The sequence below is a fragment of the Pteronotus mesoamericanus genome, unplaced genomic scaffold (assembly GCF_021234165.1).
Source record: "Pteronotus mesoamericanus isolate MK-2021 breed Mesoamerican mustached bat unplaced genomic scaffold, CSHL_Meso_final contig_1189, whole genome shotgun sequence".
Taxonomy (NCBI): Eukaryota; Metazoa; Chordata; class Mammalia; order Chiroptera; family Mormoopidae; genus Pteronotus; species Pteronotus mesoamericanus.
The window spans coordinates 133068-249329 of record NW_026555038.1 but is presented as its reverse complement, the minus strand read 5'-3'; the positions used below and the strand labels follow the sequence as shown (position 1 = coordinate 249329).

At 44.0% G+C, this 116262-nt stretch overlaps 2 protein-coding genes across 2 annotated transcripts; both read right to left on the bottom strand.

Moving 5' to 3' along the window:
* Positions 1–3947: 3947 nt before the first annotated feature.
* Positions 3948–20442, bottom strand: LYVE1 (lymphatic vessel endothelial hyaluronan receptor 1). Its single transcript, XM_054582816.1, has 6 exons — positions 20073–20442; positions 16318–16489; positions 16070–16209; positions 6890–7186; positions 6167–6245; positions 3948–5609 (listed from the first exon to the last, which is right to left on the bottom strand). Exons 1-6 carry the CDS (start codon positions 20155–20157, stop codon positions 5423–5425), a joined length of 960 nt encoding a protein of 319 aa, XP_054438791.1. The 5' UTR covers positions 20158–20442; the 3' UTR covers positions 3948–5422.
* Positions 20443–27377: 6935 nt separating this feature from the next.
* Positions 27378–98016, bottom strand: IRAG1 (inositol 1,4,5-triphosphate receptor associated 1). Its single transcript, XM_054582804.1, is given in 21 exon segments — positions 27378–28653; positions 34044–34178; positions 35502–35621; positions 44129–44196; positions 46280–46387; positions 46923–46972; positions 50114–50255; positions 53429–53560; positions 54596–54736; positions 56091–56121; positions 64521–64644; positions 78676–78754; positions 80949–81566; positions 82681–82728; positions 82949–83001; positions 83758–83835; positions 84912–85085; positions 87082–87152; positions 88277–88377; positions 97800–97872; positions 97874–98016. Coding segments are annotated over 21 exon segments (2703 nt in total). The 5' UTR covers positions 97987–98016; the 3' UTR covers positions 27378–28409.
* Positions 98017–116262: the final 18246 nt, after the last annotated feature.

Below are 116262 nucleotides of genomic sequence, written 5' to 3'. Positions count from 1 at the left end.
GCAATAAATAAAAGTCTGGAAATATCTACAAAAGGGTTCTATTTTTTAGAAAGTCATAGTATTTGGTATGCAGAATTCCAAATAACTAAGACTGAAATAAAAATCTAGAGACCAGGGAACCAAAATTTTTGCCAATATTTATTGGCTTTGCCTTTGCTGAAGGAGCTCAGCTCCCTTTGACTTGACCACAATCCAAAACACACTGAAGTTTCCGTGTTAAAACAAATATTAATATGAGATTGCCCACAGAGGTGAGTCAATGGCCAATTCAGAGACTAAAGTTCAAGTATAATGGCCTTTGTGCATTCTTCTGGATTGTTCACAGCTGCATTCTATACCCAAAGAAAATCATCAAGAAAAACAATTTTTAGGTAGACAGGAACAGTTGGTCTTGTTTTGAATCATCTTAACACTCAGTACAAATCACTTGATAAAGATTTGGAGCCCATGAAATCCCCCAAAATGTAGGCATTGAATAATTCAACAGCATTTACTGAGAGCCAACTAATATGTGCTAGATTTGTATGTACTACCCAAGTGCTAAAGTTGAAAGGGAAAATAAAATATGTATACACCTAACAATAGTAAAGTGCAACACAATGCTAACATAGATGTATAAACAAAATGCAAAGAGAAGAAATGAGAAGGATTCATTAATGCGGTAGGAAGTGGCCTTCTAAAATGGATCCCATTGATCCCTACCTCCTGGTGTTCATGCTCTTGTATAATCTCCTCCTCCTAAGTGTGGGCTAGACACAGTGGTGTTTATAATGATAAGAGTATGACAGCAGTAATGGGGTATCATAGCCAAGATTAGGTCTAGAAGATGATGACTTTTATCTTGCTAGCAGCTCTTCTCTTTTGCTTGCTCTAAAGAGGCAAGTTAACATTTTCTGAGCTGCCCAAATAGAGAATTCCTCTTGAGAAAGTACTCAGAGCAACTGCTGGCCAACAGCAAACAAGGAACTAAATCTTGCCAACAACCATATGAGTGAATTTGGAATTGATTCCTCCCCAGTAGAGCCTTGAGATGAATACAGCCCTAGCTAGCACTTTGATTGCAACTCTCTGAGAGCCCTAAGCAGAGGACCCAGTTCCTGATCTACAACACAAGACAATAAATGTTGTTATAAGCCATTATGTTTTGGAGTAATTTGTTATGTAGCAATAGATAACTAGTATAATCAGGAAGAAAAACATGGTAAATGAAACAAAAGGAACAGTACTTGCAAAGATGAGAGGGTATAGATTAAATTCTAGAACAGCAACTCATCTTGTGTAGTTATAGCATGAAGTATTCTTGGAGGAATGATTGATGATAAGGTTTGAGGTGAGGATTTGAGGCCAAACTGTAAAATGTGTCCAGTGTCATTTGTATCAATCAAGCTTCCCTCAAAGGAAATAGAAACTTCTCCAACTATTTTAAACAGAAAAAGTTTAACATGGGGAATTAGATACAGTTACAAAATTGTTGGAAGGGCTAAGAAGTAAGTCTGATCACTGCTATGACTGTAATTGCCTCTCCTCATCCAGGAAGCTAGGCAAGATTCTGGAACTTTGATGAAGATAAGTCCAACATCTCCAAGATCGTGCTTGCTGCAGCAATAGCATAAAGTTTGTTTGTCCTTCCTCTGCCTTCTTAATTCATGTGGGCATGCATTAATTGGCAGAATCTAATTTGCATTACATAAATCCAGCTGTACAAAGTCTGGGAAAAGTGGTATTAGTTTTCCATCCTCTACAACTTAAGAAGGCATGCATGAAATGGTTGTTGAATGCCAACTTAGCATATCTACCCCATATAGTGCTGTGTTTGGACTTGTTTCTGGAAAAAATAGGGAGTCCTCAAAAGTTCTAAGGAGGACATAATAAGCTGTAAAGCAAAGAAAATTCACTTTGGTAAGATGAAAGTATGGACTGTAGGTGTGACAGAGAGGTTGCTGAGATTGGAAACAGGGAGAGCAATGCTTAGATGAAAAGTGATGAACTGAGGTCTGAGAAATAGCAAGGGAAGGTTAGAGAATGTATAAGATAAATTGAGTTCATTTCAATTCTGTCAATACCTAATGCCACCATTCAAGCTCTGTGTCTCTAATTCACGTTCTCTAAATGATACTAGCCTAGGGACTAAATTTTCTTACTATAATGATAGTACTGCAGGAATTGTATTTTCCTATTGTGTTATCAAGTCTGATAATTCTTTATTTGTTATTAAGCTTAGATCCCTGTGGTTCAGGCTCAGTGTGGTGCTGAAGTGAAAGAAACACAACAAAGCAACCATCTGAGGTTTGATTACCTCAAAATAATCTTTTTTTTTTTTTTTGCATTAGCATTACTCAAAAACCATGAAAGAGATTAAAATACATATGCCACAGCAAAATTTATAAAAACTTCCTTTTCAACCATATTTTCATCACAGCCTATAATCACTCTGGGGCATCTCCTTCTTCCACATATCGCCCAAATCCATCTCAACACATAGCCCCAAGGTGGGCCCTCCAGGTGCGCCCCACCCCCAGTGTGGGCTGTCTACACCTTGTTGTAGTTAAGCCTTGATTGCTGTTGGCAGGACAATGGGAGGGCTTAGCCCCAGGCTGATCAGCTGCAAAAACTGGCTGCAACGGCTGTGGAAGATCAGTGGTGCAGTGGCTGACCCCACAGAGCAGGACTAAACTTCAGCAGGTTCTGGTGCCAACTTAGCATATCCATCTCATATAGTGCTGTGTTTGGACTTGATTCTGGAAAAAATAGGGAGTCCTCAAAAATTCTAAGAAGGACATAATAAGCTCTATAGCAAAGAAAATTCACTTTGGTAGGATAAAAGTATGGACTGTGTTCACCCCTTGAGTATGTCATTTGTGGAGGTGGCTCTGGGGCCTCCAGGAAGTGCCGGCCAAAGTCAGAGGCCACCTGTGTCCTGCCCAGGGCCACCCAGAATGAACTACAAAGCAATATGCAGGTGGCTGCTACTTGTGCTGGACTTGAGGGTACCCAGGAGAGGTGAAGTTGAAAGCAAAGGCTAGCCACTGCTAGTGTCAGCCCTGAGTCCACTTAGCAAGAGGTACGGGGTATGCCAGATGCTACTTGTTCTAGAGATTTTAGAAAAGTCTGAGGCAGGAGCCAAGACAGGCCATTCGTTTGTGAAAGCCACTGGAAAAAACTTAGGTGGGCCTGCAAGTTGTGTAGAGTCGGGTCTCAGCAGTTGTTCTCCTTTCCCCTACCTCTTGGGAAGGGCATACACCTGTCTAAATTAACAGGAGATGATAGTATCCCATACATAGGAGTTGCCTGTAAGATGTCTCTAGAGTGGGAGATATGATTATTTTTCAGCACACACAAAAGGAAGACCACTAACTTAGATTTATTCCTCTTTTTCTTTGTTATTTCCTGAGAAATAGATGAGACAAACCAGAGTTTGCAAACTCATAGACTTCAGGGCCAGGCCGGTTATAAATGAATGAAAGGGGCTGGGTGTTGGGGTGGGAGGCAAAAGTGTTACCAGATCCATAGGAAATGGCGCCTTTATTTTGGCACGAGGGTGCCGTAGAGGACTGGTGGGGCGGAGAGCACACACAGCCTTTTAAAGCAGACAGCCACTACTCAGTGTCAGAGAATTACTGCCATAAGGGAATATGGGTTCTCTATCTCCAGATCTTCCCACTTTTCAAGGGTATCCCAAAATATACATATGTGAAATCTCTTCATTTTTAATTCTTGGCAATTAAACCAAAATATAAGATAATACTTTGTGGGCCAACTTCAAAAGAGACTATGCCAGCTAGTTATGGCCTCTGAGATAAAAGGACCATGGATCTGTGGGGGCACTTGTGAGGGGAAGGAATCATTAGCAGTCTAGAGAGAAAAGACTAAAGAGGAGAAGACAGAAAGCTAGAGAAACAGGGCAAATGAGCTGTCCTGAATCTCCCGCTTCCCGTGAACTCTGAAATGGATTGGAATGTAGGACTTGAATCCTAAGGCAAGGACTCTCGTGTGTGTGGGTACTTAACTTAAAATTAAGACCATAAAACAAGAACAGTCCCACATAGTGACGCATATACTACTGGGTTTACACCTATTTGTAGTCCGACGACCATAGTTGTCTCTTACTTTTGCAAACAGATTACTTTTATTTTGCTTGAAAAGCATAATACATCCATTTAAATAAGAGGGCAAAGGAGTTTTCTAAATCCTTTTATTTTTGGCACAAATATTTATAGATAATTCTGCACCTCTCAGGTTCTTCTTCCTGGAGAAAGGACAGCTAGTGATACATTTTTTAATGACATTAAAATGTGTATTGGCATATAAAGGTAATAAAGTACTTTTTAGCTATGTTAATAATAAATTAAGGTTATAATAGTTGCCATATTAGAGAAAATTAATTGATTAGTCTCAGGAAAAAATAGTTTTAGAAGTGGATAAGCTAGGGATATCAAAACAAAACAATTAGCTTCGACAATATTGTACTATATGCAACTTTTAGTGAATTCAATTACAGAATGTAATACCTTGTACAGCGCCTGATATATAGTAGGTATTCAGCAAATGTTTGTTAGATTTCATTGCTTTTTAACACAGTACTTTTCCTCAATAATAATTAACTCAGATAAAAATTGAAATTTGTAAGAAAATATTTCTGGTTTTTTGAAAATATAATCAGCAGACAGCAGAAGTTGTCTCTTCTGCTGCTCCTATTTAGAAAAATGGGAGCAGCAGAAGAGAGAGAAAATGTGTGTGTGTTCTAAAAAGTGACTCCAACTCCAGTTACTCAGAGATGAATATTTTGACCCTGTCTGTAGTCATGGTCCCCGCTGACAATGTGCTGTCAGTTTCCTCGACCTCATTCTCTTTCTTTATTTACTTTGGCTTTACAGAGATCAGGTCTCAAGTCATGGGAATTTCTATGGCCTTCAGTTGCTAAACTTTTCCTTCTTTCGCTCTTGCCTGACTCACAAGAACTTGCCAGGTGGTATAAATATTTCCTTTTCAGAGCTGAGGAAGGGATCTGGGCTCTGGATTCAATAGAGAAAGCCTTGGTTTCTGTGGCTTCTTGGCTCTCAATTCACCTATTCTCAGCCAGCCCAGAGGCCTCTTTTCAAATGTGCTCTGGTTAGCTGTTTTAGATCCTTGTGCTTTGAAAAGCTCCTTTCTCCCACTGGGATATAATTAGGACATAACGAGGCTAGAAAAGCTGTGGGAAGCTTTGGAGGCAGGAGGAGAGGACCCAGCAAGGTTTATAGTAAGAAGGGAATTCACTGTGGTTGCCTACATAGTCCAAAGGTACCCCTGAGGTGATTCCAGGTAGGAGGCAAGGCTGCACTTTCTTGTCTGGTTCTTTGGCTCTCTTAGTTTCCCCTCTGGGGTCAGGATATGTATCAGGAAAGAAATCAGCCTCAGGTGTGTTCTCTCATTTCTTTCTCATCTAAACTTCAGCTTCCAGGCATCGCACTGTAGATTTGGGAGGACTCTTGGGCTCTTCTGGCTTTTTGTCCATTTTATTTAATTCCTCATTGGGGTTGCTATCATCTACCTTCTCCTCCTTTACTACTTTGGTTTCAATCATTTCCTTCTGCTGATTCTTGTTGGTAAAAGGGAAGGCCTTTACATACCTGTAGGAATAAACATAAAGTCAAAGTGAGAGGCTCCTACGTAACACATATAACAATAGGCAATGCTTTGTCTGTGATAGCCACGTTGGCACAGCACACTGGGTACCTTTATTTCAGAGAGAGGCTCTGAACACATACATGCTCAAATACATTAACACATCCCCATTCTAATGGATTCATTTAGAGGGGATTGTAAGTTCATACCACACTTTAGGCTGACCTCACAACCCTCCCACCAAAAGCATAGAATTGAAAATCAAATAAAGCATATACATTTTCCTTTAGATGTCAATATTTTCTTCTTATTTCTTGATTCAAAGGGACAGCCATTAACCTATCATATATGGCTCGATGGTAATGCATGTGCTGCAATAGTAGGGAAGACTGGGCGGTAGGGAGAAGAGGTGCGATGAGGGAGAAAATTTACAATATAAGAGGACTGACATCTCTGTTTTGACCAGAAAAACGCTAATGACAACTTTGGAAAAACATAAGAAAGGGATTACAAGATTACAAAATTAAAGATTACAAGGCTAATGGTGTACCAGAAACCCTACCTTTTGACATAGCAAACAGCGAGACCAGCTGCAGCAGCAAAGAAGAGGAGCGCAAGCACTAGAAGAGCCGTGGGAACACCTGGAGGAAACAGATATGGCCTGTTGGTCCTTCACTTGTACAATGTTGTGCACAGCTCTTCTAACGATGGATCCTTACCCCTGATTGAGACACAGATAATGCAAGAGAAAAGCCTTCTCTGTGACCACACAGGGGCCACTTAGGATGTTGGGTACACATCTGCTTCTTTGCTTCTTGTCTGTAGAACCCTAGGCCTTGCCTCTCATACTCTTTCTATTCTGTAAGTTGCAATATGACAGAAAGAGTCCACTTTCTCTCTGTGGCCTTGTGAGGATAAGTTTGGAGCTAATTAAGTAAAAAAGTGTTTACTTTTAAGTAAGAAAACAAACTTATTAATCACATGCATTTAAGGTATATATTTTAAAAAGGACTTTTACACATTAATAGGTAGTAATTTATTTTAAAAGTCTTTGAGTTTGACAAGTGAAACTATTTCGTACTCATGATTTTTAGTTTAATCATTAAGGGTTTTTTTTTTTTTTAGAGCTCTCAAGTTCTATGACTATGAAAGTTGAGCTTGCATTAGCCTTTTATTTGTGTTTGGCAGGTCCTGAGTGCCCAATCTGGAGACAGCCTAATTTCTATGTATTGTCTGTTATGCACACACACACACACACACATAACGCAGACACAGGAAGCTTTACCTCCAAACCCAACACCTTCATTCTTGAATGCTGCTTTATATCCAACATGTGATTCAGTTTCTGTAGATGTAGTGGTAGTTTCCATGAAAACTTCTGTTATGCAAATTAATTTCTTTTTTCGTGGAGCAGTGGAAGCCAGAACAGGAGCAGGTTTAGTAGAATAAGTTACACCAGTAGATAATGCTGAGTGTATATTGTCACTGCCAATCATTTCTGTTGTGTATGTTGCATTTTGAGTGTCAAATATGGGATCTTTGGTGGTGGTAATTTCTGGAATGCATGAGTTAATCCAAGTATCTGTTGGGGAGGGAAAATAAAATGACAAGTAAGTTTTGCAATAGTCTCCTAACTGGTCTTACCACCTCTAGTCTTACGCCCCTTTAGTTCCCTTATACTGTAGCTGGAATGGTCTTACAAAAATGCAAATCTAATCATATCTCTTCCTTCCTTAGAATCTTTTGGCGACTCCCACTACTGCATGGCCTATAAGGCCCTCCATGATTTGGGCCAGCTGACATGACCAGCGTCATCTGATTAGTCTTTCTCTTATTCCTCCTACCATACTGAAATTCCTTCAGTTCTTTGATATGCCTTCTTTCACATCTCTCACAAGCCTTTGACCTTGATGCTTTCTTCACCTATAATGCTCTTTGTCCCCTCTTTATTTAGCTCTTACTTGTCCTTCAGTTCTCAGATTGAACATCTCTTAGGCAGGCTTGATGACTAGATTGGGTTCCTAGGCATATGTTCTTGTACCTCCTTGTATTTCCCTTGTCACAGTTCTCATTACACTCCTCCCCACTGGCCTGTCTTAGTCATCATTACGTGTGCACTGTACCTGGCGCATAGTACATGCTTAATATTTGATAAGTAAAGAAAGGAAGGAAAAGTGAAAGGAAGGGGAGGATAAGGAGACCAAATATACACACATGACACCACTTCAGGACAAAGGTCTACTGAAATCAGATTTCTCTGTGTTCATCAAAAAGGGTGGGAGAGGTAAGGGAGAGACGTAGGTTTGCTTTTCAATCTGTTGAATGTGGTAGAGAAGAAATTAACATTTGTTGAGCATCTGCTCTGAGTCACCATAACACTCATTTAACAATTTTATCAGATCTTCATTTATATAGGAGGAAACCAAAGTTCAGAGAAACTGAATGACTTGCCCAAAATCACAGAACTAGTAAATGGCAGAGCCATGAATATATTATAATATAATTTCATCTATTTAAAATCCTTCATTATTTGTGGCAGTGGGTAGTATCAGCTGGAATGTTAGCTATAAAGAAAAGTCCATTCATTTTTGAAAAGTAAATAAATTATAAATCAAGATCATGGATATTATTGTACCAGTAAAGCATTTGACTACATATGTATTCAGTCAGTATTTCATGCCATTCATTTTACTTTGAAAAGACCTCTATTCAAATAGACATCATCCTTGATTTTCTTTACCCTGAAATTTTAGCTGCATTTCCCATTTTTGAACAATGCTGAATTCTTCCCTCAGAAAATGAACATTTTTTAATATTACAGGAAAAAAAAACTGAGCACAATATACTATGCTGGGAACTGAAAATATAGGCATGGTTCCTGTTTCCAGGACAGAGTATTTGATAAGAAGAGGGAGAGATCACTGGGGGAGAGGATGGGGCTTTTGGGCAGGGTGTGGAAGATTAATGTGTTCATTCAACAAATATTTATTTAGCTCATCTTTGTGCAGGGACTGTCCTAGTTCCTAGGGACATGGTACAAAGTCCTGGCTTATAAGGGGCTTATATGCTATTGGAAATATAGATATAATAATTTTTTTTTATAAAGCCAGAAGTGTCCAAAGATGGTAAATATTGAGAAGAAAGTTGAACAGGATAAAATTTAGACTGGAAAGGGTAGGGAATGGGGGATAGATACTCTGGGTAGGGTGATAAGAGAAAAATCTCTTTGTGGAGGTGATACTTAAGATGAGACCTGAAGGATGAAAAGTAGCCGGTCATCGAAGATCTAGGACAAAAAAATCACAAGTAAAGAGAAGAGGACATTCAAGAGCCTGAAGTTGAATGAACTCAGCATATTTGATGAGGGGTAGTGGGGGGGGGGGTAATAGAATGGCTGGAACTGAGGTACAACTCACTTAGTATGGAAGGAGGATTAGAATGTCCCAGTCAATTGGAATAAGCATGATCCAAGAATCTAGGAGTTTGAAAGTATGGTCATGTTAGGAGAATGAGAAAGAGCACAGTGAGGCTGGAGAGGAGGGTGTGTGTATGATTGGCAGCATGAAAGATGGCAAGCAAGGGATGAGACTGGGAAGACAGTCTGGAGCCAGAGTATTGGGACTCATAATTGTCATGTTAAAGAATTCAGAATTTATTCTGTAGGAGCTGGAATTTTCACCTGGAGTCCACAAACTGATATACAAAAGTTCTCATTTGTGCCCACTTTTATGTGCAAAAGGCTTTATAGTTTACATCATATTCTTAAATGGCAGAGGGAAGTTATCTAAGGTTGTGGAGCAGAGTAACATAATTATTAGTGGAGGTGTGTGGAAGGCGAAATACAGAGGGAAGAGAGTACAATCCAGTGGTAGAGAAGATGATTGCAATGGCATGGCAACAGGAGAATCCAGAGTGACTGGAATCCTGGAATTTAGATCTTAAAGACCTTTGAGGGAAAAGTGACTCTCAACACTGGTTGTGGGTTTGACTCATCTGTGAAGCTTTAAAAAAATACTGATGCTCGGAACCCAGTCTGGGCCCATGTTATTGATGTGTAGTTATCACCATGGAAGGTGTTACAGGGAAGTAACATGATTTAAGATTTAAATCCTGGCTCTGTCCCTAATTGACTGTGACCACAGCATGATACACTCTAAAGTATCCATTACTTCTGATAAGTAAAAATGATACACTGTATCCTTTTACTGAGAATTCATAAGACAGTAAATATGTAGGGTCTGGCATAATGTGTGGGCAGAATAGATAAGGCGTATAAGAAATTTCCTTTGCCTCTCTTCATTAAGTGTTGGCAAGAAGGCCACAGTGTGAGGGAACAACAACTGTTTGTTCCTCTGATCCCTAACTGGTCAAGGACACAATGTATCTCACTTAGAAGTGTTAGGACCTGGTTCCCCTTCTCCTGCAATCTATAAATATAATTTCTCTAGGATTCTCTAGTGCTCTGGTAGGTATTAAACACAGACTGGGGTTGGAATCCAAGAGGAAAGGTCAGAGTGAAGGGTGTGGGAAGGATCCCTAGAGAAGGTGGTATTTGAGACTTGAATAAAGAGAAAGAGCCAGCCAGGTGGAAGAGGTGGGGCACCGTGGCAGAGGGAACAGTGTGAAACAGATGGCGCACAAGGGGCTTTAAAAGCACTTAGGTCTGATCCCCAAAGCTGACAAAAATAGCAATAAGAAAAAGACGGTCGAGAATCAGCATTAAAGTTATTCCGATCCACAGACTTCACAAGATAGTAATAAAAAAGAAGTTACAAAAACAAAGAAGTCTGGGGTATGTTTAGGATTAGCATTAGGGTGAGGGTTAGGGTGACTGATCTTCACAAAGATGTCAAACGGAAGCATGGAAACCTAATTTATTTCAGAGTGATAATATAACCACTCAGAGTAGTGAATTTTTTCAAGTCGTTTTTGTACACAATTCTTTGACAGTACATCTTTAGAGGGATATCTTCCAAGGACTGAAAGAAATACAAAGATATCTTATAGTCTTCTCAGTATATAAGATATTTTTTCCCCTAATAATGTTGATTTTGAAATTTCGAAAGCATTGCAGAACAAGAAAATATATTAAAATTATTTATTGGGAACTAAGATGTTTCATACAAGAAAAAAGAGATACACATAAAAATAAGCTAAGGAAAAGCTTGAATTATTAAATTTGGGTTATAAATATAAATAAAAATCCATAATTTTAAAACATATATATATGGATGCATATGTGTATGTACTTAGATCTGGGTAATTGGAGACTCCTCACCCCCTCATTGTCCTTGGAATGTGCATTCTGCTTTCCTTCCTGGTGTGAGAAGCTGCCCAAGGACACAGCCTTGAGACAGTAAGGTGCTGGCTGAGACCGTCTAGATGGTGTACATGACTGAGCCCAGTTAAGGTGTCCCATGTACATGACCTGACCCAGGTAAGGCCTTTACATAAACTTATAAAATTCTGGCAGGCAGAGTGGCAATCTACACTCTTGAGGCCACCCAAGACAAGCATCATAGATAAGTTCCTTTTTATATTTTATTTTTTAAACCTGCCACCTACAAATTGGGAGTGGCCTGCCTCTTACTTTAGTCTCTCCCTGCCCTCTGCATACAGGGGCCACTTTCAGATTATACTGGGAAGTTCCTAAGATTGTGAACCAGCAGTATGTATGCAGATATCCTTTTTAGTCGACAGCTAGAAAATATATACGTATGCATATTTTCTAGCTGTCCACTAAAAAGGACTGAGGAGCAATGAAAAATCCAGTAGCAGTGAGAACAACTTGCATCCAGATCTTGGTTTCTAATTAACAGTCTCCACTAAAAAGAATGAGGGCTCCTTAGAGAAGTAAATGGCTGATAACACGGCTGGAACTGAGAAAGTACAAAGTGAGCTGGGGACAAGTTTTTATGCCAGAAAGTAAGGATTTGATCAGATACTAATGGGAATAAGGACAAAAGTCAACTAAAAGGGGCTCCCACTTGCCAAATTTGGGACAGTTTGAGCATCAAAAAGCATAAAAATTGTGCTCTGGCTGGTGTGGCTCAGCTGTTTGGAATGTCATCCCATAAACCGAAAGTTCACAGGGTTTGATTTCCAGTCAGGGCACATGCCTAGGTTGCAGGTTCGGTCTGGTCAGGGTGTATAAGGGAGGCAACCAATCAATGTTTCTCTCTTGCTAAGTGGCCCCAAGGCATGGCACTAGCAGCAGCCAGCCTAGAGTCACAGCTTGGCTTTGCCTGGGAATCTCTAAGCCCAGACAATTAGCAGCCATCTCAGATTGTTCTATAGCTGAGGCAGGATGGCCCAGGGCAGAACACAGATGGGGGTTGACCTTGGCCTGCCCACCTGGGAAACCCCAGGACCTGTGTACCCAGTGGACAGCTACAGACCATGTTACAGCACCACCACCCTGTCCCTGCACAGCTGATCCTTCATGGAGGGTGGAGGTTGGTGGTCAGTGGTTACAACCAATCCTTGCAACTGTCTGGCCTGGGTAAATCCCTCCCATTGACCTGCCAACAGCAACCAAGTCCAAAGCACAAGAGGAAGGTATACTCAGCCCATGCGAAGGGCACACCCTGAAAACTCACCTTGGGTAATAGGGGTGGCTGTGCCTCTGGACCCTAAGGACACCTACTATATTAGGCCATGCTACCAATGTAGGGAGTCATAGCAGCTCTGCCTAATACAGAGAAACTAACACAGGGATGCTGCCAAAATGAAGAGACAAAGAAACATGGCCCAAATGAAAGAACAGATCAAAACTTCAGAAAAAGAACAAAACAAAATGGGGATAAGCAATCTATCAGAAGCAGAATTTAAAACACTGATTATAAGGATGCTTGAGGAACTTAGTAAGGACCTCAACAGCATAGAAAAGATTCAGTGAGAAACAAAGGATACACTAATTAAAATAAAGAACAATTTATAGGGAAACAACAGTAGAGCAGATGAAACCAAGGATCAAATCAATGATTTGGAACATAAGAAAGACAAAAACAACCAATCAGAACAACAAAAAGGAAAAGAATGGAAAAAAATGAAACAAACAAGACCGTATAAGCAGCTCTGGGACAACTTCAAGCATTCCAACATTTGCATGATTGGGGTGCCAAAAGGAGAAGAAAAAGAGCAAGAAATTGGAAGTCTGTTTGAATAAGTAATGAAAGATAACCCCAAATTTGGTGAAGAAAATAGACATGCAAGTCCAGGAAGCACAGGGAGTCCCAAACAAGATGGATGAAAAGAGGCTCATGCCAACACATCACAACTCAAATTCCAAAGGTGAAAGATAAGGAATCTTAAAAGCAGCAAGAGAAATCAGATTATTACCTACAAGGAGTTCTCATAAGACTGCCGGCTGAATTCTCAAAAGAAACTTTACAGATTGGAAGGGACTGGCAAGAAATATTCAAAGTCATGAAAAGCAGGGACCTACAGCCAAGATTGCTCTACCCAGCAAAGCTATCATTTAGAATTGAAGGGCAGATAAAGAGCTTCCCAGACAAGAAAAAACTAAAGGAGTTCATCATTACCAAACTACTAGTGTATGAAATGTTAAAGGGACTTATTTAAGGAAAGCAGATTGAAGCTATGATTAATAAAATGTCAGTAAATACATACTGGTCAACAACTGAATCTAAAAAACAAGTTATGTAAACAAGAAGAACAGAGGCAGAATCATGGATACAGAGAACACTTTGATGGTTGCCAGATGAGATGGGGGAGTGGGAGAATGGGTGAAGAGGTGAGGGGATTAAAAAATACAAATAGGTAGTTACAGAGTAACTATGGGGATGTAAAATATAGTATAGGAAATGGAGTAGCCAAAGAACTTACACGCATGACCCATGGACATGAACAATGGTGTGGGGACTGCCTGACGTAGTTGTGGGTACTGGTGGAGGGGAGCAAAGGGGGAAAAATTAGGACAACCGTAATGGCATAATCAATAAAGTATAATAAAAAACTACAATAAGATACCACCTCATACCTATTAGAATGGCTATTGTCAAAGAAGACTAGTAATAACGAGTTTGAGAGAGGTTGTGGAGAACAAGGAACCCTCATTCACTGCTGGTGGGAATGTAAACTGGTGTAGCCACTATGGAAAACAGTGCGGAGGTTCCTCAAAAAATTAAGACTATGATTACCATTTGACTGAGCAACCCCCCTTCTGGGTATCAGCCCCCAAATTTAAAAACAGTTATTTGTAAGGATATAGGCACCCCTATGTTCATTGCAGCATTATTCATGGTGGTCAAGACATGGACAAAACTGAGGTGTCCTTCAGTAGAGGACTGGATGAAGAAGGTATGGTACATATACACGGTGGAACACTACTCAGCTGTAAGAAAGGTGCAATACTGCCATTTGTGACAACATGGATAGATCTTGAGGATATCATGCTAAGTGAAATAAGTCAGAAAAAGTCAAGAACCATATGATTTCATTTGTATGTGGGATATAAAACTGAAAATGACAAATGAACAGGCAAGAAAAACACAAGCAACAACTCAAACACAGACAACAGTAGGGTGGGTGCCAGAGGGAAGGGAGCTGGAGGGGGCAGTAAAGGGAAAAGGGTCAAATGTAGGTGACAGAGAAGATTGACTTTGGGTGGTGAACACATGATGCAATATGCAGATGATGTATCATGGAACTCTACACTTGAAACATATATAATTTTGATAAGCAATATTTCCCCAATATGCTTAATTTTAAAAATGCAAACCAAAATAAAATACACACATAAAAAGGAAATAACCATTTTTACTGCCCCCCCATATAATAACTGATTCCAGCAAGGATCATCAATGTCTACTTAAACTATTAGGTAAAAGACAGTTGTGGGTCAGAATATTTGCATGACGCCAAAATATCACACCGCAGATTACCTACTCATTGCAAGGGGGAAAACATGCCTCTGAGTTCATCAGAGAAGTCTGGCAGTCACCATCTTAGTTAAAAGCTCAAAATTAGCATATTAATAGTGGGGCATGTTGACATTAAGTGCCTTTTGTTGGGATGTGATCCAAAGTACATGATATCAACCATGAAGTGTTTTTGCTAAAAATATCAAACATGCATCTAATTAAGCATCTAGACCTAACTTTAAGTATACAGGGAATATAAGGGATAGAAAGTACAGGTGAAATAAAATGGTGGGGAAACTCATGAATCCAGCTCTTCTTCCCCTGACTCTTTTCCGTTGAGCCTAGAGGGCTGATTGTCTTATCATCACACTGACAGCTGGCAGGGAGGCCAGGCAGTTAAAAGGCCAGGCATGGGCTGGCTATGAGATAAGCGGCCTGTCAATCACCAATTCTCCAGCCAAAGGTGATACAGGCTGAAGGGGCAAAGGGGAGAAGGGCAGTGAAAAAAATGTTGGAAGGAGCTTTATGTTCCAGGCTTGACTCTGCAACTGACTGTAGGACTTTGGACAAACCAAATCTCCATTCTGAGCTATAGTATTCATAGTTTCATAGTGAGGGAAGGAGACAAAGTGTTTTTCAGGGCGCCTTCTATGCCAAAGCCCCCGGGGTCAGAGGACTGCTTGGGCCTTATGTTGCCTTTGGGAAACATAATATTGTTGATGCCATTTATCTCTTGGATTTTAGAGAATGATTTTGGAATCTATCCTTGTGTATGGCCACTCAGCTGGATGACCTTTAGAAGGTTAGATATCTGAGTATGTATGAAGAGAAATAAATCAGGGAGAGGCTCTTTTGACAAATTGAGAACAAGTATTTAGCAAGTGAAAAAGCTTTCTGAGGAGGTACTTAAACCTTTCTAGGAAGGAAAAGCACTTGGGCTAAGGCAGCCAAGGTCTCCAAGCAAGGTTAAAGGATGACTGCATGACCGTGAGCAAATCGTTCCCACTCTCTAGCTTCGACTCCTTCCTCCACGAAATGGAGATGGGGCCGTGTTCTAAAAAATGCCATATGCAGCATCTGAATTTCCTCTCCTGTAAAGGAATGTAGGATAATGGAAAGAGCATGGTTTTAGAGTTAGATCTGTGTTTAAATCTTTGTATTAATGAGATCTTAGACAACTGTATTTATATTCTCTGAGCTGTTTTTTCTGCAAAATGAGGATGATTAAGCATATCTCAAAGGGAGATTGTCAAGTTTCAGTGAGATAACTTAGTAGTTACTTTGTCCATAACAGATCTTTCCTTCTCTTTTTCTTGTTTATTTTATAGGAGGGAGTGCGGGAGGTAATGGAGCCTTCTGGGATGCCCTTCCCCTGGTGGTGTGAGTCAGTCACATTGTCCCTTTTTCCTCTGAAGGGCACACTGCCACATCTAGCCGGGTGACAAAGCAAGTCTTGGGAGGGTTAAATAACTATTGCTATGATTGCAGCTGCTCAGGGTTGCCCTTCTCAGATATGTTTAGAGCTAGAGAAACCCAGAGAAAACATACCATCATATGGAGAGACCGCAGATCTGACTTACCAGAGGAGTTGTAACAAAAGGCCTTATAACCTTTACTGATAGAATTTCTCCAAACCAGGACGCCTACTCCGTTCCTTCCACACTTGGGGTTTGCAAAAATCCGAGGGATGACTAAGAACTGATCTGAGACCCATCCATAGCTGTAACAGAATACATATTTGTTGAGTGGTTACATTTATATCTATGGCTGAACAAGAACACAGAGCCCAAAGAGCTCTGCCCTGTCTGTGAATCCAGCTGTTTCTCACCTGCAAGTCTCAAAGCCAGACTTCCATGCTGCTTCAACCTGGTCTTTGCTGGCTAAAGTTAGTCCCAGAAGCCTACAGGCCTCCTGGGCTTCTGTGAAGTTCAGGTGGCTGGGTGCATTTTTGTCCACAAGGGTGACTCCCATGATTCTGCATACCACTGAGACGGAAAGCTCTGTGAAAGAACCACATAGATCCTCAGTTTGCTGCTGTTGTTTTCCAGAGCCTTTAGGCTCCTCTTCCTGGCACAGCATCATTATCTTGATGCAGCAATGAGGGCATTGTGGCTGGGATTGAAGTTTAGAAATAACAAGACACAGGCCAGACATTTCCCACAAGGACAAACTGCTGGGTTAGGTGGGTGCTTGGTCTGATCCAAGCAGTACCTCTCATCACATCCGAGTCCACTCTGTCATACTGCACTAAGGTGCCTTGTTCATTACCTGGAGGCTTCAGGTACCCGTTCCTGGGGTAGAGTCTAGGTGATTCTGCTGCTGCAAACCTTTTTGGAGTCTATACAGTGAATGGTCTGAGACCTTGGGAAATGCAGAATTCATATCTCTTGCTAATAAAATAACAATACTCCAAACTAATTTGGGTTGGAGATACCACTATTTCAGAGATGGGTTGAAAAATGTTGCACTTGGTATAATCTGAGTTTTTTCAGTCCCAGATGTTCTCTGACCATTGGGGGGCAGACTTACTCAGAAGTTCCTGGAGGAACTGGCCAGTAAACCTTGCATGGCAGAGAAAATAAATGAAGTGGAGTTTTAGAATCAGACTTGGATTTTAATCTAGCCTACGTCGCTTGCTAGCTCTGTGACCTCGGGCCTAGTTATTTTATGTCTTAGCCTCAGTTCCCTTATTTATAAAACTGAGAGAGTAACAATATATATTGTATCGGGTAGTGAGAGTTAAATGAGATAATTCAAGTGAAAATGCTTAGCATATTGCCTGCTATGCAGTAGGTGCTCAGTAAATCATAAAGAACATTATCATTACGTTATCTTTAAAGCATTTCGCTTTTAGTGTTCAAAAAAGTGTTTAGTGAGGAAGCTGAGGCAGTTGAACAGTTAAAGTATGAATAATATTTTACTCAAGATCTAATGAATCTGAGCATTCTTTTGATCCCTTCCTTCTGAGTTCTAAGATTTATAGCCTTGTATGAAATTGTGAGTTGCAATGCTTTCAGGTACATTCTCCCTATTGCATTTCATCCACAAAAGCCCATAAAAGGGCGTTTCATTCTCCTGAGTAATTTCTTGTATACAGATCTGTGCACTGGGTGCCTAGTCAAATGCTTTGACCACTTTCTAGGTTAGTATTTAAAGGCAGTTTCTTCTTGAAAACATGGAAGGAGCATTTCTAAGTCCTCCATGTGACCTTGCTGTGCTCTGGGTCAGGAGGCTGCAGGAAGAAATGTGTATATTATGAAGAGTATTTGTGGGTGGCCTTGTCTGCATCCCAACCCTGCTCTCACCAAAGGAGAGACCTGAGAGCCAGCGCTCCAATGTGAGTGTTTGTGACAAAACAGCCTCTGATATTAGAAGTATAGCAATATTAATTCCAGCTTCTATCCTCTGTTGATGCTACTCTGTGTGAAACTATGTCTCTTTTAACAGAAAATTGAGGCTCGAGGGGATGAGGTAACTTTCCCAAGCCCAAGGATCCAGAGCAACTTGTGGCAGATTGGGGGCACAAACCCAATTGCAACTGACTCTAAAAGCCCAGTTCCTAACAGGGACACTGTTCTGCTACCCACTGTGCTATGGGGAAAAGATGGACACACACCTACACACACTAAACTGGAGCTGAACTGTTGGAACACACCATTTGCCCTGGAATTTGGCTCATTTAGCCCATGAACTTGCTATTGCTCAAGCGTCTTAGGGCTACTTCTTTTTTTTGGGGGGGGGGGGTAGGAGGGGGTGGGGATACTTGCAGATTTGTTAATTATACTATAAAGTGGCCTTGATACTCTCTCATCAAATCTCATTTTTACTATAAATAATAGTAGTAGTAGTAATGACAGATCTATTCTGGGCGATAGACTGAGCTTTGAATATTTCTTGTAATATTAATTGGCTGTGGGACATTGGGCAAGTTAGTGTTCTCATCTGTAAAATTGGGGTGTCATATCTTCTTCACAGAATTTTTGTCAGAATTGAATTAGAGAACTAGTACTTAGCGGAGGCTGGGTCCATAGTAGACAGTTAACAAATATTGGTCAAGTTTAAGTTTTTTTTATTTTATTTAAGGATAGAAATAGGTGGCTGGTCTCCAAGAGGTACACCAGTGATAGCGTAAGCATTCTCAGGGAACAATAGGCATAGTAGAAAGTATATGCTTAGCCAGTAGACGGAGCTGAATTCAAACCCAGCTTTATTATTTGCTGCCTGTATAACATTAGGCAAGTCGCTTGGCCACACTGAACCTGTTTCTTCATCTATAAAATGTCTTCTTGAATAATTTATATTATTCTCAAGCATAGGAACACACTTTTCCTTTTAAAGTGCTCAGATTTTTATTTTCCCAGAGCTGAAATAAGTGATTTATAGTTAAAATTCATGGTTACAATTCCTTTTTAATATAATATATATTAAAATATATTTTAAATATATATACACACATACACATATACATGCACTTAACTCTCTATCTCTACATGCTAGGCCCTCAAGAGTACTAGCTCCCATTCTCATCCACTCATCTTCATCAGCCACTTTTCCCTCAATCATGCTTCTAAATAACTTTCATTTGTTTCCCAAAATTTAACTTCCTTGGGAACATTTTGCAATTATTGAGGATGGTCTGAAGAGTGTGATAGAGTCATTGTCAGAGACAACTGAGTAATGGCAGCATTTTTGAGAAAAGTGAAGAGTCTTCTCAGGGGGATTTCAAAGAGAACCACACTTATTTGACAGAAACAGTTTTAGTAATTGTATTTTTAAAAAAATCAATAATATAACTCTAGTCTTCCTTATAAAATTAAATACAATAATGTATGAATCAACTCTGGATGTCAGTTCCCAACATTTTATATCTCAGGACATCTTCCAGCATCAAAATACATAAGTTTCTTTTAATGTGCTCAAAGTTTCATTTGTCCCAAACTGAAGTGAGTGATTTGTGGTTACAATTTTTTGCCTACAATGCAGAATGAGGTTACCATTTAGGCATCTCAAAGCCCAGAAATTATTTCAAGTCATTCTTTTGGTAGAGAGCTGATGGCTAATTTTTAAACCTATATTTCACATTTTTTTCAGTTAATTTGCTACTTACTGCATATTAGAAACATATGCATCCCATGACAGTATAAAAAAATTGAAATAAAAATAATTATATTGACATGTCCAAAAATTTAAAACAGGCCAATATTCTGTGAAAGTTAGTCATCTTCCCCAGGCTTAGTGATTGTTTTAAAAGTTTTACAATCATACTTTGCTTCTTCAGTGAAACACTTTTAAAAACAAATGATCTCTCCTCAATGTTTTATTTCAAAATATTCTCATCAAAAATAGTCCATAACCCAAAATAAAAGCCAAAGGTAACATAAAGGTAAATGTGAATCATTTTGGCGAAGTTGACAATATGGGGAAAACTTTCTGGCAGACCAATCTGGCCAATTAGATCTTCCGTGGACATGGAAGGTTTCCCCCGCACCACTCCCAGCCGTCCACAGTCAAGAACTTAGTAGGCTTAGGACAGGTTGTAAGATCTTGCCTTGCCTCAGGTTGGCATTCTGCGAAGAAACCTACCTTGTACCTGGAGAGAGCCTTGGACCAAGAGCCTTGCGGTCCAGATGGAGGCAAGAAGCAACACCAGGCTGTAGCACTTGGTCATTGTGCCAACCCCTTCAGAGCCAGAGAAACGCCTCAGACAGCCACTGGCAGTCACACAAGCACACGATCACCAGTCTGGATGGAGACTTCTGGAAATATGTTGGGGCCCCCACTGCTCCACTTCATAACTGAGACATCCGGATTTCCCTGCTTTCAAGCCTCTGACTTGTCAAGGTCACTGGGGGAAATGAGTGACGTCCCTCGATGCTCAGGCTGCACTTTGTGGATAGCTTTCTGGAAAATTTAGCTAATGCTGACTCAGAAAACACAGAAATGAGGAAGGCAGATAGCACAATGTGAACTGCTGAAGGTTTTCCCTATTTCCATATTCCCTGCCACTGCCGCCCCCCAACCCCCGCCCCCACCCAGCAGCTCAGTTCTCACACATTCATTGTTATTGGCTGTGGAGCCCATTCATTTATACACTCCTAGGAATGTCTCTGTTTCCAAAGATTAAACATGGGTTGTGCTTTTCCTCTCACAATCAGTGGGTTGTTCCCCCCCGCCCCCCCGAACTGCTTACTCTTGCGATCTGTTGGGGAATGATGCTAAGGCTCATGAAAGCAAATGCCCATTTAAATACCAAGGACAGATTCTTCATGCCTCCCTTTGGGACTTCTTTTATACATTTAAAATTTCTACACCACTACAGGTGATCCCTTTTCCAAAGAAACCAGACAAACAAAAAAATTCATATTTAAACAATACAAGTATGTGTTGGGGGCGGGGGAGTGCAACTCACAAAATTAGTCATTTTTACACTTTACAAAAAAGGGTTTTAGACTCTACAATGGGAATTACTATGGGGGCCCTTTATAATAGCTCTTTCTTTAATAATTTGTCTTATAGACCAAACAGCTTCTCTGGTAGACCAAAACTCAGCTTAGACTTCCCCTTTCTCATTTGACCGATGTGAGGTTTATCTGCACTGTGTGTAAGCAGGCTGCACTCTCTGTTTTCCCAGCTGCATTTTCAGTGCGCGGTCCTCTGTAGTAATTATGGAATTCTGGCTTAAGAATGATGCCTTGAGCAAAGGTGTATGAGTTTCCTTCAAAGTGAATGTCATTTATAAGAAGTAGTCTATGGATAACTAGTTCTTTTCTATACAAATGGTACCCATAATTTAGATATCTATACAGAAAATACCGATAACAAAAGAAGAATCTGCTCTGCACAAACACAAGGAAACTTCTAAGAGACTAGGGGATAATCCTTAAATATTTCTAATTCTTAAATATTTTAATATCTTTAGGTCTTATTACTTAAGTAAGCATAAGCCTCAGGCTATGGGTATCTCAGAAACATGTGACTATCACCATAGAACCAGGAAGACAGGAAAGCAGGTATCACATCCTCTTCATCATTGTCCTGAAAGCCCTAGCTTCACACTTAAATAAGAGCTAGGCTTCTAGCATTTGCTCAGGTATTACAAAAAGAAAAAGGAAGCAAAATAAGAAGGGGGAAAATGAATCACAGAAAACAAAGCTTTGCGTGGGAGAAATAGTTTATGAGAAAAGGGGTCAACCTAAATTTTGGAAACATACCCCAAGGAGAGAAATTAGTAGGTAAAGGGAGTCTGTATGACTATACTGGTACTTAATAATGAGTTTCTAGAAGAGAAAACAATCTTATTTGGGAGATCTTTCCACTGAGAGAAGGTAAACTACCATTGGAATGTGATTGGAAATGCTTGATGGGAACTTGCTGCCTCTCTTGTTAAGTGTGAATATGCTCAGTCTTAGCTTCTAGGCCTTTCACCTAAGACAAGGGTCTGAAGAATTTGTTGCCAAGAGCTAAAAGCTAAGTGTAGAGCTATAAGGAAAATATTGCCAGATAGTCTCTCGTAACCATTTTGAGAAACAGTGTTCAGGATATCACTGCAGCATTGTCCACTTCTACAATGACAGCTCATCCTGTAGTCAGGGAGAACCAAGAATTTTTTTAAAAATGCTAGAATTAGAAGGGAAATTTGAAAAGTTAAATGAAAAATGGAGAAACAACAAATTTCAAAGAAGAACATAAAATATGGAATATCCAGACCAGTTTTCTTGTTCCCTGTATATGGAATATATGCATGAACGACATTTAATCTGATGTAGGCAAACAAAAATTTAAATGGAGTAGACATTTTGAAATGTGGCAAGAAAGACGGTAATATGGTACAATCCAAATCCCTGGACTGAGGGTGATACCCAAATTTTAGCTTAAGTCCTAACACTAATTGTCTGTGTGACCTTGAGCAAGTCATTTAACTTCTCTGGGCCTGTTTTTATCATCTGTCAAATAGGTGTGTTGAATTATATAAATTTAAAAGTAACATAGCAATGTAATTCTATGATACTTTTCCCTGATACTACAATAATCCTGATATTACAGGGATTAGTTGTTTTCTAACATATATAAATAGGCAAAGGTATCAGTTAGTGTAGCCTGTTATAACAAACAACCCCAAATCTCAATGCCTTAAATTTTAAAAAAGTTTATTACTCTCATGTTACAATCGAATGGCTGACAATAGTGGTGGTGGAGGTAACAGTTGTAGTGCTGATAGTGTTGGGGTGTGTGTGTGGGAGTGATTTTGTCACACATAGTTATTCAGTGACTGTATAGCTCTAACATCACTTAGTACGTCAGCTCTCTCCTCCTCAAGATCTTCTACATTGATCCAGAAACCAAGGGAAGGGAGTGTGGAGGACCGTGCTGCAGATTTCTACAGGGGCCAGGCCTGGGAAGTGTCTAGATCACTTCCAACCATATCCCATTAGACGGAATTTTGTCACATGTTTTCCCATCTAACTGTAAAGGAGTCTGAAATCTAGCTAGGTGCTCAGGAGCAAAAAGAAAAATTATTTGATGAACACATAGTAGTTTCTGACACAGTCTACCCTTCTGATCACCCGATACAGGGTTCATTATTTCTACCACACATAGAATGCAATCACTCTGTTCTTAAAGGTGACAGTTCAAGGCCCCGTCCAACTCAAAGTCCATGATCTCTGAATTATGTTCAGCCATCTCTCTCAGGTCCAGCTGTGGTACTTCGTGGTCTGGTAATGTAAGAACTAAAAAAGTTACATGCTGCCCCTCCAGTGTAATGGTGAAGCAGGGCCTTGATAACCTCAGTAAAAACTGCCATGTGTAAAGGAGATGAAGGGGAGACACAGCAGTCGCCTGGCTACAGGAGTTCTGGAACACCAATGAAGAGGCATTAGAACGGCCAATGGATCATCTTCCAATTGCCGTGTAACAAATTACCACAGACTTAATGACTTAAACCAGCACCCATTTATTCTCTCACCATTCTGTGTGTGGGTCAAGAGTCTGGTGGTCTCAGCTGGGTCCTTTGTTCTGGGCCTCATGAGACTGAAATCAAGGTGCCAACTGGGCTGGGCTCTCAGCTGGAGGCTTTGGGAAAGAATCCATTTCCATGCTTATTCAGACTAGCAGAAGAATTTTAAAAATTCTGCCTACCACAGTTACCTGACTTCGTTTAGATCCTGATTCTGCTTTCAGGGAGAAACTCCCACGCCCATGTCCACTGTCCTCTGTGACCCTTCATTTTATATAATCTTCCTTGGTCACACGAAGTGGGAATTAGAGATTATGTCTAGCTTTTACTATCTGTTTTCTGCTGGTATATGCTTAGGTTCCCCAAAGTTGTTTTTCCAGCTTGAACAATCAAAGGAGTTTTTAGTCTTGGCTTATGTTTCTCTGTAAATACAAATTTCCTCACAAGTTTAGATTTCTGATCTATTTGCTTCAGTTTGATTCCATGTGTCAATAGTTATACCCCAAATCCTTTCCCGGCTATAATTCTCAAGATGTATTTCTCTGTTTTCTCAGCGCCATGCCTTCTCTCTCTCTGTCTCTCCCCTCTCTCCCTCTCTCTCTCTCTCTCTCCTCTCTCTCTAATTTAATAGTGGCTAGTGCATTTGAAACCATGAATGAAACTGCCATATCCTTAGTCTGGTGTTTGCCACAGGACTGAGTTGATGTGGGTTCAAGTGAGAAATTATATTGGTTCTTTTTCACTTAAAGCTCTTTTATAGTCTTACTGTTTAGGGTTTAGAAGCAGTCAGATTTTCTAACTCTTCAGTCTGAACACTGTTTTTTTTCTTTTCTGCTTCCAAATTTCCAATTCTTTGCTGAGTGCTTTTTTCTTGTAACACCTTGCTAAAGGCAGCCAATGAAAGTTCACATACTCCACCACTCTGATTCTTTCCAACTACTTCTCCTAGATATATGTTGCCCATGGGCTTACCCTAAGTTAAGCATGGGTAAGACTTTACCAAATATTTTTGTTTTATTCAACATGGGTCACACTATTTCCAGCCCCTGCTACCAGTTTCTTATTTCCTACCATTTGACTAAGCTAGTGCTTCATATTTTGAAAATTTGTTACTGAAACACCCCATTTCTGGTTTAAATGTAGTCAAGGTAAGGTGGTTGCTATCACAGGTATTTCTAAATTTCTGTGGCTTAATACACTACAATTTTGGTTTTTGCTCACATCGCAGCTGAAGGCTGTGAGTGCCCACATCAGGGTTGAGTGCCCACATCAGAGTTGAGCACCATGGGTGCCTATGTCACAGGCGAGTGCTGTGAATGCCCTTTCAAAGATGTAGCTTCCACCTAGTGGTTCTGCTGTCTTCTCTGGCTTCGGCTCCTCAAAGGAATCCTCTGAATTTGATAGGAAAAGAGGGTATTCAAGAGGGGGTGTGAAGTATTGGGTAAGATAGTTTGTTTCTAGGAACCTAGACCTGGAGGATCGACATTCCCCTGTAGCTAGCTGCAAGAAAGACTGAAAAATGCCATCTGTCTATGGAAATTAAGTTGGTAATAACTCAGCAGTCTCAATCCCAGCAAAATGTATTAATTTAAAAAAACCCACACATACAACAAAAAAATCCCATAGGCCAAAAAGGTAGAGGAGACTGAAATCAGGAACGGGGAAGGGGAGAAGGAGGAGAGCTGATCCAGTCCCCGGGACTGGGGACTTCTGGCCTGCTTCTGGGGGACACTAATGCCAATAGGATCTATTTAATTCAGGCTCAGCTCCATCCACAAAATGAGGAGGCATTTAGCTGTTGCCAGAGGTTTGGAAATGTGCTTTTATTTTCAAACTCGGGCATGTGACATTCTATAGTTCAATGCTAGCACACCTGTGTGAGGCTTAACAACATTTGGAACTGACAGCCAGTGCTACACAAATCCAACGTCTCCCTCTCCATTTACTCTGCCAGGCCACACAGAAGGAACAATACATATTGGCTTTGTAGTAGCTGGAAAGTGAAGGTCCTTTTAGGAGATGACATCAACAATGGCAACTGAGAATAGGCACCCAGAGTCCTAGGGCTAAGCAGAAATGTCAGACTTCAGAGGCATTTTGAGGGGAATTTGTATTTCAGATCAGTATCACTGTTGGAAATACAGGGCCTGTTTCCATTTCACTGCTGCTTTGGCAACACTTCCACCCATTTCAGGTCAACCATTGCTTTTCCGAAAACCAATAGCAGTGGGTACTTTTTCGGGAATACCCTTGGGAATGTGGTTGCTCTTATGTCCTTCCTTTTCCTCACTGTCCCCTGCTCTCAGAGGAGTCTGGCTGAGGGTCTAGTCTGGGAGTACTCTTGCAAACCTTTCTGTGGAGAAACTGGAAGTTCAGGAACTCACTGTGTCTCCTCTCCTGGCCTTTGTCTCAATCAGAAACAAAGATGGGAACCCTGTGGCCAAGTGGACAAGGGACCAGCTCAGCCTGGTCCTTTTTTAGGAGAGGCTGAGACTGGACACTGCCAGCCTAGGGCCCCATCCCACAACCCCTCTCTCAAGAGCTCTATTTATATCCTGTCTTCGGCTCTGAGGGCCTAAACGCTCCTTCAGCGCATCCGGTCTCCCTGGAAGGGGCAGGATAAACCATCCATCCATGCCCCAAAAGTCTGTCTGCCTTGATCTGCACCTCTTTACCTTAATGGCACATCCTTGGTCACCCCTGACTTGGGCTTCTCTCACAGTGATTTTCTAGCCACTGTAAAGGATGCCCCCCACTTAAATCAACCTGCTGTTTTAAAGTGGGGCCTAATCTAGGTGGGTCTTCTGAAAGGAGTGGTGGCAACAAGCTACCTCCTCAAGCTTGGAAATGATGTTGCTAGTTAGGCCTCATTTCTGTTCTCAAGGTAAACTGAAAAATATTAAAATAAATTGAGGCTAAAAAAGGTGTTATTTTTTTCTTTTTGATGATGGTGCTGATATTGGAAAGCATGCAAAATGTCACCTGTCCCCAGGCTGTTCTCTGCCACCCTGAAGGCTCCAAAATGTTCTTTTGACAATCATTTAATGGCAACCTCCCAAGCATTAGCCACCATGCTAGGCCCTCCCCCTGAGAATGGGTAAGACATGGTTCTTGTCTTTGAGGAAAAAATGCTAGGGGAGAGGGACCTGTAAATAAGTTATTATTATAAACTGTTGTAATGGTCAACGGTGAAGATGTTTAAAAAGTACCAGAAAGCACAGAGGAAGGTGTGTCCTACTGCGTGGGGTGTAGCAGGGAGTTGGAGGGAGATCAGCAAAGCCTGAATAGAGGAGATGGTGTTTGCACTTGGTCCTGAAGAGTGACCAGAATACCAGAAAATGGCAGAAAGTGAAGGTCCTAGTGAGTAGAAAACTAGTGAGTAGAGGAACAGAGCTGTGAGAAAAAATAGGTTAGTCTGGGAACAAGAAATGGTTTGGAGGTGCTCACGGACCACTTGGGGTGTGGGACTAGAAGGCAAGGCGTCCAGCTAGGAGGCCACAGGAAGAAGTGATTCAGTGCAGTGGTTAAGAGCACAGCCCACGGGCCAGCCTGCTTGGGGTTGAGTTCCAGCCCCATGATCACTAATGTGATGTCCCCGGAGAGCTTCAGTTTCCTTAACTGAAAACGAGAAGAGAAGTACACACTTCATAGTTGGTTTTTTTGTTTGTTTGTTTGTTTGTTTTTCTTGAGGACTAAATGAATTAATAACCTATATCAATACCTAGAACAGTGTTTGTCTCAGAGTAAGTTTTATATTATGAGTATTAGGAACAAAAACAAACAACTTCAACAACAAAACAAAAACAAAAGCAAAACAATAACAATAAAACCAACACAGAAACCAAAACCCCCCAAAACTGGTGAGGGATGAATGGAGGCTATGAAGGTGGAGCGAGAAGTCAAATTGGAGGCGGAATGTGCTCTATCAGTGCTCTGCTAAATAGTTGGGGATGCTTTGAACCAGATGTTTGAGTTGGAAATTCCATTTGGACTGAAGTGCTAAGGTGCAACTGCACACTTGCGTGTGGGCACACGGAAGCTGAAAGCGCACCATGTCTCCCCGTTCACTCGAGAGGTGGGTTGACTGCTCTCAATGGGGAGAGAACAACCAGGGAATAGTCTGTGCTGTACAGCAGCTTAGAATTAGTACTTCAAATGGAGCCCATTGAAGCCATGAGTTTTCAGTGTTTTTAAATATCTTAAATCCATGTGTAGAGCTCATTAAGCAGGTGCCTGGCAACTGCCCCATACCTAGTGAAAATCTGTGGGTTGGCTTTATCCAGAGCACCCAAGAGCACATGTTTGGATGGTTGTTGGCTTCATGCACATGTGTGCTGTGTGTTTGGTGTGTGTGTACAGATGCATATGTAGTAATTCACATCTTCCTATCAAATTTCAAGCACTGAGCTAAGTTCACCCTAAATATTTTTTTTTCTGAGAAACCTTTCCTACTTCTGTAAAGAGAAACTCTGATTCCAAAGGGGCAGAAAGAGAGTCAGGGAGAATGAGATGGGAAATGGAAAGATATTCAGGTTGTGACTCCAAATTCTGGGCCTGACGCTTGGGGTTGGAGTTAGGCTTTAGGCAAAAGTCTTCCTGATTTCCTACTGCAAAGAGGAAGATGGGGAGAGTGAGCTTCTTACTGTCCCTTGCAGTGAAGGTGTTTTATTTCTTCTGACCAACTGAGCTAAGGGCAGGTGACCTTCCCTTCCATTAGAGTTCCTTGGTGAAGGTGACTTCTTTATCCACTGGCTGCTTTCCCAGGCAGTTTTGTTGATCCTCCAAGAACATCAGCTACTAGGTATGAAAAGCTCCCACAGAAGAGCTGATTGTGAAGGAACCCCTACTTATTCCCTGATGGGCTGGTGGCAGCATGCACACACCCGGGCCAACAGCGCTATCACCTGGGGAAAGGGTGATGGGCTTGCATGCTGGAGCAGGGCACTGGCTGGATGTCAGGTTTCCTACTGCTCTGTCGGCTGCTCGTGCTGGAGTCCTGAGTTCCACCAGGAGTCCCTCTGGGATGCTGAGCAGGTAGATCTTCCAAGGGGCCCATCGTCCTGCTCCGCACAAGAGTTATAGGAATTGTACAGCCCCAACACAACAGTCAAGACCAACATCGCTGCAGCCATCATCCAGATGACTTGCCAGTGCTGACACAGTTTGGGATACATAACTTGTAAGAAATGAACCAACTCTTCAAGTTTGCTGTCAAATGAAAAAAAAAGGGTGGCAGGTTTAGTATATTGAGCACATATATGATGCCCAGACCCATACCTCTCTATGTGGAATATATTCCATGCTATCTAGAGTAGTGGTTCTCAAACTCAGCGGTGTATAGAATCACTTGGCAGCACTTATTCAAAGTACCCAAGCCTACTGAATAAGAGTTGCCAAAGGTATGCTCTAGGAATCCACAGTTTAAAACTTTCCCCAGATGATTTTAATGCCACCAGTCCAGAGCCTTGATGTTGGGAGCTACTGAGATACAACACTCTATTTACTTGTTTGATCAGTCACCCATTCACACACTCTCTCACCTGTTCATGAGATGGTCATAGATATATGAATTCTCCCAAGCCCCCAGATTGGAAGTTGGCTGACCCACACTCCCATGCATCCAGACAGGACCAGCAGTCTCTTCTGCACTTAGCGGTATTAGTGATTATTCCAAGTTCTAATCTTTATCTGCCTTCATGTCTGGGTGTGTAGTTTGTAGTCCTCAGTTCCACATCTGACTAGATCCAGAGGGGAAGAATTATGCTAAACTCCTAGAAGACTTTTGATGTCAATGGTAAATGACAAGGAGCCTGATCAACCTTGAGTTCACTTGAAAGCATCCCAGGGACACCCAGAGGACTAGTAGCCTCCAGCAACCTTGGGGTGGCTTATTCAGGATGCTTTCTCAACCCCATTGAATTTCATTTCCTAATTTCCCCCTCCTTCTCTTTCTCTTCATACTCTTTTCTCTTCCCTTTGCACTCTCTCTTTTTTCTCTTCCCACCTTCCCTTTCCTTTCTGTGCTCCTCCACTTTTTGCCGGCTTCACTCCTCTCTTCCCAACCACCTTTCAACTTTTCCACTCTCTTTGTGGCCTAATGAGAAGAGTCCATTCTTAGAGCTCCCTGGAGAAGCCCTGGACACATTCATTAACCTAAAATCCCTTCCTGTTTCTACCTCCAGATACACACACACACACACACACACACACACAGATCTATATAGAGACAGATATATAGATAGATATTAAAAGTGAGAATATTGAGGGTCACCTAGTAGAGGAGATGAAAAAAGGGATGGGGCCCCCCTGGAAGATCTTGAGGTTCACATAGACACTGAAATGTGCTATTTGCTGAGAAGTAGAGAGCTCTTAGAGTTGGGAGAAAAAAAGATGCTGTAAAAATGGATAAAATGACTCAACAAATAACGTCTTTAGAATGGGACCAGACTCTCAGGAGTGCCTGCCTCAGATGCTAAGCTAAGGCACTGATAGGTTTCTTTTCCACGTGGGAACCTTCTGGTGATCAATTTCAGGAATGATTAATCAACGCAAAACAGTGAGCATATTAGCTGAGGTGAAAATCATCAGCTCTTTCACAACTGTTGGGAAGGGAGAGCTAGAAATAGAAGCTTACTTTCTTTTAGCTTTATTTAGATTCTTTACTTTCTATTTAGATATAATTGGATGCAAAAATGCAGTCTTTCTTTTGGGCTGCATTTTTGTGCTCAAAACAAATGGCTATTCCAGTGAGAATGCCACTCTAACCCCAACCTTATGTGGGACAGCAAGGGAGGAGGTCAAGGTCTGGCTTCCTGACCTTTAGCTGGTCACCCATTTTCAGTTGATAAAAGACGTTAGAAATAGGATTAGATTCGAAATAAAATTCCTTTGGAAATCAATTTTTGCTTCTTCTGTCTTCAACCCACTCCTCCACGGGGAGGGGTGAAGTTGCTTCCCCCTGACCTGAGCTGAGAGACAGGGGCTTCATGGCTGCTGCTTAGAGAGCTCAATATGTGGCAGTAAGGGGGAGGCAGTGGACTGTTGTGTGTGACTCACACCTGAGATATCAAAAGAGCAAGGATCTCTTTGTGGCATCGGAGTAGGGGGCCAAGATGGAGAAAACTGTCCTCCCACCAATTGTGGGCCAAAGGTACACGTTTCACCTCAACTGGATGAACTCAGATGAAGGAGAGCTGGTATGGGATGTCACGTGTCCTGTCTGAAAGCACTACTAGAGAAGCATTTTCTTTAGAACATATAGTAATGTTCTAGAGAAGCCCAACAATGAAGGTATACTTCTAGATGCCCAAGGTCCAAGAGAATGATTTTAAGTAGCCAGCTGGAAGAGATGTGTTTCACCTCATAAAGGGACCTGCACCCGAGAGAGCCTGCACAATGTTGTGAGCATATGTGATGCTGGCGGGGAGGAGGGAAAAGTCTCCTGGAGTGCCATTCTGAACAAAGCCAGGCAGGCAGCCTGGAGTCCAGTCACAATAATACCAGCAAGTAATGCCTTTTCTACTCCCAATCCTAAATCCTGTTCTCAGCGTTAATCCTGGACAGGTGCGCCACTGTGGTAGCAAAGCTGGGACAGAGGGCAGGAGACAGAGAGAAGCCATGCTCTCCGTCCCCGCGGCGCACTTCCTTCCTGAAGCAGCGACAGCCGCGGGAGGAAACTGGCCGATTTCATTACTGAAATGAGGTTATTCCGGAGACTTAAAATTGACCAGGGGACTTACGTTTTCTGAGAGTTATTGGAAAGTAAAGAAATATACCTCTTATAATCCTAACCCCACAAAACAAGTTGGAACAGGCAGTGGGCGAAAAGATAAAAGTTTTTGATATGAGACAGAAAGTTGCTGTGCGTGTCATCAAAGCAGTGGAAAAGAAGGCAGCTGGAGCTGGCAGAGTCACCAAGTCTGCCCGGAAACTCAGCAGGCTAAATGAATATTATCCCTAACACGTGCCGCCCCAGGCTTGATCAGTGGTGGAAGAATGATCTTGGTACTCTTTGTCTCAATTGGCCATTTAATAGCAAAAGACTGGTTAATGATTACAATGCATGGTAGAAACTTCAGAAAGAAAGGAGGATGTTTTGTGGATCGTTTGTGTGTGTGTGTGTGTGTGTGTGTGTGTGTGTGTGGTAGTGTTTAAGGTATTGGTTTTTAAAATCAGTAATTTTTAATGGAGACAACTTAACCAAACATCTGTCACAGAGTTTCATTAAAAGAAAATGAGAAAAAAAAAAAAGAGATAAAAGTTTTCCGTCGCCCCTTATGGGTCTTACTTGTTTAATGCATTTTTTAAATGTCAGAAGCCTGTGTTCTCTGTTTTAATATGGTTAAGATATTGGATTGATTCACCGAAGTTCATTTAAGATGATCCTCTGGTAAGTAATATTTATAACAGATCACATTATTATATATTATTTAACAGAGGAGATATTCAGACAAAAAGACTTCAGTGTTTTTTGTTTTATCTCTTAAATAAGGAGTCAGCTGCTGGGGTTACCTCAATGTTTTGTTTTGTTTTGAAATTCACTAAGTAGGACATGGAACTTTTAATGACTTCAGACCTTGCTGGTTGGTGAGATGGCAAAATTTCATGTGGGAATCATGACTGAATGCAGGTGCCTGCAGGCAACTGGGTGTGTAAAGGACTCTGGAATGAATGGGTCGCTTGGCACTGAAGACAACAGCTCTTGGGGCTAGTCTGGCCTGGGTCACAGTCGAGTTAGGGAGCCTTTAACTTTGAGCGGGCAGTTTATGTGATAGCAGTGCCAGTCGTCATGGAAAAGATGATGCCACTCTGCTGGGCCCAAAAATGGTGAAACTAAACCCCTGTGCTGAAGGACAAGGACACTCCTGAGGGCTGTGCTGGTGGCTGGTATCCATCACCTGTGGTATAGGCATGTAAATCTGAAAGAGAGCCAAGGGCGGAGAGAGAACGAGGCCTCTCTGGCTCAGTGGGGCAACAGGACACTCTCAGGCCTCGGATGCAAAGGGTGGCCATTTCCTTATGCTGCTGACCGGACTATGCTTTACGGAGAGGGGCACCCCCAACCTTAGCCTTCCTCTCCCTGGGGCTTCGTGTAATGGGAGGGAGCCGCTGATCGTCTGAGATCAAATTAGCCAGATAAGCACTCCAGCCCTGCGCTTTGTAAACCAGACTGTTTATATTCTATGTACTCTCTCTGTTTACTTCTCTTTTGTTCTTTCTCAGTGTTTGGAAATGTTAGAAGTTCCAGCCTGGGTTAGCTGTATTGAAGGGAGCCAAAGGAAGAGCTGTTGTCCTGGCTCAGGCCTGAGTGCATTGAAAGGGAGGAAGGCATTGTGGTCTGCAAAATAAGAGCAGAGGACCCCGAGAGAGAGAGAAGACATAAAGAGACCAGAATCCAGCTGCTTAGAGTAGAGGCTGTGCTTTCATTGTTGAAACTTGGGGGTTCTTTCACTAGGACAGGTGGTGCGTCCAGGCACAGATTTGTTTTCGATGGCCAAGCATTTTCTCCAGCTCTCCCAGGCAGCTCTTCCCTTGAACATTGGGGTTAACTCATGCAGACTGAGATCTTTCACTCTAGTTTAATTTTCCACCAGCTGGGCTTTATTGATTGTTCCTATATGCTTTGAACCATATCTATTTCACATCCAATATTCATTTTATTACCTTATTTGTTACACGCATGTCATTTCCAGAGCTTTCCAGAGTCTGCCAGTAATGAGACACAGGCACATACCCCGTCCCAAGTTTAGCAACCAGTTAGATAATTAATCATTTTGGCTGGAGCCATTCTTGACTTTACGATAGGCAGAGGGTCTAAAAACAAAGATCTTCGTGAAGTGTTCCAAGTTTGCTGTAACCTCATTTTTAAATATCAAAATTCAAGACTTCTGATTTGAATGTACTAATAGAGACAATGGGGTAGAATATACGAAGTTGGGGCTATCATTAAAATCCAGGATGTAGGTAGGACAAGATGCAGGATCTATACTATTATCTCTATGTTATATATTTTTTCCCAGATTTAGAGAAAAATGCACTTGAAATTTAAAGTATATTTTTTAAAACCTCATGTATTTCCCATCCAAAGTGAAAACACTGAGCAGATGACCAAGCTTGTGTGACCAGCATGGAAGGGGCCTGTTGGAGACTCACCTTTGCCATCAAGCTGAGTTCATACCTTACACCCATCTGTTCTCTGCCTCTGTTCTCATATATATTTTTTAAAAAGTCCCTAGGGCTTCAGGTCAGCTCCTTGACCTTGGATCTGTCATGGGGATGGCTGGAAAAGGAGCCAACTGTGGGTGGGCCGGGAGGGACTCCAGCCGGGGTCCCTTGTAGTTAGTGTCTTGGCTCCTGACTACAGCCCCACTCCACGCCCCAACCACCTCTGACCTCTCAGCTCTCGCAAACCTCCCCTTGTTAACTATTTTGGTTCTTTGGGATTTCCTCTGCCTTCTCCCCCCAGCACAAGTGCCCTCTTGGTTTCTGTCGGTTGCTTATGTGGGCCCTAGACCCACTGGGGCCTTGGACCGACACCTGCAGGAATGTCATGCAGTTAATGACTTGGGACCCGTTTCAGCAACGGCAAAGGCTCCAACCTGTTTCTATGGACATTTCCCTCGTTCTCAGTTTCTTCTGCCTCTTCAGTTTCCTCAGGACTCTCGGTCTTTTGCTCTTCCTCTTCCTCCTTTAGTTCTTGAAGCTCTTTGGTCTTCTTTAGACCTTCCTGGTATCTGGAAGGCAAGAAGGAACAGTTGAGTCTGGAAAGGCCAGGCACAGAGCATCCTTTCCTGAGGGGACCTGAGCACTTCCAATAATTACGCATTTCCTGTGGTTCCACACAACAGGAAAAAGCTGGGAAGCTCCAGTGAATCCCGTGGCTCATGTCAGTACAATTTCCCTTCACTTCTCAGTCATCCTTCCTGTTTATGAAAGTGTGACAAAACTGACAGGGAAAAATATGACTGGGTCCTTGTCCTACAAAACATGTAGTGGGGCTAAGGTTGCATTTGTTTTCTACATAACCCTGGTGCTTCAGCTCCTCCCCTGTAAAATGGAGAGGGTGTCGTTCATCTCACAGGGTGCTGGAATGTTGTGAGGAAGTGTCAGGCATACAGCTTAATCTAGAGAGGGTGATACCTGTCACACAGGCTTGATGGGAAATTTTACCGAAGTGACAGGCACATGGCTTGACACAGAGACATACTCAGTAAGTGTTTACGAAGCCAGTGGAGGCATTTACCCGCACACATTCTGAGTACAGGACAGCTATGGGTGCAGTGACAGGCTTTCCAAGGGAAACTCCTCTAGCTGCCTTCTCCCAGGACCAATATTACACCAAATATATACTTTCTGCTTGTCCCACAGCTGAGTGTTTAAGTCCAGCAGAGTTTGGCTGGGGCAACCCCAGGATGGTGTTTGTGGCTGCCATATAGAAGCCCTCAGGCTTCACACCAGTGGGAGGCTCTATCTGCCTAGGAGCCATGGGGAAAGAAGCTCAGGATACGATGCCTGTCAGAGGTAATTCTCTACCTGCCTGGGTTTGGGCCCTGGGCTCTGATCAGTACTCTGACAAGCAAGAGTTGCTATAGAAACCCAATTAGAGAAGGGGACAGTTGGAAGCTGAGGGGACTCCAGTTTACAGGGAGAAGGACTGGCTGAGGCTGGTGCAGTGAGCAGGGGTGCAGCTAGCTGCTCCTGGGCATTTTTGGCAGCAACATGACTGGTCGGGGTGCTCAGGAAGCCTCCAGCAGCACCAGGAGGAACCCACCCAGAACCTTTGGTTTTCAGATCAGTCTGAGCAGTACTGTTCTGATGGCTTTTTGCCTAAAAAAGAGGGCAGTCTTGTTATTGTCTGACCACACCCTCTTGCCCTGCTTCCTCCAGTTCTTCCTGTGGAACAGCACTGCTCTTTCCTATATAGTTCCTTACTGACATAAGGAGGTCCTGGGGCCACTGGTTGCTTCCCTAAATGCTCTAAGAGACAGGAAAGGCCTGTGGGAAGGTATCTTCTGAGACCTGCCAGGGGACCCCAGAGCAGCTGAAGCCTGACTCACCGCTTGCTGAACGCTTCTTCCTCCATCCTGGCCTTGGTCTCCTGGCTAACCTCCTCCAGGCAGCTTGGAGTTGGCATGGGAACTGAGGCTTCACAATCTGGGTCTCCATTTGTTTTTCCACTAGTGAGAAGAGGGAAGTACAAGGTGTCCTTTCAGGGACAGATTGGGCATCTGAAAACCAAATCATGTCTTTGGCCTGATTTCTGATCAGACATGAGGAAATTTGATTGAGTTCACCTCAATCCTTCCACTTTAAGGCAAGATTTATAAAAGCCCTAGTCCATGAATCCCCCCTAGACTCCCAAACATCAAATACTGCATCAGTTCCCCCTTTTCCTCATGCTTCCAATGCCACCTTTATTCTTATTTCAGGAGATGCTGGGAGTGGACAGACAGTTACTGGGAGCTTGACAGCACCTAGATGAGGAAGAGGGAGGCAGACTGAAACGGTCAGCGTCATCCTGTTCCTGTGTCCTCTGTATGTGTGTCCCCAGCACATTACAAGGTGCCTGTGACTCAGTCAGTACTTGGTAGATATTTACATGAATGAAGCAAATCTTTTGCACCCAGTACTGACTGAGTCACAGGCACCTTGTAATGTGCTGGGGTTACATACACAGAGTTTAGAAGGGAAAGAAGTCCAAAAAGCGGGGTGGGGGGGGGTGGGGCGGAATATATAATTCATTACAAGTTGTGATAACTTTCTGAACAGTGTCAGAAAATAATGAGAGAATCTGCTTAAACTGAGTAGTCAAAAAAGGCCTGCGTTGGTGTAACCGAAGCACAGGCTTAAAAGGTGAGAAGTCAGTTATATCTATAACAGGGGGAAGATTAGTTTAGGTAGAGGGCACAGGATGTACGAAGACCCTGAGACACAAAAGACGCAGAGATGTTTGAGGAACTGAAAGGAGGCAGTGAGGCAGGAGTTAACTTTGGGACAAGAGGCATCTAAACAGAGATATCAGGTAGGTAGTTGAATATACCAAAGTGAGTCAGAGAAGAGCTCTAGGCTGAAGAAATTCATTTGGCATCATCATATAATCTAGATGATATTTAAAGTGAGTCAGGTAAGTATGAAGTGACTCTTAGATTTGATAAAATGAAGGTCAAGAGGAGCTTCTATGAAATGGTAGAAGGCAAAACCAGACTGAAATGGGCTGAGTAAAGAATGGGAGATGAGAAAGGGGAAGACACATACACTATAATTTGACTATGAAGGAGAGTAGAAGAGTGTGTTGGGTGGGGGGTGATGCATGTAGCTAAAGAAGTGGGTTAAGGGACGGAAGCACATTTGAATGTGGGTAGAAATGACCCAGTAAAGGAGCTGAGACACAGAGGATAAGCAAAAGAACAAATTCTTTGAAAAGGGAAGCAGAGACTGACCTTAGGAAGATTGAGAAACCTCCTTGGTTACAACAAATAGAGGTTAGTTGGCTGTATCCTGATGGCCATGCCTTCCCTGTAGACCTTGCAGCCCTCCTCGGTAACCAGAATCCCAACGGGCGTCATGTCAAGGAGGGGCCCTCAAACTCAGCAGAAGAGTGAGCAGAGCTCTTCAGCCAGGACTCTGAGAGATCACAGCTGCCACCCTCTCCAGCCCCTCAGACAGGCTTTATGAGAGAGGCTGACATCTTCTCCTCATTCTTGGCACCAATTTCTCCTCTCTTAGTTTCCTCAGGCCTTGTAAAATTTACATTTCATCAGGCTGGAAACCAAAACCCATTGTGAACAAGAAAAATAACACTCCAAAAATATCAGCTATTCATAACATTTCTCTTTTTTGCAAATTACATTATCCACTCCCTTCCATGTGACCTTTGCCTAATGTGCGGTTTCCTATTTGTCCAAACAACTGGAACAAGAGCAGAAAAAGAGCTACAGCCAAGGGCAGGGAAAGTAATTCTTTTATTAAATATATTTACATATTAGAAATAGAATATAGGTATTGGACTTTTAATATCTTTAATCTACAGCTGTCAAGCTTAGAGGTTAATGATAAACATGTCTGAAGGAGGATAGTGTGGTAAAGAGGAAAAGAACCTGCCTGAGGCAAACAGGTTCAAATCCCAGCTCCAACAGGTGCAAATTACTTGAGTTTCTTCACTGTCAAATGAAGGTAATAATATATACCTGAATGTGGTAGTGTAAGAATTAATGAAGAAATATAGGTAAACTTTCTGCAATGTGGTACCCAACAAAGGATATTATTCGTTATTAGTTATGCAGTAAATTTTCTGGTAAATTTGGAGAACAATGTGAGGTTCTTCCAAACCTGATCCATTAAAAAACACAAACACACACACACACACACAAAAAACCCAAGCTGATAAATTACCAGGTGATTTTTTTATATCTTCAAGAGAGAACTTGATATAGCTTCCTGACACTTTAGAATCAGAGGAACCCTGTGTGACTTTAAAGTATGGCAAAATTGACATAAGATTGCTTTAATAAACTTCTCAAATGCCTGTATATTGTGTGCTATATAACACATGCATGCACCTTTAAGTTTTGCTGATCAAGTGATTGTAAACAAAAGTTTCACTGTCCTCAGGTTAATGCTCTGTAGAGACTAAAACTTTTCCCTAGTAGAACTAAGAAGCCCATTTCAACAACTTTCTAACATGTGGTTCTTTTGTCCAAGGTCCAGATCTCCCAGGTTTAATTAATTGCTCTCTTCCACTCAACTCACCTGTGGGGCTTTAGTTCTTAATGGGTTTTCACATACATGCTCTCTCTTGACTCTCCCAATGTTAAAAAGAGCTAACATTTATCCTATGTATCAGGCTCTGTGCTAAGAGCTCACTTAAGACTCATGAATGACCCAGTAGGATAAGTAATACTATTTTTATCAGTTTGACAGGCAAGAAAACCAAGTCCCTGTGAGGTTAAATAACCAGCCCAAGATCACGCAATCAGTGTTTGGTAGAGCTCAAATTTGTTTCTATGCAGTCTGACATTTGCCTATTCTCTTAATTGCACTAAATGCAACCTGTGAGGAGGCTTACCCCATTTGAAAGATGAGAAACCTAAGCTCAGGTTGAATAAGTGATTTGCCTAAGTTCGCATTATTGGTGGTTGGTGGACCTGGTGGGAACTCTTTCCTTGGTCTTATAACTTCAGGTACAAAGTACACTTTCCACACACCTCTGAGCCCTCCATTTCAACAGAAGTCTCTTCCTGGCACTCTGAGCAGTGTGAGGGACTCTGGGGTACCTGCTGAGTGACGCCATGCCTGACCTTAGCCTGGGCCATGGCTTATAATGTGACCCTTCTTTTAAACGTTGCTTGTTTGGAATGAGAGATGGGCTAAAAGAACCACTGGTTTAATACTGGGGGTAGGATGGGAAGTGGGGGAAATATACAATATGTAAAATATTTGCTGTTATATCCTGTCCAGACCTCTAGACTGAGCTTACAGTTGCTGACCTATCTTCTCCAACTACCTGAAAGTTTCTCCTCATGTGTCTTTAAGATTCATTTCAGATACCTTCTCTTCTGTGGAATCTTTGCCAATGTAATCCCACAAAGGTGTGTGATTAAAGTTGATCTCTTCTTCCCTCTATGCCCTTATTATACCTCTGTTACAGCGTAACTTGGAGATAGGATATTTTAATGTCTTACATACATGCCCATCTCTCAATGTGACTGTGATCACAGGGAGAGAGGCTGTTGGAGTTAGAATAGCGCTTGGCACAGTAAGTGCCTTCAAGTGTTTGCTGAGTTACATTGACGTTACTATGGCCTATTAATCTTGTAAAATGGGCAGGTCCTCTCTGTAAATGGTTGTTTCCTGAGAACTTAGACTTTGGGTTGAGCTGAAGGAATCTCTATTCATGGCTGTAAACGTGGAGCTGAGCATAGCCTGTGCCCACCCTAGGGATTTCTGGGCCAAATGCTCATGGATCTTGGCATCTATTCCCAGCCTGAAATTTTGAATGCTTTTTTTCTGGGATGATTTATGAAAATGAAACTCATTGTTCTCTCATGTCCACCAGGTCAACAATGTTTGTCATTATGCTCACTCCTGATGACATGAGGGCTATTTAGTCAAAATGTGTTGTTTGACTGGCAGGTATATTAGAGTCTATTTTTTTCCATGTGGTAAACAGTAGTTGAAAGTGACTACTATACTTACCAATGCATACATCTTATCTTCTTGGGCTAAGCAGTGTCTCTAGGCCACTCCTTTTGCCACAGCTCCCTCAGACAAGACCAGCCCAGGGAACCTGCGCTAGAGAAGCTTCCTTACTCCCTATCACTCAGTTCCAGATTCCTGGGGTTTACTAATAGTTAACTCGGGGCTAATTAATTCCAGAATACTATCAGCACAGGGGAGTTGCTTACCGTATGTATGTGATGTCATATGAAAACTTCAAGCAATTTACTCTGGCTACTTAAAAAATGTGGAAAAATATTTTTTTAGAGATTAGAGTTAAAATTGCTCTGTTATTCATCAGTGTAACGGTCCCTTTTATAAAACTAGTCCTGCATGTCATTTATCTCTGTAGCTTTGCTGACCATCCCTCCTGCCAGGGAATGGTTCCACATACACCCCTCCCTCCCACCCCACTGTACCTTCCATTCAATACCCAGCCAGTCACCAGGTCCTTTCACGAAAGTTCTTTCAAAAAATACCTCTTAAATCTACCTTCTTCTCTCTAGTCGTACTGGACTTCTTTCTATTCTAGCTGGAGAATAGAACCATCAAGAGGTTAAGAGCATGAACTGTGCTATTAGATGTGTAACCTCAGGCAAGTGATGATTTCTCTGAGTTTCAGCTTCTTCATCTAAAATAGGGATATTAAAATTACATTTATCTGATGTGGTTCTGGTAGGATTCAATTAGGTCATTAATGTAAAGCAATTAAAACAGCACTTGGCCCAAAGTAAGCATGTAGCTAATAATAAGAGTAATTACCATTATCATCACCATCATTATTCCTTGACTCTATACTTACTCACCTTAGAACTTGGAATGTTGTTAACCTCTAGTTTACCTAGTTAATATGATTTTCAGGTTTCACTTTAAAAGTCAGTCCCTAGAGAAGACATTTTCTGGGGCTCTCTCTCCCCCCTGCCCTGCCCCCCCCCCCCCCCCCCCGCAATACAAAATCTGGGCTAAGGCGCTCACTTTTGTGTGTATTGTTTCCTTAGTAACCCGTACTTCCTTGTGATATCATCCATCACATTGCATTATAATGGCCATCTGTCTTTCCCATTAGAATGTGAGTACATTCTGGGTGCCTGGCCCTTGGTCATTAATTGTCAAAGAAATAAAAGAAATAAAAGCAATGAGTAAATAGCTCTTCCTACTTGTGAGTCTGCTCTTGAGCTTTGTTCTGTTTTAATCTTTATGACACTTTAAATTTGCTTTATGACTATATATATATATATATATCACCCCTCTTATTTGTAGTTTCACTTTGTGTGGTTTTAGTTACCTACAGTCTACCATGATCTGAAAACATTACATGGAAAGTTCCAGAAATAAACAATTTATCAGTTTTAAATTGCACACTATTCAAAGTAGAATGATGAAATCTCATGTTGTCCTGCTCCAGCTCATCCTGGACTTGAATCACCCCTCCGTCCGGCATATCCGTGCTGTGTGTACTACCAGCCTGTTAGTCACTTATCAGATCAACTGTCATGTATTCAAGTGACCTTTATTTTATTTAATAATGGCCCTAAACTGCAAGAGTAGAGATGCTGGCACCCCTGATATGTCAAGAGAAGCCTGAAAGTGCTCTTTTCGAGTGGAAAGGTGAGTACAGTACAATGAGATATGAGAGAGACCACATGAACATAACTTTTATTATACTATATAGTTATAGTTCTATTTTATCTTTAGTTGTTAATCTCTTATGGTGGCTAATTTATAAATTAAACTTTATCAGCTACATGTATGTGTGTGTACATGTGAGAAAACTACATAGGGTTCAATACTATCTTCAGTGTCAGGCATCTACTTGGGGTCTTGGGATGTATTCCATGTGGAAAAGAGGGGACTACTGTACCACTTTCTATATTTTTATCTAAGTCTAAATGTTCTCAGACACTTGTGAAGTGAAGAGCAGTTTACTATGAAGTGACCTTCAAAAACAAGGCTTAAAATTCTCTCAAACCACATTGGGCAGTGCAGTGAGCTCAGGTACTTGCTTGAGAACTAGCCACAGGCAATTTGATCTTATCTTTCACCTCCTTAACCTTTCCCCTTCTTGCTTAGTCACTGCATGTTTAGAGAGATGTGACATCTTTTCAAGATCAAGCTGAATAGAACAATCTAGAAAGTAATGTATATTAACTTATAGTGCATTCTTTCACTTTAACAATGTGGAAAAGGTAGCTAGAATTGACTGTGTTTGTGTTAGAACAGAAGGCATGAATTCATTTTCACTCACAGATTGTCTCATTGTTAAGTCTCAGCACCATGTTAAATGTTTCCAGTTTCATGAATTCAGATAGAAATCACTTAGCACCTTTTAGAAAACCACAGAGGGAAGCTGCTGTTAGCCTTGAATACCCCCTCCTTTGAATACTCCCTCCCCTTTGTGCGGGCTTCTGTGCAGGTAGGTCAGCCTCAGCATGGGCAATGTCGCAGGGCGCTCTCTCTGGGTAGCCCATAAGAGTGAGCTGCTCCCCATTGCAGGCATCACCATTGACATCCATTGGCGCTTCTGATTTGGGGCTGCCACCTGTTGTCTCCAATTTTGCACCTCACTTTTTCCTACCAAGTTTAGCCCAGGTTCTTGATGAACCCCACTGCCTCCAATGTATGTTCTAAGCTGGCTTGAACATTAGTTCCACAGGGTCTAGGCCCTGCCCCATCATGATTAGTCTCTTGAGAGTGGGGACTTAAATCTTCCCTCTTTAACTCTGCAGGCCAAGAGTTGGAAACAGAGCCATGTTGGGGGCCTTCCTGGAGAAGGGGTTGGTACGTCCAAAGGCAGGATTGGGAGAAGTTTTAGTATGCTTCTCACTCAGGACAGAAGTGACTATTTCTACAGAGATTCATAGGCCATGATTGTAGGAACCTGACAAGGTTCTGTAAACTTAGTTACTTCCATGTGGTTGTTAGTTTTTCATCCCTTTATAATTTCCTTATAGTGATCAGGGAAATAAATGAACAAAAATACCCTACATAAGGACCAGTAAGCTTATGTAGAATAAGGTGGCAAAAAGAGGAAATGCTGGAAAAACTTCAAGACTAATGTGGAGTAAGTCACTGAGGGAGAGGTTTGTGGTTGATACACTGAGAGGGGAGGAAAACAGGCTAAGTCTGGGGGTGGGGAGCTTAGGAACCTGTCTGTACAAAAAGGGACCCAACATAGACATTCCTTACCAGGTCAAGCAAAACTATTCTAACAGCAATGAAGTATAAAGGACTAAAGCTGTCCCAAGGCAAGGAGGAAGGAGGAATAGAGGTGTATGTTCTACCAAGTGAGGAAAGACACAAGGGGAAAGTTCTGAGAGGTGGCAGCTGTGATCCAGATGTTTTCCAGCAAGCAAATGGAAGAATTTGAAAAGCAAGTTATAAACTCCTCTGAGTGTGTAGAAACATCCTGCCTTGCTTTGGTTGAAGATGAAAAAGTCTACAAATTGCATAGATGCCTAGAAAACTTAGTAGACGCTGTTGGTTGCCCATCTAATATTCCTCTCCTTCCTGTATCCTAACAGCAACAAAAATGACTTTGTAAAGAAGAATAAATTCTTAAATAAAATCATTTTTCTTCATGGGAAGCTGGCCCTCTCTTTCCATCTCCAGGGGACTAGTTTAAGACCATGAAGACAATCCCATTCCCAAAGCCTGTGACTGGTGTTTAGAAAAGGGCTATGTTCCAAATCTGCCAACAAGGTAAGAAAGAAGGCTGAAGAAAGGCTTCTGGGTTCATTCCTAAGGAAAAAACATGAGGAAAGATGGTCCCTTTAACTCTAGAAATTGCCACATCTGGATAGGACAACTGGAACTAGACGCCATTTGTCACAAGCCTCCTGATGAAGTCAACGTAGAGAGTGGAAAGAGGCAAGGAAATTGTAGAGAGGCTGAGCTGGGCCCTGTGGTGCCACACTTGGAGCAGCCCCTCCTCTGGATTTAGTTAAGCCCCTTTGAGTTGGGGCTTCCTTTTTTCTTTTCTTTTTTTTAGATTATTTATTTATTTATTTTTAGAGAGGGGAAGGGAGGGAGAAAGAAAGGGAGAGAAATATTAATGTGAGGTTGCTTCTTGCTTGCCCCCTACTGGGGACCTGGACCACAACCCAGGGTATGTGCCCTGACTGGGAATCGAACTGGCAACCCTTTGGTTGGCAGGCCTGTGCTGAACCCGCTGAGCCACACAAACCAGGGTTGGGATGGGGCTTTCTTGTATCTGCAGTGCAGAGAGTCCCAACCAACAGAGAATGCTTCCATCTCTAGTAGACCTGTGACCCTAAGCCACAGCATCTTCCTAGTGTAGGAATTTTGCATACTAGGTCTGAAATCTTTGTAAGTCTCAAAGTCCCACCCATTTCCCCTAGAGCTTAATTTGCTTTCTATTGCATTTTGGGAGTGGGAATGGGAGGAAAGGTGAATTGGGGAAATTTTCCTCAGAGATCCCTAAGGTTCAGAGAAAAAATGACAAACTTACTTTTCCAAAAGTGCCGGCAGTGCTGAGGTGACGACAGGTAGATTGCCTTTCCCGTTAGATGATTCTGACTGAGTGGAAAACAGGAGACAGAGAAGTGAGGATTAGCTAGGAAGGAAGAAGCCAGAGCTGCTGGGTGTCTGGTGATGCTGGGGATGGAGGGGCGGCTGCTGCTCCGCCTCTTTCCCTGTCCTCACTCCTCGCCCTCTCAAATCTTCCTCTGAGACCAGGCATTGGCCCTCTCCTCAGGCCCCCTCCGTCCTCCTTTCCTTGGTATCTGTTCCCTCTGGGGCACATGCAATTTGCAACTTTTACTTTTCCTCTTCCACATTTTGTTGAGCAAACAGAAGAGTTTACATTTGAGGCCCCATTCTGGAGGAGCCCTCATTTTTGCTCTGTCCCCTGTTTACTGACTTGGACTAAACACCAGTGGTCCTCCCATCCAACACAGGCCGCAGGATCCCTGGGACGGATTCATGCAAGCCTGTCACTGCCCTGGAGATACAACTCCAAGCACAATTCTCAGGAGATGACTGTCCTTATTAAAAACTCAAGCCGTTATAAATTTCTTTATAATAAATTCTCTAGGATTACCACATTGTTTTCTTGCAATGGATTTGACTTAAGCAATGGTTCTAATCTCTGACTGCACATTAAAATCAACTGGGGGAGATTTTTTAAAGTACTGACCCCATTTAGAATCTTGGGGTGGGGCCTGGGTATATAATGTTTAGAAAAGTACCCCATGTCATTTTAATATATAGCCCTGTTCGCCAACCCCTGGCCTACAGGAAGATTTTATATATATAGTCACCTTTATATATATACCACCTTTATACATTTAGTAGAGAATGAGAAATAGATCCTCGAAAACACACTAATTAGTCCTTCCTAAATTCCTTTAAAAAAATTTTGTTTAGGCTCCTTTGTTTTAGTGGGTGATTTGGGAGTTTATGTTGATTTCAGAGATGATTGACATGTTCAAGGCAGGAGGAGGTGAAAGAAGTTAAAGAGTTGTTGCTACCTGTCAGCACAATAGAGCTTAAATCTACTTCACCTATTGCTTACGCAGTCAGATTGTTTCCCTATAGATTATTGCCAGTTCTGGACGGGGGCATCAACAAACAACTGGAGAAGAATTAGAAGTTTTAGATAGAATTCAATTAGATTCACAAAAACCTGGGATCTGGAAAATATTTTGTTGTCTAGGAACTGTGTTTAAAAAAATGGAAAGGGATTTTTCTCTGATTATAAGTAATACATTCTTATTACAGAAATATAAAATGGCATCAAGAAGATAAAAATCATCTGTGGTTTTACCATTGCCCATAGAGAACCATTATTAATAGTTTTATATACTTCAGAATTTTCTGTCTACACATAGAAAACCACTTTTTAAAAAACTACACAACAGAATTATACTGTATATACCGTTTTTAATTGCTTTTTACTGATAATTATGAAAGTGTTTTCATGTCAACATATATAGGATGGGGCAAAAGTAGGTTTGCAGTTGTGAGTACACAAGACTGAGTTTATTCTTGTATTATTAATTAATTATTGTATTATTTTCCTTACAACTGTAAACAACTCTAAGCCTACTTTGCCCCACCCTGTATTTATATTCAAATCATTATTTTTAGCAACTACATAGAAACTCCTTATATGGATATCCATAATTTATTTAACCAATCTCTTATTAACAAACATTTGAGTAGTCTCTAGTTTTTCATCATTGTAAACAATGTTGCAGTTATCGAGGCAGAATAATATTGGGTTTAAGAATTCAAGCTCCGGAATCAGAGCATATGGTTCAAAGCTCAGCTCTACCACTATGCAATGCAGCTTCTGGCTGTTTAATCCCATTGCAGTGTGGGACAAAGTCGTACCTACCTTGGAGGGTTGTGATTTCAGCATGAAAAAGGAGGTCACTTGTAAGGAACACAGCACCTTACTCAAGGATACTGAGTTGTCTTCTAAGGTCAGTGGGAGACATGGAGCCTGGTCTACATTGAGCTTTTTAAGCCCACAGCCCAGAATCTGTGCTGGCAATGTCCTCACTTTGTTGACCCTGCCGTCACCTAGGTCACCCCCATATTAGTGAGCCTGAGGGAGAGGTCAAACAGGGCCACAGGCAGGCGTCGTCATACTCACCAGGGCTGGTAAGGAGGGGATGGGTGATGAGCTTGGAGGCTGACCGGGCAGGTTCAGGGCATTAAACTTGGGAACCACGGCAACGCTGACCCTCCGGCGGGGCATGTTCTGTAGAAAAAGAAGTGACCAGGACCATTGTCATGAAGGGAGCAGCACCCACAGTTTGGAAAGACCCTGAAAATACCTACTTATTCCTAATGTTGTAATAACAGTCTCTGGATATTTGGGCTTTGGGGTAGTGATCGTGGTGGGAGTTGGTGTGGAGAGAGCAGCCAAAATTGACACAAATTCTCTGTTACTGGTGACGTCTCAACATGTTTCTATTTTAGTTTATTAAGTCCTGAAGAAATGAAACAGAAATGACCCCCAGTCTCTGGGTTACATCCTGGATAGCGTATGAGAACTATAGCAATACCAAGGTTTGTGCATCATTTCATGTTCACTGAAGGGATGGTATAGTCAGGAAAACCACGAGCAAGAGAAGGTTAGAGGATGAGCTAGCAGGTGTGAGGAGCGGGACTAGAGACTCTGTCCAGAGGTTCTCTGCCACCCGTGGATTCAAGAGCAAATGCTCTCCTGGGTGACTGTGGAAACTTCTGTTGTACTTCCTCTGGGAGCCCTGGTATTCCTTGAACATGCATACCTTTCCCAGAGTGAGGGACATGGACCGCGCTGTGCGAGGGACCCCGTCTTCTGCAACAGGAGGGAACAGAGAGGAGAACTCAGGTAAGTTTTCAGAGTAGGCTCCAGCAGGAAATGGATAGTTAAAAATTAAGCCAAGGTATCTATGGGCCGGAGGCCCCATTGTCATGCTCTTCTCAGATTCTCCGCCTATTGCATCACCACTTCTAACACGGCATCTACTTTTGGGGCCGCACTTTTCCTACAAGGAAGGAAAAAGTACTTTTTTTCTACTACATACAGCCCACAGCAAAACCAGACAAACTCCCTTGATTTCTTTCTCTGCTGTTTGGTGACTGATTTTTTTTTTTTTTCTTGCCAAGTTCTGTGTAAAGATGCAGTCCTTGGAAAGCCTTCACTTTCTATGGGAATCTCAGAGTCAGCTCTCTTGCCTGGGTGTCCTGGGCCTCACCTCAAACTGCAGCAAGCGCAAAAGCCCACGCCCAGAGAACAGAGGCTGATTCCGTCCCAAGGAGGCTGCAGGATCAGCTCCGTTTCAGTTCTCTTTTCTTTTCTTGTCTGAGTACTTCAATTTCTTTTCTTGTTGATTCAGCTATTCTTTTAGACTAATGTTTGCTTTATTTTATCTGGCAAAAAGTATTTGTGGTCAAAGGCCTTTGAGTTTCTCGTCAGCCAAAACGGCAGAACCAGAAAATATTCTTTACAGATGAAGAGTTCACACAAATTTTTAAAATACCAATCTTAAAACTGGGCAAAAGATATAAATAGAGAATTTATCAGAGTAGAAATACAAATGTCAAGTGAACATTCGAAAAGGTAAAATATACAAATTGAAATTATGAGATGAGATTAAAATTTTGACCTTCAAAGTTAAAGATATTTTTAAATAGAAAGGACAAGAATGTCAATGGCAAAATGAATTGAGCATTATTGTAACCCATTAAATGGAAATATCAATGGGTAATTTGAAAATAATTTGCTTTAAGAGCCTGAGAAGTATGTCTTTCCCCTGCACTAGTATTTATACTTGTAGAATCTATCTTATGGAAATAATCCAAAATGTAGGCAATCGACATGTTTCATATTTAGAAAAAATATAGGTGTTATTTTAGAAAAAAATAGATTCTACTTTTTCTTTTAAGTGTGAATTACTTTTTTTGAAATCAGAGATATTTTTATTTCACTGTAGCCTCCAGAGTATCAGGCAAAGACAAAGATTGCCAGAAGTCATATAAAGACTTAAAAAACAAACGCCATATTAGGGAACGGCCATAGAGTATCTGATGGAGGCACCTGTAGGGTGGGTGCTGGTCCCTCAGCAGCAGCCCAAGCTGAGCTGTAGCTTGGAAAACAGCGGAGTGCGAACAAATGTCTGAAAACCACTTATTCACCATTCAAGACTCAGCAGCCCTCTGTCTCGCTTCTCCTTGTAAGCACTTTCTCATCCCCCCAGACTGAAGGTGGGTCTGCACAGTGTGCTCCCCCGGAAGTCTGTTTACTTCCGTCACAGCACTGGCTGCACTGCCCTGCCCCCGCCCGATGGGTTTGGGAGCTCCTTTTCATTAGGAGCTGTGTGCCCTTGACTTCTTCTGTATTCCTGTATCTTGGGGGCACACCAGAGGTGCTCAATAACATCAGCAGAATGAATAGGTTACTGCTCATTTCATAAATCTTGGCTAATGTGGTTCACGGAGGACATTGCACCTTGCAGGACAATAATGCAAGCAGCCATGTGTTAGGATCTTTGATGGCAACTTCTCCCACTTCCAACCCTGACAGAGAGCGGCTTGTTAGAGGCCCAGATGCATGTGGGTCAGGAACCTTGCTGCCAAGACCCAAAGCAGACAGTCTGGGGCTGGGGAGCGTCACTGATATTCCCCAGGAAACTTGTGAAACCTCCTGTTTATAAAGGTTTCTCCATCTGTTATCGTTTCTGTACTTTCCCTCCTCCTGCTCTTGGTAATACGGATGTTTGCATTCCACGGGATTCCTGTCGCTAAAGTGTCTGTTTCTCCTGCTAACACCGCGGTCATCAGCCAGAGCCTAAACCCTGGCAGCTCCCAAGGAGAGAGCCTGTTCCAAGGCACTGCCCTCCTTCCCCTGGACTGCTTCAGGCTTCCTGACTCGTCCCGCCATCCCGCAGCGTCCACACTCCCCTACTGCATTACCTGCTCTGAAGTCGGGCAAATCGTCTAAAAATACAACCTGGAAATGTCAAGTCATATCAACTCATCAGTGACTCCTCACTGCCTAAGGGACAAAGGCCTGGCATGTGGCCCTGGCCTACCAAGTCCCAACTTCAACCTGTCATTATTATACCCCAACACTGCAACCACATCAAACTGTTTGTTTCGTATTCCTCCCTTCCCAAGGCCACGCCTCTCTATGCGTTGTTGACTCCACCTGGATGTATTTCTCCCTTTGGCCTGGAGAACTCAAATTTTTACTTTAAAATACTGCTCCTTTACCATCCCTCTGTAAAACCTTCCTTAACTCCCTCACACAGAACCAGGTGGCCCCTCCTCTGTGCTCCTATAGCGATTCTATAGAATATTTTTAAAACAGAGTATTTCTTTAAAACATTTGCCTTGCCCAGGAGCCTGCTAGTTATCCCAGCAACGCCTCCTTCCACCAGGCTCTTGCCCCACCCCACAGCCCAGACTTTATCTTTCACCTGGACTGTTGTAATAGCAGCTTCATGGGATTCCCTGTCTCTGGCTTTGCCCTAGGGCTGTACCGGCCTTACCATAGGCAGAGGGAATCTTCTAAACTCCATATGTGATCATGCCATTTCCCTGACTAACTAAAATCCCTAATACTTTTCAGGATAAAGTCCAAATTCTTTAGTATGTGCTGCCCAGAAGGGGGCCCCAAAACAAAAAGGGTCTGGGGTCAGTTGTTTCACAAAGTAGAGTGAGCTCTCGCAGCCTGTGGGCTTCATGTCAGCGGTTTGCTCTTCTGGTTAATTGTGACAGAAGTCAGGAGGCACTTTGGGGCCATTCATGTTTTCTGGTGCCAGGCCCCCAGGCTCACTGGAGCAGCGGCTGCGAAGCCCTTGTGGGCAGCCCTGGGCAGGGGCAGTGAACCTTGCTCAGCCTGAAATAGGTCCTAGGGCAACCCTCAGTCTCAGCCTGGAGACATCAGGGACCCAACTGGCAGGCCCAAGATGAGGGCAGGACCCTGGTTCCTTACCAGAAGGGCCGCAGCTGCGGCTCGAATTCTGATTCGCCAGTTTTTTAAATTCCATGAGCTCCGCATGGTCCTTCTCATATGTCCTCTTCAGGTTCTCCACATACTGCATCATCACCTCTGTTGCCTTTGACATGCGCTTTTCCTGCAGGGAAGGAGAGCATGAACATCCCCGGCACTTGGAGGAAAGGTTCATTGACACTTGTTTGCACTGAATGAGGCTCTGGACTGGGAGAATCAAAAGGATACAGGAACCAATCAGATGTGACCCTGCCTTCTAAGAGTTTGCTGTCCACCATGTGAGCTGAGAGGGGCTCACAGGCACCTGCTCGCAGAGGACAAATACAAGCACAGCCACACTGCCTCAGGTGATGACAGGTGGGAGAGTCCCCAGAGAAGGTGTCGGCGGGCTTCCCGAAGATGGAGTGAAGTGGCTATAGGGGTGTGGGCAGCACCTGGGCATTCAGAGGTGGACAAAAGGGACGAAGAGCATTCAGGACAGGGAACTCCAAGACCAAGGGTCCAGAGAAAGGAAACCATAGGGTTTGTACCTAGGTAAAGGATTTATTCTTCAAACAGGGGTCCTTTGGAGAGCAAAAGGGAGTGCTATTAAGAATTATGCTAGGGCCAAAGACCTACCTTTAACACCTGAAACAATAATATACGTAGAAGAAAACGTAGGTACTGAACTTATGGCCTTTGGTCTTTGGATTTTATGAATTTGACCCCAAAGGCAAGGTAAGCAAAAGCAAAAATAAATGAATGGGATATATCAAACTAAAAAGATTTGGCACAGCAAATGAGACTGTCAACAAAACAAAAAGGCAACCAACCAAATACAAGAAGATATTCGCAAAGAATACCTCCAATAACGAGCTAATATCCAAAATATATATAGAACTCATACAACTCAACAACCAAAAAACAATCAATTTAAAAAATGAGCAGAGTACCTGAATAGACAATTCTCCCAAGAAGACATACAAATGGCCAACAGAGTGTGAAAAGATGTTCAACTTCACTAGTTATAAGAAAAATGCAAAACAAAACTATAATGAGATACAACCTCACACCTATTATAATGGTTATTATCAGTAGATGATAAATAACAAGTATGAGAGAGGTTGTAGAGAAAAAGGAACCCTCATTCACTGCTGGTAGAAATGTAAATTGGTATAGCCACTATGGAAAACAGTATGGAGGTCCCTCAAAAAATTAAGAATAGAGTTACCATATGATCCAGCCATCCCTCTTCTGGGCATCTACACAAAAATTTGAGAACACTTAATTATAAAGATATATGAACCTCTATGTCCAATGCAGTATTATTCACAGTGGCCAAGACATGGAAGAAACTGAATTGTCTTTTAACAGAGAATTGGATAAAGGAGACATGATATATATTCATGTACAATGAATACTACTCAGCCATAAAAAAGGATGAAACACTGCCATTTGCTACAAGATGGATGGATCATGAGAATGTCATGCTAAGTGAAATAAATCAGATTAAAAAAACAAGAACCATATGATTTCACTCAGATGTGGGATATAAAACAGAAAGCAGCAAATGAACAAACAAAACACACAAGCAACAACTCAGAAATACAGACAACAGTATTGTGGTTACCACAGGGAAGGTAGAAGAGGATAAAGGGGGTCAAATATATGGTGACAGAAGGAGACTTGACTTTGGGTGGTGAGCATACAGCGTAATAGACAGATGATATATTATAGAATTGTATACTTGAAACTTACATAATTTTATTAACCAATGTCATCTGAATAAATTTAATAAACTTTAAAAAGAATTATGGTGGGACAATAGGCAAATAACAGGACTCTTTGGAAAACCAGGGAAGTACAGGTCATTCCATTTATCTAGGAATCAGCAAGCAATGGGTTTGCTCACAGGAAGTAAAGGTAGTTAGGGCTGGGTTATGAAGGACCTTGTCTTAAAATAAGTGGGTGACATAATCAAGCCACCGTGGAAATTAGACTGACGGGAGTGAGACTGGTGGCAGTAAGATGTGCCTGAACCAGCCTGGCGGACCCAGAGAGGGGTGAGGACTGAGGCTCAGAAGCCAGGGGAGGGGAAGCATTGGGAGAAGGCTGAAGGCGGAAGTGGGCACCACACGTGGGCCTCAAAACACATTTGGAAGAGCTGTGCAGGTAAGAATATTTTTCTCTGCTTATACCCCCTTGGATCCCTCAGAGAGCCCAGGCTGGAGCCTGACAGGCCACAGAGAGACATGCTCAGTGACCTTGCCCTGGAAAATTCTCTATAGCCGTGAGCTGAGACCAGCCACTTCCTTTGTGCTCTCCCTTTGTGGCTGCTGCCAGCTGGACTGACTTCCTGGGTGCTGCTGCTGAGTCAGGTGCTTTTTTCCCCTAGAAGATAGAGGGGTGGGACAGCCAGTGGCTGTCCTTCCTTTATTCTACAAAAAACTGCTTGGGGCTGTGCATCAGGAACACCGCGCTGATACAATCGATGCAGCAGGACAGAGGTCCAAGGAGTGATAACAATGATAACAACATCCAGGTTTCTGCAAGTATTGCAGCAACCCTACATGGCAGACACGATCATCAGCCACATTCTATGGCTGGAGAAGCTGGAACATAGAGAGCTGGGTAACACAGTGCATCCTGGTGGGGACGAGATTAGACCTCAGGCAGCCTGATCCTACGACACCGTCTGGGATCGGGGCAGGGCTCCGTGTGCTTCGGACTCCAAAGTGACTGAGAGGGAGCCAGACCTGGGCCGGCACCCCAGCTCTGCCACTCCCAGTGCTATTACTTTCCTGAGACTTCCTGTCTCGTCAGGGGATAGGATATTTACTTTAACAGGGTTGCTGGGAGGATTAAATGACACAAGGCAGTTTTTCCTAATGCATGTTTGCCAAGTACTAGTTCCACGGAAGTTTAATAGGTATTTTGTGAGAAAAATAAAAAAAGTGGTGGTGCTTCTGCAGTCAAATACCTTTGGGAAATACAGAGGTAAACTTAAACAAGCTTCTTCAGTATACGACTCTCAAAGCCTTGATCCTTCCAATATGCATTAAAATCTCTAACAAAAGAAGGGGGTATGCAGTAGTTCTTACACTTAGGTGTCCATAGAAAGTTTCTGCAGAGAGCACTTGAGGGTTTAATGGTCCACCAAAAAAAGCTGAAAAAAACCACAACAACGTACATAGGCAGCCTAGCACAGAGGAAGCCATCAGTAAGTGGTATGTGTAGTTGTCACTGCTTATATGATCGCTTCAGTTGCTGTGGGAAGCACAGAGCCGGTCAGCGGGGCTGGGAGCTGGAGAGGCTCACCTGGCGGATGGCCCCCACCATCTCAGCCCGGCTGGAGAGGCGGGCAGCCAGGCGGTGCAGGACAGCGATGTCCTCCAGCAGCTTCTGGTAGGTCTCCCGGTGCTCACAGTGGTGCCAGAGTGAAGCTGTAGACTGAAGAGTGAGAAGGAATATCACCAGGGGTCCTCACCGGATGGACCCTGGACCCCGGCCTGTCTGAGAGGAGTGGCCTGTGCAGGGCCAGGGCTACAGCTTCTTCTGGGGATTAGAGAAGCCCAATGTGGACACTCTGTGTGAGGGGGGACCCCCCAAAAACTGGAATTATCTTCTGGAGGGGGGTCCCTTGTAGTACAGGCTCCCCCAACTACGTGCGTGTTCTAGGAACCCATCTGTATCAGTGTACCATCTGGCATTGTTGTGAGAGGCTGCGTTTGGCTTCAGTGAGTTTTTTTGGAAGACTGTTTCAACACTTTTGCCCATTTCATGATGGGTGATTTATAAGCACACCTGCACACGCCTCGCTGAGTGTTCAGCAGTTTTCGACTAAAACCGACATGACCCCCCTACCCCACCCTCCCTATTCACCCAGTCTCGCCCTAAGCAAGACCCTTTTTGTTTCCCTAGATGAAAAAAGGCCTCAAAGGGAAGTATTTTGCTGATGAGGAAGAGGTGAAACAAAAAAAATGGCAGAAGCACTAAAAGATATCAAAATCTATGAGTTCAAAAACTATTTTGAGCAGTGGAAAAAGTGTCTTGATAGGTGTATTGCATCAAATGGAGAGTGTTTTGAAGGTGACTAAAGGTTAAACATGTAAGAATAAGTACACAATTTTTAATAAATAAATTCTGGGGTTTCTGGGTCCCCCCTTGTACTTGGTGGCCTGAAAGAAAGGAATCACATCCAGGTCTCTGGTTCCCAAGGGGCTCCCTTTGCCATCCCAGGTCACCCAGCCCCCTCCTGAGGAGCTCCCAAGGCCTCAGAGGGTTTACCTGCAGCCCCGAGGTAATCAGGCCTCAGGATCGCTGCCCCCGCTCCTCCTGGCGCTCTGAGGAGAGCTGTTTGGCTCAGGGCCTTGGCCTGATCTCTCATTTCAGGAGGCACTGCTTGGTGACTGAGAAAAACGGGACACCCAGCAGAGCCCTTGATGTCCCTCCGCTGAGGGGTCCCCAGTCAGGACCCACGATTACCGTAATCGAAGCTTTGAAGTTTTCCAGTTCCTTCTCAGTGTTCTCTTCTGTCAGGTTGCGTTCCCTTTCAGCCTGGTTAATTCTAGACTCCAGGGTATAGCTGTCATTTCTAAAGGCCAAGGACAGTTGTACAAACACGTTCTGTTGGGAACAAGAGTATAGGAGAGGTGCTGGGAGGAATTATTGCAGAGAACAAAGCTGCAGGTGTGTTCCTTCCGTGAGCATTTTACATCAGTTCCTGGAACCAGTTGCCAAAGCAGCTGTGTACATGTGAACCTCTCCTTTTACAGTCAAGTGCACAAAGGACAATGAGATAGTAACCTGAGGTCCATGCTAGTTTCTTCCCAAGACGAGAAGACCAATGCATTTTACTGAGGAATAATAAGAGAGTAACACTCGGCTTTTCCCTGAACTTCAAGAAGATAACATCCTGTATTTAGGTTTAGATTAACTTGGGCCAACACAACTGATTGTGTAAGCAGTTTGGAGTCATGCAAGGATTTATTACATGTGGATTTTAGAGGTTTTGCATGAGACTACTGTAAAGAAAATTTGAGATGTAAGCCTGTTGACTTAAAGCACACTTGAACTAGCATCTTGTCTGAGTATTCCAAGTGCCCCATTGAAAGCAGCTTTAAGAGCTGCCAGCAGATTAAGTAAGGGCAGGTATGATCCTGTCAGGAGCTCTCTGGAACAAACATTCCATGCCAAAAATGCAGCCTGTATGAATGACTTTGAAAGGTGATATTGATCAGACATGGAATTCCTGGACTAATAGGAAACTACTGGGGAGAGGAAATAGATGGAGTGCACAGGAAGGAAGAAATGGCCTTTATTTTATTTTTACAGCTTTCATTGCCCTGCCTGAGTCAAATGGTAGCAGATTTATACTGTTGGGGGGAGACAAATCTGCCTGAGCTTCCGAAGTACAGGTAACAAGGCCCACTGTGGGCAGAAATCTCCAGACAGGGAACCGAAGGCCCTGAATGGACCCAGGGACGGCAGTGATGGCAACTCTGATGGCCACTCCTCATGGAGCATCTGCTATATCCCAGCAATGCTATGGGTTTCAGGCACCGTCGCTCATAGATTCCCACTAAACCCTCTGTATAGGAACTATTGTATCCATGTATGGCTAAAGAGACCAAGACCAGAGAGGTGATTAGCTTGTTTAAGGTGGCACAGAATAGCAGAGCCAGGATTCAGCTGTGGACTGTCTGATTCCAAAGCCTGTGCTACTTCTGTCGTGCTGAGTCCTGACTGTGTCTGTACACATCTGAGGACAGGAGCTGGCCCTGGCACACCTCCCATGGCCCATCTTCACCAAGGTCAGTGGGCAGAGAGTCTCTGTCCACCCCACGCCTCAGTCTGGTTAAGTTTACCAATAATTCTCAATGTTTAATTCTCTATTCCTGGATTAGCCACTCAATGAAAGACTAAACAAAACCTATCAAGGCCAGGCTTCATAATTTCATAAAGTACTCGAGTTACTTACCTCAACTTCCTTTTCAGTGAGCGGAGGTGCACTGTGAAAAAGAAAAGACACACAAATGAACTTTATCCAACCTGTGAAATGTACAAAAGGTGAATTTGAACAACCAGCAGACCATGGGTTCCAGAAATGGAGTAAGCGAAGTTCATGAGATGGAAAAGATTCAGGGTACACTTTGTGTGAGCTCTGTGATCTGTGAGATATTCTGCCAGATATTCACTCCTCCAGAGGAGTCAATATTTTTCCAAATATTAGATCCTGGGCCAGTCCTCCACCAGTGCCTCTATTATCATGACTTCAGATAAGTCATTTTAATCTTTGTTTGCTCATCTTACAGGAGTCTTTTAAGGAATATATGATGTATGTACATATGTGTGTATAAGTGTATATATATTCATGTATGTATGATATCCACACATGTAATTATGTATAAATGTGTATATATGTGTGTGTATTTATGCATGTATATACATGACATCCACACTCAGATGTTAGCTATTGTGATGCATTCATGGGCTTGTTTTGAGGACTTAATAAGAAAATGCATGTGGTACATACTTTATAAACTGTACACATCTAAGTGGTCATTATTTTTTCCAGGCTACCCAGGTCTGCACAGTGTTACCCTCCTCCCGTTCTGAGGATGGTGACAAGGGTGCACGTGGGCCAAAGAATAACTAGTAGGAAAGAGTGGTCAGAGCTCTTCTCCACAGCAAGCACTGTTTCTGATAGCTGGAATCAGAGATTGTGCAAGAAAGTCGCAGCTAGCACAGTGGTATCATTCTGAGAGGTTCCTGTTCATGTGTGGTGCCCACAGCAAACAGTCCTTGTGTCTGCCCGGGCCCTGTGTTCCTGCTGCCGCAGTCCTTGCTGGTAACTAAAGCTAGCCCTGTCCTGAAACCCAGACAATGTAAATAACGCGGGCCCTTTCCTGTGCTAGGGTGGGAGGACTGGGAGAGGTCCTACCAGCGTCATAGGATTTGGCAACAGAGCGTGCCATTGATAAGACTCTCAGGAAACACAGCTTCCTCCCTTTGACAGGTGTGGAGGAACCCCAAGAGCAAAGGTAGGGGTCAATTATCTCAGCAGGGCCCTGGTTCTCACCTCGACAAGCAACTGTGAGAGCCTTCCTGTCAGGATGAAGCAACAAGACCCCTTGGCCAGCAACACAGCACAGTACAAGGCATGAGATAAACAACTGCAAAGATGTTTGATACTTACAATTCTTGATACAACTCCACCAGTCAGGCCCTTTCTGCTTTGGGCCAGCCAACATATCTTATAGAGCATGCACACATTGTGTAAATGATTTCTCAAAACTCATTAAGTTTGCCATTGACTCCTGGCTTTGTTTGGATATTATATGATATTTACATATTTTAACCACTTACTCACCAAACTTATTTTTCTATTTTGATGACCCATTTTCCACTTTTTTTTTTTTTTTTTTTTTTTTTTGCTATAGAACCCACTTTTCAGAAAAATGTACAAAGCCCTGAGGGCTCAGGAAGGTGTGATTTAGTTAAAGAAGCCACATGGCATAGCCAGCACCTGACACGGAGAGCCATGCCTTGTGAACCGGCATAGACAGCTAGGGGGCAGAGCCGCGGGCCTCCAAAAGGACACAGGTCTAGCAGGAGACATATGAGGTGACCATTCTGGATGGCTTTTTCTGCCTAAAATTCAAAATCCCTTAATAGGCCTTAGAATAACATCAAGGCCCTCTGTAAACCAACTTCTACCAGACTTCACATTCTCCAGCCATGCTGACTGTTCTGTGCCTCAAACACACCTCATTGTGGCCCCAGGGCCTTGAAAGTTACTGTTCTTTCCTTTTTGTTCTCACTTTTCTTTTGTAACAACTTTATTGAAATATAATCTATATACTATAAAATTTACAGTACAGGAATTTTTCATATATTCACAGAAGTTTACAACCATCACTACAGTCAACTTTAGAACTTTTTCATCATCTCTCCCAGAAACCCCTGTACCCATTAATTAGCAGCCCCTCTTTGTCTTCCCCAACTACCCCATCCCAGCCCCAGCCCTAGGCAGCCATTAATCTACTTCTTGTCTCTATGGATTTCCTTATTCTGGATATTTCTTATAAATGAAATCACGTAACATGTAGTCTTCTGTAACTGGCTTCTTTCACTTAGCCTAATGTTTTTAAGGTTCATCCACATTATAGCACATATCAGTATTTTATTTTTATGGCTGAATACAATTCCATTGTATGAATCTATCACAGTTTGTTTATCCATTCATTAGTTGATGGACATTTAGGTTGTTTCCACTTTTTGGCTATTATGAAAATGCTGTTATTGAACATTTATATACAAGTTTTTGTGTGGAAATAAACAACATCTGTCCAGAAAAAAATCAACCATTGTTAATATAACAAGAATGGTTTGCGTGACATTGACGTAACCTGACAGCCAAGGGGAGCGAACTGGAATGCACATGTGTGAACAATGATGACTTCACTGTACTAGTCAGTGGGGATGGTTGATGCCATTGAGTGAGCATGTGTACTGTGGCCCACGCATTTAAAATGACTGAATAGAGCAACAAAACTGCATCATATTTTGTGTTAAGCTTGAACATTCCTCTGCAGAAACTATTTGGGTGATTCAGAAGACCGCAGCTGTGGGTAACTGGTGATTGGCAGCTTCATCACAACAAGGCACCAGCTCATGCATTCCCTCTCGTATAGAGTGTTTGGTGAAACATCAAGTCACCCCAGTGACTCAGCTCCCCTACAGTCCAGATGTGGTGCCCTGTGACTTCTGGCTTTTCCCCAAACTAAAATCACCTCTGAAAGAGAAGAGATTTCAGACTGCCAATGAGATTCAGGAAAATACAACTGGACAGCTGATGGCAATTGGGAGAACTGTGTGAGGTCCCAAGGTGCCTACTTTGAATGGGACTGAGGCGTCATTGTCCTATGTACAATGTTTCTTGTATCTTGTATCTTCTTCAGTAAATATCTCTATTTTCCTATTACATGGCTGGACACCTTCTGGACAGACCTGTATTTTCATTTTTCTTTGCTATATACTTGCTAGAAGGGTGGAATTGCTTGTCCATGTGATAACTATGTTTAACTTTTTGAAGAACTGCCAAAACTGTTGTGCCAAAGTGACTGTACCATTTTGCTGGGGGTTCCAAGTCCACCACATTGTTATTGCTCATTTTTTTTTAGTATAACTATGCTAGTGGATGTAAAACGGTATCTCATTATCATTTTGATTTGCATTTTCCTAATGACTAATTAGGTTGAGCATCTTTTCTTGTGCTTATTACCTCCACATATATATTCTTTGAAGGAATGTCTACTTAAATCCTTTGCCCATTAAAAAATTATTTGCCCTTTTAAATTAAAATTCAATTATAATTATTGAATTATGAGTTCTTTATATCTTCTGGTAACAAGTCCCTTATCAGATACACAATTTGCAAGCATTTTCTTCCATTCTGTGGGTTGTCTTCTCACTTTCTTGATGGTATTATTGTTTGCATCACAAAATATTTTAATTTTGATGAAATACTATTCATCTATTTTTTCTCTTGTTGCTTGTGATTTTGCTGTCATATCTAGAAACCATAGACTAACCCTAGGTCACAAAGATTTGTGCTTATATTTTAACAGTTTAAAACATTAACTCTTACATTTAGACTGATGATCCATTTTGAGTTCATTCTTATATATTGTGTGAGATAAGGCACAATTTTATTGTGTTGCATGTGGCTATCTAGTCATCCCAGAATGATTTGTTAAAATTACTGTGCTTTTTGTCTGGGAATTTCTTCACCAAAATCTTTGCATGGATAACATCTTTTTGTCATTTGTATGTCTCAACTTAATTACTACTTTATGATAGAGGCCTTCTTTGACCTTCTACCCAATGATCCATTCCCATGTTATTCTCTCTCCGTGCCAATTTATGGTCTTCCTAGCAGCTTTGCTATTTGAAACCATTCATTTTGTTACTTGAATATTATTTTTCTCCCCCAACCCCCAGAATGTAAATGCCATAAGAACAGGGACTGTGTCTTCGTTTCTCCATTCTAATGTGTGGCATATAATGAGTACTCAGTGAATATTTGTTGATTTAATGCCTATTTATTGATCCTGTTGGTGTTTGACCCTGGAATATCTTATCCAGTGACATCTCCTCTTTGCACTCTTGTTAACCAACCACTGACCATGTCCCTAATTTGAGTTTTAGACTTGTTTTCTCTACCGAATCCATTCAGTTTGCTGACCCTATGAGTTCCTTCTTAACATGGTTCAATCCCAATTTTCATAGTTTATATAGAATATAAAACAAATTCCTTCTGCGTATTAAAACTCAAGTGTAGCCCTGGCTGGTGTGGCTCAGTAGATTGAGTGCTGGCCTGTGAACCAAAGGGTCACTGGTTTGATTCCCAGTTAGGGCACATGCTTGGGTTACAAGCCAGGTCCCCAGTAGGGGGCATGCAAGAGGTAATGACATATTAACATTTCTCTCCCTCTTTTTCTCCTTCCCTTCCCCTCTTTAAAAACCGATGCTCAACATAAAAAGTAAATAAATGAAATCTTTAAAAAACAACAACAACCCTGAAGTGTAATCTTCCCATACTTCTGCTGGGGAAAGGAATTTTGAAGCTCTGGCTTTCTTCTGTTGGATGGCATTTTACATGACACTTTGTCCATATTTCCCAAACCCCCAAACCAGAGCTAGAGAGTTCTGAGCCCAAGCAAGTGCCCAATTTGGAAACAACTTCTCCTAAGGCCAGAAACAGGGAGGCTGATTTAGTGGTTGGAGCAGGTAGGTTAGGAATGGGAACCATGGCTATTGACCACAACGTATGAGAGACACTGATCTCAGTCTGACAACCTGTACCATATGCTTCAGAAGCTGATCTTATTCATTGACCATGCAAGCTCAGTCTGGCCTCATGGATGACAGCTGGTAGCTATTAACTCACTCAAGGGTGATAGAACTGCTCGGTCTCCCTCTCCTGGGGAAGCTGGGGAAATTTGATTAGCTGAAGGTGTGCCCTAATCATACTAATTGTCTTCAACTTTACAGAAGAAAAAGAAGCCAATAGCACTCTTGACCAGCCTTGTTCCCTGCAAACCAAAGAGCGCCGGTGACTGTTTTGGTACTTTTGACAGGCCTCTGGAATAGCTGAAAAGGCAACTAAGTTCACCCTGAATTCAATTTCTGACTCCATCACCTTCCAGCATGTTGCTTTGCTTCTCTGTTCTCTCACTAAGATAAACAAAATAAAACCTTCCTTTTCTGCCTCACTGGGTTGTCTCAAACACCAAAAACACATGGCATGTAAAATGCTCTGTTACCTGCAGTGCACCTGGGTGCTTCTCCTTTGGTTTCCTGTCTCTGGACACTCCCTCTATGCCTTTCCACCACGTGAACTGGCCTAAGTCACTTCCTCTTCCAGCTGTGAATTCAGCCCTCTTCTGACTTGTTACTAGCACTTCTTTTGTTTGTTTGTTTTTTTTACATTTTGGAATATCTCCACAGGATTTTATTTTATTTTTTAATATATTTTATTGATTATGCTATTACAGTTGTCCTAATTGTTCCCCCTGAGTCCCCTTCTGCCCAGTAACCCTCTTCCTTCCAGCAATCCCCCTCTCCCCTCCCCTTAGTTTGTGTCCATGGGTTGCGCATGTAAGTTCTTGGCTTCTCCATTTCCCATACTATTCTTAACATCTCCCTGTCTATTTGTAATCCCTGCACCTTTTCCCCAATTCTCCTCATTCCCTCTCCCTGCTGATAACCCTCCAAATGATCTCCAGATCTATGATTCTGTTCCTGTTCTGGTTGTTTGCTTAGTTTGTTTTTTTTAGATTCAATTGTTGATAGTTGTGAATTTGTTGCCATTTTAGTGTTCAGGGTTTTGGTCTTCTTTTCTTAAATAAGTCCCTTTAATATTTCATGTAATAATGGTTTGGTGATGATGAACTCCTTTAACTTTACCTTGTCTAGGAAGCACTTTATCTGCTCTTCCATTCTAAGTGATCGCATTGCTGGATAGAATAAGCTAGATTGTAGGTCCTCACTTTTCATTACTTTGAATACTTCTTGCAAGTCCCTTCAAGCCTGCAAAGTGCCTTTTGAGAAATCAGTTGACAGTCTTATGGGAACTCCCCTGTAGGTAACTCTGCTTTTCTCTTGCTGCTTTTAAGTTTCTCTCTTTATCTTTAACCTCTGGCATTTTAATTGTGCTGTGTCTTGGTGTGGTCCTCTTTGGGTTCAACTTATTTGGGACACTGTGCTTCCTGGAATTGTATGTCTATTTCCTTCACCAAATTAAGGAAGTTTTCTTTCACTATTTTTTCAAATAAGTTTTCAATTTCTTTCTCTTCCCCTTCTGGCATCCCCATGATTTGAGTGTTGGTATGTTTGGAGATGTCCCAGAGGATCCTTATATCCTCAATTTTTTAAATTCTTTTTTCATCTTATTGTTCTGGTGGAATGCTTATTTCTTCCTTATGTTCTAAATGGTTGATTTGAATCCTGGATTCCTTCCCTCTACTGTTGGTTCCCTGTAAATTTTCTTTATTTCACTTAGTGTAAACTTCATTTCTTCCTCTATGTTGTTGCCATACTTAACGAGTTCTTTGAACCTCCTGATCACCAGTTTTGAACTCTGCATCTGATAGGTTGGTTATCTCCATTTTGTTCAGTTCTTTCTCTGGGGTTTTGTTCTGTTCTTTCATTTGGGCCATATTTCTTTGTCTCCTTAATTTGGTAGCCTCCCTGTGTTTGTTTCTGTGTATTAGGTAGAGCTACTTTGATTCCTTGTCTTACTAGCATGGCCTATTGTAGAGAAGGCACCTGTAAATTGTGTAGGGCAGGGCCTTAGGTAATCGCCAGAGCAAGGCAAACTGCTTCACTGTTTTGTGGCTCTGTGTGGGAGAAGGACTCAGAGAGGGGACAATACCGCTGCCTGGCTTCTGGGAGTTTACCCAGCACTCACCCTGTTTCCAGTCATATCACCCACTTTCCGTGTATGACTGGTGCTCTTCCAGCTGCTGCTCTGGTGCAGAGTCCCAGAGTGGATGGATTTGTATACGTTATAAGTCCATGCAGGCCCTTTAAGCTGAATCTTCTGAAAATCCAGCAGTTTCTTCCACTTTCCCAACCCCTGCTGGTTCTTACAGCTAGAAGTTATGGTGATTTATCTTCCCAGTACTGGAATCCTGGGCTGCGTGGTCTCACATGGGGCTGGAATTGCTCGCTCCTAAGGCATCCCTCCTGATTTTCATCCACTTTCATGAATGTGGGATTGTCCATTTTGCTGCCACCCCTGCCTCTCCATGTCACACCCCGTCTCTGCACCTCTCCACCCGTATCCATGACTCTGCCTCTCCTACCTATTTGGATGACTGTGTCTTCTTTAAATCCTTTGTTGTCAGGCTTCTATACAGCTTGATTTTCTGACAGTTTTGGGCATTATTTGTTTTTGAGATCTAGTTGTAATTCTTTCTATGGTTGCACAAAGAGGCAAAGTGTGTCTAACTATGCCTCCATCTTGACCAGAAGTCCCCTCTACCACTTTTCTTGATACTGGTTTAGTTGCTCAGTCCCTTTGAATACTGCCCTGATAGCCCTGTAAAAAACCCAGTTTTTGTTGATTATAGTGTGGAATTTGAACACATAACACCCAATGGGCAAAGCTTGTTTTCCTTTCATATTTACCCCTAAATTGAGAAGCTCTGTTATATCTGGCATCTCCTCTTAATGGCCTTTGTGCCCAACAGTTTAGTCCCCAGGTTTCTGGGCTTGGGGAGGGGCCTCATTTGCAGATGACCACCCAGTCCCTATTGCTTAGTTGTACCCTATTTTCTCTCCTTTATACTCTAAACTGTTCACTTTTCAACCCAGTTACCAAGGCTTGTTATGTGCTGATAAAACCCTAAGTCCACGTTCACACACCATCTCATTTATCTAGCAATGATAGATCCCTGTTATATAGGTGAGGAGGCTGAGACTGTCTCCCCATGTGTAGAAGAGCCTGTAGGTTTGCCAAGAAATCCTTCTTCATGTGGTTCCAAATGTTATACATCTCTATCTAGGCAGATATCAGATCTAAAATTCTCTCAGTTATAAGCAAATGGTTGAGCTGGGATTAAAACGAAGCCTCCTGGCCCAAAGTCCACCACCCTCTGCTGTCATGAGCCTCTTGGTGACCCTTGGGCATGCTTATGAACCCCACCTGCTCTCTGAGTTGGATCCACCCCACCTGGCCCTTTATTATTTGTTTTGTTTGAGATGAATTTGCCCTGCCTGGACAATGGGACCCTGACCTGTTCGGGGTCAAAAATCAGAGCTTATGCACTTCTGTGTCCCATCGAGAATTTAACATGGGCCACCTAATATAGGTCTTCTGTAACCCATGCCCTGATATTACCTTCCAGGGAGAGACTTGTGGACCCGCAGTTTGCGCAGCAGCACATCGGAAATATTGGGCATGACATCTAAGCCACTCTTTGATTCTTCTTCCTCAATAGCTGGGGACAGTTCAGAAGGGAGCCCTGAAAGAAAAAAGTGCTTAACTTATATGTCTGTTTGAAATCACTGTAGTACTGTTGACAACTTGGTTCAGTGGCTAGGAAGAGCTTTATTAGAACCTAATTATATTCCAGGGGCTTTATAATTGTTATTTTATCCTCACAATGACTCAATAAGCTAGAACTTTATTTTCTCATTTTACAAGTGGGTAAACCAAGACTCAGCAAGGTAAGAACTTGCTTAAGATCACAGAACTGGTAAATAGCATAGGCAGGCTTCAAACAAATTCTGTGTGCTCCAAATTCTATGTTCTTCCCATTGCTTCCCAAAGTACCAAGCAGGTTCTTGTGTCTTGGGTCAGAATTTAATTTCTGGCAACTGGAAGCTGATTGGCTACTTGGCATAATGTTTGCAACCATCTCCTCTCTTTAGCAGGTTTTTCAGAAGGCCTCTTGCCCAATTATTCTTTCTCAAATGAGTTCAACAGTTCAGTCACCTGTGGCCTACCTAGAAATCAGCATCTGGTTCCATATCCCCATAAGTAGGAATAGAAACAGAATTTTTCCAGGGTAAATCTAAGGTCATTAAATCTTTTAAATGTCTCAAAAACAAATGGTCCCATCAACAGAACAAATGAATAGGCTTTTGTTATCTCCTAAAACTGCCTGGGGTCTTTCTCTGAAGGTAGAAAGAGCAAATGAAATGTTTTCTTTCTCGTAAATCTTTTCTCTTATTTAAAGATAACTCATGTACCTCTCCCAAAATTTTCCTTTTCCACGCTCTAGCCCTTTTTTCCCAGATGCTCAATGTGACCCACTATGGCCCATGGCCTCTAGCTATCATCCCCTGCCTGCACACACCTGGTTGTTGCTGTCCCAGAGGCCCAAATGTGCTCTTACAAGGTCTTAGCCCAGGAAGACACTGGCACATCTCCCTGACATTCACATTTGTTATTTATGCAGCATTGACTTGTTGTGCCTTATTATGGGCTCACAGTGCGTTTAAGATTAAAAAAACCCTCAAATCTCTTTTACTTGAGCAAAATGATGTATTTTCATCCCATATCTTGATTACTTTCCGTGTGCATGCAGGACTTTATAGTCATACGATTTACATTCTCTAATGGGTTTTCACCTAGAAGATTTCCAAGCTGCTCAATCATTTCCCAGAATTGTTGGCCAGGCTACAGGCATAATTGTGGTAGCCATCCAAATGGGACTAAGGTTGGGAGTCATGTGGATTAGAAGCCTCCTCACCAAGGGAGACCATGCAGAGAGAAGAGGAGGCATAGTTTGGATCAAGGTAAATATTGCTTAAATACTTTGAGCTTTCCAATGACAGAACGATGTTCATGAGTTTCCTGGTACTCAAGGAATCCCAGCAAAGTCAAGGGTGCCATTTGTCAGAGATGGGGCAGTCAGTGGTCCTTCTTTAAGTATAAGATTGAACTAGATATTCTCTTAGTTACCTGTCACCTCTTGGGTTCTGTCCTGGCATTTATTGCTCTCTGATACTTCCATGTGACAATTGGTAAGTCTTGTGGTGCTTCTGGCCTCACTCTACCAATACCCAGCAGAGATAATTAAGCACTGGGCTCCTGACAGATCTAATGATTGACTGAACAACACCAACGTCTAATAACCAAGTGAAAGCCACACCAGGAAATTTGGCCTAGAAAAGTACCCTTGGTTGAGCATCCCCCATCCCCAAAAAGTAGTTAGTCAGATCATCTAGCCTGCTAAAATGGTGGTCTTAAGAGTGATCCAAGAACTGATGGGTCCCAGAATCAGCCAGCCTCTTCTGAAACATAGCCAGATGAACTTAACAATAACAATTAATTTGAAAATCAACCAAAAATATACCAGCAACTCTCAAATACAGAAAAAGGCAATAATTTTTAAAAATAATGGCCAGAGAAAGACAAAACTTATTGGAAATAAATGCAGAGCTCTTACCCTTAATAACCCTTTTTTCTTCCCGCAAAGACTCAGTACTGAGAGGAAGATGAGAGAAAAAGTTCTGACAGAGACTGCAGTACCACAGAGAGGGAAGGGAAGTGGACTGGGGAGTTGAGCAGGCAGCTGGTAGAGGAGATTCAGAGCAGCTCTCTCAAGTAGAAAGGTCTCCATGCCACCACAGCAATACTCCAGCCAGTGAAAAAACTGCCTGTGCGACTGTTTGTTTTTCTCGATGAGGAGGAGGGGAAAGAAAAGACAGAAGGACTGCACAGGAGCCTGCCACAGCTAAATTACATAGAAAAATATGGAGGGATTTACCAGAAAAGAAAATGAAGAGAAAATAAATAAAACAAGAGTATCTGATGGAGTGAGACACGTGGAAAGCCCCAGTTGAAGCTCTTCCCTACTATCCTCTTCCCACCATTTCTGAGAAATAGCCTAGTGGCCAAACTCCATGCAATTTGTCTCTTTTCCTTCCTTCACTTGACAAGATAATGAGAATGAATGTCTGCTGGAAATAGTTGGATCAAAGCTGGAAAATGAATACCTCAGTAGATTGTCTCTATAATTCTACCCTGAATTGGTGAAATAATCCATAACCCATTACTCACCACCTAAGGGAATACGATAAGCCCCCACTTTGGTGTAACAAACTTAAGTGTTGGTCTATGAATAAAGTTAGAAAAAGAACAGAAACCAACCTTGCAAATGCCACTATGTATAGCTCCATCTGAACTTCCCCTTTGCCCCACCATCCGGCAACAACAAAGCAGGCAGAAAATGCCCTGTCCTCAGTCCTCAGCTAAGCGCTGCAGGGAGGACAGAGATCACAGGCAAGGTAGGAAGGAGTCAGAGAAAACTGATCTACACAATATATCTAGGTGAAGAGAAAATCCAAGAAGAAATGCCCATGTAAGAAAGAAATAGAATAAAAACAAAGCTCATGTCAACTATGTAAAAATACTACAGTCAAAATAGGAAGGAAAAAAGGAAGGAAAGTATGAAGGAAAGAAGAGAGGAAACATGCAGGAGACAGCTGTCAGGATGAAAACATAGATGCAAAAACACACAGCAAAAATGCATCTTTGTGTGAAATGTATACCACAAATTCTTTGGTTTGTGGAAAGATTAGAACATAAAAAGAATGAAAACAGGACATCGGAGATAAGATGAGAGGATGACACAAAGATGGAAGAAGATTACAATTTAAGGAAATAAATTGAAGACCAAAATAACAGAACTAAGCAGGAAATTATAAAAAGATAGAACTAACCAATGTGTTGAAAATATGAAAGAATAGTACAGATACAACCTCAGACTGAATTTGTAAGGAGGATGGGAGACAATGAGATAAGCACAAGGAATTTAAAGAAGGAAAGATTAAAGTATTTGGAAATGGAATGATGAATCTGCACTTGAGGCAGTGATGAGAAATTTATGGATTATGATGTCTCTGAAGTAGTGAAAAAAAGAAACAAAGAACATATCCAAAGTTAAGAAGAGAAGAAAAATTTCCACCAGTTGAGATAAAGCTGAACTTGCAGATTGCATTTTATACAAGTATAAAATGCTTCTCCCACTACCATCACAGAGACAATAAGCTGTCTACAGGGAGAGGGTGAGGAAATGAGGGGTCCTGGAAATAGCTGGTCTCTGACTTCTCTACAACATTGAATGCTGCATATAGCATTCACAAAGTTCTGAAGAAAAAAGTGACCCAGAACTTATTACCATCCAAGCTGTCCTCCAAGAATTAAAGACAACAATTTGCCTTGGCCAGTGTGGCTCAGCTGGTTGTAGAATCATCCTGTACAGCAAAAGGACGCAGGTTCGATTCTCAGTCAGGGCACATACCTAGGTTGCAGGTTCAATCTCTGGTTGGGGTGCGTACAGGAGGCAACCAATCAGTGTTTCTCTTTCACATCAATGTTTCTCTCTCTCTCTCTCTCTCTCTCTCTCTCTCTGTGTGTGTGTGTGTGTGTGTGTGTGTGTGTCTCCCCCTTCCTCTCTCTCAAAAAGCAATGGAAAAATGTCTCTGGGTAAGGATTTAAAGAAAAAGAATTGAGGACAATATTTTCAAACATGCTAGAATTTAGGGAACATAGCACCTCTGAGCCCTTCTAGGAAAGCTATTGAATAATGAAATCCAGCTAAACAAGACATACGTCAAAATCATAACAATGGGACTGAGCAGCCACAGTAAAGGAATCAGTGGTGAGCATTAAATCCTTCCACCTGTAGGTGTAAGGCTTAAACAACTATGAAAATTATGGTTACAGTATAAAATGTAAATACTATAAACTTAACAATATAAAAAGAATAATTTATCATTAGTATATGTGGAGATAAAAAAGGTAGGAAGAAATAATAAAGGTGCCATTTCATCTTTTCCTATAGGAAATAATTAGTTCAAATTTGAAACGTGATGTAAAGTACCTCCATGACCCCACACACTTAGTGAATTTCATAATATACACTTTAAACTTTTAAAAACTAATTTCTCTTTTTTTTTTTCTTGAGGTAGCGATTACCAAAATTCAGCAGGTCCTACAGTTTCACTTCACTTTAATTGAAGTTCAAGTAAATTTTAACATAGTTTATTTCAAAAAAATATCTCTAACAATATAACCTCTCTCCATCCCCCCTTCTCCACTTGTATTTGTGGGGAAGGGGACATTTAGTGTAAGCTATTTTTACTTTCTTCTTTGTATTTCCCACTATTAGTTGAATTTAAAAATAATGAACAGGAGCTAATAATGAACAGGAGCTAATTTAAACAAAAGTAGTAAGTTTATTTTTTAAATGTCTGCCTATACTAGCTCATTCCAATGAAAACATTTGTTTCTGGCTGTCCCAGGGACTTGGAAAAGTAACTTTTGGTGTTTGTGGTTAGAGGTGCTTTGAGCCCCCTGATGACCCCAGAAAGGCCAAATCTACTGGCTGGGGATTAACTTTCTTCAGATCCATCCCTGGGAGGCCTTTCCTTGCCTGAGAATGAGGGCTCTGAGCCCAGACCAGTGTGTCTGGAAGGACTGCAATTTAATGCACATCTTTGCCCCAGCCCACACTTCTATCAACATCCAGGTCCAGAAACCCACCCACTGCCTAGACAGGCACCTGGATCAGGATAGTCAAAGCCATTTCAAACAGCTACCATTTATTGAACATCAACTATGCATCACACACATTTTCTCATTCTTTCTTACAACAACTCTGCAAAGAAAGTATTGCTAAGCTCATTTTCTGGGGAAACTGCAAGCTAGGAAACTGAGGCTCAGCTAAGTTAATCAGATTCCCCAGGGGCCCAGCTAGTTAGTATAGAGCCAGGATGCAAAACCAGGTCTGTCAGGTTGGAGCATCCGAGTTGCTACCTAGGGCCATTCAACACTTCCAAATCCAAACCCGCTGTCTTAATTCTCAGGTGAGCTTCTTCGTGCTCCCCGTCCTGACTAATGGTACCTTCACCCCTCGGCCAGGCAGGCAGACTTCTGGGGGTCTTCCTGGTCTCCTTCTCCTCCTCATCTCCTCACCATGTCCTGCCGGGCTGACCTCCACAGAGTCTCAAACCTGTCCTCACATCACATCACCTGTCCGGGTCAGTCTACAGTCTCATCACCTCTCACCAGGCTGTTTCCATACCCTCTTACCTGGTCTCCCTTCCTCCAGACCACCCTGTTTCAGGCCAGCTTTCATAATCTGTCCAAAATTATTCTCAAACTTAATTTTTATCCAGATGCTTCCTTACCTGCATGCTTCTCTGGCTTTACAAGAGGTACTGAATAAAGTTCAAACTCATTAATTGTCCCTCAAAGCCTTCAGTCTCCCTGATTTCCACCTCCTCTCTGCCCTTGCTGCCCATCTCTCTGTGACATATGGTCCATACTTGACTCAGATGGATACCTCTGTTCTCCCAGAACATGCCAGACTCTAGAAGATGCCTGCATTCCTTTGCTCCTGCTCTTCCTTCGGCTTGGGATTCCCTTCTCTTCCTCATCTCAAAACTGCTTCTCCTGGAAACCCGTCCTGCCTTACTCACCACTGCTGAGCTGGCTGCTTCTTCCTCCATGTATGTCATTGCTTATAGCAATGCCTCACCGTCCAGTACTAATAGGGGACAAGATGGATCTTAGAAGTAAAATCATCAGGTAAAGGAATTTGACTCTTATAAACACCAAATTTTTAAAAAGAAAATTAACTGTGGCAGGTGTTCAGTAAATGTGTCCTTCGTCTTATTTTCTCTTATTTCTGGGATCTGAGTGGTTAAGAGCTCTAGCTTCACCACTTGCCACCTGCATTGCCTTGGGCAAGTTTCTCATTTTCTAGGTGCCTCAGTTTGCTCATATGTAAAGCGGGAATGATAGTACCTACTTTGCTGAGCTCATATAATGTTTTTATGTGATACTGGTCTTTCTCCTTTTTAAAAAAATCCTCACCTGAGGATATGTGTATTGACTTTAGAGAGAGGAAGGGGGAGAGAGAAACATTGAATGGTTGCTTTCTACTGGAGCCCCAACCAGGGGATCGAACCCACAACCTAGGTATGTGTCCTGACTGGGAATTGAACCAGCAAACTTCTGGTGTATGGAATGATGGTCCAACCGACTGAGCCACCTGGTCAGGGCTTAGTCTTTATTCTAACAGAAAGCTGGCATACATTTTAATTCCTATCACTGAGGTTGTGGAACTCTATCTTGCCAGCTAAGTAGGATGTTGTACCCTGTGGTCCACAGTGTATAGGACAGTGCAAGAGATGTGGTGGGTAACCATGTGTTTGACTGATTGAAGCTCTGACTTCCTTTTCCTACATTCTGAAACCCCATCAAGGGCCTCATTCCCTCTGTATCCAGGACAAAAGGCTTTGGGAGTCCTTCCAGGGAGCTAGAGAGGCTAGCCCTTTAACATCTCTAAATACTGCAGTGCATATGAGCTCATGGGGTAAACTCGAGTCTCTTATAATGATTGTTTGCTGTTCCTTTGGGAGAAGGGGAAGATCCTTATCAGAACATTCCAGAGCCTTAAGAACTTTGGCATTCCTTCAGTTTCTGAGGACTGGGGGGCCCTTTTCCTGTTGCATGTGGTCTCTCCAACAATCCAACCAGTTCTCTTCACAGGGACCACTTGTAGGATGTTTGGATCTTGTAGTATGTAGGATCATTTGGAGGTCATTTCTAGCCAAATACGTGAGGCTGACTGTGGGCCAGTTCCGAGGCTGAATGCTGTGGGTGCAGAGATTAAAAAGGCTCAGGCCCTGCCACCACAGAGAGGGTCTTGTCCCCGCTGCCACAATCAATTCCTTTGGCTGTGTCAACAGCCTAACAGCCTCCTGTCTCAGAGGTTTCATTCTGCTCTTAGAACAAGCACTAGAATGCAAAGTAGAAACTGCTATGTGGTTAGCCCTCCCCAGCATCTTGGAATCCTCAGCAACTCATTAGTCCTTTTTGGGCTCAGCACATGCTGTTCCCTCTACGAGGAATGCCCTTGCCCTGTGAACTCCCATTCAGTCTTTAGATAGCTGCTCAAATGTCACTCTTCTAGGGACGACCCTTCCAGCACCTCCAGATCCTTCTCCTTTATCAAATCTATCACAATATGAAATAGAGTGTTTGAGTGTTGCCCTAATCTTTGTTCCCCTAGATGATAAATCTCCTTATTCTAGGACCACAATGGTTTATTTCTATATATGAAAATTATTAATTAACATATTAAATGGTAAAATATGCATTATTCCTTCACTACATATCCAAAGCAATTCAATAAAATTTAAAGTAAATCTTGAAACTTACAAGAGAAGAATGCTTCCTTAAAATAAAGAATAAAAATGTAAAATATAAGAAATATATAAACTAAATAGGAAAAGATATATGTAATAAAAGTTAAAAATATATAAAATACATGTAATAAAAATGAGAATATGTAAAATATTTTATATATTTATATTAAAATATAATTTCATACTTTTAATATAAATATTTATATTAATATAAATATTAATTTTATATATTACATATTAATATATAAAATAAATATTTTATATATTTATATTAAAAGTATAATTTCATACTTTTAAAATACATAATTTTATTTTTTATTTATGTAATAAAAGAAAAATATGTAACATATTTTAAAGATATTTATATTTTTATCTTTTATTACATATATCTTTTTCTATTTTCTAATGTAAAATAATGTAAATATGAAATAATAATTAGAAATTGAAATAGTGCCTTTATTTAACAGGCACAACATGATCCTTGAAATAAAAACACAAAAACAATTCAATTATAAACAGAAACAAGGCAGTGTTCTCCTTATCACCATTATCATATTAGAGAATGTTGCAAAGTAATAAAACATATATAGATAAAGAAGAAAAATACATACACACTTATACACAACCATACAACTAGGACAAACAGTGAATTTTATAAAATTAACAGATTGTGAATTGGGAAAAGGCATTCTGCAAAGTGGTCAAGATTCTTTGAATTTAGATATAACAGGGTTCCAATCATGGCTTCAGCAATTAATAACCATGTGGGCTTAATCTCTCCGAGCCTCAATTTGCTCATTTGTAAAATGGGTGTATAATAAGGCCCACTTCTCATGGTTGTGAGCATTATTTGAAATATTATCAAAATCTTGCACAGTACTTGGGATATAGTTATCACTCTAATTATAGTAATTACACTCTTTAATCACTATAGTAATCACTCTCTACTATTTGGTAATAATAGTATTATACAAGAAATATGGATAATAACCAAGCAGGATTCATCTATGCCACTAGTTATCAACTAGAAAAATCTAAGGAAAAGTCTTCTTTATAAATAATCAAAAATATAAATGATGTACAACATGCCCCAGTAAGAGATATGGGAAACATATAAAAAGAACCTTGAATCTTTTAAAGGAAAAAGAAGACCTAAATTTATAGAGGAAAAAACCATGTGCCTGAATGAAAACTATTTGCAAATTAAATAATTTAAAAGTCTATAAGCTATAACAAACAAAGCTTAGATAGTTCTTCTGAATCCAATCTGCAGCTTTAGAGCAATCACAATTAAAATATATAAAATGCTATGAATTTCACTTAGAGAATTAGGGAAATAAGAGGCAAACTGGAAAGGATCTAGAATTCTTGAATCTTAGGTCAATCCAAGAGGGAGTGGAGACCCACAAAGGGTCTTGAAACTCCATTAATTGGTACCTGGGCTGGGACATGAACTCTAATCTCCTGACTTCTTATCCAGTTCATTTTCCATTAATTTAAACTGAATCTTTACATCTAGGATATAATGAATATTCTGAAAAGAGCAATGAGAGAGAAGTAAGTCCACTGCACACTAGAACATATGGCAGCGCAGCAGTAATTAAATAATGCAGTTCAGATCAGAATAAAACAGAATCAAAGGTTCAGAACGAAGCTTTCGAATATATAAAAAAGAAGTAGTATATAATTATCTAAGCCACAATATAGCAAGAAATATAAACCCTATTAAAAAATGATTGAGTCAATAAGACCTTAAATCTTCAAATACCTGTATGTTAAAATAAATTTCAGAGGTATTAGCAAAATAAATATAAGTAGATCGAACTATAAATTAGTAGAAAATAGACTTGCTGTCTTAATTAAAGAGAATTAATAGTTTTATAATGACTTGAATAATGGACGACTTCCCATAGGAAAAGAGGCAAAAGAGACTATATCAAAACTTTGATTTCTTTAAAAATAACACAAAACTTGTTTAAAAGCAAAAAATGATAGAATGAAAAACTAAGAAAAATACAACCAACAAACGGTTAATACTTATAGAGTTTTTACACATTACCAACAAAAACAAACAAACCAACAGAAAAACCAAAGACTCAAATGGTAATTAACCCAATTAGGAAAAAAAAGGAAATAATATTTAAAAATTTAAAGTTTGAGCTTGCTTGTAAGCAAATTAATTAAAGTAATAATGAAGTGACATTTCACATTAATAATAACATATTGTTATTGTTGTTGTTATTATTATTATTGATTATCTGGTTCTCACTGTATTCTGACCAATAAGGAACAAAAGTAAAGCAAAGCAAATTCTAGTGGGGGCTTTCCTCAGAAGAAAGTATCCCTGCTTAATCTTTGCAAGGAGCTTTATATTTTGGAGGTAATTTGGTAAATGCAAATGTTTCTGCATTTTGACCCAGTGACTTTCAAGCCTGAGAATTTATCCCAAGGGAGTAAATTAAAGGAAGAAAGAAATAAACTACAAGTACAAAGCTGTTTTTGGTAGGGTTGTTCATCATAGTTAAAAGAACTGTAAACCTCTGAAATATACAACAATAGATACAATACAAAAGGATAATATGTACCCATTAAATATAAGAATGAGTCAAAATATATGAAATTACTTATGAAGTAAATTTTAAAAAGTAGGAACAAAATAATGGAAAGCCAGATCCATCAATATTAAAAAGATCATACACCATGATCAAGTAGGATTGATTCATCCCAAGGACTCAAAGATGGTGTAATATTCACAAATCAATCAACATAATACACCACATAAACAAAATGAAAGACAAAAATCTCATGATAATATCAACAGATGCTTAAAAAGCATTTGATAAAGTACAGCACTCACTTATGATAAAAAAAACACTCAGCAAAGTGGAAATCAGGGAGCATACCTCAACATACTAAGGCCATATATGAGAAACCTACAATCAACATCATACTCAATGGGCAAAAGCTAAAAATTTTCCCCCTCAGATTAGGAACAAGACAAAGATGTCTGCTTTCACCATTTTCATTCAACATAATATTGGAAGTTCTAGCCATAGTGATCAAACAAGAAAAAGAAATAGAAGGCATCCAAATTGGAAAGGCGGAAGTAAAACTGTCGTTATTTGCAGATAACATGATAGTGTACATAGAAAACCCTATGGGCTCCGCAAAAAAACTACTTGACCTAATAAGTGAATTTAGCAAAACAGTGGGATATAAAGTCAATATTCAGAAATTGAAGACATTTTTGTACCAACAATGAAATGTCAGAAACAGAAATTAAGAAAAAAATCCCATTTACTATAGCAACACGAAAAATAAAGTACCTAGGAATAAATTTAACCAAGGAGGTAAAAGACCTGTACTTGAAAAACTACAGAACACTGAAGAAAGAAGTTAATGAAGATACAGACAAATGGGAGTATATACCATGTTCATGGATTGGAAGAATCAACATGATTAAAATGTCCATAGTACCCGAAGCAATCTATAGAGTCAACGCAATCTCTATTAAAATGCCAATGATGTATTTCACAAATTTATAACAAATATTTCAAAAATTTATATGAAACCCAAAATGACCTGGAATAGCCTCAGCAATCTTGAGGAAAAAAAAGAACAAAGTAGGAGGGATCACAATACTTGATATCAAACTATACTGCAAGGCCACTGTAATCAAAACAGTCTGGTACTGGCTTAAGATCAGACACATAGATCAGTGGAACAGAATAGAGAGCCCAGAAATAAATCCATCTCTCTATGGTCAATTAATATTTGACAAAGGGGGAAGAAGCATAAGATGGAGTAAAAATATCCTCTTCAACAAATGGTGTTGGGAGATCTGGAATGATACTTCCAAAAAATGAAACTAGATCATCAACTTACAGAATACACACAAAAAAAACACCTCAAAATGGATAAAAGGCTTAAACATAAGCTGTGATGCCATAAAAGTCCTAGAAGAAAACATAGGCAGTAAAATTTCAGATATCCCACATGGCAATATTTTCACCAATACATCCTCTAGGGGAAGGGAAATAAAGGAAAGAATAAACAAATGGGACTATATCAAATTAAAAAGCTTCTTCACAGCCAAAGAAAACATCAGCATAATGAAAAGGGAACCAGCTGTATGGGAAAATATATTTGCCAATGATACCTCGGACAAGGGTTTGATCTCCAAAATACATAAAGAACTCACGTGACTCAACGCCAGGAAGACAAACAATCTAATTAAAAAGTGGGCAAAGGACTTGAATAGACACTTCTCCAAAGAGGACATACAGAGAGCCTATGGGTATATGAAAAGATGCTCAACATCACTAGCCATCAGAGAGACACAAATTAAAACCACAAAGAGATACCATTTCACACTGGTCAGAATGGCCATCATTAACAAATCAACAAACAACGAGTGCTGGTGAGGATGTGGAGAACAGGGAATCCTAGTGCACTGTTGGTAGGAGTGCAGACTGGTGCAGCCACTGTGGAAATCAGTATGGAATTTCCTCAAAAAACTAAAAATGGAACTACCTTTTGATCCAGTGATTCTACTGCTGGGACTATACACTAAGGATCCTGAAACACCAATTGAAAGGAATCTATGTGCCCCTATGTTCATAGCAGCACTATTTACAATAGCCAAGTGCTGGAAACAGCCTAAATGCCCATCAGTAAATGAGTGGATCAAAAACCTGGTACATTTACACAATGGAATACTACGCAGCAGAAAGAAAGAAGGAACTCCTGTCTTTCACAACGACATGGTTGGAACTGGAGAATACTATACTAAGTGAAATAAGCCAGGCAGCGAAAGACAAATACCATATGATCTCACCTATAACACGAGCCTAATAAACAAAACAAACAGACGAGCAAAATAGAACCAGAGATATGGAATCAAAGAACAAACTGACCGTAACCAGAGGGGAAGGAGGAGGGGGATAAAGGAGGAAAGAAGTGGAAAGGTCTAGTTAAAGAACAAGTATAAATGACCCCTGGGCATGGACAACAGGGTGGGGATTGACTGCAGGAGTGAGGGAGGACGTGGGGAGTGGGGGGTCGGGGGTGGGGCAGGGGAGAGCAACTGGGGGAAATCGGGACAACTGTAATAGAACAACAATAAAAAGCAAGCAAACAAATAAATAAATAAAATAAAATGTAGGAACAGGAAGTTATATTTACCATCAAATTAATTATGAAAAAATGATAAATACGGGTAAATACCAGAAAAAAATAGAAATTGTTGCTTTTTCAGAATTTATGGGGTTATGGGTGAAATTTTAAGGTAAATCTTTTCTTAGCATTTTGAATGTAATTTAATAAACAAGTTAAAAATTAAAAGTAGAGCAGTATATAATAATTTTTCCAAGATTTCCTTTAAAAATGGTTAATTTTTTAAAAAATTAGTACTTTAAAAAATTGTTGGCTTGGGGTGGTGAACACACAATACTATATACAAATAATATGTTATAGAATTGTACACCTGAAACCTCTATGATTTTATTAACCAATGTCACCCCAATAAATTAAATAAAAAGGAAAATAATATAATAATAAATAATAATACAAAAATAAAATAGAAAAATTTGTTGGAAATTTTACTTCTGGGAATCTTCTTGTTAATGTTGAATGGGTAGGTATTAGTTGATATATATTTCAGACCAGGGTCTTCCAATATGATTGGTGGCACTGGGGACATGCCCATATGACAATCCCTAAGCAGGAGGCTTCTATGCTGAGGCTGGCCAAGGGTAACATAAAATACGAGATATCAGGAGAGGTGAGCCTGGGATGGCTGTGAGGGCGGGGAGAGAGGAAGGTCAGGGGGGAAATACCCAAAGCTTCGTTTTTTAAAAGATGAGTCTGGCAGGATGGCTGGGTGGGGACATGCACTCACTGAGAGGGAAGGGCTGGGATTTGAACTTTGTGGTGACAGCAGATTAGATAGCAAGATATGACTCTGATGTCTTGAAAAGAGGAATTGTTCTATTTGGGTGGCTTCCTGGGTGTGAGAGGAAAAAGAAAAGGAAGGGGCAAAAGTTCAGGCCTGGGTCACTCTTTCAGACCCACTAGGTGCTAACAAGGCCCAAGGAAGACTAGCAGGAGACCTGGTGGAGGAGACAGTTTAGAGGTTCTCTGAGAGGGCAGGAAACATGATCTGATTAATTTATTCATCTGTAAATATTTACTGAGGGCCTGCTCTGTGTATGTCCTCACTCGCCACTGGGACAGACAAAGGCTCCTCCAGGAAGTCTAGGGTGTACACTTTCACCTCCTTTGATCAGCCCTGGCCTGAGGAGGGCATCTGCCCAGGCCCCACCTACCTTTTTCCTGCTCAGCCGCTTCACTAAGGTCTGGAAGCTTGAGCCCCACTAAGTTCTGATTTCTCATCAGGATGTGCTCCTTTTTAGAAAAAGCAAAAGACAGCATTTCAGATGACTGGACTCTTCCCTCAGTTTTGTCTATGGCTCTGCGGCCATTCAAACTACTGTGGGAACCCGCAGGGGCAGACTCCAAAGTCAGTGGACAATCATGACTAGGTGACTTCTGAGGGGCACCAGAAAGACGGCCCTCGTCTCAGCCCATAAAGGTACCTGAAGCCCCACCCACTGGTAGTGGCACCACATTCCTTGAGTTAAGAGCTATCTGCTTTGTAAATAAGCCTGTGGGCCTCGGGGTGAATGAGCTCCTGCCACACCGTGGTTGAAGGCTGGAGGAGAGACAGAGGTAGAGCCTGAGGCCCTGGGGATGGGAGGGTCCCCTGGATGGATGTGTGCGGGGGGTGCCACAGGAGACAATCTTTGCTGAGCTCTTGGCTGCGCTCCGAGCTGCTGGAGCTCCCAGCTTGGTTCTAGACCTTGAGCGCCCACTTCCAGGAGTGTGGCCTACCCCACACGTTCCTGGGGACCTGTTATGACACCTCAGGAGTTGTTACCCTCTCCAGACAACTGAGGCCTGAGACTTGCTGCCTCAAGGCAGCAAGATCAACAGTCTCTGTCCTGCCTGGGTCCTCAGCAGGCAGAGCTGGGACAGAGACAGGATTCTGACCACAGTATGTGCCACAGGTCGGCTGAGACCTGCAAGTCTATCAGCATCAGATTGGTGCCCCCAAGTGGAAATGCCTGACCCAGCTCCTTATCCCTGTGCCTGGTGCTATTAAGAGATTTTCAGTCACATGTGTAGTGGACGCTACTTGAATGGTTTGTCCCCTGAGTAAAAAGGGAAGGGATGAGGCTTGTGACCCAAATAGAAGGCACAGGCTAGGGCCCTTTACCTATTTCCCCAGCAAGCCAGAGGTCCTCAGCCAATCAGCTCTCAGAACACTGGGTTGGGATGGGTTGGGATGGGGGTACTCAGGTTAGTGGTGGGGAGTGGGGCGGGGCCCAGGTTCTTTGTGGCTTTCTTTGCTGCAGAGAAAGCTTGCAGGGGTATTGGGTGGAGGTGGCTTCCTGCCTGAGCCTGGCCTCTCTTCACTGCCAGAGGCCCATGAAGGTAAATAACTGGCCGTGGCCCCATTGGTACCACGTTCCCAGGAGACCTGGGACTAAAGCCCACCACAGGCAGCCCTTTCGGGCCTGTGTTGACCCACTAACCCGTGAGGCCTTCCTGACTGGGTGGGGTTTTCTGTGTAAATGTTAACATAGCATCCAGGCCCCAGATCCCCCTGACCTCCAACTCAGCATCATGGAAAGTTCCTGAATAGGACAGGGGTCAGCACTAGAGTGTGTCCCTCCCTTGGGCCGGGCTGCTCCGGGGTGCCTCTGCTCCTTCGCTGTCTCACGCCCCTCTATGAAGGAGCCAGGAGACCCTTGTCCATCTCAAGCTCTGGGGGTGCCAGGTCCTACCCTGTGGAGTCCTGGTTGCCCTGGCCTGTGGCCTGGGTTGGCCCCTTGGGGAAGTGGGGACTGGATAAACACTCCTTTGTCCTGTTGACCTCTTCTGTCATTCACACCATGGCCTTTCTCCCCTCCATCTCAGAACACCCTCACTCACTCCCTGCATTGGGTGGCAGCCCCATGAGAGACCAATGTGCCTGGTCTGATGACCAGTAAAAGTTGGAGGACATCATGGATGCTGGAAGAAATTCACCACGATGGGGAGCAGCCCCTCATGGTCATTATTATATGTGGGGATGGATTTGAGGCCCTTTGTTAACAGACATCAGGAAGGAAAGCTTGGAAGCATGATAAAGGAAAGAGCTATTTCATCCCTGCCTAATCTAGTCCTAGGCATGACAAGGCACTCCATCAAGGGCTTCCTGTTTATGAGCCACCAGCTCTAGCTGGAGGGGGAAACACTCAGCCCAGGACTGAGGGCCCATGTGCCTCCATACGCCACCTCCCCCTGAAATGTAGCATTGTGTGGCAACTCCACACTGACCTACCCTACCAAGTGGTGTTAAAGCGCCTGAAACTGGTGTTTATGAAGAACATGCTGCACCGTGGACCTGATTTACTAGGGTTGGAAAGTTTAGGGCCCCATGAAGCCCAAGTCCAGGCCAGAACTGCCTTGCCCCAGGGCCCTTCTCAGCTCAATGGTCTTCCATCCAGAGGGGACCTGGAGTGCACTGCCCCGCCAGCTGGCTCCCATAACCCACCTCTCGAAGCTTCGTCAGTTTCTGCATCCGCACGGGCTGCACTTGTATCTGAAAGTCTTTGAGTCCAGGCACCTTGGCGAGCTTGCTGCTGGCTTTGCCTGCAAAACGCTTCTCTTCCTCTGCCAGGGGCAGCTTGGCAAGCACTTTCTGCAGCCGGGGGCCAGGTTCTTCAGGGGCGCTGTCCCGGGAGACTCCCCGAAGCAAAGGTGGCCGGGCAGGAGGGGGCCGGAGCTCGGTTTTGGAGGCAGCCTTGGACCCTACTGGCTCTCCAGCTGTGCCTTTGCCCTGCGGGTCCGGGGGAGCTGCCCCTCCAGAGTCCTGGGCTGGACTTCTTGGCAGAGGGTTGCCCTCTCTGGCTGTCTTCAGGAGTGGCTTGTCCAGCTCGCTCTCAGCGGCGCCAGGCTGGGGGCTGTTCAGAGCCATTTTCCCGCCACTGCCTGTGCCAGAAGCTGGCCCCTTGGGTGTGGCCTCAAGGCAATGGAGGGGATCAAAGTTTTCCTTTTGTTCTATTGCAATCTCTTTGGACTTCTCAACTGTGGGAGAACGAGGAGTCAGCCTGCCCTGAGACACTTTCCTCTGGTCATTTTGCTTCCGGTCAGCTAGCCCTTTGGGGATATTCTGAAAGAGACAAGGTAGAACTCCCATGGGACCCTGGAGGTCGGCTGAGGAGGAGACTGGTAGGGCCACTTCTGCTATGGGGCCTCTGACCCATAGACCCTGCTAAGGGGTGTGTGTGAAGGGGTGTGGGCTAAGTGGAAGTCTGAGCCAGTAAAGAGCGCCCACAGACAAGCCTGAGATTTGTAAAACACACAGGACAAGGGACCTGCTATTCAAAAACCTGCCAAGAACTTCCATAGAGCCAGGAGCTAGAGAGAAGAGTAGAATAGAGGGCAGCTTGGAAGTGGTCACATGTTTTGACCTTGGCTCACTTGCCCCAGATTCTAGCCCTGGCTCTGTCTAGCAAAACCCTTAACTTTTAGGGACTCAGATTTCCCATTAGGTTTGTGAACCCTCTGAAATCATATGCAGATATATATGTGCGTGCACGTGTGCGTGTGTGTTGTATATATTTTTCTGGGAAGAGAATCCACAGCTTTTAATGATTTCTCAGAGAGTCCCATAATCCAAAAGAGGTTCAAAATAATCAGATGAGATAACTCTTGCAAAGGTGATAGCTTTCTGCTCAGTTTACGCTCCTTTCGCTGCCCAAGGGAAGCTTGCTTTGTGAGGAACACGTTGGGCTACGTCTGAATATTTGTGTGCCTGTTTTGTATGCACACTGAGACTCTCCCAGAGGACTCTAACCCAGGCCCAGTCCTAGATGAGATTGCATTGTATGCTGCCCTCAATGCCCTCTTGAGTGCTTGTGTGAGGGAAAAGACAAGGTTTCCTGGCTGCCTCCAGGAAGACTCCCAACCAGGGGCTGGAGCTTTCCTGTGATTTTCACTAGAGCAGCAGTCTTGCCTGGCTCTTGCTGGGCCCAGTGGTCCCCCTGGTCACTGGCTAGGGGTGCAGGAATACAGGCCAAACCACCATGGAGGTCACCCCACTGAATCCTGCCTCCTCACTCCCTCCATCTCAGACTGCCTGTCTCAACAGGGCAGAGGAACTTTTTTGCTTCCCCCACCTTGACCCTCCACTCACGTTCACCACCCACAGGCTGCCCAAAGCCAGCCCAGGCTTCTAGGACACTGTGTCTCCCACACCCAAATTGGGCAGAGCTCAAACTCACAGGCTCGCCAAGGTGAGGTGAAGAGACTTCGGCCTCATCCCCCTTCTGCTGGAGAAATTAAACATGAGTCAGTCAGTAACGTGAAGAGATCATACCTCTTCTGGAAACACCCCCAAGGAGGCCTCTAGCAGCGGTATAGATGTCTCCCCCACCCAGCACCCAGCACCCAGCACCCTCATTTCAGTGGGTTGTGAAGGGCCTCTCGGGGCTAAGGGATAAGAGGAGAGAGACCGGTTGGCATAGAAAACCCAAATGGGGTCCCTGTTACCTGTGTTGGTGCTCCAGGCAGAGGCGACTGTGGGCCACTGCATGCATCCAAACCTGGAATGGTCCAGACAGCGGTGAGAGATGTCTAGCATTCCGCACCCTCAGCTGTTCCTTTAGCAAAACACATCTACCTCCCCAGAATGTCCCCTTTTTTCTCCCTCAGGCCTGGGAACCAGTAAAGCCACCATGTGCTGAGTACCTCTCACGTGCCAGGTTCTGTGGTGACTCCTCATTGAATCATCACAGAAACTACACAAGGAAACTGAGGCAGAGGGAGAAGAAAGTCACACAGGACGTGTCAGTGCTGGGACCTGCACCCAGGCTGCCTGGCCTGACCCTGAGCTTGCCCCACAGCTCTGACAAGGGCCGACTGCTCTCCCTGGCACCCTCTTTCCCCTGCTGACCTGAGGGTGTGGCCCAGAACACAGCCTAATGAAAGGGCAGAAACCAAAAGCCAAAGTGGTTCAAATAGAGGATCTGAAATGACCTCTCCCTGACTTCTCTCTAGGCAGATAGTACAAGTCACAGCCCCCTTCCCACAACCCTGCCCCTGTGCTCACCCAGCCTACCTTCTCCTGGGCTAGATCTGTCTCCCCACATGAGCTCAAAACCCCGAAGTAACATATATCTGCCGCCTCTGAGGCAGGCCAGCCAGGCCCCGCTGGGAGCCACCTGGGGAGGGGCCCAAACAGGGGGTCTGCCTGGGAAGCCGGCAAGATGAGAGGCCTTGTGGTCAGGCCAAGGGAAGGGCTGAGCTGCCACCCAAGGAGAGAAACCAGGGCAGGAAATGCCAAGGGGGCTGGACCTCACCAGGCAGTGTGGGGACTGTGAGTGAGTTGCTCCTTGAAGATGTAGGAGAAGCTCTGGGGCTGAGGTTTGGGGAGACAGCTGTTGAGACAAACACACATTGGCCAACATTTATGAAGGTTTAGGACTTCAGCTTAACGAAGACATCTTTTCGTGTATTTCTGACCTATGGGAACTGGGTCTTCCTCATTGAGATCGGGGGTTGATTCTGGAGCTGATTTATGGCGGCATAAAAGGGTCCTACCACAGCCCAGTGCCCTCCTGCTGCCAGCCCAACAGAAGGGGCACTGGGGTCGTCTGCAGGGGTGAGGACTGGGGTCACAGTCCTCAGCCTGCTCGACCTGATCTCAAAGCACCCTATAGAAACAGGACCTGGCATTGCTTGGCACAGGGACAGCTGCAAAGGCTCTACCTCCTAGACTTGACAGGAGGGCCCTGATTCCAAATGCTCCCCTAGCCTTCTCAGTACGTTCAGGCTTGTCTAAAACGTGCCTCAACTCTTTGCTCAGGAAAAAGAGTGATGTTAGCCAAAGGTGCAGCAGGGTGGATTTCAGCGCCCAGGAACACCTTCCTTCCAATCCAGAAATCCCATAAAGATGCCAAAGACCGCCTTCCCCTCCCTCACAATGCCTAGGACCCTTCCCACAGCCCGAAGCTGGAAATCAGGGAGAGGGGGCCCAGTGCCTGCCTTTCCAGACCCTTCCCGTGGACGTGTCCGTAGAGCAGGATCTCCTGGGGAAAGGGTGGGGGGAGCCATAGAGACTCTGCCCATGCAGGCAACCCAGGAGTCTGTGCGCACAGGCATCACACAGAGGATTTCTCTCTATGCATGTGTCCGAGCTGGGAGAGCCCCCACTAAGTTCATGGGCTGACATTTCTTATAGAAACAAGAAGACACAATGGACACACACAGACCCAAAAAACAAAAAGAGTTTTCTGGCTAGAGTTGGGTCATTATTTGGGAGCTTCTGAAATAGGGAAAGATGTCCTTCCCTCACAGGATTCTCTCTGTAAGGCTCGTCCTCCTGGGCCCAGAGGCCTGGAAGCATGCATGTCAAAGCCCGCCCCTTGAAAGCAGGGCTCCCAGTGCAGCTGGGGGCCTGGTCCTCCCCCCGATCCTCCTCGAAGGGGCTCAGGGTAGTCCATGTACATCCTACCTGATGGGGAGTCGCCGGGGCTGCTCCGGGACCTCCTCCCACGGCGGGTCAGGAATCGCTCACTCACCAGCTTGGCTTCCTCCAGCAGAGCCAGGTTTTTCTTCTTGTCCTCCTCTGAGATGCTGATGTCTGGCAGATGGTCATTTACCAGGTCAATGACATGCCCTGCAGGGTCTGCAGACGGAGAGTAAGCACAAGGTGAGAGTCTCTGCCACTCCACAGCCCCCGCGCAGGGAGGCTGCCCAGGGCAGACTCAGCCAGCCAGACTCGGCCCAGACCTGGGCTATGAGGAGGGCTATGTGGGGACAGACAGGGCTTTCTCAGCAGGTTTGGCCCTTCTGGCTTATAGCCTGTGGCTGTGGCAGGTCCTGTCACAAATGGTCATGAAGCCATGTAGTTTCCCAGTACTGTCCTAAACTCTGCTGTCAGGGAAAGGCCAGCCCTGGAGACTCTGATTCTTCCACAAGCTACTGAACGCAAGGTGTGTGGATAAAGGGAGCACTCAGAAGATCATGGGCCAAAGTCACATGGTCTCCTCTCTCCCCGCTTTCCTCCACTCACAGTGCTTGCCCCCAATTCTTCTTCAAAGCTGCCCCTTCTCTGGGTGAATGACACTACCTCTCACCCGGCTGCCCAGAAACATGAGAGTCAGTCCACACTCCCTCTTCTTTAGTCCCACCACATTCAACCAGCTAATCAAGTCCTGATCATCATTTATGCTCTGTGGGTACCTATTTCTGGACCATGCCCCTCATCTCCATTCTCGCTCATTAGCTCTTACAGTTACATCTGCACAATTACATCAGCCACTTCATAGGCTATCCCATCCCTTTCACCCTCCACTGGCTTTCAGACTGGCCTTGCTCAGAGCCGTATCTGACCATGCTGTTCTGCCTCACCTCATTGGGACTCCTCATGGAATGATGTCCAAATGCCAAATTGGGCCCAGCCACTTTTGTTGACCCCATGTACTCCACCTGAGGTCATTCCCCTCCAGCCCCTCGGTGGTGAATGGCACCCATCGTGCCTCTCTAGCTTCCATTTCCCCTTCTTCTCCTAGCTCCCTGATTTGCATTGAATAAAATCCCTCTCAATTATGCTAATGCCACCCCCTCACCTCACCTCAAGTGCCAGGAATGGGACTGCGTACCAGCCCCGACCAGTCAATGAGTTCAATGCCCCCGGCCACAGGGATTGGCTCAGGGATGGCCATGGGAGGTCAATGAGAGGCAATCCTGTGAACTGTGTTGGATAATGGGGAAGAGGAACTTTCTTTAGAGAGGAGACTTGAGAGATGGGATGGGACAATTACTAACTATCCAACTTGGGCATCTAGATTCAGCACTACCTGAAACCACACTTTAATTTTTTTAATTTTAATTTTTTTTGTTTGTTTAAGCTATTTTGAGTTGGATTCATCATGTGAGAGCCCCAACTGATACACACAGAAGACATTCAGTCGCTCTGTTAGGGCTTCTGCTCCCCAGCATGTTGCTTCTTCCACCTGGAACACAATGCCTTTCCTCCCTCTTGCCTATCTCTCCAACTTGCTAAGGTAATTCACATACTCCCTCCACTGGAACACCTATCCAAACTTCCCCCTCTCCAAGGAGAACTGGGTCCCTTTCTGCCTCCATTTCCTTAACACTTCTGCAAGGGGCCTTCTGATACAGTGTCCTTATTATACCCATTCACTTCTTAGTGTCTTTGTAGACCATGAGTAACATGAAGGCAGGGGACCAAGTCTGTATCATATCTGTGCTCTGATGGTCCAGGGCAGGCTCTGAGGACCACTGGGATAGCTTTACATTCAGACACGCGCCTGCCTGAGAGACAGACATGTCTCCTGCTCCCTGAGTCCTGAAATTGGGCCTCATGCAGCTCTTCTGCCTCTTTTGACTTATTTCCTTGTCTTCCTCTTCACACCCCGGTCTTGTCTTTTTACCAAAATAAACTGAAATGAGACATCATACCTCTTTTGGGCCCAAACACTGAGGGGCTGACTGACTGTTCTATTGGGCTCATTGGGATGGACCTGCCTGAGGTGTAGCAGAGGGCAAGGGGCCTCGCCAGGCCCAACGGCCAGAACTCAATCTTCCTCCTCAAACACACCTTCGGCTGGACCCCTATGTCTAGTTGCAGGAGTAAGATAAACTGGCTTTGCCCTTACCCACAGAGGTCAGCGAAGCAGTGGAAACCTTCAAGTGTCGGTGAGAAAGCCTCCGGTGGGGACTGTGAGCTCTGAAAGAACAGAGACATCTTGTTAAGAAAATTGGTTCACAGCTTGGAAATAGGCAAACAGATGCCTGTCTATTCTTTTTTCAGAGTCATATGAGAGCATCGCCTTACAAGCTTTTCTAAGTTCGGGAACTTGTTAGAAATGCAAATTCTCAAGCTCCACCCCAGACCTACCAGATCAGAAACTCGAGCGAGGCCCAGCCATCTGTGATTGGACAGGCTCCCCAGGGGATGCTGATGCATGAAACAGTTTTCAAACCACTGCCCTAATAAGATATAACTTTGACTATTTGCTATTTATTAGGACATAGACTGAGTGAACATCTAACTTACAGAAAATTCATAAGATAGAAATAATTGTTGTCTGGTAGAGATGCAGATGATTTTCGCTTAGAAGAAAAGATGAAAATAGAGTTTCATTGCCTTGTGGAACATTAACATATTTTACATCTAATTTAGCAATTTTATTCCAGCATTCTTTTTGTCCCCACTGATTATATATGCATATCCATTTCTTATATCCTCCTTTGAAATGGCTTTGTTACCCTGGTGATTGATGACGGGTCCCTCATTAATGACTTAAATATAGCTTTGATACATGCTCACGCTATAGTTGTATGAGAATCATCTTTGTAACATTTTGGAAATCGTCCTTAGGCTATCTCATTCTAGCTGGATTAGTGATTGGGCTAGTGCTGTATGAAGCCAAGGCAGTGACATCCCTGTGCCTGTGAGCCAATGTCCGTTTCAAGAGATCACCCTCCACCCAGGACCTGCTTTGGCCAGGGGCAAGATTCTACCCCTGGAAAGACTCACATCTTCCAGGTCTGTTTGTAAATATCTGGGCACTTACTAAAGGAGACTCCTCTGCTATCATCTGTGCTTTTCCTAAAGCTTAGCAGAGTGCAAAGAGCCAAATCCAGCAGAGAAAAAAATAATTGGGGGGAGGGGGAAAGATAATGAAAAAGCCCAAGCTCTCTCACATTTTGAAAAGTTGCTTGATTGTATTTTCATCAATAAAATGATTCAAGAAAGAAGGAAAAATTTATAAAAATATAGCTGTCTCATCCCTGCTTGCTAAGAAATACTGTTCTTCACAGCACAAAGATCAGGCACCTGAGATATACCTGTTGGCCAGGTTTTTGTCAGTTTCTCCTTCCGGTGAACTGGCATCCCCAGTCAGAACAATGGTGGGCGGGCTGCAAGATATTCCTGTGGTTGGAGGGCCCTGGGGGTTTAGAACGAACACACAGACTGAGTGAGGCTTGGGATGGAGGAAGCTTCCAGGAGCTGGGGCATTCGTTCTGGCATCATGACACTCAGAGCCATCTTGTCAAAGGGGTGACTGCAGTTTATTTGGATTATTCAGAGAATAATCCAGTTTCTCCTTCATTCCCCAGAAAGCATTCATCTGAGCTTAACAAGGTCCACTTTTCATGCACTATAATGAGGGAACCTCTAAGGCCTCTGTGGTGAAAACCTAGGAAATCACTGACAAGCCAGAGAGAAATGCTGCGGGAAGTTCAGGCTGTGGTCAGCCTGGCGGGGGAGAAATGAAGGTCAGGAGAAGAGGTGGTGGCACCCACACATTCCTGATGTTCAGTGACAGTCCTTCATTTGGGTAAGTGTTGTGCTTAAAACCTTCTCCACCCATCTTTTTTTCCTTTTTAAGCCTCTTTATTAAGGTATGATGGATATAAAAAATCTGTACATATGTAATGCCTACAATTTGATGCATTTAGATAGTATACGCCTGTGAAATCCTTACCACAATCTAGGATATAAACCTACTCATCACTTCCAAAAGTTTCCTCTTGCCTTTTACTTATGATGAAAATGATGATAAAAACACAAGATCTACGCCCTTAGCAAATGTTTACGTATGCAATATAGTATCATTAACTCCAGGCACCTAGTTCTCTGGGACTTACTCATCATGTACACCTCCCACATCATCTTGATGGAGCTTGTTTCCCATATGGCCTTGTGGGTGACTGTTGCCACAGGAATGTCCACCAAAACACTGACCGTGCTTACAGTATGTGTGAGGTTCCTTCCCTGGGTGGAGAAGTTATTTTGATCGTGAAAGTTGGAGCTCCAAATATATTCATATTTGTCATATTTAGATTTTTTTTGTATGAATCCTTTAGTGAACAAGAAAAAAATGTTCTGTGGCTAAAACATCATTTTCACACTCGTTATATCACATGGTTTCTGTCCTCCCTTGGAGAGGGGCTTTTACAAACTCTCAGCATGCTTTGGTCCAGACGGGATAGGTCTGTGTAAAGGGGTGGGGGTGGGGGGCAACCATTAATTTCTGCATGCTGTGTTCTGAAAAGAAAAAATCATGGCGGTGCAGTTGGGGTTATGCTATATATCCATTTCTAAGAGTTGAATATAATTCAAGCTAAGTAAGTAAAATATAGTTTTTTTTATTTTATTGATACACTATTTCCTAAAGCAATTTGAAATAACCAAGAATTAAGTGTAAGATATAAAAACATGAGACTATAAAAACGGGGGAATGATTTGGTAAATAGAAACATCCCTAGCTGATAAAGAGAAATGCATGCGCCTTCTAACCATCCATGGTTTGACTCTGTAGTTAAACAATTTAACCTGAAATGTAATGGAGCTGTGATCCACGTGGTCCAGGATCCAAGAAGAAAAGCGTTAAAGGCTTGTTCAGCAAACAAAAAAGAGTGTAAAAAGAACTTCAGTCTTCACTCTCACCTCTCAAAGGACAGAAAAAGAGGACAAGCCTCGCCCCCACCCTTGCCTGCCCTCTCCCTTGGACTCTTCAGCTGCTTACCCTCCCCACCCACACCCTCTCTTTCCCTCCCTCCTTCCTTCCTCAGTATACTCAGGCTCCAGCCAATTATTTACTAAGCAGGTTGTCTTGATTCTTCTCTTTATGATTGACTCACAAAAGTTTCCAAATGTCTTAGGTTGTAAGAGAGGGGTCAATCTGTAAATATTCTCACATTACTATGCTTTATTCTGTCCATCCTGCAAATGCGTCGGGGTCTATGGTAGGGCCTGGGAAGACACTGGTGAACCAGGCAGCCTCAGCAATGCTTCCCAGTGAGCACAACGGGATGGAACATGGGGTGGAAGTACCCAGCTCAGCCCCAGGCAGCACCCAGGGCCTGGCACCCCCTCGGTTGACACCAGTGAGGTCAATGGCTTGCGAAGCATTAGAGCTGCTTTCCTGAGAAAGTTTTCTCTGCCTTCCTATTGAAGGCCACTTGCAGCAAAGCTCTCCTGAGCTGGCTGCCACCGGCGGGGCTGCAGGCCCCCTTGTTCTGAGGAGGGTTAGGGCAGAGGTGCCCACACAGAAAGACAGAAGCAAACCGTGGGTGGCAAGTGCCAAACACGTAACCACACAATTTTAAGCTGCTTAAAAGCCAAGAGGCACGAAGCAATCAGGGAGGAATCCTTTATCCCCTGATGGAATGTCCTGGACAGCTCCTCACTCTCTCCTTCCAATGTGTACAAAATACACAGTAATAAAATCAGTGTTCTTTCCCTAATCAGCTCTCAGAATGGTTGAGAAAGTTCTGTACAACTTCTAGTGTTTTTTCAAAATTGTTTTGTGGGGAACATTCAGTCTCGTGTGGGCTGGGCTTCACTCTGGGGAGACAGCTATCCAGAAGTGGGTGTGGGAAGATTCAGGGGCCCCCTGGGGTGAATTCTGCCAGGTGTTAATGCGGTGTAAATACCCACCCCTGCTCCCCGACTCTGACCTGCCAAATAGAGACAGGGCCTGAAGAAAGCCAAATATGGAATCCCCCAGGCAAATTACTGGCTTCAGGCCTTCAGGGGCCTGGGTCTTGGGAGCCACACTAATTCATGACACAGCTTCTCACTTACTAGCTGTGTGAATTTGAGCAAGTTCCCTAGACTCTCTGTGCCTTGGTTACCTCATCTGTAAAATAACTATGTCACAGGGAAGCTACAAGAATTTAACAGGTTGTTAGAGAAATAGGATTGTCATGTAAAACCCACTTACATTTGAACACCGAGTAACTTCTAATATAAGTATGGCCCAAATATGGCATGGACATAACTGTATTTCCATTTGTTAAGTCTGGCAGCTCCAAATGGAGAGCTTGTGGGGGGCACCTGGCCCCTAGTACATGTTTAGTGAGGGTCAGAAGTTACTTGGTTATTGCTACCTTTGGGACTCAATTCATTACTTTGGAATTGGGTTTTAAAGAAGTTGTCCTTCTTAGTCTTGGATCTGACCGATCATTTGGAGGTAGATTAGGGGGCATAGCCCTTCTGGAGGAGCACAGAGCACTTTCTCTAGGCATCTGAGCACGTAAGCCCGAGTAACCAGTGACTCCCAGAGAAGCCCACCTCCAAGGCCACATCCAACTGGCTCCACTCCTTCTCAGGCCAAGTACAGCTGCACCTGCAGGTTTCAGACCCGAGAAGCAAAGGAACAAATGTGGGCAGAGGGAACTGACACTTCCTGAAACCTGCTACCGTATGGGGCCCTGTCCCAGGCGCTTTCCCTGTTTTCTCACTTATTCCTAATGGCATATCTGTGAATGAAACTCAGAAAACCCATCTACAGACTGGGGGTGATGCTACCTCCCAACCTCCTAGAAGAGGACAAAGGAGAAAGTGAAGGCCCTGGCCGTGAAGTGGGTGATTGGCGCATTTCTTTCCTCCCTTTCCCATTTCAACGGCTACTTTACCAATGCAAAACAGCCTTGTGCAGCGCTCTGCAGGTGGTAAACAGTGGAAGGGACCAAACACTAGGGCTGTTGGCTTTCCCACTACACAAGCTACTCTTATACTCATCTCCAGGCCTTTGGTCTCACCTCCCTGTTCCCAGTGCCCCACAGGTCTCCAACCCACCTTTCTTGTTCTTCCAAGCTGCACCCTCCCTCATAAGCCCCTACTTCCAGGCAGCCCTCCCAGCACAAGGCTGAACACACAACTGAGTAAAGATAGCAAGGGCCCCCCTCACCCTTCCAGGGGCCCAGCCTCCCCAGGGGTCCATTTCCGACCCTGCCATCCGCCAAGCGCTTGGGCCGTCTCCCGCAAGCTCACCCACCCTATAATAAACCAGCAGGTCACATTTTAGTCTCCTTAAATAAACTTATAGAAACATTTAAATGTTTATCTCACTCTTAAGTTCCCAGGAATTCACAACAGTTTCCTAACTGCGCGGGTACAGGGATAAATATAGGCCAGTGTCGTAGACGGGAATATTATCTTCCTTTCCCCAATGTCATGTGACCAGGCCTGGGCTCGGAAGCTCCCAGCCCCAGCCCCAGCCCCAGCCCCAGCGCAGGCAGGAGAGAGGAGTTCAGCTCCTGCACTTGGGCCCTGGCAGAGAGAAGGACCCTGCCAACAGGCTGAGTGGGGTAGTGAAGTCAGGGAGCCTAGACCGGAATCCCAGCTGGGTAACCTTGGACAAATTACTTCACTTCTCTGAGTTTCATGTTCTCAAACAGTGTGTGGAGCTAATAATCGCCATTTTCCAGGCTTGTTTTAAGGATTTGATGGGTGAGGGTGGTGGCAGAGGGTGGACATTGTGGTGGCTGCATCCCCAGGTCCCTCTCTCACAGCCGGGAGGGCAAACAAGGACTGCCTCTGGGGAGAGGGGCCTGGGCCGCAAAGGGGAATCGCTGCTCTTCTGACAGGAGAAAAAGTCTCTCTGGGGACTTGTGAGAAAATGACTATTCCAGAGGCAAGTCCTAAGAGCACGGGAGAGAGCAGAAGTGCCTCTGCTGAGGCTGCTGGACACAGGCTCCTCCCTGCCAAGCCCTGAGGGCCAGTTCCAGTTCTGTGAAGGCTCCCCAGCACCCACCGGGTAGATGCCGCCTCCTCCACGCACCCACGCTCTGCCCTGCCCTGCCTCTGGTGGGCCCTCGTTCCTGCCATTGTCCACTCTATTCCTAGAGGTCAGGGACCAAGAATCACTGATTATCCTGCCTTCTTCATCACTGTTTTGACTCTCGTGCCAACCCACTTGAGGAGAACTGAAGTGCACGCACTATTAGCCTTACTCCATGAGAGTGTATCACTCAGCTAGCCAGTCGTCCATCCATCTTCATCTTCTATCCTCTCCTCCTCCCCCTTTCCTAACACCATTCTGCCCTCCCTTCCTTCCACCCTTCAGTCCGGAAATTTAATCATCCCGCCAGCCAGTTATCCACCAACCTATCACTCATCCATCCCTCCATCCATCCACCCTCCCCTAAGCAACCACCACATGCCACCGCCTATGCTGAGAACTGGAGAAACACATATGAAGGACATAACCCCAGACCCTAAGTAGCTCCCATGCAGTCTGACAGGAGAATCAGAGAAACAGAAATGACAAGCTGCTCCATTGTTCAGAAAAGGAACTAAGGGCAAATAATTGTAATATATATTCCTGACCATTGTAACAACCAACATTTCTAAAACGCTTTCTGCTTTATCCTAGTCACCTGCTTACACAGCAACACTCTCACAGCTCTTAAGACCAGAACCACTAGAAGCCATCCTGGGGTAACTGTCCTCTTGATCTTTTCTGGCTTCTTTTTCATAGAGAATGAGGAGGCATCAAGCACCAGCTCCCCATGCCTGGGGGCTCTAGTGTCCAGGACACTGGCTTTACCACCGAGTTGGGGCGGGGAAGAAGGCAAAGCTGGCAGGAGCACCTCAGCAGAAACTTAGGTTTCAATCTCCACTCGACTATGACACAACTATGTGACCTTTGACAATTACATAACCTCACAGAGACTTCCTTTCTTCTATAAAATAAAGATAATGGTATGTACCTTGGAGGGATGAGCACATAGCAGGTGCCCCAGAGATGTCTCCAATATCTCATATACCTGTACAGCAGGTCTTCATGTTTTACTGATAATTTATTTAAAGATATTTCATGGATGATCTTAACTGAGGCAGTTCTTATGTGATGAGGTAAATGGAAATGAGCTCAGGAAAGACGAACTCAACAATTGAAACTTTCATGGTACGGTGTGGTTTCTAGTGATTAGCGTATACTTACACACCATAGTTTTCTCATCTGAAAAGGTGATGGCAATCATACCTGCCTCTTAGGGTTGTGAAGTTACTACATGTAAAGTGCTGAGGGCAGTGTCTGCCACACAGGAAGCATGGCATGAGGGCTCTCGCTGGGGGAGCTGGGGACGTGTCCCCACTCTGCACAGTCCTCGCCAGGTTCCAAGTGTTTTACACATAACACTTGTTTTGTCTTCATCTCAGTCCTGCCAGAGAGAATGGATTATTTGTGTCTTTTCCCTCCACGGAGGGAGCACATATTTTCCAAGGGGTCTCTGGGGAGGTGTTCCTCCCTGTTCCAAGGCCACCCCAGAAAGCACGGCTCAGGGCACAGCCTCACAGAGCGCACTGTCAGGAGCCTTTAGTTCTCTGTCGGTTTTGATTATAGCTTCTGATTAGGGACCTAAAGGGTGTGTGTGTGCACATGTGAGAGAGAGAGTGCGTGTGTGCGCGTTCATGTGTGTATGTATGTGAGAGTCTCTCTGTGTGTATATGAGTGTATGTGTGTGCATGCAGAGAGAAAAACAGGATCTCGGTCTCCTGCTTTGGTGTTTTTTTGAGAAGGGCTCAGCTAGCAGTCGGGTCTGTCATGGGAACTGGGGGTTGGCGCCTGAGGAACCAGAAGTAGGGCTGGACCCCGGGGAGCTGTAAACTCAGAAGGATGCTCCATTCTTTGCCTGCTTCACAGAGTGGGAATTCACACGCTGCCGAAAGCTCCAGCCAAGCCCTCCGGGCCAGCCCTGCTTCCCTGGCTGCCTGGTTTCCGCTGCTCCCAGGGACTTGGGCTCCAGCCCCCGGAGGCTCCAGCCTGGCTCACAGGCCTGACCCTCTGCTCAGGCCGTGGCCCCCTGGCCAGGGTTGTCTGAATGGTGTAATAGAGGAAGATGCTCTTCGTTGACAAGGACTGTGGGCTTCTAGAGAATTCAGGGAGGCCCAGTGTCTATCTGTAAGGGCAGAGAATAAAATACTGAATCTGATGTGGACTTCAGTCTGAGCTCTGTTGTCCCTCAGCCCAAAGAAGGCACTCCATGCTGGCTGAGCAGACAGAATCTAGGAGCCAGCTACTAACAGTTGCCCCAGGGAAAAGATGAAGAACCAGAAGCACGGAAAACTTAACAGACTTGCACAAGGTCTCTTGGCCAGGATGTGGAGGAGCACAGCTTGGTGTGACTCCAGAGTCCCCATTCCTAAATCTTGTGCTAATGGTCCTTCCTTATAAGACCTGGGCATCCTGACCATGAATCACCTGAATTCCTCATGGGTCCTTCTCTTGCTGGGCTCTGGCAATGCCAAAGCCATTAGAACCACAGTCTCTTTATTTTCTTGTCCTCTCACAGCACAGAGATAGAGTCATGGCATTTGAAGGAATTTTAGAGACGATGGGGGCCCTCTCCCTCAAGTGATAGAAGTCTGGTTTTGCTCAAGGTCACAGGGAGAGTGAGCTAGTGGGGACCAGAAATCTGGAGCTCAAGCTCCTCTGCCCCTCACCTGTGTGGTGGGATCATGAAACCCTTCACCTGCTTGGCCACGCCTAGAAACCTACCCTCACCTCTGACCCGATGGAGCTGCCTATGTGTAGTTTGAAGCCATGATGGTCAGAAGGGCTAGCAGGTTTCTGTGCTTTCTGGTTTTGTGTCTCCTTTTAGGAGCCAAGATGAACTGAACTCAGTGTAAAAGGATCTTTTCATGGAGGGTGGAGTTACATAATTGTCAATCTATTAATATTATTATTATATTTAAAAGTATTATAAAAGAATACTTTTTTTAAATCCTCACCTGAGAACTTTTTTTTCATTGCTTTTAGAGAGAAAGGAAGAGAAACATTGATGCAAGAGAGAAGCATCGATTGGTTGCCTCTCATACGTGGCTAGACCAGCGTTGGCGCCTGGACTGGGACTCACATGCACCCGTGCCGGACTGGGGACCAAACCTGAAACCTAGGTATGTGCCCTGATTAAGAATCTAGCTCGCAATATTTCAGTTATGGGATGGTTCTCCAACCAACTGAGCCACACCGGCCAGGGCTTTATAAGAGTACTTGTATTCTTAGGGAGCACGATGTGGCAGCTGTTTGGGGGAGTTGCCCAGGATCTCAGAGCTAGATTTTGCATCAGAGTCTGGCTTTAGGGCGCTACCACTGTTAGCGAAGTGGCTGGAAATGGTCAGAGATAGCCAAGGCAAGAAGCCCAGAACTGAGGGGTAGGGTAGGGATGCTAAGAGGCCAGAACCCTGGAAAACAGTGACCTGAGGACTGGGAACAATTTCATTTGACTCCAGATGTGAATATTTTGCAGAGGAGCAATTTCGAGCCACTGAAAGCAACTGAGGAGCAGCGTCCTCTGTGGCCCAAGACACTCCTGGGAGGGTGTCTCAGTAAAACCCTAAGCTGGCTGCCTTCAGCCAGAGACCTGGGGGCTTGGCCCACTGCCATTTATAAATTCAAGGACTTCCCAAGGCTGCCAAGTTCTGCGACTCCATGAGCTGGGGATATGGAGATACAAGAGGCCACTCTTTTCTAAGTATTTACTATCTAAATTCCCAGAGTTATGATGTGTGAGAAAACGAATGTCATCATAACATTAAGGTGTTCACTAAGAATCTTCTCACTTGTCACTCATACATTCTTTGCTTACTTAACAAGTGTCTCTCTCTTTTGATTGGGGACAGTTGAGTTGACTGTCAGATATAACAGGATGATACAAATTCAGCGCAAACCAATTACAAAATTCATGAAGCAAAAGAAAACAAGGTTGGAGAACTTCACGTGCAAGGTCTTGGGCCAATGAGGAACAAATGGAGCTGGATTAGTTAACAAATGAAGAACAAAATTACGAGGATGAGGTAAGATAGGTTCTTCACAAGAGAATGATATGAATATTGAAAGGTTGAAATACGTCCTTGAGAAAATAAATGATCTCACATATTAAATTACCAGAATCTCCTAATGAAGGTACCATACAGTAAAATGTGGAGGAAGAGGTATCACGTGAACAGATCATCTTGTCGTTATAAAAATAAATAAATGCAGACCAAAGTCAACACACTTGATTCTTTGTTCATTCTAAAAAGTGACATATAATCTATATTTGTAGTATATATAGCTAAAAAATAACTTGCTTCCATAATTTCATTTGTACAGTACAATCTCAGTGAGACCCTTTACGTGGACTTATTTTAATCATTTCCTTTTTTATAATATAATTTTGCTAAGAATCTTTTTCATTATTTACTCTGAAAATCTGATCTTCATTTTAAGTGATTCACTTTAAGCAACTCTTGATGGTGCGCATGACCCTGACATGACCAGGTTCTCCTCCAAGGCTTCCTCCACTCCAGGAGGGGGTCTACAGGGTTAGGGCGGTTCGACGTCCCAGGAGGCCTCAGTCAGTCAGAGCCGAGGGGGGTCCACTCTCCAGGTCTGTGGGGGCTGTGGGGAATTCAAAGGAACTCTGTGCATTTATTCTTCAGTGTGGGCGCTGCACACCTTCCCCAGGCGCCCACTGCAGCCTGCACAGGCTGTTGGCAAACGCTCTGGCCAGGCCGGGCTCTGTGGCATCAGCCCAAGGCGCTTGGGTTGGCCCTGGCCAGGCCAGCCGCAGGCAGGGAGGGGGCACTTACTTGGCTGGTGGGGCTCTGGGCTGCCTGTAGCTCTCCGGGGGGCTCCTCGTCCTCGGGAATGTGGGGCATGGCAGGAGTGGCTGCAGGTGCCCGGAACCTCTGCTGTGTCAGCCCCAAAGGTGCTCCAGGAGGCCTGGGCTCCGCAGGCTGAGGAGATGCCAAAAGGACAAGTCAAATCCACTCCCATCCCTGACCCATGCTGGGTTCCATTTCCAGGGGTCATGAGCGGCAGAGAGAGCCTGCTTGAGTTTGTGTCAACACCAGAGGTGGAAATAAAGGGCATTTGGAATTGCATTTCCTCCTGTTCACTAGCTCTGTTTACAAAGTCAGAGGTGGCCTTAGAGATTTTGCATCTAATTTGGTCCTTGCAGTAAACACAGTTATCCCGGAAGGGAGAAAAGTGCTTCAGCCTCTTCAAAGCCACAGCTAATGGAAGACACTCCTTTGGGATCAGATGGACGCCATTTACTGAGCACCTACTGGTACTTGGCACTGTCCTAGGAGCACTACCAACATCGCCTAATTTAATCCTCATGATGATCTCTGATGCATGTGTTAACATTCACATTTTATAGATGAGAAAACTGCTTCAGAGAGTGGCAGCTATGTGCCCAATTCATATGAAGAACTAAGCATTTGAATCCAGGTCTCTCTGATTTTGAGGCCAGAACTCTTCCGCTATACTTGACAGGCTTCTTTGGCTGGGTGGGGGAAGAGGAAGGGATGGTGTTTCCTAACTTCCTGCCCCATGGCTCCCCCACACTCCTCAGCAGTTCTTCTAACCCTTAGTTCAGAGCTCTCTCACTTGAGGACAAACCTCGTTGGGTCTGTCAGCCCTGCTAAAACCATGATTCTGGAGGCTTGGCCTGGGTGCGTCTCATGTGCCTTGTGCAGTGCTCACCCCCAGCAACCTTGGGTTGCCTCCTCCAGAACCAGGCTTGCCCCTTCACCCTGGTGTAGCAGCCTTGAGGCCTGGCTGGGATTGATCCCAATCAGCATAATCTCATCAATCTTGACATAGTAATTGTCTTGGGGACAGACAATAGATTTAGCCTAAGCCAATGAGCAGTGGCAGTGTTTGAGGGCCCAGATGCTTTCTCTCACTATGGGCAGTGGAGGGCGCAGATGTGGACCTGGTGCTGCTGATGCCATTCTGCTTCCATGAGGGAGGCCAGGCTGAGGATAAAACTGACACACAGAGAGGACAGGGCAGAGCCAACAGACCTGCCGTGAAACAGAGCTGGAGCCCTGATCCAAGCTTACCTGCCGGCTGAACCCTTTCTAAACCAGTCAATTACATAAACAAATTTCAGTGTTTAAGTCCACCTGGGTTGGGTATACTTGTACCTACTAACTTGTAACTACTATACTGTCACTTGTGACTGTAACTGCTCTTTCATGTTTCCTGCCAGTCAAGAGGCCTAGGTCCATGATCTCTCTAGTGGGTCTGGCTCCTCTGCTACCTCATGGAAAGAGAGACCAGTGATGTTGAGTCACCATCTGGAGAGACGGGATAGCAAGGTAGAAAGAGCACAGGCTTTGAAATCAGATTCCTGGGTCTGAGTCTCCACTCTGCCACTGAGTGGCTGTGAGGCCTTGAGCGTTGGCTTCACCTCTGAGCCTCAGTTTCCTAGTCAGGGGAACAGAGATAACAATGCCTCCCACATAGGACTGTTTCAAAGGTGAAATGAAGTAGAGAGCCCAAGAGAAAGCAGTGCTCACAGAGGCCATGGGGGTGCAGGAAGTCTGCAGCTCAGAAAGCCTGGCCAGAGTCCAGAGGGCTCTGTCCAGCCTCTTCCCACCTCTAAGCTCCTTCAGGTCCCTTTCCCCTAATGGGGTATGGACACCTTCACAGGCCTGCAGAACCAACAACTAGCCTGCTTCTGCACTTTCAGAGGTTCCTGAAGGAGCTGCTCTGCTGGATGGCAGGTGAAAATCACCAGGCAGGAGGTCATTCTTAGACCTTGACCTCAGCCACTGTCAAGGGTTTGCTGGGACACATGCAGAGGACAAAGGACATGTTCATATACTGAGTGCCTACCATGTCCTGGGTCTTAGGCAGGGTACAGACTGCTGCAGTCTGGAGGCTGCAGGAGGAAGAGGCAGGAAGCCCCGCCACCTCCTATGATACTAGATGCTCTCTGCTTCCCACAGGAAGGACTCGGAGAGGGCCTCAAGCCAGAGTCCCATGGGGCAGGCTCACAGCTGGCGTCACCTACAGCCCTGACCAACGCCCTCACCTGACGCATGTTCCTCTGACTGAGCTCCTAGAGGCAGGAGAGAGGCCTGACTCCTCACGGGTAACCAGATTTACCCCAAATTTTTTTTGTTGATGTGTATTTAAAGACTAGAGAACTTTAGCCCTGGGGTTGCTTGATGTGACTGTCATCCTGACTTTTGTCATTCTCTGTGGTAGAAAGGTAGTCCCATTCTCTCTGAAACAGTTAAGGTGACCCCTACTGGACAGCTAAAGAAATCTCATCCGAAGTGGAACACCCGTGAACTGAGTCATTCATTCATTCACTCACTCATTCATTCATCCATTCACTCACCACAAGCGTGCAATTTACACCCGCTCTACCAGGCCCTGTGCTAGGTGCTGTTGACATACAGATGATGAAGATGTAGCCTTGGCCTTCAAGAAGAACAGAGTTCAGTGGCAGGGGGCAGCTGGAAAACAGCATAGCAGGGTAACTAATTGGAAAGCGACAAGTTGCAGGATCCCCAAAAATGTTCCTAATTATCGAAATTGTGATGGGTAGCACATAGTTTTAGTGAAGAGCCTACTTTAGAAATGGTGTTTGAGCTGAGCCATGAACGCTGAAGCGCCTGATGGAATTTTCTGAATAGACAAGCTCGAGGCCTAGGGGGAGGTGAGACAGGAAGGGGAAGCCACACTGGGTGGGTCGGACCTGGCTCTCAGGAACGAGAGCCACGGGGCCAGGTCATGCTGTCTCCCATTCTCAATGGTTACTATATGGATAAATTGAGCTTTGTATTTGCACAAAGGTGAGCTCTGTGGTTAATTTCTATTATCTTTATTCGGGCTTCAGCAGCAGGATATCAGTGGTACTGGCAGCAACGTAGCAAGAGTATCTGCAAACCCTAGTCCTATCATAGAAGTTTGCTACACCCCCAAGAAACCACTTAAAATGGTAAGTAACACGTGTGCAGATCCAGGCTGTCTTAATAGGAGTATCATTTCAAAAACATGGGAGGTGACCGTTCCACTTTTTCTTTATGTCTTAACCTGCATGAAGTATATTATGCTCTTCCTACTATGAAGGATTCAGAAAAATTGGCAATGTTCGTAAAAAGAGAAGCAAGGATATAGGGAGACAAAAAGTATGTTTAAACAACTGAAGATGTTTAGCCTGGAGAAGAGAAGGTACCGGGAGAAATAAAAATATCTTCTCAAATACTCAAAAGCCATTCATGTAGTTCTATTGCTCCCAAAGGACAGGTTCATGAACAATGACTGAAAGGTCAGATCAAAGCCAGGGAAAACTTTTGAGTGGTTGGAACCGCCTGAAGATGCAATGGGCTGCTCTTTAAGGTAGTGAGCTCCTCACTCCGGGGAGAGTTTCAGAAAAGGCTGGGGCAAGGGTCACAGAGTTCCCACCTACTCCAGAGGTCTTTCCCGGCCCTGAAAGTCTCTAAAATCCTGCACTCTTTCTAGTCACAATAAACCACAAATTTGATGGTCTTAACCCAAAGGATTCTGGGATTGAGGTATTCCAACACTTCAGAAATGTCTCCACTTCCTTTTCACTACTTCCTACTCCTGAAAAAAGATCTTAATTTAGTCCCTGGGTCAGAAAGCAAAGTCAAACAGAAAGGAATTAAGTTAGAAAAGCACTGAAAGGTGTCAGCTGCTGCAGGACAAAGCAGAGTGGAGCCTGGCTGAGGTCCCACACTTGGCAAGTTGGAACCCTAAGCTCCTCAGGGGGAGTCCCAGCAGCCGCGCCTGCCCAGGCCATTCCCACGCTGCTCCTGCCCCGTTTGCTTTCTCTCCCATCCATTATTATAAACTTGCTGCTTAAAATAGCAAGGTAAAAGCAGAGTCCCTCCCCAAGGGTGACATCTGGGTTCTGCTGCAGCTCGTGGGCATGCGGACTGTGCATCCATCACAGCAAAGTTTAGAATACAATCTCCAGGAAGTGGTGATCTAGAGCATCGACCCATAAAAGGGAAAAATATTTAGTAGTTTGGTCTCCAGCCGCTCCTTCTTTAACCCATTTCCAAGGCCTTTCTTGCTGCCTCTCCAGCCTGGTCAGTAAAGGGTTAGGTGGGTCATTAGCCAATCAGCTCTTTGGACTCTACTCATTCTTCCTCCAGCCAGTGTTTAAGTTTAACCTGGCCCAATTTATAAGAAGGAAAACTGAGGTGCAGAGAAAGGAAACAACCGCATTGGGTCCAGTTACATTTGTACCTGGTTCAAATGATCTTAAGAGCCTTTGTTGGTACGACTATCTAATCATTTGCCTAACTTAAAAGGCCAACAGTGTTTAAACCATATTTAAGTATGTTATCTGCCCCTGGACATGCTCACAAAAGAAAGCAAACCAACATACTTTTTTTTATTCTTCTATTCATTAGATATTTCTAGGTTGCCTACTGAGTATCAGACACTGTGCTAGGTATATTTTAAGCACTATGGCATTTAAGCCCTTGAGATGGGTTTTATTGTTTCCATTTTATATATTAAGGAACTAAGAATCAGAAAGGTTCAACTGCTTGCTCAAGATCACACAGCTAACAAGTGGCAGGCCAGTGATTATAACCATGGATAGTCTGATTCCGAGGCCCATCATTTTTCCACCTCTTCTACTCTGCCTCCTCCCCCAGGGATTCTGCTAGAGGGTAGCAGGAGAACCAGCATGAGCACTAGCTCCGCAGCGAACTGGAGTGCGCATTCCCAGTGCCACTAAGGATGGTGCTGGGCCGGGGGAAGAAGCAGCAGGTTGTCAAGCCAGAGGTCTTACGAGGGCAAAAGAGGGGGCCCACAGTTTGAGGTTGCAAGACCACCCCTCCCCCACTGTGGAATGGCAAATCCACCCATTCATTCATCTGTCTGTCCATCCATTTACCCACTTGCCTTCTGACTTTTCCATTTATACAACTGCCCATGAGTTTGTCCAATCAACCTTTCATCCCACAAAGTCCCACGCTTGTATGTCAATAGTAGAAGCCCTGCTGCTGGGAATAGCCTCTGTAGGACCCTGTGGGCTGTGGGGAGGAGAGAGGGCGGGGGGTGGGGTGCTGCTCTGACCAAGTGACCGTACGAGCAGAGGCATGCCCATCCACCGCTGCAGGAGCACCTCCATTCTGCGCACTTGAGCTGGGGAGTGACAATGGCTTATGTCCCAGCAAGCAGGGGGGCGTCCTCAGGAGTCATGATGTAACGAGGGCCGTTAGAAAGATCAACCCCGTGCAGTGCTCTCAGCAACTCTGGGAGGTAGGTAATGGGAGTACTGTTATTATGAACATTATGATTTTACAGATGAGGAAACAAAGTCCCGAAGACTTGCCTAAAGTCACATCCGGCACAAGTGGCTGTGCCGAAAGTTGGAGCAGGTCTGTCTGACTCCCCAGCTCCTTGTGGGGCCAAGCCCACCAGCTCATGGGTGGCGTTCTCAGCAAGCAAAGGCCACTCACAATGGCCCCAAGGATGCCTCTCCCAGAGCCTTGCAACCAGCCCAGGAGTGACCAAACCCCTCTCTGAAACTGCCACTGCCTAGGAGCACAGCCTCCCAGCCAAGTGTCTCTCATATTTCCTCATGATTCTTTGGGTGTCGGGAGAAGAGCCAAGGCCCTCTCAGAAAGCAACGGGTTAACCCAGACTCCACTGACCTTTTTGGAATGACTCAGAATTCTCAGAAGGGAGGTTTTTTTTTGTTCTTCCAGCTTTGAATTTTTGCTTTCATTTTAGCAGCACAAAGAATTTGAAAGAGATTAGGTTGCTATTAATACCACTGGTCTATCTCTAGATGAAGAATTTGACAGAGGAGACTGTTTGGAACGGCTGCACAAACATCTCTCTCAGTCCCTCTGCAACCTCAGGGGATGGCGAGTTTGGCCAATGGAGATCGGCCAGTCCTGCCCGCTGCTCCCACCTTACAGGGCCAAGCAGGGGCAAGGACTTAACCAGAGCCACACCAGTGAATGAGGGGCAGTCAGGGAAGGTCCCAGAACCCCTGATCCTTGGGCCCAAGGTTTACTTTTAGTAAATAATAAGCAAATATGTTCATGCTGTGAAAGCAGGAGTTCTTAGGCAATGCCTTCCAATCCTCCTGCCTCTCCTGATCACTCTCACGATGACAGGATATTTCCTGCTCCCTGCACTCACCCCAGGGCGGACCTGTTCAGACTTGGAGCATCTTCAGGGGCATCAGATATCAGCTCAAAGTGCTGAGTGGGGCCTCTGTGCGTCCCTGGGTCTGGCCAATTGCAGAGCTGCGTCCTGTACCCCTATAAGGCAGTCTCAGTAGGTGTCCACCTCTGGGTGACCTCATCCTGTTTCCTATTCTCAGGATGCTGCAAGAGGGCTTTGGAGGTTGGCAGACTGGATTCTATTTCTCCCTCTACCTCTTTCTTGATGGCCTCAAATTCCTCACCTGGAAAATGGAGGTAATAGTACCTGCCTTTTAGGATTGTTGTCAGGATTAAATTAGGAAATACATGCAAGATTCCAGCACATTCCCACTCTGAATAGGGCATCCGAGTTCTCTTAGCCACCCATCATCAAAACCCAACCAGGCCCAAACAGTCTATGTTCATCCTGGGTGGCAGAGTTCCTAGCTTTGCCTCTTGTAAGTAAAGGAGACTCAGTCCAGGCCTGGCCAGGGCTTCTCCTCTGCACTGACGAATAGATAAAAGACGGTCAGACACGATCGGAATTAAGCTTGTCAAGGGCCTTGCATCGGGTGATGCTGACATCCGCGTTGCTGCTGGACAGCCAGTGCCTACAGGCTGTGGGTTTAGAAAAAGAGGATATAGTGCTGTGGTCAGTCCCAGGTCCGTGCTGTGCTGTGGGCAGTCCCAGTGGAGCAACAGTGGGGTGTAGAAGGGCAGAAGGAAGCAGAGGAGCATGAGGGAACAGAAGGAACTTCCTGAATGACTTCTCACCCTCGACATGCTCCCTCTGATCCGGGGGCTGAGGCCCAGGGGTGCTTCAGCTGGGCTGGCCCTGAGCACTGCCAAACCCACCCCCGCCCCCGCCCCACGGTCGGGGTCTGCACATTCTGGCCATGTTCACCAGGCCTGCGGATCTTTTACAGGCTCTGCTGGTGGGCGGGGGGTGGGGGCGGGGTGCCTTCCTCCCTGATTCAGAACCCATTCTAGCCATAGCGGTGAGCCAGCATTTTCTCCAACAGTTCCAGGGCCACATCCAGGAGGAGGGGCCGGCCAGCTCCCTGAGGAAGCGTTCAGGAGCCGGAGTGGTGCTCAGTCAGTGGGGAGGAGGGGGTTGGCGGGGAGGGGAAGGGGAAAGATGGTACATTTAAAATAGTAACACCCCCACCCCTGTTGCCTTCCCCTTCCCCTCTTGCAAACAGTTAGGCCATTCTGTACTCATTGTCTTGGGAAGGGTTGTAGCAGCAAGGGGTAGACAAAAGGAGTGTCTTTCTGCCTTGTGTCACCAAGGGCTAGCCCTTAGGGAAATGGAAAGGGCTCACGATACAGAAAAGAGATGTGGGGAAGTAAGGGTAAGTCTCTGCCCACCTGAGGCTAGCCCTTATCAAGGGGCAAGAAAGACACAGGAAAGGGGAAGTAGGGGCTGTGAGAACATGCACTCTGGGAGTCTGCTTCCCTCGGGAGGTGGGTGAACAGCCCCAAATCTGAGAGCAGAGAGGTCTTGGGCCCCATTTCCCAAACAGAATCCTGAGGAGAAAACCTAAAGAGAGGAGGAAGTGGCTATTGGGTATGACTTGACAGTTATTGCCTTTAGGCATCCTCAGTTTCTTGCATCCCATGGAGTGGGTAGGAGGCCAGGAGCAAATTGCACAATAATTCCTTTGGGTCCAGGAGCAGAGGTGCCAGAACTGAAGATGCTTTGAGAAGGCTGATTCAGAGGTTACCTGCTGACCAAGGACTGACAGAAGGTATGATGGACATCTTGTCAAATGCCAGCCAGGACAGGTGACATGGGGCACTTGGGGAGCCCCTTGGACCTTAAGTGTCACTATGGAGGAAGAGGAGAAACCCTGAAATGCCTGGGACCCAGGTTCCACGCCTACGGAACAATGGTCACACCAGGGCCAGACTTCCATCCTCCACCCCCTACCCCCACCCCCAGCCGTGACAGGAAGTAAGCCGGAACATTTCCTCAGGTTTCCTCTCCAGCTCGTTCACTTCAGCAATTCTTTTTTAAAAATAAGTCCACTTGAAAAAATTTTTGCTTCTTGGAAATATGTGCAATTGCTCAATCGAAGGCAGTTCAAAGGCACCAGCAACAGCGGAAAAGTATCTCAGCTTCCCATTTAGCTCCTGGCAGAAATAAATCTTGTCCAGTGTTCTTTGATCCAAGCCGCCCAGCAGCCTCTTCCCTGAGTCACTTGCTCCAGGGTGCCATGAGTCATCATCCTGGGGTCGAGGACCACACGGTGTTCCTGGGTCTACAAGGCTGGCCAGGGCACCAACCGACCAGCAGGAAGAATGGGGGACTGAGAACTGTCTCCTAGGTCCTGGGGCTGGTTCTGCCTTCTCACACATGTGACCTCCGGGAGTCGCCCAGCCTGCCTGAGAAGGAGGCGCACTTCCAGGCCCTTCCAACCTGCCCTTAGTTGGACCCTCTCCAGTGGTGTGTATACAGGAGCCTGCTCGTAACAGCTCACAAGAACTGAATGTAAAATTGTCAACAATTTTGTGAGCTGGTCGTTAAACATAGACATCATTAAAACTTAAATTACAAAGGAAGTAAATTCCCAAAATAACCATACTCTGATTATTTTGCCACATTTTACTATGATCTATGCTCTTGAGATGATTTGTTACTCGCATATCTGTGTGGTGGAAACAGTGAATAATGATGTGCAACTGTGCATCTCTTCCCACCTGCATGTTCAGTGAGGCGGAGTTACTACCTTGAAATTAATTATGAAGGGAATACTTATACCGCAAGAATCAGCAAATGCTATATATCGAGGACTTCCTGCCCCACCCAGAGCTGTTAAACATTTACCAGCATGCCACGACGCCTCTCAGTCCTAGGCCCCTTTTCTCCTCTCTCCTGCCAGGGTGCAGAAGGTAGGCAGATGAATTTAATCTCAACCCATGACAGTATAGTTATAGAGACCTGATGGTCACCTGCCTTTGGAAAACTCTCCCCAAGTGTGCAGCGGGCCCCTCCCACTCACCAAATCCCAGGCAGCAGCCAGGGTTTCTTCCTGTCCCCAGCCCTGCCCTCCCCAGGCCCACTTTTCTAGGGCGCTAGTGGGTGACACCCAGTCTAAGCACGTGGAAGTCATTATTCCTCCCTCTCCGTCACCCTCCTCAGCTAGACTCCGAGTCCTGCCAATCCTAGTTCAGACAACTCTGATCACTTCCCGCCTTCCCGTGGCCACCACCTCAGCCATGACTCTCCGCAGCCCGTGTCACTGCAACAGCCTTGTTGGTCTCCTTACCTCTGCTCTGGCCCCTTTCAACCACCCTCCACAAGATGCCAGAGCAGCCTCCCTAAAACATGAGTTGGATCATCTTTTCCCTTCATAAAACCTTTGAGGACTCTGTTTTTCCACGGGACCAGTTCTAAATCAAGATCCCATCTCCTCTCTCTGGCCTCATCCCCTATTTCAGTCTTCCAACAACTTAATCTCCAAACACAACAGACCAACAGCCAACCTCCAAACACGTCCTGCTTTTCCACGCCATTTGCACATACCCTTTGGCCTATGCCTGGGCTCCCTTCCATCCTCTTTCTATAACTGATGAACTCCTACTCATCCTTCAAGGCCCAATTCAAATATCCCCTTCTTCGTAAACCCTTTCCACCTCTTCACCCCAGAAAAAGTTACTTCCTTCCTGTTTCCAATGGCTGTTGTAACAAATTACCACAAAATTGGCATCTTAAAACAACGTACATGCATTACCTTAGAATTCAGGGGGTTAGAATTCCAAAATGCGTTTCAGTGGGCTGCGTGTCAGCACGGCTGTGTCCCCTCTGCAGGCTCTGGGAGGGAATCCTTTTCCTGGCTCTTCCAGCTTCTAGGGGTTTCCTGCGTTCCTCAGAGGGTGGCCCTTTCTCCACCATCAAAGCCAGTGGTGTAGTATTTTCTTCTCTCTGATCTCTGCTTCCATCCTCACATTTCCTTCTAGTCTGACTTTGACCGACTTGCCTCCTTCTCATCAGGACCCTTGGGATGACATTGGACCCATGCCGATAATCCAGGATAACCCCTCAATCTAAGGATCCTTACTTCAATGATATTTGCAAAGGTCCTTTTTCCATTTAAGGCACCATATTCACAGGTTGCAGGGACACTCACACAGACCTCTCGTCAAGGGGCAGGGGATTATTCAGTTCATCTCACTTCTCTACCCTCCCAGAGCACTTCTCCCAGACTTCAGTTCAGCTAGAATTTGAGGACCTCATAGCGGGGACTATACTTTTATTCCTATTGTTATGATTATTTTAATAAATGTATACATTTCTGACCCACATGCAGGACAGAGTCAAATGCAGAATGGCCATTCACTGTTTGTTGAACTCATGGATGAAACCATATCACCAGTAAACAGATGAAGAAGGCTTTGCATTCATTGGCCACCAGCTTCTGTAAAATAGGATCCGTGTGGAGGTGGCCAGCTCAAGTCCCTTACGGGCCAGGCGGATGAGGCACTCACCTCATTCTGCCTGGCATTCTGGAGTCTGGCAGACCAGAGAGGACAGGCTCCATCTAATGGGGGCAGTTACTAATTTTGAGGTCATGAAAAAAATACCAGTCTTGCTGGCCAAATCTCTCATTTTTTTCCCCCATGAAAACCTAAACTCCAAAATGTTTAAATATGACACTTGCCAGTCTATAAATGGTAAATCTAATTTAAAAACTTAGTTTGGCACAGAGTCTGGGCCATGCAGACACCTTCCTCATCACTGAGCTCAGCCCTTGTTTCCAGCCCGGAACCAAAGCTGGTGGGAATGAATGAGGTACAGCTCAGGCGTCGGCTCCGTGGAAAAGACAGGGGCACAAGTTTTATTTCAGGACATTTCCATCCAAGGCAGTTAAAATGCATAAAGGCTTGATGCTCTGGACAGTTATTTTTGTTTACAATATACTGATTGGGGAGAAAATCAGGTGGTATGATTCTACTTTCACTTAAAAATCGTATGTTTTTTTATGTATATACATTTTAGGTGAAATATATGTAGATGGATATATGGCTACTGTTATCCATAAAAGCAGGGGGAAGAGAAGTCCAGAAGGTTAAAACCCAAAACTAGCTATCTTCAGTAAAATTATGAATAAATTCAATTTAACATATTTTAAATATTTATATCTATATTTCCCCCCCCTTTTTTTCCTACAATGAACATGACTTACTTGCATAATAAATAATGAAATTGTTAAAGAGAAAGAAAAGATAGTTTCTTGGTGTCCTGAAAATTTACTTAAACAGTTTCTTCCTGATGCTCATAGATCACTTGGGCACCAATGGTCTGAGCCTGCCTGTGGGACTTCCTGTCTAGAAGTCTCTGGCCCCCTCTTGCTCACCCTTTAATACTCAGCTCAGCTGTCACTTCTACCAGGAAGCCTGCCCTGGCTTCTTCCTCTGTTGCCCTTCAGGGCTCCATGCTCCCCCTTCCTCATAACTCTGTCACTTGGTCTTGTTATCATTTGTTTATTGGATCAGCAGTTCTCATCCTTTTTACTTTCCTGTGTCCCTAAGGTACATGACCAATTTCGATCAACTAACAGAGGCAAAAATCTCCAGGGTGGTAGAAGTATGAAAGCCCTCTAACTAACTCTGAGGAGGCTCCTAGCAGGCACTTTACCCCCTCCCGGCCTCTTCTCAGCCACACTTCATTAAGAACCACATCTTCAGCTAACACCAGGACACTGTCTCCATGAGTGTGGCCCCAGGGCTGAGGAGACAGTGCAGCCAGGAGCTGCTGCTCTCTGTGGGTGAGCTTAGCCTCTGTCTGGGTAGACAAAGCTGTTTGTTCCAGAAAGCTTTTATTGCTGGTCATACCTGTAATCAATTATCCTAATATCTCTTAGTGTCTCCGTTTTGATGCGTCATTACCAGGATGACAGCTTGTATTTCTTACTGGTTTCCTTGGGCCATAGCCATTCGTAATGTAAAACCAATAGCGGCGGTAGAAATAATAACAACATTTTTGAACACTACCTATGTGCCAAGCACTGTGCCTTGTTTTCTACATACACAGTTTCTTTTAATCCTTATAGTCCCCTGGACAACAATGATAGCTACTATTAGTTAACTGTGTAGTGACTATCTTCCAGGCAAGTGTAAAAACTCTTATTGTGCTTTATCGCCCTGAATTCTAACAGTAGCTCTGAGAAGTGGGTACCAGTTTTATCCACACTTTACGGAAGAGAAAACAAAGTAGAGTAACTTGCTAAAGAGAGTATTTATTGGTGAGCAGAGCCGAGGTATGTGACAAAAATAAGATAGGTAGTCATGTGAAGAGTCATAAATTGCGAATGAGAGAGGAACCTTTAAGATCCTCCAGCCCAGGGTCCCCATTTTAATGTTTCATTTTCTCTGAATCCATGTTTAATGTTCTATTCATTAAAAATACTTCTAAATACTGAAACAAAAAAAACAAAAAAAACAAAAACAAACAAAAAACATGTCCTAGACAGTAGACTCCTTGAAAGCAGGGCCAGCGTATAATTCACCTTTCAGAGTTTCTTGAATAGATGAATGAATGAATAAATGAGTGAATGAGTGAGTGAAAGAAAATATGTCACATACTCATCGATACAGAAGAGTTAAGGGAAGAAACGCGGGTCATTGAGGAAGCCAAGTGGCCCCTCTGGGGCCGATTTCACCTGGGGCCCCATCATGGCCCTGGAGCTCCTCATGTAAGAAGTGGGGTAGAACTGGCTCCGTTTTCCTCTAACTGGAGTGACTTGAACACACATCACTTGGGCAGCTGCCTACGCGCAGGTGGATGGCTTCGCTTGTCCCCATTCCCACTGAGCTTCCCCAGGTCAACAGCCGAGGTTTTCTTTTGATGATGTAACTGAATTCCCTGCCTTCCCTGACACATGTGCAGATTTTTTTCCCTAGGCGTCTACCAGTAAAGCCCCACAAAGGCCAGGGACTCCTCTGCCACCTTCATGCTTCTGTGTGACTATCCAGGGGTACTTTGCAAGGTGATTTATAGAATTAACTTAACAATAGGCCTCTAGCTTTAGCATAAACTCAGCAGGAAGCCCCAGAGTCGGCCCCCTGGCCCTTGTATCTCCACAAGGAAAGTTAGCCAACGCCTTCGCCAAACGGCTGCTGGTGTGTGCTCACACGTGCCGTCACCCTAGCGTCTGCTGCCGTGGTGCCCCGGGGACCACCTGCTTCCCAACAGGCTGGAGCCATGAAGGATTGCAAGGTGGTCATGGCCTCCATCCCAAACCCAGTCACATGGCCCGACTTTTGCTCTGACAAGGGGACTTTGATATTCGGGGTCCTGGCAACCCGGTACCTGGGAGCACTCATTCCTGTGAGGCAGGCCTCTGGGAACTGATGTCCCCTGTTTCAGGGAGAAGGCTGGAGGGATCAAGCCAGCCTGATGGGCCCGCAGGGGACCCGACCACAGCCAGTGCAGCCCACACTGCACGGACAGACTCTCTCAGATGCCAACAGAGGGGCTGAGTCTGAGCCCACAGCCTCTCCCTGGGGTCTTCTAGCCTCTGTACCTGAAGATGTCCATTCCTCAAGATGGGGATGAGGGTGGAGAAAGATGCCGCTGCTTGTCCAGGACACAAGCTCTGTCCAGGCCGGCCAGACCACTCGGAGCAACCGGTCTGAAAAGCCAGGATCAGAACTCTACCACCTTGGGAACTTTGTTTCAAATACAAATAAAATTTCTTCCTTGACTCAGTAACAGCTCTATCTCCCAGGAAATAAAAATAAAACAATAAACGAACATCCAGTTCCCAGTGTGCTTTTCTTTGCCATTCCTCCCTCTCCCTCCTCTCCCCCTCCCTTCCCAGCTTTGTTCTGGGAGTGCCCATCAGGACCTCAATGGAGAAGCTGGTTTGGGAAAGTGAGAAGGAAAAACTGGCCTCCTCATTGCCTGCCTAGATCCTTCCCTCATTCAAGAAGTGCTGTTGAGCGTCTCCTCAGTGTCAGGCACTGTGGCAGGCTCTGGGGCTCCGAAGTATGTCCTTCAAGGCTGCCCCCCTGGAAAGCCTCCCCTGCCTTTTCCCAGATGCTGCATGCTCTCCCGTCTGTGACAACGCTGCGCAGCTGCCCTCGTCTGCCGTGCGGTGGTTTCTGTTTCCTGACTGTGGATTGCATATGCCAAGCCTGAGAGCAGAGAGCTTTCTTCTGTGCCCCAGCTGTGGGAACATAACACAGGTCCAGAGCAATTAACACCCTGTGGGTCCCTCCTCTTTCAAGAAAGGACTCTACGACTCACACCTTGCTTTACCACGTGTACACCCAGCACAGCATGTTCGTATCAGCTCTTGAATCCTCTCAGCTCTGTGAGGAAGGTATTATAGCTGCATTTTTACAGATGAGGAAAGTGAGCCTCAGAGAAGTGCAATCAATGACTTGCTCTAGGACACACAGTCAGGAAACAGACCCAGGACTAAAACCTGGGTCTCCTGTGCTCAAAATGGGGTCTCCAATCCTTCTCAAGAAAGGACTCATTCTCATTTTTCCCTTATCTCAGCAGAGACAAAACAAGGATACTGGGAGATGTTTCCTGACAAGGAAACCTTGATTGTTCCAGATCACAGCCCTGCCTCCGGTCCAGCAAGGACAAGTCTAGATGAGGGACAGAACCAGAAGTCCCTCCTCAGCATCCCCCAGGGTAAACGGGAAGCAGCTGCATCATCTGAGACGAACAGAAGCAATAGCTCTTCCCTACCGGGATGGAACGCCCCGAGCTCAAGTTCTACATGCTCTTTATCTCCACTCTGGGAGCCCTGTTTTCAGAAGCTGTGGAAATGGGAGCAATACCCTGGCAGTGGGCTGCAGGGCAGAGTCTGGCCTAATATGTGCTTCAGGGGGGTCAAAAAAGGAATTGTGACAGGCTCAGTGATGGGCCTTCTGGGGAGTGAAGAGCGGACTGTGACACCAGCCACCTGTGTGAGGATGCGTTCCTTCACCACTTGGGCCGCAATCTCCTCAGGACATGGTTGGGGTAAGTTGCCAGCCCATGACCCACTTTCTGCCCCGTGAGTTCAGGGTCCATGTTGCCTACTGAGAGTGGCCGTGCAATCAGTAGGGGGAGGTCTGACTAGCAACCCGAGGAGTGGGGGCAGCCTTTGGATATATTTGCATCACATCCTTCTGGTGACAGCGAGTGGTTCAGGGGTGAGCATGTGACCTGCCCGGAGCCCATAAGACATAATAAGGGCATCCTGGGAAGGACATTCTTACTCTTAATTGCAGATATTGAATATAAGAGGATGAAAACAGAATCTTTCTTGCAATGGTGAAGAAGAACTTGTCTAAGAATGGAATCACTGGGAAAGAGAAAACAAAGTGCCACAAAGAAACTTGGTCCTGAGCTTGCTATCTAAGGCCTTGATCAAGTTATGTCTGACATTCTGGCCTTTTATGTTTCAAAAACCAGTGAATACTTCTTTTTGCTGGAAGTGGCTTGTGTGGCTTTTTTGGCACTGGCAGGAAAGAGTTCCAATTCTTTATCACAAACAGCCTTTGTAAAGTGGGCTCTGCAGGGTCTTTCTCAACCCCAAAGGCTTCTCTCGCCTTGCCACTCTGCTGTTTACCTGAGAGTCTGAGCTGGAAAGCTCAGATCTGGAGGAACTTACCTTGCCCTAAGTTATTCCCCGATGGAACTTATCACCGTGCCCCTTTCCTCAGAACCTGCTCCTCCTTCTGATGAGTAATCCATGTCCTGATGAAGTAATCCACCTTCCAAGTGGAAGTGGCTTTCCTAAAACATAACTTTGGTTATATTTCTCATTTGAGTAAAACATTTCAGTGGTATTTAATACACTGATTCCCAAAGCTGAGAATGCTTACTAGAATCATCTGAGCTGTTTGATAAAATGCACACTTCTGGGTCCATCCTAGATCTACTGAATCAAAACATTTGGGGACAGGGCCCAGGAATTTGGAGGGCTAACAGCCCCTCAGCGGAGTCTGATGCAACATATCCAGAAGACCAGAGCTGTTTTCTGGTCCATAGATAAAGTTCAAGTCCATTGGAGCACATGGCACTTTCTGCTCTAAGCTCACCAACTCTCCTGATTCTTCTTCAGAGATTATCACCAAGGTATCCCACACCCCAGCATCACCTCATGCCCTAGGTTCCAGAACATTCCATGTACTTTGAAACCTACCTGGCATTCTTTCTGTCCCAAAAGCCCATCTCTCTCATCTTTCTCCATGGAAGACTCTGCTCATTCTTCAGGAGCCACCTCATGACCCTCGCCACATCAACTTCTGCATACTTCCTTTCAGAATTTTCAATTGTTTAGTTGGGAACATAGACTGTATAGCCAAATAGGGCTGGATTTTACCTTGTATTTGCTACTTTCTAGCTCTGTAACTTTGCCTGTTAAATCTCAGTGTTGTCACAAATTGTTGTAAAAAATAAGTAGGCAAATATATGTAAATTGTATATAGAGTGCCTGGTAGAGGGTCTAGCAGAGTAATCTATCAGAATGGTAGCTTTTATTATTATTATTACTATTATTATTATTTGTATTCCCATACTATGCTGACATTCTTCTTATAAGGGTTCAGCAAACTATGGCTTATGAGCTAAATCTGACTTACTGTTTTTGTAAATAAAGTTTTATTGAAACATAGCCACAGTCATTCATTTATATATTGCCTATGGCTATTTTTACATTACAAGGACAGAGTTTAATATTTGAAACAGACTCTATTTGACTCACTAAAGCTAAAATACTTACTATTTGGCTTTTTATTTTAAAAAGGTTACCAACCCATGCCCTGGCTGGCGTGGCTCAGTGGATTGAGTGCCAGCTTGTGAACTGAAGGGTCATTGGTTCGATTCCCTGGGTTGTGGGCCAGGTCACTAGTTAGGAGCACACGAGAGGCAACCACGCATTGATGTTTCTCTCCCTCTTTCTCCCTACCTTCCCCCTCTCAAAAAATAAATAAAATCTTTTATAAAAATTTAAAAAATGAAAACTTTGCCAATCCTGCTTTAACATATTGCAATTACAGTGGTACCTTGGTATTCATCGTTAATTTGTTCTGGAACTTGGGACAAATGCCGAAACCGATGGGTACTAAGCGATGAAACTTTTTCTCTTCCAGGGTGCGGTTGTGACTCATAAAAGTTCTAGCAAGCACGACAAGTTTTGAGCAAGTGCTATGAGTCCTGAGTAAGTGCCAAGTGCTGAAACATTTTTTTTCTTGTCAAAATGTGACAAGTACAGAGTTTGAGGAGTTCTGAAGTCAACAAAATTCTGAGGTATTTGTTTTCAGGTTGGTCTCCCTTACTTGGCTGACAGCAACTCAATAGTTTCCATGCAGACTCCTATTCATCCTTCAGAACCCAATCTTTCTCATTTTTGTATATCCAGCATTTGTTATTTAATTTATGTTTGGCAAATGTTGAATCAAATAATTCTTTAACCCACTTTAAAAGCACATGTCTCCAAAAAGCCCTAAGAGGGGACAAGACTAACTGAAAACCGGGGGTGATGTAACAGAGAGGCACAATTTGGGGAAATCAGGAACACCTGGGAAGTCAAATCAGACATTCTTGGGACCTGAGGTCTTCCCTGCAGCCCGGTTTGGAGCCAGAGTCTCCCTCCTGGGGAGGGGAGGGGCGGGGCGCCCTCAGGTCGCCAAGGCTCATCTCACTCCCTCCCCCGACCTGACCCCAGCACCTGGCCCTGGCAGTTGGAACACTTTTCCCTGAGGGAGAGGAGAGGAAAAGCCCCTTCTAGGAAACTCTCTTTTCAAAGGTTAGCATACTCCCACTATCCAAGAGGGCATGAGTGGTTGGTCCAAATGGTCTGACAACTTTATTGTCCTTACAGCAGACAATTTGATACTCATTTTTAATAAATGAACTAACTGATTGATGTTCTTATTCTGTAGATTAATATTTCTTTTTAGTTTTGACTTCCCAAGAATTTGCATTTCCTGAGCAAAGCTTCTTTGAGGGTGAGAACTAGGATTTCAAAGCAGTGAGGCCATTTCTTTGTGAGCTGGTTATGAAGCCACCCTGTGGCCTTGGAGCAGCCATTCTGTACAATGACTCTCAAGCTCCTGACCCCCTGGAGTTGTGGCCAGAGGGACGGCCTCCCCCAGTGCA

Coding starts and splice junctions, on each gene's coding strand:
- LYVE1 (XM_054582816.1), bottom strand. CDS start 20,157: ATGACCAAGTGCTACAGCCTGGTGTTGCTTCTTGCCTCCATCTGGACC. Junction 16,490..20,072: donor AGGCTCTCTCCAGGTACAAG/GTAGGTTTCTTC, acceptor GTTCTTTCACAG/AGCTTTCCGTCTCAGTGGTA. Junction 16,210..16,317: donor TCTGGCTTTGAGACTTGCAG/GTGAGAAACAGC, acceptor ATTCTGTTACAG/CTATGGATGGGTCTCAGATC.